Here is a 144,179-nt window from a genome sequence, read left to right as displayed (position 1 = left end):
TTTTGTTTTATTTTTCTTGCTTGTCCAAACTTTTTTTTTTTTTCGGTCTATTATTAACTCTTGATGACTTCATCTTATTTCATTATACACTAAAAGGATTAGCATTGCCAGGAAAAAAAAAAAAATGTGACAGGCACAGCAAAGACTGCTAATTCATATTAAAAGTCAAAAAAAATTCATTAAAATCTAAATTAGTTTCCTTCAAGGGTGGGAGGTATGTCCCAGCAATTTTTTACACAGGTCAGGTTTCTCATGAGTGGTACTGTTGGCATTCTGCTGTCAGAAATTGTCCTGTGCACTGTAGAATGTTGAGTGGTATCACTGGACCCTACCCACTGGACATAAGCCATCTGAGTCATGATTATCAAAAAGGTCTCCAGATGTTGCCAATGTCCCCGCAGGGAACAGAATCACCCACTTTAAAACTGCTAGCTTCTATGGACTAACAAGATGGGTGTTAAGGTTCTAGAGTAGCTCCCTTGAATAAAAGATCCATATTCTCTTTCCTACCTTACAAACCTATCATCATAAACTCATACCCTTCCAACTTAGATCAACAAATACAAGAGACATAAATGTAAGAAAACTAAAGAATTGTTTTATTAGTGGGATAGAGGTGGACAAACAACAGCCAGCTCATATGCTATTAAATAGAATTAAAAGGAATAAAAGATTGCAGACATCACAGTGATGAATTTCCACAGACAATAGATTTACACCACATGGAATATTTATATACAAGATGTCTTGATATTAGTGACCAATTTATATTCAATCTCTTTTTCCAAATTCAAGAACGTTCAAAACCTCAGACTTTAAATTTAAAACTATACATGACAATTGTAAGCACACACCACTCATTTAAAACTTCCTAATAACTACTATTCCTGAGTAAAGACCTTTTTTCCCCCTTAACATTATTGTTTTCCCCAAGATCTCAAAGGTCACATCTCATACTCCTAGAAGTAATCACACACAGGATTAAAAGCCCAACCAAGAAAGTATCATTTCTATAAAGTTGTTCCTAAGAGAAAAAAAATAAAAATAAAGACATAGACATCTTATACAATTGTTGCTGAAAAACAGCAATATTAATCCCAAAATACCATGCTTACTATACAAAAAGGCGTGGCTCATGGAACCAAGTATATCAAGCTACAGCAGTTGAATATCAATCTTTAAAGGGTTGGCTCTATTAAGTACTGCACACAGCTCTGTCTCTCTGCCAGGTTAGCGCATGCCCAGGATCTGTCTGCTTTTTAATTGGTAATTTTTTTCAATATCTGACAGAGCTTGAGCCCGCAGCTGGGCAGCATGAAGCCTTTTCTTCAGATCCTTGCACTTGGATTTGGAGGTGAGCTGACTCTCCGAATTCTCACTTCTCATGATGTTCTCTTTACTTTCTCCACTGAAATGAACTTTCTTCTTAATTATTGAGGATGGGAAGTCAAGAAGTTCTTTAGAAAGGAAAAGAAAACAGGTTTGAGTTACTTGAATAGGAGTTCAACTCCTATACATGTATCATAATTTTCAAAAAATATTTACTCTCAGGAGGCTGAGGCAGGAGGAGTGTGAGTTCAAAGCCAGCCTCAGCAATGGTAAGGTGCTAAGCAACTCAGTGAGAGACCATGTCTCTGAATAAAATACAAAATAGGGCTGAGGGTGTGGCTCAGTGGTTGAGTGCCCCTGAGTTCAATCCCTGGTATCCAAAATAAATAAATAAATAAAATTTACTGTTCTGGCTCACATTTGAAATGTGGGTACCTGTCTGATTTTCTCTGGGATAAGAGGTTAAGGGCATCAGAAACCAGCCAGTCTTTTTTTTTTGTTGCTGTTTTTCCCCAGTACTGGGATCAAACCTAGGGACACTCTACAATTGAGCTACATTCCCTTTTTGAGACATGGTCTCACTAGGTTGTCCAGGCTAGCCTTGAACTTGCTGTCCTCCTGCCTCAGCCTCCTGAGTAGCTGGGATTTCAGGTATGCCATCACTCCCAGTACCAATTAGCCTTTTAATCTATATGACTAAAAACAAACCAAACATAAGGAACAAATGTTTCACTCATTCATTCATTTTGCAGTGCTAGGAATGCAGTGCGTGCCAGGCAAGTACTCTACCACCAAGCTAAGCTCCAGCCTGTTTTATTCCCACAACAGTCAACTTTCCTCTTAGGGTTAAAACGTTTGGGGATGATGGGCACAGTATGATACTTCTGGAAATCAGTGTTTTTATCTTTGCTCTGGAAAACCAGTGCCATTCTGTGTAGGACACCTTACTTTCACAAAAGCACAGAAGCAGAGACTCTTGCTTGTGGGGAAACCTGTAGTTTGGGTCAAGTGTGTAGTTCAAAGCAGATCAACTACCCAGAAATTTGTTTCAAAAAAAAAAACTAAAATGCTGTATGGACAAGGTAAATCAAGTAATGGTGCACTAAAAAATGCAAACCGTGCTTTTCATATGGAAAAATAATCGTATTTACTTAGAGAAGTAACACTATTAACCACTGACAGAATTTGCTGGGGATTAGAGGCTTGCAGGTTTCAATTCTAGAGGCTTCTTATTTCTCCTTTGTAGTCACTTAAAGGAAATATGTTTAAATATTTACTGAGTTCATAGTATGGGCCATTGTGAACCAAACAAAGGCCCTATTCTAGTAGGAGGAGACAGATGATAAACAAACAAACAAACAAACAAGTGCGGATGGGGCGATGTGATCGTGTGCTATAAAGGAAGATAATACCAACATGGCCTGCTGGGTGGTGGTGGCAATATTGAGAGAAAACTTCAGGTGAATGCTGAGCAAAAAACAGGACAAAGGTGAGGAAGAAAGAAGCCACAGAGCTGTCTGGATAAAGAAGAGACAGAAAGGTTGCCACACAGAGCCCTTCCTTCTCCAGTCCCCTGACTTCCTCCATGTATTGTTTCTACTTCAAAGCAAAGGAACTGCTTTCAGACTTGAACTCCATGGGCTCAAAAAAAAATTTTTTTTTTTTTAAAGTACTGGAGATTGAACTTAGAGGAGCTCTACCATTGAGCTACATTCTCAGTCCTTTCTTAATTCTGAGACAGTTTCACTAAGTTGCCCTGGCTGGCCTCGAACTTGCAATCTTTGCTTGTGTCTCAGCCTCCCAGGTGGCTGAGATTACAGGCCAGCAGTTGGGATGATAAGCATGTGCATCCACCTGTTATAACCACAAATACTTACACATTGTAAATCAACATAGGGTTTACAAGAGAATATTTAGAAAAAGAATACTATTTTGTTCAATAGAAAAAAAATGAGTATTTTATTAAACAAAGGATAGCTTTAGCAAAGACGCAGCTGCGTACTGTGAAATGAGTGATAGTCAGAAAAAAGTAACATTTTAAGGGATGAAGCCCATATTTCATATAATCTATTTCATTTACTTCTATCAAGAGTTTATCTATCACTTAGTCACTATAAAATTATTGCAATCATCAGACTAACTTAAGCAGGTTTTTTATTTGCCTCATTTACAAAATGCTGTCACACCAAACTGATCTGATTCTCTCCCAAATTATTAAAGATGCAAATGGCAGCCTTCATAAATGCATGCTATTCTACATGGAATAAGGGAGTTATAAGAACTCTGATGAAGTTTCATTGAACATGCAGATGCTAAATTTTTAAAACCAACACAAAACTTTGAATACATAATTTGTGTCATAAAGAAATTAAAAGAAAAGACGTCTAGCATTTTGCATTTTCCAAAATTCTAGACAGCAGACTAAATTAGATCTGTAAAAAATGAAATGGAAAAAGGCAAGTGAGAGGATCTGTCGGTGTAGCCATCATCACGAGGACACAGCAGGGACAACGCTACATGAAGGCAGCACAGTGAGCAGGCTGTCTGCACCCAAGCTCTGAAGCGGGGCGGCTCGCACAGTTGTGCACACATTAATCATATTTCAACAAATACATGCCTCAATTTGAAAGGGTCTAAAACAAGGATTCAAAAGTCATGGTCAATTCTGCACTTGACTTCTATGTCTTTTAAGCCATACTCTATGGCTGAGGTGTGGCAGTATTAAAGTGTTAGGGTTTTTGCTTGAAAATAGAAATAGAGTTTTGATAATATAACCAAAGAAAAAATTAAAACATACTGTTGTAAAAAAATGTCTTCATTCTAAAAAATGAATATCAAATACTAAACATGTAGTTTAATAAGGTAAATAAAATTGAAGATGAAAGCATATGACTCACTGCCTCAGGTCTATGAACCCAGTAAATAAATCACTACTATAATTTTATTTCCATTGAAGCACATATATTCAGTGAAATTTATCTTAAGATTTGAAACTTTGTAAAATGAAAAAGAGCTACCAAGGCCACCTTGAGGGTATCACTGATGTGCACATCTTCATTTGTAGCACCAACTTCTGCACACCGAGCTGACTCTCATACCTGGAGTACTCGCGAGAGAGAGGAACTTCTGCTCCTTCAGCAAGCTGTAGTTCTTCACCAGATTTTCTGCTCTAGCCAGTTTGTCCTCTGCTAGTCTCTCCCGAACACAAAGTTCACGTTCCTTCTCTTTAAAAACGTAATAGGAAAAAATGAACAAAGAGCTTTGGCTATAAAACAATTTACATTTGGTAATCTTTTCTTATCATTCCAATAGCATGCCTGACCACGGCAGAGTAATGTTTTGTGAAAGGTTTCGTACTGGTTTCTTAACCTAATCAACCAGATCCTGCATTTTTAATTTAGTGTAATAGTAGGTCATAAGTTATCGTATGTTTTCTTGTTAGAAACTTGTTTAAGTACAAATACAAAGTTAGTTTTTACTTGGTCACATTTGGGAACACAAAACAAAAGCCATCTCTGCTCTCCAAGGCAAATAGGCAACAGCTAGTTTCCAGGGCATTCCCTGGTCTTATAACACAAAATCTCTTTCTTCTGGTTCAGCTGTAGCACCAAAATGGAAGGGGAAAAAAACATAACTGAGTTAAGGTGCGACTCTTTAGGTTAGAAACAAAGCCTACTTTCATTCATGGCCCAGATTTCAGAGAAAGAGGTGTGTGTGTTTAAAGAGTTCTTTTGACAAGAGAGTCAATAAAAAGTTTCCAGATAAGCTCAAGCTATCCCTATACAGTGAGCATATCTCACAGCACTATACAATGTTTTTATCATTAGAAAGCAAAACATAAATGAACACACTGAATGCTTGATAAGCATATTTAAATAGAAAAGCATTTGAAGTCTGCATAGGGCATAAGGCCACAGAAGTGAAATCAGGGGTGTCATGAGGATGGCAGGAGACACACATAGCTCCATCCCTGTCTCTGAATGTTAAAATGGGGACTCACTGATATTGCTACCTGGTGTGATTCTAAGATGCTGGTAGTAACTTTCATCTTAGTGGAATAGACAGACTTCTAACCTCAAAAACTAATTAGCATCAGGGCTGGGGATGTGGCTCAAGCGGTAGCGCGCTCGCCTGGCTTGCGTGCGGCCCGGGTTCGATCCTCAGCACCACATACAAAACAAAGATGTTGTGTCTGCCAAGAACTAAAAAATAAATATTATTTAAAATTCTCTCTCTCTCTCTTAAAAAAAAAACTAATTAGCATCAATCAGTTAATACTAATCACATCAATATTAACACTCATCACAGTAATATTTATAATTCTAGAATATCTTGCACCTATATTCTCCACAGAATTGCCTAAACATACCCAGTCTAATACTGTCGCATTTTAGACCGTTTTATGACAGAAGGCAGCACATTGTAAGACCTTCCTTTACAATGGAACAAACCTTAAGGTGTTTATAGTAAAGATGAAAAAGAAATAAGTAATTGCACAATAAAGTACAATGACCCCCCAACCCAGTTAGTACCCAAGAATATATGACTAACAACTGACTCCAGAGAAAAAGTCCAACATGAAAGTGTCAGCAAGCTTGGTTATTTAGTTAAATGTTCTGGTTGATAGAAGGTTCTAGTAGGACCTATACATATAAACTATTGTGTTATATACACACACCAGAGCAACCCACTCATAGCGCTACTCTGCTCCTCCCACACCACGTGGACTTACGCTCCAGCCTTTCCTCTCTGGCTTTGAGGGCTCGCTCTCGCTCCTGTAACTGTATTTCTTTTAGTCTCAGCTCACTCAGGACAGGAGTAGACTCCTGCGACTTTTCAGGCTCTCCTAATCTTCGCCCTCTCCTTTCAAGATGTCTTCTTTGTTCTTCTGCAACCAAGTCTGCTATCAAAGGGTTCTCAAGAATTTCTTCCACAGAAGGCCGATGGTAATCCTGGGGAAAAATACTCAATGATACAGTCAGACTGCATAACAGAATATTTGTCCTCAGAAAGTAGTTATATTAAAAGGGTAAATATTTCCAAGGCAAAAGAGAAGATTGTTCAAAGAGACAGGTATTTTTTTTTAACCAGGAATTGAACCCACGGGTACTTAACTACTGAACCAAATCTCCAGCCCATTTTTATTTTTTATTTTGAGACAGGTCTTAAGTTGCTTAGGGTCTCACTAAGTTGCTGAGTCTGGCTTTGTACTTGTGATCCTCCTGCCTCAGCCTCTCAAGCCACTGTGCCCAGCTACAGAAATAGGTCTTAAACATCTGAAAAAATAAGTTCACTGGTCTTGAAGTTCTGAGTCCATAAGGTAATGCAGATTTTAACTTATTCCTCTTTTACCCTTCCCCTTTGTAAGAAGGCTCAGTCCCTTTGGTATAACTGGTGCTGGTGCTTGACAGCACGGCTGGGTCTGCTTCGAAAAAGCACCGCCTTTGAGTGTCTAAACCACAGGTAACAGGATCCCTTCCCACCAACCTTCACCTGCTACTTCCTCTGTATCCCTGTTACAGCATTTCCCTTCCACTCTCACATCAGCCTAGTCTCAGAACATATCTTTCACCATCCCATGGCCAGAGTTTTTCCACAAAATCTCTTTATTCAAGTTCTTTTTCTTCTACTGTACTTATTTCTGGTCCCTTCCCTGACCACCTGTTACTTTGAGGTAGGCAACAACCAGGGGAACTGAGGATTTGGATCCTTTCTGTAATCTTTCCTCACCACCGACCATCTGTTAGCATGGAAGAGAGTGGAGGAAAAAGAAAGCAAGCACAAAAGGTAGGCTGGCAAGGACCTGTAATTTGCCAGATTTACATGTTTTCACTTGTGTTAACAGAGTATATTTAGCTAAGGAAATATTTTCTTTAGTCTCTATCACTTTAAAAGAGAGAATATATACTCCAAAGTTTAATTGAGAGATAAAATCAGACAATATAAAACCTTTATAGCCTTTACCTTTAAATTTAACATCCTCGTAATAATGTCATTCAATTCATCAGAATAACGATATGGAATTCTCCTGAATTTGCCTTCTCTGATCTTCCCGGCTAGTTCTTTTTGGTTGAAAGCAGTAAATGGAGGCCTGGGGTAAAAAAATATAAGTAAAAACAAATGATGGAAAAGAAGGAAGAGAAAGAAAAGAAAGAAGAAGAAAAATTTTTAAATGAAAATAGATAATAGTAACTGAATCAAAAGCATAAGCACCATTGTATTTCTTTTTACTTCTGGGACTTCCTTCTATAGCTAATTTTAATAGTACTACCTTCATACTATTGACCCCTTGGGTTGTTAAGTCATGCTGGCGGGGGCGGGGTGGGGGGTTATTCTGTGCTTTGTAGGATATTTTGTGGTATCCCTGCCTCTCTCTACCCACTAGCACACTCTAGTTGTGACAACCAAAAATGTCTAGATATTGCCAAATGTTCCATGGGGGACAAAAACTGCTTCCCCACAAATCCTATAGAAGAACCACTGTGCTATAGAATAGTTTAAAAGGAAAAAAAGGGAAAGAACTGGACCTCTTTCCTATCCTCCAAATCCCCAGACCTCTCCCCTTGATCTGTTTTATTTCTTCCCTGTCCTTATAATAGCTTTACATTATCTGCCTGACCTTGAAAATGTATCAGTCCAACAAGATAGCATCTAACAGTCAAGACCCTTTAATAAGTCAGGACCCAGGGTCTGCAGTTGTGGCTCAGTGGTAGAGGGCTTGCCTCACATGTGTGGGGCACTGGGTTCGATCCTTAAAAATAAATAAATAAACAAAATAAGGTATTGTATCCATCTACAACTAAGAAAAAAAAGTTTTTTAAAGTAAGTCAGAACCCAGCTTCATGGATGTCATCTTTTTTTTAAATGTTTATCTACTTTACTAAAAGAATTTGACAGTTCTTTCAGATGTGAATATTTTTTAATTAGCATTGATGCTCAAAAAGCTGGACCCAATGAAAGGTGACAGTGTAAACCTTAGACTAGGAATCTGACTTTATTATACTTACATTAATGCACACAATTCATACAGCAAACAACCCAGTGACCATATATCTGATTTCTCATTATAGGACATGCGATTCATTTGTTCCTAGAAGGGGGAAAAGGTAAGAAAGTTAAATAAAAGTTCATCTTGTTGGCCAGGCATGGTGGCACATGCACGACTGTAATCCCAGTGGCTCAGAAGGCTGAGGTGGGAAGATCAAGAATTCAAAGCCAGCCTCAGCAACTTAGCAAGGCCCTAAGCAACTCAGTGAGACTCTGTCTCTAAATAAAATATTTTTTTTAAAAGGGATGAGGACGTGGCTCCGTGGTTAAGCACCCTTGGGTTCAATCCCCTGTACAATAAAAAAAAAAAAGTTTATTTGGTTTTTAATTTTTTTTTTTTAAGAGAGAGAGAATTTTCATTTATTTTTTAGTTCTCGGCGGACACAACATCTTTTGTTTTGTATGTGGTGCTGAGGATCGAACCCGGGCTCACGCATGCCTGGTGAGCACGCTACCACTTGAGCCACATCCCCAGCCAGGTTTTTAAAATTTTATAAAACTTTTAAAAATTATACCTGAGTAGAAAACAGAAACTCAAAGCTTGGTAGTATTTGCTTAAGAAAGAGAGGGGAGGAAAATGTTATAAATATTTTATATTATAGCAAGAACTTCACATACAAAAGACTAATTCAGTTTATGAGACAATAACAAAAGTGTATACTTTATCCTCAAATTTATAATGGAAAGGCTCGGGATGTGGCTCAATGGCAGAGTGCTTTGCCTAGCATATAGAGGGCCCTGGGTTCAATTCCTAACACCAAAAAGCAAAATTTATAATGGGAAAAGAACAACAATCTTGTCCCAATATACTTTGTCATATATAATTCATTCCCTTATTTTTCATTCACAAGTGAAAATGTTTACTGTTGGATAGATGCTGACCATTCAAAAATGAATATGAAAGATCCCTACCCTTGAGGCATTTATAATCTAGAAACTCTATTTTTTTGACAGACAGGGTTTTGTTAGGTTGTTCAAGCTAAACTCGAACTCCTAGGCCCCCCCAAATCATCTTACCTCAGCCTCCTGAGTGGCTAGAACTATAGGTGTGTACCATTGAGTCTAATTAGAAACCTCATTTTATTTTATTTGAATGATTGATTACAGTGCTGGAAATTAAATCCAGGGGCACTCTCTACCACTGAGCTACCAACCTCTCCAGTCCCTTTTATTTTTTTTAATATTTTTTTTAATTAGTTGTTCATGGACCTTTTTTATTTATTTATAGGCAGTGCTGAGAATAGAACCCAGTGCCTCACACATGCTAGGCAACCATTCTACCACTGAGCCACAACCCCAACCCCTTATTTTTTATTTTGAGACAGGATATCACTAAGTTGCCCAAGATGGTCTCCAACCTGTGATCCTCCTGCCTTAGCCTCCTGAGTAGCTGGGATTACAAGTGCCACCATGTCCAGCCACAAACTTCATTTTAAAAGAAACAGAGAAAATTCCAGAATAACCAAAATATATTATTTAGCCCACATGTAAGTGCGTACATAAATAGCTAACTAAATTATTCATTTATATATTTTTCCTTAATCCACTGTATAAGTCAAAGCAACCACTAATATTCTCATTACCTATTTTAATTGTTTGCCCTTCTTCTATGCCTACAGTAACAATAGTCTACCATAGTTCTTATTCTCAACAGAGGGACTGAGGGCAAGTACTAAAATCTCCAGGAGGCCGGTTAGTGTTTTAAAACCCAGCTGGTGAGTCTGATACCACTCCTTGACAATTAATGACTTAGGGGAACCAAACTGATCTAATTACAAGGGCAGGAAAAAAGGGAACAAAAGAATTGCATAGGTTTCAAATTTTCCACCATTTTTGGATATCTTCCTTTATGTTAAAGCCTTTCAATTTGGAATTTGATACAGTGAGAAAATGGCACTGTTCTGGCTATGTCTGATCTTAATTTAAAAAAAAAAATAATAAAATAAACTTGCAGTTTTATACTGCAGTCAGATGTTAGTATAATTTATAAAATATTGGAAAATTCTAGAAATGTTTGTAAGCTAATAAAAAAATGAAAAAATCTTTTCATAATATCTGCTCAGATTTCATATATTAATACATTGATGCTGTTCCTTATTGATTTAAGGTCTTTAAAAGCCATCAGACCATTTGTGAAAATCAAAGGGAGAACAGAATTGTAGAGGAAAGGGACAGGGGGGAGGCAGGAAGGAGGGAAAGGGGAAATACTGGGAAATGATATTAGCTAAATCTTGTTATATTATATGAATATGTAACAACAAATCCCACCATTATATACATCTATGATGCACCAATAAAAAAATAGGGAAAATAAATAAAAGCCATCAGATAATATCTAATGACAGCCACAAACACTCCAAGGAAATAATCAAAAAGAAAGAAATATAATACATACAAGGATATGCATACAGTGCTCTTTTGGAAACAAAATATCCATCAATAGAGGCAATGGATAAAGTAAAGTGATAGACTTTCTATAAATGAATTTCAGGAAAAGGTAATAAGAAAATTATTTTTTAAATTAACATTGTAAAAACATGTTATCTGAAGTATGTGAGCTTTGTGAGTCCCATATGTCCAAGTACAAGAATCCAACTAGGGATAAAATACAGTGTCCAAGGACCTTCCCAGAGATCCATATTCACTGGGTATGAACTCAGGACCCAGGACTAACAAAACCTCCGAGTGAGTGTGATGTAGGTGTGCCCAGGACCCATGCTTTGGAAAGCAGTGTTGCTCTTGAAGGCAGAGACAAAACCCATTTCATCTTTGTTAATTCCAGAGCTTTGAACATGGTAATAATTTAATAAAAACTGAATTCAATAAAAATTGAATTGCTGATACAGAGGAATATAAGGGTCAGGTGGTTCGTTTGGAATTTAAAATGAAACAGTATTATTAATTCTTGGCTAAATACAAAGAAACCAACAACAATAAACCTTGAATTTGAATGCTTAGCATTAAGGAGTTAAAAAGCATCTAAATTCTGAAATACTTACAGGAGACATGTAATAAGGTGTACCAACAAATGTTTTTGCAAAACTTGTATCATGGTTTAATATTCTAGCTAGCCCAAAATCTCCAAGTTTGACATTTTGCTTGCCATCCAGGAAAACATTGGCTGGTTTTAGATCCCGATGCAGCACAGTATGACCACCATCACTTCGTCTGTGACACTCCTTCAAGGCTAAAGTCAACTGAGCCATCACTCGAAGAACAAAATCTTCATCTAAGTATTGTCTGAAACCAAAACATCGGCATATAATGTCTAAGTAAAATCATTACAAATAATGAATGAGGAGAATTATCTAGTTTTTCTTGTCTACCAATAGGGAAATAATTACTTGATGCAAAATATGGGTATCACCAGTGATTTTTCTAAAGTACCATGGACCCACCAAATACAAGAACACTCTTCTATGTTACTAAGTACTTTGCCCCTGATCTTAACATAAGATTCTTAACAGCAACAAAACTAGACCCCTTTTCAGATTACATCTAATATTATATTTCCCACTATTATTTATAATTATGAGGAAAAAAAGAATTAATTTAAAATGATTATGTAGGCAATAAATGGCAGAGCTGACATTTAAAAAATGGAAGATTATAATTACCTTTCCTTGGTTCCCTTTGTAATTACACTAGCCAGGTCCCCTCCTTCACAATATTCCATTACAATGTACAGCGTTGTATTGGTTCTGTCAATAATTCGATCGTAATAGCGGACAATGTTTGGATGTTTCAGTTCACGAAGCAAATTCACTTCAGAAACAAGCATCTGTTTCTCAGCTTCTGTCATAGAGCCATAGTCAAGTTCTTTCCAAACTAATATCTGAAATAAGAAAATGTCCGAGGTATGAATGAACTTGTTATGCTCAAAACAAAGAATGGAAGTTCCAAAAAGTAAAAAAAAAAAAAAATGCCTCCTTTTTAAACATATTCCACAATCCAACGTCATGATCATGTTATGTAGTTAAATAAACTTCATGAGCCCAGAGTTTATTGCCATAATCTTCCTCTAGTTTTTAAGCAGTAAATGATGCTACAGGGGGAGGGAGGCAGATGAGGCACAAGAGGACTCCCTCAACCCCTTACTCTCAGTTGCTTAATAGGAAATTGGCCAAAAAGTACTTTGGTCACAGTCAGGGGAGGGGTGTCCAAAGTCCTTGACTATTCCAATCGGTCAGGCAGCTTCCTCTCTATTGTTTCTTTCTGTACAAGCTCTACCTACACGCGTGGGGAAAGAGGAATCTGCTAGCCGGACTGATGGGTGTTTTAAATGAGTTCTGACTGCAGATACAAAGCTTCAGGCCTGGTGGTCCTGCCGCTCCATCGCACCTGAGTCCTACTCTCAGATCTAAGAATAGCTCAGGACTGAGTTAGCTGCCACCGACGGAAAACCAGGGGCAAGCCAAAGCAGGAAAAAGGGAGGAAACGGGCAGAAAATAACGAAATATGTATTATATAAAAGAAAAACCGGAAATATGTATTATATAAAAGAAAAGACGCAGCCTCCCATCTCTTGGACGATCCAGGACAAGCTGTCAATCTGTCAATCGTAGATCCCGGGGAGACCGCCGAGACTTTCCGGCACCCACCACCAGAGGCCCGTCGGTTCCTTCGCGCAGGGCCCTCGCCCCGGGCTACCGAAACCTCAGCGGGAGCCGGGACACGCCGGGGCCCCGCGCTCACCTTGCCGTCGCTCTTCCTCCGGATCTTTTGGCAGCGGCCATAGGAGCCCGTGCCGATGGTGTACAGCACTTCGTAGTCCTCCACCCGGGACGGCATGGCCGGGCCGCCGCCGGACTCGCGCTGACCCGGCAGGTCGCGCCACAGCCACGGTAGCCCAGAGTCCCGGAAAGGGAACCGACCCGCCACCCAGGCCGCGGGCAGCGTTCAACCGTCGCCAGCCCTGGCCTCGCAACCTATTGGCAGACAGGGAGGTATCTTCGCCTCTCTGATTGGCTAAGAAAAACAACACCCTAGGCATCTTGGGAAAAGGGTGTCGCTAAGCAACCGCGTCGGCATTGGTGTCCGGCCTTCAACCTCTAGGAGAAGAGAGCGGAGCTAAGCCAAAGCGGGAGTCCAGGAAAAGAAAAGCCGTCGCCGCAGGGGGCCTTGGACAGTTCTGTCCCTTGATTGAGGTCGCTGAGCTAACTGAGGTCCGAGGGCCTCTTCAGCCCCCGTTGCACAACACCAGATCCAACTGCCTTCGGACTTTTCCACTCTGACAGCTCGCTCTATCTGCCTTCCTCTGCACAACGCCCGTCTCTAGCAAGTTCCGGAACCCTGAACCTGGGCGGGGCCCTGCTGAACACTAAGTATAGGTGAAAACTTAGAATCCCTCACCGAAGCATGCATGGACCAGTGTTTACTATGCTATCAGGGCTGTACTAAACACTACATCTTTATTATGTATTCATCAACTCAAAGCTATAAAGAAGAAATGAATGTTATTACTATTTCCCATGAGGAAAGGGAGGCACAGAAAGGTTTAATCATTCGCTTCAGGTCTAACAGCCAAGAAGAGAAGAATTGCTGCAAAAATAGTCAATACTCATAGCAATGATTTAAAGTTTACACATAACTTTAAGGTACAATCATCATAGATTATTTCTGAACACCAGATCTAGAGGCCTGTTCAACATACAAAGGAGGTATAGAATGTGGAAGTCCCTGATGTATGGAAATATTCAGGAGAATATGGTGGCCCTAAGGCAGGGAAAGTCAAGACTACCAAATAATGTATCTGGGATGCCTGACACATAACTTCATTGAATACAGTCTCCTTTGGGCATCCACAGAAATCATCGTACTCAGCTCACACAGCCAAATAGAACAGTCCCATTTTTACCTGGAAGAGGGGACCTAGAGGCTTCCATCTGGAACTTGTTGAAGGAATACATGCATTGTCAGAAAGCTAATAATTTGGTAATGAGTAAATAGGTCAATTTTCTTTAATATCTGTTCAGCATGGGATTGAAGGGAACCTGACTTTCTATTAATAAGAATTACAAACCCCTTTATGTTAAAAATAAATAATTTATTACATGCACCAAATATAACATAATTGGAATTGTTAGCCAGGAGAATTATTAAATTAACATTCCAGGGCACCATCTTACCTCAGAGGAATAAGACCCATTTAGGTTTTGAAAGTTATGTAAGGAGTTACAAATGACTGAGGTCATGGGCATCATATTTTTTTCAGTGCCTCTTTACAGATTGGTATCCATGGTATTCTTTTGTTGGCTTGTCCCAAATCCAGTCCTATGCCTTCTTTCTGGCCACTCTTATGCTCTTATTCTGCCCCAAATCCAGCACTTTCTCAAATAATTTACCTGGGATGCACATCACCATCACCACCTTTGCATCTACTATTCTTCACTCCCTTAGCCACACCCCAACCCCCATCATGTCTGTCCACAGGCACAACTTGTCTTTCAAGATTCAATTCCACCTTTTTCTCCTCTACTCTGAGAATCCTCCTTAGCATAACTGGACACTCAATTCCTCCATCTACAGTATTCAGAGACCACTTTGTACATAAATCAACACTAACTTATTTTTGGCATTATTGGTTTCACAGTAGCTGAACCCCAAGCTCCTTGTAGCTAGCATAAGTCCTGGAATAAAGAAGGCATGAAATAAAGTTTTGTTAAGTGAAAACTCTGAGAAATCTGCTTATTAATAATTATGCAAGGATTTGGAGTGAACCCTCAATTACTTAGTTTTCAAATGCCAGTGGCTCTGTAGCAGAGATGAAATATCTGGAAAAAGCCATCCCAGGAGTATAGAAAGCAGCTCCTAGGTATATGTGTTCATTCAGCTAGTACTGAGCACCTACTATGATCCAGGTATAATGATAGGCATTGATATGCTGTGTGTTCATTAAGAACGGAGAAAGAAAGAAGAAGAGAGGATGGAAGGAAGGAAAGAGAGGGAGGGAGGAAAAGAAAGAAATTGATTCAGCCTCCCAGCAACTCAGGAGACTGAAGCAGGAGGATTGCAATTTCAAGGCCACAACTTGAGGCAGCCTTAAGGACTTAAGGAGACCCTGTCTCAAAACATTAAAAAGGGGCTGGGCATGTGGCTCAGAGTTAAGCACCCCTGAGCTCAATCCCTATTACCAAGGGGGAGGGGGTAGAGAAAGAGACAATGAAGCCATAATGACAATAATAATGAAAAAAGTGGTATAGACATGGCACGACAAACTTAATTACTGCCCAGAGTTAACCACATCTTTGTGGGATGGAGCATACAAGACAGCTCAGCAGAAACCAGTGGATTCCACAGCAGACACTGGAGACTGAGGAGCATGTGGAAATCAACTGGGGACATGTTACAGGAAACACTTCTCTGTTGAGGGCCACAGCCGAGTCAGGATGACGCATGGCATTTTGCCAGAAGGGAGTGGTTGAGAGGTGACACCAGCGAGCCATTGAGATGATGATGGTTAAGATAAGCTGTGTATTCAGTTATATATAGACCTTTGCTGTCCGGCAATAGGGCGCCCACTACTTTGGAGTTTCCTTGAGTTCTCGCAGGAGCCCAGTGGGGGGGGGGGGGGGGTTCCCAGGGAGCGTGTGTGGAGTGCCTGTGAGAGTTCGGAATAAAGAGTTGCTGTTTGAACCTACAAGTGCTTTGTGACGGCTCGGTTATTCGTGCCCAGCCAAACTGCAGCACTTCTCCCCATCACTCCTTCCCCCTCCCTTTATTATCCCATCTATATTCTCTCTCTCTCTCTCTCTCTCTCTCTCTCTCTCTCTCTCTCTCTCTCTCCCATCTCCCCCTCCCTCCCTCCTTCCTCCCTCCCTCCTTCCTCCCTCTCTCTCCCTCCCTCCTTGTCCCTCCCTCTCTGTCCCTCCCTCTCTTCCTCTCTGTCCCTCCCTCTCCCTCCCTCCCTCCCTCTCTCTCTCTCTCCCCCTCCCTCTCTCCCTCCCTCCCTCTCCCTCTCTCTTGTTTTTCTCAGTCCTGGGGGTTGAATTCAGGGTACCTGGGATTACAGCTGTGCACCATGGTGCCTGGCTTCTTCCATTCATCCTTAAGACTCAGCTCAGATCCAGTTTCTTCCTTGGTTTTTCCCTAATGGACCTCAACTTATTGTCAACTCCTGTTTACTCCCCAAAGCAGCCAACTGTGCTCTGTACATTTGCCACAGATGAAGCTACATTATTAGCCTCTCATGTATATCTATCCTATCTGCCCCACTAAATCAAAAACTCATCCTTCAACAAATATGAACTGAGGCCCTGGCAGGTGGCAGGTGTTGAGGACTCTGCAGTGAGGACAGACACGTAGTCCCGGAGGTAGGAGAGAGACATAACATATGCATGGAGCGGCAGGGAGTGGTGGCACAAGCCTATAATCCCAGCAGCTCGGGAGGCTGAGGCAGGAGGAAAGTTCAAAGCCAGGCTCAGGAACTAAGTGAGATCTTGTCTCAAAATAAAGCTTATGCTTTATGGGCTTGGATTGTAGCTCAGCAGTAGAGCACTTGCCTAGCATGTGTGAGGCCCTGGGTTCAATCCTCAGCACCACATAAAAATAAAATAAAGATATGTGTCCAACTACAACTAAAAAATAAATATAAAAAAATAAAGCATAAAAAGGATTAGGGATGAAGCTCAATGATTAAACATCCTAGGTTCAATCCTGGTACCAAAAAAAAAATGTGTGGAAAAATTCAACCATTATTAATTGTGTGGTGGATTGAGAAAAAAAAAAAGAGCTGATTGCACTTCAACAGAGAACTAAGGGATGAAGAGCTCCACGTGGGTGGGACCAACCTTAGAACTCCCCCATAACCACTCTCCCCAAGTCAGCCGTTAATGAATTCATTGTCCTCATACTTTACTCTTTTTATTTTTATCTTTTGCCAAATGTGTTGCTTCTGTCAGTTTTCATTTAAATTGGTGAGATCTCAAATAAGAGATTTGTACTCTACCCACAAGAACCCTCACACTTATGGACATTTCTAACTTAATAGGTTCGGACAAATCTGGGGTTTATGATAGTTGCCCCCAATTTTTCAGCTGTCTCCTTTGCCTTAAACAAATAATGCATTTTATTTTATTGTATTTTGTTTTTTTCACTGCGGTATTCCCAGCAACTATTGGGGAAATTCTTTAAAGTGCACTCAATGAGCATGTGTACATTAAATGAAGACATCTCCTTGCTCTCAGCCTTCCTTTTTATGTGACAAGAAAGGTCCACTAGAGGGCAGTACATCACTGTGAAATAAACCAGGAGGCAGTCTATGGGCGCTGGGCCACCTGTAGAGAGGCCTATCCTTACAGGAAACCCCCAAGATTTACATATTTGAAGATCTAAAATTAGATATTTTGTATATAAGTTTTATCTCCACAGTTCCTTGGAGCAATCTGAAGTCAATAATTACGGAAATTCTTTGAGGTGGTTAATAAAGATTTCAAGAAAGAAAAAAATTACATTTTCGTAATAATCAAAAGTTAAAAGATTTTTTTAAGGTGCATAGTATAGTAAATGCTTAATAAAAAGATCATATTCTAGAAGAAAGAAAGATACAACGGAGGCAGGTCCTAATAACGATGTTCCACTAGATATAACAAGGACAAGATGCAGGCCAAGTGAGTTTGGGACTTAATGATAGGCAACTGATGGAAAAGTATGATGAGAAGAAATTTATCTTTGAAACCAGACAGTGTTTAGTTTAGAGCTCCACCACATTTTTTTTTTATCTACCACATTTTAAAGAGGGATGATTTTAAACTTGTACCTGAGGGTACAAATTAAGGAAAAGCAGATTTCTGTTCGACACAAGAATAAACTTTCAAAGAGCCATTCACAAAACGTACATGGTTTTTCATGTTATATGCAAATTCAGGATATTTGTTGTATCTAAGAATATTAATCATATAAATTGATTAGAAGAACGTTAAAAATGACTTACAGATAATGGCCTGAATGTTTGTGTCCCAAATTTTTTACGTTGAAACCAAATCCCCAAGGTAATGTCATTAAAAGGTGGGCCTTTGGGAGGTGATTTGGAATGGGATTGAAGTTCTTATGAAAGAAGCCTGAGGGGGCTTGTTCACCCCTTCTGCCAGGTAAGGACACATAGAAGGTGTCATCTATGAGTCAAAGGCCCTCGCCAGAATCTGCTGGCACCTTCATCATGGACTTTCCAGACTTCATAATTGTGTGCAATAAATTTCTGTTATTTATAAATTCCCAGTCTGAGGCATTTTGTTATAGTAACATGAAAAACCTAAGAAACAGCTTTAATGTATTTATGACTTTTAAATAATACCCCAAATTTTTCCATTGGGGCAACACTGTGAAATTGTTAAGAGCAGTGAGCCCTCAGGCCCAGAAATCCAGGCTCAGAGGGAGTGGTACTGACTGAACTAAGGCAATGCAGGGGGACGGAGGAGGGAGGCATCCCGAGATGCTTGGGGGGTAGTTTCTGGGGAAGATAAATCCTGGCTTGTGTGATGGGTTGCACGGTGCTACCGGTGCAGAAGCTGGAGCAAGTGTGTGGTGCTCAGTTCATGTTGAGCCCAAGGCCTGATGGGAGCTAACCAGTGGCAGCTGGATACAAGATCTCAACAGATCAGTCCAGGCTGGACACAGAAAGCTGGGTGACACAGAAAGCAGGTGGTGACAAGAGCCAGGTTTGGAGATGAATGTACCCAACAAATGGCAGAGTAAGTAGGAAGATGGGAAGAGCCCAGAGGTTATTCTGTATAGGAGGAGGAAGAAAGTCGGCCAAGGAGACCAAGGAAAGTGACCAGAGGGCTAGGAAAGAACACGGAAATAATTCATAGCCCAGGTTCCAACAGAGGAGATGACTTCAAGGACGGAGAGGTGGTCCCTAGTGCCCGACACTGTAGCAAATAAGGCACCAGAAGACATGTGAACACTGCATTTGTCATTTGGAGAGTCTAGTGACATCCCTAAGAGCATCTACAATCTGAGCAAGACAGAAGCCAGCCTGCAGCAGGACCAGATGGTGAGGGAGGGTTGATGGAGTGTGTGTGTGGACAACCCTAGGCAGCCTTCCAGGGCGGCCATGGGCCCCGCCTTTCTGCCTGTTTGTCCCTTGTTCCTGTGTCCCCCAAGAATGAGTATCCTGCCCCAGAGACCTCCTGCCCTCATTGGCACCACTTTGCTGGCATCAGCCGTGGCTGACTTCACATTACACACTTGTGCTGTGTCACCTCTCAGGGCTGCGTGCACCTCCCCCACGTCAGCTGTCAGCAAGGGCTCCAGTTGGCTGGGCCATGAGCAAGGCTGTGACCATGGCTGATCCAATTGCAGCCCAGCCTAGGTCTCAGGAAGAGCAGTGGGTGGCCAAGGGGGCGTCATGGGAGGTGTGACGGGCATTTGCTTTGTGGAAGGAGGGTTCCAAAGGATGTGAGAGCCGGAGTTTTTGTTTTGACGTCAGGGGGACAGAACTGAGAGTCTTTGGCACCAGCATGAGCGGGGCGGGGAGCCCCCAGCGGCCTCCCATCAGCAACACAGTGGAGCAGAGAGTCAGCCCAGCAGGAAGAGCTCCTAGCCTGCTTTTGGTGTTGCCTCTTGATGGCCCTTTGATGTGGCCTGGCAGGGACCACAATCTCTGTGCTGCTGTTGGCTGGGAGGACATCCCTGGGCAAAGGCAGATGAGAAAGCCTGAAGCTAGAGCCTGTTCCCTCCAGTTCTCAGAAGGCTTGATTACTGCTCTCAGGCCAGGTGCTGGGCCAGATCAACTCCTTCCCCCCCACAACAGCCCACACAGAAACCTCCCAGTAAGGATCTGAAGGCCCCAAAGACCTAAAATAATTGACACAGGATGTGAGTGACAGATACAAATTAAACACCAGCTGGGGGTCCAAGATCTTAGAAGCAGGTTCATGTGACTTGTCTAGTTTGTTTTAGGATAGAGGGGGTTAAAAAAAATCAGTTTTACCTTAGGGTCCATTTTAGCAGCTTTGCCATGACACCTGGCAAGTGCCCTCTGATCAGAGGTCATCATCCTTGCTGGGCCCCAGGGAGCTGGCTCCCTGCAACAGTGTAGAGAGTGAAGACTCATGAGAGGGGCAGGAGTTCTGAGCTCCTGCTCCTGCGTCACACAGACCTGAGCCTGATGCTCAGCCCTGCATGCACAAGGCAGCTGAGACCAGGAGCAGTTACCCCTGAGCCCATAGTACCTCCCTGTGTACTGGGGTTAACACCTACTGCCCAGGCCCTGGAGGGTTGAAGGAAATTCAGTGTGCAGTGTTTGATCTGCTTAGAGGCTCTAGACAGGACAGCTATTATGGTTTTTAGGATAATTCTCTTACCAGGTGGAGTCCTAGAGGAAAGCCCAATGTGCTGACTTTCCGCTACCTGCTGAGGTTCCACCAGGGGGACCTTACACAACCTCCAGGGTCAGCATTTCTTAGGGCAAAGACTGCCCCCACTGGCTGCCTGGCTTCACCTGGCTTCTGCTCTGCCTGTCCCCAAGCACCTGGGTGGATGGATTCTCAACCTGCATTCAGGAGCATTCAAATGTATATTTGTTTCTTTAGGTAACCTGACAGGGAGAGTGAGGTGTTCCTGGGTGATGTCAGATCTACTTCCCACTGAGCAGGTGCAAACTGCTTCTGAGAGGCCACCACCCCTCCTCTGCTGCCCTTGCCACCTCTGTCTCCGCCTCTGCCCTCTGCCTCCTCCTCTCTCTCTCTTCTATATTATTCTCAGCTATTCATCTGTGACAGAGAGGTGGCTGAGCTGCAGCTGGGGAGAAGAGAGGCCCAGCTCCCTCACCCTTCAGACCTAATTCCTTCCTTCACAAGCCTCAGGTTTCAGAACTGACCTCAGTCAGGTCTGAAGCACCCTATTAAAAAGCTCCCTCTTCCTCTTATTTTTCAAGAAATATCTGGCAATATCTGGTACCTTCTTGGGATAGATCTGCCACAAGGCCTGTACAGCACTTTATATTCCTGTCTATTCTATAAGTTCTTCATTTTGGGGACATTATAAGAAAGGACATGCATATCTTTCTCCCGAATACGTAATACATTAAGCCCATAGTACAATGAAATCAAAATTAACCATGCAGAGTAATTCTGGGAAGGGGACCTTGTGTGACACAAAGCACTCATCATCTTGAGTATTTGCTGTTGAATACTTTAAATACCAGTTTTCCAGCTGCATATGGTAGCACTTGCCTGTAATCCCAGCAGCTCCTGAGGCTGAGGCAGGAAGATCTCAGTTTTGAAACCAGCCTCAGCAACTTAGCAAGGCTGTAAGCAACCTAGTAGACCATATCTCAAAATAAAAAATAAAAGGGGCCTTGGAAAACTTGGAATGGAACCACCATCTGACCCAGCTATCCCACTCCTTGGTTTATACCCAAAGGACTTAAAAACTGTTACTATAGTAATGCAGCCACATCAATGTTAATAGCAGCTCAATTCACAAGAGCTAAATTGTGGAACCAACCTAGATGCCCTGCAATAGATGAATGGATAAAGAAAATGTGGTATATATACATAATGGAATACTACTCAGCATTAAAAGAGAATAAAATCATGGCATTTGCAGGTAAATGGATGAGTTGGAGAATATCATGCTAAGTGAAGTAAGCCAATCCCAAAAAACCAAATGCCAAATGTTTCCTCTGATATGAGGATGCTGATCCATAATGGGGATGATGGGGAGCATGGGAGGAATGGAGGATAGGGCAACTTTAGATAGGGCAAAGGGGAGAGAGGGGAAGGGAGTGGACATGAGGGTAGGAAAGACAGTGGAATGAGATGGACATTATTACCCTGTGAACATGTATGAAGACACGAATGGTGTGACTCTACTTTGTGTACAGCCAGAGGCATGAAAAATTGTGCTCTGTATGTGTAATATGAATTAAAATGCATTCTGCTGTATTATATACCAAATTAGAATAATTAAATAAATAAAATGGAAAAATATATTAAAAAGGTTGGGGATGTGACTCAGCGATTAAGCAAGCACCCTTGGTTCCAAACTAATTAATTAACTAATTAATTAATTAAAATACTGGTGTTCCAAAGTACTCTCAAAACATGTTTTAAATTATAAGAGATTCTTTGTACCCTTTTTGTTTTGTTTTGTTTCCTGGAGGAATTGGGAAGGTCTAATTTGAGGAGATCTTGATGATTCTCAAGCATATAGCCAGCAATTCAGGCTCCTGCTGGACTGTGGCACCGTGGAGTTGCCTGGGACTGTCCTCCACCTGGGCAGCCCCAGAGCTGCAGAAGGAGTGAGCTGAGGTCACAGGCACATCTGGCATGGTTGATGTGGCCCACAGAGCTCAGATGAGGGAAGCACCCACTCATCCAGGCCAAGCCCATGCTAGTCTCTCTTCTTCACTCTTCACCACATCCCATAACTGAAGTTTATTCCCATTTTCCAGGAAAGATAATCAAGGCCCATAGAGGTTAAGCCTCCAGTCTCAGGCCCCTATGACTACTTATGGCCTGAAACAGAGAAAGCACCAATGTGCCCACCCACCCTCCATATTCTTGGAGGTCTGGTTCAATCATCCCTTGGGAAAGCCCCCCCCAACCCAGTCCTCACCCCCAAATCCAGACCACCCAGAGGATCTGTAGGAGGACAAGCCCTGAGCCTGGCTCTGTGCGTGTGCTTCTCACACTGAGTGGCTGTGTGTGCACACGTGTTTGCGCACACACAAGGAAAGGGTACAGGTGGGGACATGGGTCGTTTTAACAGAAAAGCTGCAGCCTCCCCATAGTTTGGTTTGGAGGTTGAATGCTCACCACCAAAAAAGGGGAAGCCAGACGAAAACCAAACAAACCGGACAGCAACAAGCCCTGCCCCGGCAGGAAGCCAGAGCAGAACTCTCTGAAAAAAAGAATGGAAGCTCTTTGTATTCTCTTTACAACTTCTCTGTAAATTTAAAATTCTTCAAAAGGAAAAACATTATTTGAGACTAGAGATGTTCAGTGGTAGAGCCCATGTTTAGCATGCAGGAGGCCCTAGGTTCAATTCTCAGCACCAAAAATAAATAATTTACTAAAAAACAAAAAAGAAAAGGAGGAGGGAGAAGAGTGGACTTACGGCTTAGCTCTGTGATGTGAGAATTTTGTTCTTTACCAAATATAGATACCTAATACTTATTTTCAAGAAGTAGTTAGGCAGCATCTTGGAGCTTGCAATTGCTAGCCACATGCTCATAACAACTGGTTCCTTAAAGTGGGCCCTGTGGGGCTCCTGCTAGGTGATCATCTTCCTGCAGTCTGTGAAATGTAACCGTAATGCCAATGTGGTCATTGTTAACCAAGGCACAGCAACCCTGCTCAGAAGGTGCTATGCCTATCTTTGTGTTACAGATGAGAAAACCAAAGCTCTGGAGGGTAATTTGCCAAGATCTGACCACTAGAAAATGTCAGCTGGGCTTACACCCTTGACTCCAAAGCTCAAGTCTTTTTTATTTTTTTTATTTTTTTTTATTTTGGTGTGTGTGTGTGTGGTGCTGGGGATCGAACCCAGGGCCTTGTTCATGAGAGGCAAGCACTCTATTAATTTAGCTATATCCTCAAAAGCTCAAGTCTTCATCATTTCTAAGGAAATAAAGCTGTGCTTATTTTGATATGTTTTATAATTAAGAAGTCTCCTTGTACCCCATTCCAGAGGGTACAGTTTATTACCACATCTCAGGATTCTACAAACTCAGGAAATCCACATACTCTAAGTTCTAGGACTCAACCAGAGTAGGCCAGAGTATGGTTGTACTCCAAAAAATATTGTGGCAGTCTTCATAGTAAAGTATCTTCATGGAGCAAATGGAAAGTTTTCCCAGACTCAAAATTTTGGCAAGGTCCTGTGTGTCTCCAGGGACTGTCAAAGTCCCTATCCTTCAATTATTCCTGTAAGGGGAAGAGGCCAAGCATGGCCAGGAGACATTGACTCCCTTGCTACTCAAATCACTCAGCATGTGGCAGGGTGCAGACCAGAGTTGTGGTTACCAGGTGAGGCCATTAGATTACCACATTGTGTGGCATTCTCTAGAAGCCACCTGGGCAGGGAGACCAGAGCAACCTACATGCAGCTCAGGTCGATTGCCATGGACATAAAGGGAGAGAAAATGACCTAAAAGGGTTGGGGAGGTGGCTCAATGGGGAAGCACTTGCCTATTGGGTGAGGCCTTGGGTTCAATTCCAAAGCACCACAAAAAAACACACAAATAAATAAGAGTTTTTAATATAAATATACCAGCATGCACTTGAATATGATGTTAATGGTCCTGTAGGTTCTGACACGCAGATGGAAGGGCTTCACGTGAAATCAAGGCTCACCAAGCTGGCTTAGCAGGAATAGGATTCCTTCCCATCATTGAAGCCTGGATCATTCTCTGCTTCATTTCCTTGCCCCTAGCCTGCTCAGAGCTCTGCAATCTAGGGCCCACTTCATGATGATCTGTGAGTTGAATCTACCTTCCCTTGGTACTTTGAAAGTATGTTTCCCACACTAGGAAAACTTACAACACCTTATCTGTTCTTTTGTGAGACTTTCCCAGATGTCTATGTCAAAAGTTCACCTCCATCAATTCTACTGGCTGTGTATCAGTGACCAAGCATCCTGGTTGGCCTAGGATTGTCTGAAACCCCTGGGCCTCAGGCTGATCAGGACAGCTGATCATGTTAGTTATAGAACTCCCTCATGGGAAGCACCCCAGTCCAGTCACAGCTAGGTCAACGTTGATTGTATGTGGCATGGGTCCTCACGTGTGGTCCTTGGAGGGCAGGGTGGGGAAGGCTAACCTTCACCTCTACCCATCTCTGTCCTTGCTATGGTGATGTTGAAGTCTAATCACCATTGTGAGGTATGAGAGGGCAAAAACAATCTATGGTGTTTAGAGGTAGGACCTTTGGAAGGATTGGGATTTGATAAGATCATCAGGACAAAGTTTCATGATTCTATGTGGTGATTTTATAATATAGAGGGAGGGAGACCAGAACACATGTGCGTGCGCGTGCACACACACACACACATGCATACACACATACACTCTCTCTCCCTATTCCTTCTCATGTGATGCTCTGCACTACGTTGGGACCCTGCAGCAAGAAGATCATCTCCAGCCATGGTTCCTCAACCTTGGACCAGAACTATAATCAAAATAAGAAAAATAAGCCTCTCTGTTTTTAAATTCACCCAGTCTGTGTATGGTGTTTTTAGCAACAGAAAACAGACAAATACAGTTCTTAAGCAGAATCTCTGATTGGATTTAGGAAAGAAAGCAACACAAGCCAGATTAATAGAAAGAAATTCATGTACCTGGGGATCCTGACAAGAAAGTCTTTACTTGAAAGAAAGTCTGAAGAAATGGCCAAAGCAGAAAGCTTTTATATTTTAGACAATGATTACTTTTGTGAAGAAGTAACAAGGCAGAAGAGTCTGAGCTAGGGAGAATAAATTCCGGAGTGGTCACCAGGAAATATCCGGAGGCTGTCAAGCTAGTGGAAGACAAGGGTTATTTAAGTAGGTTTATTTTTACAGATCCATTGAAGCATCAATTCTTAGTCCCTAGAAATAGGGTTATCTCCTCGTGTTGGTACAGGGATGCAGGGATTTTTACAGCTTGCAATATGTGGAAAAGGATAGGTCAAGCGGTCCTTTCTGCAATCATAGTTGCTCAAGCAACTTTACCTTGAATAGTCAGGATACCAATTTGCCCTATTTGGGAGTGAATCATCCTCAACTTCTGCAGCAGCACCAGCATCCCTGGGTGCCTGTCAGAAATGCAGTTTGGTACCCTGCCCAGCCCTCCTGAGTCAGAACCTGCTCTTCACACAGTCCCAGAGGGATTCCTCTGCCCTAGAGGGGTGATTTCCTGCTGAGAAGCTCCACATGGACACCATCTGCTTTCAAGTCACTTCTTCCAAGGGACTCCCACGATTCAACTTGGTCCAAAGATTTTGGGAGACCAGTCAAGCACTAGCCATTTGAAGCCATCCCAACTGTGAGCAGGTGTCAGCAGTGATCTCAGGGAAGACTCTAGAGGGTTCCTGGCAGAGCCACCACACCAGCCTTTTCTCTCTGGGAATACAAGGGAAAGGGAGTGTTAGAGGGACGGCCTCCAATCTGCTCTCATTTGTAATACAAACAACAACAAATGATCCGCAAATGTTAGCACCTTGATCTTGCAGTTCTCAACTTGGGTATTGATCAGAAGTCCCATGGAGTTCATTTTTTATTTTATGGTTTTATTTTTAATGCCTGGGCCAAGCTTGGGAGCTTCTCTTCCAGATTCTCTGGTGAGGGGCTGGGCTTCTGTCATTTGGGGGATATCTAAAAAAAAGAGCGTCAGTAGATGATCTGTGCTCCTGATCAGCCCTGCCCTCTCTGCCATCCTGCCTGTCACTGGATGAGGGCGCCCTTGTCCTACTATCACTGAGGGAAATGGAACAGCCTACCCCTTGCCTCTTCTGACTGGCACACTCTTGGGGGGGGGGGGTATGGTTGAGGGAGTGTGGATTATGAGATACTGCACTCTAGAGAATCCAAAACCCTTGGGAGGCCTAGAGACTGCAGTGTCTGGATATAGAAATGCTGACCCCGTTACTGCGACAGAATTAGCAAACTGCTGTGTTTCATGGGCAGAGATGTTCCTGAAGGGGCCTCGGGACCTGTTTGCCCAAACTGAGAGCAGTTTCTTCTGAGCCCTTATCTCTCTTCTCTTGTACCCACCTGCTATGACTTGACTTTGAGAAGGACCCAGGTGCAGTCCCTAATTGTGAGACTTTTTTCTCTGGATGTGCCACAAAAGCTCCTCCCAGAAGTCTTTGCAGACAGAGCATTCCTCACCGCCTTCAGGGACTCTACAAGTGAACATCAAGGGGCCGGCAGTAACCCCCACACACCACTTCCCCTGAGGCCAGCTGTAGACTGAAGGAACTGGCCTGGGCAATACGTGAAGGAGACTCTAAGGGGTTTCCACGGATGGGAAACCAGGAATCCTGCCTTCTAGTCTAGGTTTGCCCAAAAGGTTGTGAAATGTGTGGCCTCGGGTCATCCCTTCCTCCGTCCAGGCCTCAATTTTCCTCTTTATGTGATGTGAGTCAGTCCATTTGGTTTCTGGGATGTAGCCCAGCTTTTCACAGCCATGACTATGTGAGAGGTTATATGTGGACAAGCTCCCTGTGCACCAATGCACCAGCAGGGAACACTCACGGGACACATCCATGGGAGCATCCTCTTAGGATACAAGTTCTGAGGGATCTGGTGGAGAAGATTCATTGTGTCTTCTTCCCTGTTGCAGATGCAGGCTGCCCCCATCCCAGCAATGGTCCTGATACTGGGGAATGAGGACTGTCACACACCAGGGCCCTGCACATTTATCTCTTTCTATCCTTCCATGAGCTCATGAGGAAGTAGAATTTATCCCATTTGGTTTTATTTCAGTGTTGGAAGAAAGTATTAATGTCAGTTTAAACTATCAAATGTACCAAATAGCTGGGAGCTATTCCCTGTTGAACTAAAAATGGGCTATCTCAGTACTTTTCCGTGGCTCTAACAGAATATCACAGACTCTGTAAATAGGAAATAATAGAAGTCTACCTGGCTCACAGTGCTGGGGACTGGAGAGTTCAAAATCAAGAGACCACACCTGGTGAGGGCCTGTCATTCCTTGACAGGAGTCAGAAGGGCAAGCTAGTGTGACAGATGGGGTAGGGCCAGACTTCTCCTCTGCCAGGCGCCTACTCCCAAGAAAAGGGCTCTCATCACCTCTTAAAGGTCCTGCCTCTTAATTCCATCACCATGGCAATTAAATTCCAACATGAGTTTTTGAGGGGACATTCGAACCCTAGCATGGGCCAATTGTATCACCATTTGGCTCATAAAACATGAAGTATTTGTCCATTGAGAACTAACATCTCAATATAGAACAAAATTTAGATTGACTTTTAAATCAATATTTTTGACACCAACAAAATATTTGACACTTCTTTATCATATAACTGATTATCTTGAGAGTGAGTTGAGCTCTTCTGGAACACTGGGCACATTGGGGTTTCTGACATTGTCATCATTGATTGTGTTTACTTATTTATTTATTTTTAAGATTCTGGTGCATAATCAGCACAGATAAAACTGCTGGAGAACCATCAACCTATATTCCAAATCCCACTCCTTTCCCACCCCACATCATCATTTATTCTCATTTTACATATTAGGGAGCTGAAGCTCAGAGAGGTTAAGACATTTGTTCAGGGTCATGCAGTTAGTGAATTGTGAAGATTCTGGCTGTTCTGGCTGTTCTCAGAGCATATGCCAGTACCAGTGCACCATGCCCATGTCAGCAATGAGGTGATCCCATGCCCATGCCTCACTTTAGGCCAAAATGATAGAATCCCATGCACTGATAAACCAAAACTATCTGTTTTTGAGGTACCAGGCTGTGTCTTGGCTGCTGGGGATCCCACGATGCCCAAGGCATAGCTCTGCTCTCTAAGACTCAGTTTGAGCTGAGGAAAGCAAAATCAATCATCACGATAAAAATATCTTAAGCACTCTGACAGAGTCAGTCTCTGTGCTCAGTGAATGTGCAAAAGCAAACACCTGCCTCCCACATTGGGAATTAGAGAAGGCTCCCCTTCAGCTGGGTTTTGAAAGCCAAGTAGGAGTTTGCCAGGAAACAAAGTTTAGAGTAGGTGAGAAAGTTTCTTTGCATTTATTAAAAAAAAAAAAAAACACAATCTGGGATTGAAACTAGGGGTGCAAAACCCCATCAGTTTCAAAATTATGTCTCTTAAGGAATTCACTAATTTTTGTGTCAATTTAGTAATTCTTTTTTTTTTCCCCCACAGACTGAACTCACTTAACCACTGAGCCACATCCCCAGCCCTTTTTTTTTTTTTTTTTTTTTTTTTGTATTTTATTCAGCAACAGGGTCTCACTGAGTTGCTTAGGGCCTCACTAAGTCACTGAGGTTGGCTTTGAACTTGCTTTCCTCTTGCCTCAGCCTCCTGAGCCACTGGGATTACAGTCATGTGCCACCAAACCCGGCTACATATAATCTCTGACACTAGGGTTACTGGTTTTTTCCTATACCAATTCTCTGATACCAGCTGGGTATCCTATAATGTATTTCATTTCAGCCTACCATGTGGCATCAGATTCCATAGGTTAAGAACTCAGATCCACAAGACTGTCCCGATTTTAGATGCCAGTCAGAAGCCCAGACTTCTGATCAACCAGTTACACTTCTTCCCAAATTCCCTCCTTGAAGTCCATGCTAGACAGGCTCACTGATCTCAAGGAAAAACTGTCCATGTTTGGCTGGTTTATTATAGAGGATGCAAACAAGAAAGAACCAGATGGGAGAGACGCAGGTGAGTCCGGGAGGGGCTGGGTGGTGGGGAGTGGAGCTTCCATGTCCTTTTTGGGCACACCACCCTCCCAGCACTTCTTTCTGTTTGTTACTCAAGTCTCAGGCCAGAGTTCTGAATCTAGGGGTTCCAACAAATCAGGTCTGACCATGCACCCCAAAACCAAATGGAAAAAGTAATGGTGAAAAACAAGAAAGGAACTTTAATCGGTATAGGCACACCAGAAAAATAAGGGGACCCACATCCTTAGCCCTGTTTTTGAAGGGCTGACAATGACTCTGAGGTCTTTTAGAAAGGGGGATGAGTGCAGGAGTTGGGGATTTGCACCGTCTGGCCTGTCATTCACTCAGGATTGGTCAGGAGGGGACTTGTCAGCAATTAGGATGCTGCTGTTTGGGGTGGGGGCAGGAAGTGGTTTCCATTCATCACACGAGTTTTCTGAAGTCCAAGGTGACTCAGAGCAAGAGAGACAGGCACAAAATGGAGGCAGGGGCTGGGGTTGTAGCTCAGCAATAGAGCACTTGTCTCGAACATGTGAGGCACTGGGTTCCATCCTCAACACCACATAAAAATAAACAAAGTAAATACATTTTAAAAAATGGAGGCAGAGGGGCTGGGCTTCTGGCTCAGTGATAGAGTGCTCTCCTAGCTCACGTGAGGCACTGCGTTCAATCCTCAGAACCACATAAAAATGAAATAAAGATATTGTGTTCACCACCTACAACTAAAAAATAAATAAATATTTTTTAAAAATGGAGGCAGAGATGCCAAGTATTTTATCTTGCTTTTAGTTACCCATTGGGCATTTGCAGGCCCAAATGAAGAATCTAAGTTCTTGCTACGTGTTCACCAGCCCAGACATCAGCCAAAGTGAAGTGAGCAGAAGGTCTCAGGCAGACAAATGCCAGCTAGAAGCTGGTCAAATCTAATGCTCACTACCATTTTATAGGTCTGAATCTTCCCTTCCCAGAAATTGGCTGGAGAGGCTGGGAGTTCAGACCCCTTAATCTCTGGTCTTTGTGGTGACTAGTCCTGGCCTGAGGCTACTAGTTCCTCCTCCTCCTCCTCCACCTAACCCACCTCATTAGCATAAACAGGATCAAAAGGGATTCTTATGAATAACAGACATCCCTACACCTCAGGAAATTCCAAGGGTTTAGGGAGCCTTGTTCAAGGAATGGGACAAAAACCATGCACACTTAAAAGACAGCGGGGATGTCACCGTGCAGGGGAATGCGGAGGTCTCTGGGAGGGGAAGAAACTTCCAGAACTTCCAGGTTTTTCAGCAAAAGAGCAATAGTTTTATTATAGAGAGAAAGTACACACTGGGGGAGGGGGGTGCGCAGGGAGGTGGCGGGGAATTGCCTCCTCATAGTCTGTTATTTTCACATTTATAGAGGGACAGTACCTAGGGGGCGGACTAGAGGAGGAGTCAGGGTGGGGTTATGCAATTTCCCTGTGATTGCGCAGGACCCAGCTCGCTCTATGCATCACGTATCTCATTAGCATCACGGTACCTCTTTAGCATCTTCAATCTCCCAGGGAGTGGCTGGGTGGGAGGAGTGCATCTTATTAGTATAATGAGGTTAGGGTCATTTCTTAGTCACCAAAGCCTCTAATGTGCATGCTCCCTAAAGGAGTGGTTCTCCCAGATGCCTCTTGGTTATTTTGGAAGTTTTGCTAGTTTTTTCATCAGCCAATGCCAAGCCATGGCAAGGACATGGCCTGGGTTGCTCAAGAGTTGTTCTACATGCAGCAGATTATAGGTAATTCTCGACAATTATGAGTAATTCTCTTTTGAGACTCAGTGTTCTCTCTGTATCCCTGAATTCCTGTCTCAGGGACAGTGTTACAACAGGGGGAACTGGAGGAGCCCTGGGTGCCAGCCAAGAAGCTCCTGGAGGCTGATCCAGGCTTCTAGGTCTTTGGATCTTGGCTGAGGAGGGGTGCTGCATCCTGGGGGGAGGGGACAGGGAGGCAATGAAGCCTTCTTAGCAAGAGGGTGTCAGCACAGTCAGATATAGAGCCACAAAGACCAAAAGAGATCTTATGGCTGGAGGCAGGGTATCCAGATAAGAAGTTACCACCAGGCACAGGAAGGCCCCTAAACCACGGCCATGGAGATGGGTTTAGAGAGGTGAGGCTGCCATCAAGGCACAGTTAGAAAGTAGAATGATTGGGACTTGGTGATAAGAATGTGGCCAATAAATGGGAGGGAGGCACTGAGGCCGATGTCCAGGTTCTTGGAATGGTGGCACCTGATATGAGGAGGAGGGGAGCAGGTCTGGGAGGAGGGTTGGGTCCTGCAGCCCTCTGCCAGAGAATCCCTGCAGCAGTGGATAGATGATCTGGGAAGGAGAGACTGGATACCCGGGTCATCCGCAGGTGAATGATAGTGGGAACTACAGAGGGGGGCATGGATAAGGTGGGCTAGGGGGAGGAGACTGTAGGGGGACTGTGTGAGGTGAGCAGAGGGTCACAGGAGACAGACCAGGCAAGCAGTGTTCATGGGAAGAAAGATCTCTGTCTTTAAGTAATTTGCCAAACCCCTGTTCTGTTGAATTCAAATCTATCTCGATCTGTTTATAGTCCTTACAGGAGGAAGGGTACCTGGGATCTAAAGTTGCTCTCCAGTAGGTGATCTATGTATTTATTGGCAGCTCCTTTCATTTGAAGCATGATTGTATAAAAAAATTAGCTGGGCATGGTGGTGCACACCTGTAATATCAGAGGCTCCAGAGGCTGAGCTCAAAGCAGCCTCAGCAAAGGCGAAGTGCTTAGCAGCTCAGTGAGACCCTGTCTCTAAATAAAATACAAAAAATAAAAATAGGGCTGGGATGTGGCTCAGTGGTTCAGTGCCCCTGAGTTCAATTCCTGGTGCCCACCCCCCCCCCGCCAAAAAAAAAAGAGATTATAGAAGCAAGTTTGAGGTGTCTCCCTGCCCTTCCCCATTCTGCGTGTGCCAGGACAAACACTCAGATGGTGATGGGCCCTGGAGTGAAGGATGGGGTGGGGAAGGGGGTCCATAAGAACACAGCTGAGGCCCAAGGGGAAGTGGAAGTATCAGAATTGCACCTTCTCAGCCTGAGCCAGTGGGCCTGTGCCCCCAGATGACCTTCGTTTCTTCTTGTGCCACAGGAAGAGGTGGCAGGGAGGAGGTGGCAGGTGTTGTAACTTGCACCCACAATAGGAAGCTCCAGAAAAGGAAGTTGGAAATTCAAGCCCCAGCTGGTCCTCTGGTGACTTTGGCTGGTGCCAGGGATGCAAGCTGGCAGGTCCACTGAGACGGACCCCTGAGAGGAGAGCTGTCCCAGAACCTGCAGCCCTGCCTGCGGGGCTTCACCCCCACCACATGCCCTCGGCTCTTCTCCACCAGCCCCAGGAAGCAGCTGCGGAAGAAAGTGTGTGGGCGAGTTCACCACCTGGGCATTACCCTCCACTTCTTCCAGGGCCTCAGGAAGCCAGCACCTTTGACCACCTTCTCACCTCAGCAGCTCTTCTCACCAGCTTCCCTTCCAGAGACTTCTAGTGCGATTTCCTCATCGACCTAAATGCGCTGTTGTCAGATGACCTATAGGAATGAATGAGGAAGATCTGCTGCTGCAAATTGTGCCAGCAAGCATTGCTGCCAACCACCCCTGTCACGGGCTGAATTGTGTCCCCTCCCCCCAAAAAGGTATATTGGAGTCCTAACTGTTGTAGGGACAAACGAGGCAAGGCACCGAAGATAGCAGGAAACAGTTTTATTTGGCTGCAGCCAGGTTCAGAGGGCACAGCTTTTGCTGTAATCAATTAATCCCCGGAACCTCGAGTTCAGGGAGTTTTAGAGTTTTATACCCAGCATGTAAGGGGAGGGGCTCAGAAGTTCAGTCTGCAGAAGTTCACATAAAAGCAGTTTTTTCTTTCACTGTTTTGGGCAAGTTAACCCTTCAAGGACAACACCTGAGAAGGGGAGAGCTTATTCTCCCCTTATTTCCTCCCACTGCCAGTTGTTACCATGGAGTCCAGTTGGTAACTTATCTTAAAAAATATGCACATCTCTGTGAAGCCCAGCTCAAGGCCAGAGGCCCTGTTTGCACATTTCTACAAAGTACTATACTGGATATGTTTGTGAAAAACTAGTAAAGGGGTGTCCAGCACCTGGAGTGCTAGTATCTTCCCTGCCGGTGGCCAAGTAAAACAGGGCAACACAAAAATAGGAAGTTTATCTACTTTGGACTCTTTCTCAGAGACTCTTTTGCTGACAGTCCTAAAATCAGTCATGGTGAAGAGGGCTTTTCTGTGGAGAAAGGGGGTGCCACTTCATAACCCCTAACCTTAGTATCTCAGCATGTGAGCTTAATCAGAAATAGGGTCATTGCAGCCATATTTATTTAAGATAGAGGTCATTTTAATGGACATTAAAATAGATCTTTATTAATTCCAATGTGTCTTTATGAAAAGAGGAGGTGGTTTAGAGATGGCCACATGCACTGCACAGGGAGAGGGCCATGTGACAATGGAGACAGGATTGACTGACAAGCTGTATCTACAAAATCAAAGAAGGGCAAAGATCACCAGCAAGCCACTAGAAGCCAGGGAAGAGGCCTGGGACAGATTCTGTCACAGCCTTCAGATAGAACCGACCTTGCTGACCCCTTAATCTCAGACTTCCAGCCTCCAGAACTGTGAGGCAGTAAGTTCCATTATGTAAGTCAGTTTGTGGTGTTTTGTTAGGACCACCCTCGTGGACCATACACCTCTGCCCACATTCCTGGGAGGGAGGGATACACAAGGCCACATCTTTCACCCCAATGAAGGGTGGTCTCTTTCAGAAAGGAGGGAGGTGAATGTCACCACAGGGTCTTTTCCTGGTCTCTATCCAGCGAAATTATTCCAGATCCATCTCAACAAGTCATTTCTATCCCTGTTCCATGGCCTGTCCAGGACTCTCTTGGCACTTGTTTCTTCTCTTATTTGTCCACATGTCCATCTGTCCATTTGGTTTTGTTCAGCCAACACAACTTTCTTGCCCCTATCCTGTGTGTTGTCGAGGTGCCGGGCACAGTGGGGACGGAAAGAGACCTGAAAGAGCCTGTCCTCATGGTGTAATCATTACCGTGGGAGCAAGGTCATTATTTCAACGATGCTGAAATCAGGGTAAAACGATGCTGGCGGTGAGCGCAACAACAGAAACAGGGTGCCCAGAGCCAGGGAGCCATTAGCTGGGACCTTATCTCCCAGCTAACCCTGATACAGACCCCAGCCTGTTTGTGACGCCCGTGCTTCCTGTGAGGACAAGGATGGTCAAGTTATGTACAGAATGACAAGTGCTTTGCCACTGTGAAAGCTGTGGCATCTTGATCACAGCTGTGGGTGTCAGTTTCTGCCTCCTCTGCAGCCCTGTTTCTGCATGGGACTGAGGGGCTCTCTGGCCAAGGTGGCAGTGATGTATGACACTCCTTAGTGGCTGAATTTCTTGGATAAAAAACAAGAGGTGACAACACCAGTAAAGTGTGAGAGACCAAGATGCCTGCAGGAGGTTTGGGGCCTGAGGATGGTGTATGGCAGTGCTACTTAGAGGGTGGGTCCCCTGCCAACAGTCCTTCGAGTGAGTTTATGAGAAATATAGATTCAGGCTCCATCCTGAACTGGGGACTCTGGAACCCAAGGGCGGGGGCCCAACTGTCACTCAGCTGCAGCATGCCATTGCGCGGGATTCTGATGAAGGAGGGGGTGCTCCTGGAAGCTGAGAACACTGGAAGAGGGTACAGGCATGGTTCTGGAGACAGAAAGACCCTTGTTTGACAACTGTCCTCCTGGCTTATGAGGCTTAGTTCTCTTATCCTTAATAAGAGGGTAAAAATAGCACCTAACTCCTAGTACCAACTTCTAACGTTGTGAAGATTACATTAAATGACACATGCCAAATGCTAGGGCCCTGGTACAAGTACCATAAACATTAATACTCTATTAGAATGAGTATTCTCCTGTGGAGCTTGTGGAAAGCAGGCCTACCTATCCAGACTGTCAGAGTGTTAGGAAGTCGTCAAAAAACCCTCAGTGTAACCAGAGCCCTCTCTCCAACTGGCCGGCTGGCTGGCTCTGCACTCTGAGCACTGGTGAAGCCAGAGAGGCTACCTGGCTCTGTGCCTTCTGGCCCAGAGGGCCTGTGGGACAAAGGTTGTCAGAAATCTGGGCCTCAACTTGCCTCAGGAACCAAAGCTTAGGAGTCAGGTTACATATGCAAATCATCATCATGACTGGAGACAATGTAACCTCCTCAGTGTCTTCTAAACAAGGAAGGGCGTTGGTGTTGAGGCAAAGAGGGCCTTGGAGAGTAAGGTTAAATCAGTGCATGTGAACAGTGGTTCCAAAATGTTTTCCAAAGAGAAGGCCAGACACCTACGGGCTTTCTGTGCCAGCAAGCCAGAGTGCAATCTTAGTGTTCATGTTGCTTCTTTCACACACTTGTCCCTTTAAGCAACTTGTCTACACAAACAGGAGGTTGTTCTAAATTGTAATAAAGGTCTGAGCCCCGGTCGTTGCTGTGGACAGCCACCCCACACAGGTGAGAAAAGCCAAGGGAGATTTGCAAACACTGGGCTGATTTTCAGAACTTGTGCATCCTGTTCTAATACTTTCAACTGGGTGATACTGGAGGTGGCTTCGCTACTTTCAACTGGGTGATACTGGAGGTGGCTTCGATGTCATTAAACTCCTAGGACTGCTTTATGGCAATGGGCCAGACTTGTCTTCCTCCTCCCACACTATTGCTCAGCCTTGTTGGTAGAGGTTTGAGCAGGTTTTCCTCACTCCTTCCAGGAATTCCCCAGGGGCTAGGTGAATCACTGGGTGAACCATCAGGGACATTCTTTTCCTGAGGAAGAGACACAGGCCAGTCTGGGGTCTCTGCCTGCTGGGTTGAGGCCCCTAATCCTGACTCTACAGCCAGGCAGATACCTGTGCAGGCACATCATGGATGGACTTAGCCCTTCAGGCTCTACATCTGTGTAACTGCTGTTTGGAGAGGCTGTGCAGTCGTCCTTCACTACCCTCAGGGGATGGATTCCAGATCTCCGGCCATATGAATATCAAGTCCTTAGATAACCTATTCTTCTATATATTTTAAGTCATCTCTAGATTACTCACAATACCTAATATAGTATAAATGCTATGTTAATAGTCTTACTGCACTGTTAGGGAATAATGAAAAGGAAAACTAAATCTCTACATGTTGGGTATAGACCCAACCACCTAGGCCTATCATGTCAGCAAAACAAGGTAACATTTTTTTAAAAAAATTTAATATTTATTTATTTTTTTTTTTTAGTTTTCGGAGGACACAACATCTTTGTTGGTATGTGGTGTTGAGGATCGAATCCGGGCCGCACGCATGCCAGGCGAGCGCGCTACCGCTTGAGCCACATCCCCAACCCCACAAGGTAACATTTTAAAAATATTTCTACCCTCCATTTGTCCAATCAATGGATGCAGAACTCACAGCCCTGGAAATGCCCCCACCCCCTCACAGCACAGTGCTGAAGGCAATTGGCCCAGGGGCCCACTATTTGGGCTTGAATCTGCTACTCACTTTTTTTTTGGCTATTTGGGCAAATCATCTTATTTGTCTTTGTTGTTGTTGTTACTGTTTTAAAATTAGGGTAAAATACACAAAATAAAATTTAACATTTTCACTACTTTTAAGTGCACAGTTTAGTGGCACTAGGTCCATTCACAGTGTTATTTCCTGTTTTCTGTGCCACCTTGATCTGCCATCTGAAGTGATGAAGGTCTCTGGCATGTGAGGAGGGCTTCTCCTGCTTTCTGCGCCTCCTGTTTTTGTGACCTTGATCATTTGTCTATGAACCATTCTGAATTCTGGCTCCTCATCAAAATTAGATGGATAGCTTTTGCGAAAGAGATGCTGCCACAGTCTATGAGTTCTGTCTAGGAACTGGTTGTCCAGTAAGCAGAGTGCTGTCTGACTTCTTCAAATTCATTTATGCTCTCACCTCCTGTGGCATCAGGAAATATGAACGCCCATGGGGCATTCTCCTTGAAAGTTCTATTACATACAAACCAGTGTTTTTAAATATCAGAGGTTACACTCCAATATCATGCACGATTTCAAGAAAGTTTTCATTCACCTTTGCACAAAAAGTGGGTACAAAATAATAGTACTGCATCTGGGGAAAAAACCCAAGGGCCAGTGAAAACCAAAGACTCAACAACATCTGAAGTGAAAAATTTGGGGATCCTTCCAGGAACATCAAATTGGACCAGTTTTTCCTTGGACTGTCTAATTTTTATTGCTTGGTGTAAAGTGGAGGAATTAAGCTATAGATTCTGGTGGTGAAGATAAGCCTACAAGCCCTGGGACTCCAGTGATCTGAGGATTGCACTGCCTCTTAGAAGATGGACCAATGCCTATGGATATTCTTTTACCTTTTTAAAAACGTTCTTTTAAAAATGAGTTTGCTCTGCTGTACATATATATGAAGTTTTTGTATGGGGGAGGGGGGAAGGAGCTACCCAGACTTAAATTTGTAATGAAGGCCATTTTTAGATATAAAGTTTTGAATATCTGAACAAAAAGAAAAGTACATTCACAATGTTGTGCAGATTGCCACTATCCATCTGTAGAAATCTTTGTCGTCTTGCAAAACTGCAACTCTGGGGAATGCCCATATGTAGGCCAACATGGATGAAACTTGAAAAATTATGTTAGCTCCTGTCACAGAAAGAAAAATATTATATGAATCCAATTGTATAAGGTACCTAGCTACAGTCATCAAATTAAAGCAAAAGAGAGTAGAACTGCAATTTTCAAGGGCTGAATAGAAGCGACAATAGAGAGTTGCTGTTTAATGGATATAGAGTTTCTGTTTGGGAAGTTGAAAATAGTTTAGGGCTTCGATATACAGCAATATGGCTGTCCTCAACACTACTGAACTGTTCAGTTAAAAACTGTGAAGATAATAAATTGCATGTTATGTGTATTTTTCCACAATTAAAAGATTGTAAGGGCTGGCGATGTGGCTCAGTGGAAGAATGCTTGCCTAGTATGTGTGAGGCCCTGGGTTCAACCCTTAGCACCACTAAATAAATAAACAAAATAGAAAGCCCTGATACCCTACTCTCGAGTTCATCTCAATTTCCTTATTAATAAAATAGGAGAATTCACTGCATAATAATTCACAGTGGTGCTTAGCCATCTAAGTGTTCTCTTTTCACTATTATTATTGTGACTGTTTCAGGTCAAGCAGGGCACAAAGGAGGTGTATTAGTGATTGACTTTTCTGAGAAAGGGGACCAGGATGACATGTGGAGGGGTGGCGTATTGGGAAGCAGTTCTGCTCCATGACCCTAGTGTCTACCCTGCAAGATGGAGGAGTTCATCAATGTTGGTTACAAGAGAGATTTCTTAAAAAAGAATAATCTGCTTCTAAAGCCTTTAGCAAGGGGTTCCAGGAATAGCATTGGAAATCTTCTCATCTTCTGCAAGCAGACTCTTATAGCATTTTTTTTTTTAGTTAATTAATTCCTCAAAATCTTTTGTATTTTTGATTTTGGTAAAATACACATAATGTTAAATTTACTATCTTAACCATTTTAAGTGTACAACTCAGTAGTAATAAGTACTGTGTAATTTTTATATTCATAATGTGCAATTTTTGAAAATGTGCTTTTAAAAAAGTCTGATGAAACCATAAAGTGCAATCACATTTAGTTAAAAATGCACTAAAAGAAAAGAATCCCACTCTTGAAATTCTAGGAAGTATAGACCCCAAATTGGGGTCCAACTCTCATGAAGCCAGGGATCCTGGGCCTGAACTTTCCTCCCCCCAATAGCCCCCACTGTAACTGGGAGGGACAGCAAATGAACTGAGTTCTAAGGAAAGATCTGGCTGTTGATGGGCAGCAAAAAATAAATGAAGCAAAGAAAGAAGATTACTCTAAGGGCTTTTACAACATCTGTTGGATCAAATGGTTTCTGACATTTGCACTGACTCTCCTGGGATCTTGCTCTGAGAAATCTAATAGCCTCATTTCCCTTGCAGCTAACCCTCAGGCAAGCACAGGGCACTGTCCCAAAGGTGAAGGACTGGCAAATCCGGAGGGCACTGAGAGGGGCACGGAGGGTCTGCCTGCTGTTGGTTCATCCAGGCCTCAGGGTGTGTGCCTGGGACTGAGGACCAGAAGCGCCCCTCTGCCTCATCAGTGTGCAGCATCAATGCTGGGGATGCTGGGGACATTATCTTTTCTTTTATCTTTGTTTGTTTGTTTGTTTTATAGCTTTACTGAAGTATAATTGACATTTAATAAACTGCATGTATGTAGTTTTCATGTCTGTGCACACTTGTGAAACTGTCCCTACAAAATAGTGTGCATATACATCTGACCCAAAAGTCTCCAGGCCCCTCTTTCTAATTTTTTCCTCCTCCTCTGTACCCATCAACCCTTGAACCCCCACCTCCAACTCTCAAGTAACTACTGATCTGCCTTTTTTTTTTTTGCCACTATGGATAAATTTCATTTTATAATTTTTTTTATGTATGGTAAAATGTACGCTTTGGGGATCATATTTTTCACACAGCTTGAGTCTTCTGAGATTTATCCATTATTGTATAAATCTTGTATCAATAGATAATTCAATTTATAACTGAGTAGTATTCCATTGTATTAATATACCATGATTTGTCCAAACAACTACTGATGGACATTTGGGTTATCTTAAGTTTCGGGGCCATTACAGCGGGAGGTGCTTTGAACTTTTGTATTGGAGTCTTTGTATAAACATGTGCTTTCATTTCTCTTGGGTAAGTACTTAGGAGTGGAATAGCTGGACCATATGATAAATGTGAAGGAAACCAAAATATTTTGGTTTGGGTCTCTAATTATTAAGGATTGTTTAACTGAAAAAGGTTAGAAAATAGAGGGACTTTCTGCTCTCAGAAGTCTACCTAAAGGCGGGACATAAATCCTCCCTTATTAGAGAGAGCCGCTTACCCAGCCCAAGTACACACCAGTGGACCCCAGAGACCAAAGAAAGTTATGAGCAGATTTTAACTTAGTTTCTTCATTACAGTTTTCCCACTTTTAGAAACCCTGGGACTGGTCTCTCCTTTGTCTTCTCATTCCTCTAAAGTGTATGTTTTTTTGTTTGTTTGGTTTTTTTTACAACACAGTTTAAGCAAAGCTCCCAAAACACTGTTGAGAGAATTACTTTCTTGAGAGACTGACTTCTATCTCATGTGATAGGTACTGTATACACAAAAACTGACTTGTTTTTCTCCAGTTAATCTATCTTTTACAAGCCAGGAACCTATCCTGGTTAAGAATTTAGGAAGATTGAGGAGAGAAAACTATACATTTTCTACCCCTCATGTACATGCATTTTTAAGAAACTAGTCCACTTCTTTCCAACGTCATTGTACCATTTTGCAGTTCCCATCAGCAGTGTCGGAGATTTCCAGTTGTTCTGTATCCTTGTTAGCTTTTGTCACTGCTAGTCTTTAATGTAGATTCTCTGATTTGTGTTAATAGGATCTTACTGTGGTTTTGGACTTAAATTTCCCTACCAACTAATGATTTTGAGAATCTTTTCATGGGCATATTAGGAATTAGGACTTAGGAATTAGGCCAGAGACTTTAGACCTAACAGAAAAAAAAAATCAAGTCTAATTCTTCATCATGTCGGCTTAGGACCTGACTTCCTTAACAAGACTCCTAAAGCAAAAGAAGTAAAATCAAGAATCAATAAATGGTATGGATTCAAATTAAAAAGCTTCTTCTCAGCAAAGAAACAATAAAGTGAAGAGAGAACCTACAGAATGGGAGCAAGTTTTTATCACACACACATTAGATAGAGCACTAATCTCCAGGATATATAAAGAACACAAAAAACTTAACACACACACAAAAACACCCAAATGATCCAATTAATAAATGGGCTAAGGGAATGAGCAGACACTTCACAGAAGAAGATATACAAGCAATCAACAAATTTATGAAAAATTATTCAACATCGCTGACAAACCCAGCCTAATTCCAACTTAAGATTGGGAGCCATCTTATCACAAATTCATGGAAAGTTAATATCTGTTTTACTATAAATTACTGAGATTTCTAAATTTGTTTGGAATTCCTGCCCGGGCCTTGAACTCACCCATGCCTGGCTCCCTCTGACCAGATAACAACCCTCTCTGAAACCTCTGCGGTGCCTCATAAATTCTGATGTTGGGATCAAATTTATTCGCTACCTTAAAATATTAAGCCATGCAGATTGTTACCTACTGTCTGCCTTTGTATTATGCTTATCAAATTCCTGTAAATTCTCAAGACACTTCCCTTTGCAATTGTTTGTTCTATAAAACCTCATTCCTGGAGAGCTGGGGTGCTAATCTCTAGCCCAAGTTTGGTACAGACAGTTCTGGCCAGCTCTTGTGTACACAATACAAACTTGCTTTAATTTGATTTAAAATTGGAATTAGTGGTCTTTTCTTTGGGTCATGGTTCAACAATCACTAGCAATTAGAGAAATGCAAATCAAAACTAAGATTTCATCTCACTCCAGTCAGAATGTCAATTATCAAAAAATCAAACAACAATAAGGGCTGGGGAAAAGGGTACACTGATTCATTGCTGGTGGGATTGCAAATGGTACAACCACTTTGGAAAGCAGTATGAAGATACCTTAGAAAACTTGGAATGGAACTTAAAAGCAGCATGCTACAGTAATGCAGCCACCTCAATGTTCATAGCAGCTCAATTCATAATAGCTAAACTGTGGAAACAGCCTAGATGCCCTTCAATGATGAATGAATAAAGAAACTGTGGTTAATATATACAGTGGAATATTACTCAGCATTAAAAGAGAATAAAATCATGGCATTTGCAGGTAAATGGCTGGAGTTGAAGAATGTCAAGCTAAGAGAAGTAAGCCAATCCCCAAAAAAATAAAGGCTGAATGGTTTCTCTGATAAGTGGATGTTGATCCATAATGGGAGGGGGAGGCAAGGGAAGAATGGAGGAACTTTGGATTGAGCAGAGGGGAGGGAGAAGAAGGGAAGGGGTGTGTGGGAGGAGTGGTGGAATGAGATGGACATTACTATCCTATACATGGGTATGATTGCATGAATGGTGTGACCCTACATCATGTACCACCAGAAAAATAAAAAGTTGTGCTCCATTTGTGTAAAAAAAAAATAAATAATAAAAAATGGGTTATTGATGAGTTTTGAGAATTTTTTAAAAACAGATACTGATGAACCCAGCCTCATTTCATCTTAAGATTGGGAGCCATCTCATCACAAAGTCATGAAAAGTTAATTTCTGTTTTACTATAAATTACTGAAATTTTAAACTTGTTTGGAATTCCTGCTCATGCCTTGAACTCACCCATGCCTGGCTCTCCCTGACCAGATAGCAACCCTCTCTGAAACCTCATCGGTGCCTCATAAATTCTGATGTTGAGATCTGAATTTACTCCCTACCTTGAAATATCATGCCATGTAGATCATTAACCTACTATCTGCCTTTGTATTATGCTTGTCAAAATCTTGTTATCTGTAAGTTCTCAAGACACCCCCTCTGCAACTTTTTGTGCTATAAAATCTCGTTCCTGGAGAGCTGGGGGTGCTGGTCTCTAGCCCGCGTTAGGAGAGACAGCTGCTGATCAGCTCTCTTTGTGTATACAAATACAAGCTTGCCTTAATTTGATTTAAAATTGGAGTTGGTGGTCTTTTCTTTGTGTCAGGGTTCAACAATACTTTCTTGAATATATGCCTTGCAATCTGTGACTTTTTATTCTTTTGTATCTCATGAGTAGCAGAAGATTTTTATTTCAAGAAGTACAATTTTTTTTGTACTGGTGATTTTACCCAGGGGTGGTGGTCTACCACTAGGCTATATCCCCAATCATTTTTATAATTAATTAATTAACTGATTAATTTATTTATGTATTTATTATTTTGGTGGCAGCCCTGGGGATTGAGGCCTTCACAAGTGCTACTCTACCACTGAGCTACATCCCCAACCCTTTTTTATTTTGAGACAGGGTCTAACTAAGTTATTCAGTCTGGACTTAAACGTGCAATCCTCCTACCTCCACCTCTGAATCGTTGAGATTATTGGAACACATCACCCTTCCCAGCTCTCAGGGTTTTTTTAAATTATATGAATCATGCTTTACTGTTATGCCTAAGAAATCTTCGCTTAGCAGATGGGCACCAAGTTTTTTTCCTTAGGAATTCTTCCAGATATTTCATAACTTTAGTTTTTACATTTAGGGTTTTTTTTCTTCTCTTTCTTTTTTTTTAGAGAGAGAGAGAGAGAATTTTTTTTGTAGATGGATACAACACAATGCCTTTATTTACTTATTCATTTTTTATATGTTGCTGAGAATCGAACCCGATCCCACCCATGCTAGGCAAGCGCTCTACCGCTGAGCCACAATCCCAGCCCAACATTTAGGTTTTGATTCATTTTTAAAAATTTTTATTTTATTTTTTCAGTAGTCGATGGACTTTTGTTTTTATTCATTTATATGCAGTGCTGAAAATTGAACCCAGGGCCTCACACATCCTAGGCAATCACTCTGCCACTGAGCCACAACCCCAGCTCCTTGATCCATTTTTTATGTGATGAGAGGTATAAATAAAATATAAAAATATATTTATTTGTGTATGTATCAGTGTTATTTGTCAAAAGACTATTTTTTGCACTGACTTACCTTTATAACTTGGTTAAAAAAAATCAGTCATGTGCATTGTATTCATTTCCTAGGGCTGCCATAACAAATTACCACAAGTTTGATGGCTTAAGACAACAGAAAATTATAATCCCTCATAGTCTAGAGGGCAGATGTCTGAAATCAAGGTGCTGGCCAGGCGGTGGTCCCTCTGTAGGCTCGGGGGTGAACACTTTCTTGCCTCTTGCTTCTGTGGCTCCAGACATTTCTTGGCTTGTGGTGGCATCATTCCAATCTCTGTCTCCATTTTTAAAAGGCCTCCAGGTGTCCCTTCATGTCATCTCCCTTTCTCATAAAGACATCTGTCATTGTATCTAAGGGCTGTTCTAAATCCAGGATGATCTCATGTGAGGATCTTAACTTAATCACATCAGCCAGAAATCTTTTTCCAAGAGAGTTCATGTTCAGAGGTCCCAGTGAATGTGCTTTGGGCAAAGGGGCATAAGTCAACCCAAAATATGCATCTATGTGTGGGTCTGTTTCTGGGCTGTCTTTAGTCCATTATCTATTGGTCTGTTTTTGCCAACACCAACACACAGTGTTGGTTACTATAGCTTTATATTAAGTCTTAAAAATCAGGTCGTATTAGTCCTCTAACTTTGCTCTTTTTCAAAGTTGTTCTGGCCATTCTAAGTTCTTTATATTTTCCATAAAATTTTAGAATCAGTATGTCCATTTCTGAAAAGACAACTGTTGAATTTTTTTTTTTTTTTTTTTTTTTTTTGAGATTGTGTTGAATCTACCAGGGGAGAATTGATGTGTTTACAATATTGAGTCCAATCACTGCCTCCACTTTTGAAAGTCCTCTCCTACTGCATGTTCAGTTGCCCCCACACCTCATGTTCTTTGAACCCCACTTTAGTTTAGATCTCCTATTTGGAATTGGATTAATGTAACAAGTAAGGCTGTCTGCACAGACTGATAAGAACACAGATGAAGGACAGGACCACAGTCTGAACAGCTTCAGGGGCTCCCATCCCACTGCGACTCTATGACAGGCACTCCCCTGGTGTTGCAAGGAAGAACTTGCAAATTGACACCCTACAGGCGTTGTCATTTCTAGATCTCTGGCCACACCATTGCTCTGCTTGGAAGGCTATTTTGCCCATTTGCTTATCACAATTCTATTCAACCTTCATTACCTAGTCAGATGTGACCTCATTAAGTCTTCTCAGGTTGCTCAGGGGACATTGCTACCCTCTTTCTCTGAATTTTCACAGTTTATCAGAGTCAGCCTTTGAACTTGATTAGTGGTGACCAGGCCTTTCTTTCTGACAAATGTCACATTTCATGAAGGCAGAAGCCACTTCTTACTCTGTATCTCTGACTGTGGACATGAGGCTTAGCCTGGCAGAAGCTCAGTGATGGTTTGAGGAGTGAAAAAAACAAATGAACTGAGATTCAGTGGAAAACCAAAAAAGCAGGCATTCTCAGCTTTGTGGGGGACATCTTGGGTATTGCATGCAAAAGTTCCTCAGGGACTCAGGATAGACTGACAGGGAGGAGGATAATTTGGACATTAAGATATATGGGTCAGCTTTTGGCAAAGCCAGAGGGGTGGTGAGTCTCGATTCAATGTGCAGCCTGCTGTGTCAATGTCATCATGCCACTGAACTTTAAAACCTGGAGGATAAAGCATCAGTGTGTTTGCTAAAGAGGATCTGGAGCACACACAAATACACACACTCATATACACACAGACAACTTAGGCAAACACAGGAGTTAGCATAGGTGGACACGCCCATATGGAGATGTGCAAATATACACTTGGATATCTGGGCACATAGAGTTGAATATAGAATACCTGTTAATTGAACACACATACATACACACACTCAACAATCTTTGTGGTCCAAGTAAAACAACTGGTTGTGATAAAAGTTAAAGGGTAGGCAAGCAGCCCTGAGCAAACACTTAGGTTTGATAACCAAAGTCAAAGAAAGCTGTAGTCGCTGAATCTTGAATTGCCCTCGCCCTTCTCTCCACCTTCTTTTTCTCTTTTCCAGAAAGTAATCTAGGATTGAAGTTGCTGAGGCTGGCTTTGCACTAACGATCCTCTTGCCTCAGCCTCCCAAGCCACTGGGACTTCAGGCCTGTGCCACCATGCCCAGCTGTAATTTAGGACTTAAGGCAATAGGCAAGCAAGATCACTGCAGGCACTATCTTCTATAATGAACCACAGCATCCTGCATCCTGTGACAATGCCCAACAGGCATCAAGCCAGTTCAGTTCTCTGCACACCTCAGCAATGGATGGGAGGGAGGCCACAGGAGAGTCAGCAACTTCCATGCTAATCTTATCCTGTTGGCTATAGCCCCACAGAGGTCTGGTGAGCTTTGGCTTCCTGCTCAGTGCTTATACCTTCCTGATACCTTTTCCAGCTGATATCAATTATAATCATGGGGGTTGTGTACATGCCCACCCATGTGTCTTCTGTCTGGCAAGAAGCTCTCTGAGGATAAGGATCATACGTCCCACAATTAGACTGAGCATCTCTTTAGGGAGACCTTGTGTCCCCTGGGCCCTTCCAGTGAGAAACAGGCATTGCTTTCTCCTTGTCTTCATGCACTGAGGGCCCTGAATGAGTGTGGCTTCTGAGCTGGATTTCTCTCAGTGGGCTGGTGTTCTCTCCCCTTCCTACAGATCTTTTGGGAAACTGTCTGCAGAGAATTTTCCACATGGGGCTCTAGTGAGCCACCAGATCTTTGTATTTCAATTGGTGGCAGGTCCAGAGGCCTGCAGGCTGAGAAGTGATTGCCTGCTCAACACAAGCCACAGCACCCCAAGGACTGAATCCTCTCGAGTTTCTTGGCATATTGGAACCACTGGGGAATTGTTGAGAACCTGAGATTTCCTTAATAATTTACATCGTTCTCCTCCCTTTACAGGATCCCATGACCCTGAACAAAGTCAATGAACATTATCCTGTGGTAACTGGTAATCTCATCTCCTCGGTCAGGTAACAACAACAAGGGGCATAATACCAAGAATTATTCTGAACTCTGGCCAGCTTCCCAGGAGAGCTGGACCTAGCTCCAGGGACCTGGAAAGGCTGCTTCAGTTTACCAATGGCCTTCACTTGTTGGGAGGTGGAGGATAATTAAGAAGAAGGAAATGCTTTGGGAACCTTAGGAAAACAATAAAGACCTGATTTTTCTCACTAGCCTGTTTCTCACTAGCCTTTGGGGATGCAGAATGAGTTTAAGTAGCCTGGATGCCCATCCCCCACCTCTGGTCGGTCTTATTTTCCTTCACCTGGGCTCCAGGCCCACCCCTGTCCTTTTCCTGTGTTCTTGGTCCTCCTACCTTTTCACCCAGACCCCCTCTGCCAGCTCCATTCCCTCCACATAGAAACATACTTAGGTCTTTGGCATCTTAAAATACCTACCCCCATCTTTCCCTTCCAGGGCCTGATCTACTTCTGTGCTTCTTGGCTAAGTCACTGAAAGCCACTGAGGGAACGACCCGCTTTCTCACCATACTGCCCACTGGCTCCCCACCACCCTCTGCTCCACTGAAGCAGAAGCTCCATGGTGATTGATAGACCCCCAAATACCTCCTGGACAGCTTAATATTCCACAGGCAAATTCTGAACTTAGTATTCATCAAAAATTGTTTGAAAACCTTCTCTGTGCAGACATGGCACTGTAAAGTAAGAACAATCAAGGTCAAAGAGTTTATGATTTGATGGTGAGGAGAGACGCAAACCAACCATTACCAGTTTGATTGCTAAGGGATTCAACTGAGATATGTCCAATGTTATGGGAGCCCAAGGAAAAGCATCAAACTGGAAGAGAAGGAGCAACTGATCAGGGAAGGAGTGAGGCCATAACTGAGTTTTGAGTGATGTGAGGGAAATAAGAAGAAATTGAAATTTTCAGCTGTGAGACTCCTTCAATTTTAAGTTATATTAAAAAAAAAAAAAAAAGTGCAAACCAGAGATCCACACAGCTGGGGCAACTAGGTGAAAGTGGCTTCAGACTCATGCAAGTCATTTTTGGAACTGATCTTTTCCTCCCACTCATCTCTGCTGCTTCTGCCTCTGCACTGGATTCAATCTGTCCTCATCAGTCAAACTCCCTCCGAGGTTACGGAGCAGAAATAGCATGGCCGTAAGCAGTTCCAGGCTTATGTCACTTCAAGTTTTCAGTCCTAGGAGAAAGAAAGAACTATCCCAGCACCTCACATATAAAATTTTACAGAAGGGCTCTGATTGGCTCAGTGTGGGTCACGTGCCAATCCTGGGCCAAGCAGTGTGACTAGAGGATGAGATACTGTGATTGACCAGGCCTGGACCTCCTACCCAGCACTGGAGCCAGGAAGCAGGAGACTGTGGTTGGAAACTCCACCAGGTCCACGTGGAGTTAGAGCAATAGTAATGCAAAGCACGGTGCACTGAGAGTACAACAACAACAGCTGTGCATCATAGAGAACTTTCTAGACAAAAAGAACCACATATGCACCAGCCATGGTACATGGGAATTACTAGTAGTTTTATATAGCTGGATCTAAGGATGAACTTGGGCAAGAGACAAGAAACCAACCTAGAGAAGAAAGAATTTGCAAGACCATATGTGTTAAACAAGAGTTTGAATATTATCCTGAAAGCTATGGGGAATCTTTGAAAAATGTTATGTCAGATATTGATACAATCTGGGAATTTTTTTTTGCCCATAGACTTGTTCTTCTCCTTTCTACTTTATTTCAATTAATGGTACATCCATGCTGCCAATGCCAGCAATTAGGGGTATTTTGAAGTCATCTTCCTTAACCAAGTCCTTCCTAGACCCTCCCAATTAACCATTTCTCCCTATTTTGTGGCACTGCCTCGAGTGCAGGCCTGTGTCTGTGCTTGCCCCTGTGTTGGTCTCTCCTAATTTAAATCAAGGCATCTGCTCTTCCAGGGAGTTTTCTGTGCTTCATTCCAGGTTGGGTTCGACCTGGTTTTCTCTGCTTCCATAGCACACATCCCTCTTAACAGTCAACACTGAGCACTGCAGTGGTGTTGCATCTGGCTCTGTACCAGATGCTGTGTGTGCGTGTGCCCTGTGGCTACCCCAGGGCATTTCTGACCCCAACTGCAGGGATAGTCCCCAGAACACTGTAGACACTGGATATGTGAGTAAATGAGCCCCACTTCCTGCCACTAAGACTGATAAATATAAGCACACCCATAACTGAAAAATAGAAAATATTTAAGGTCTTAATTTCCAATGCTCATGTTCTTTTTCTCTGCTCTTTATATCCTCTCTCTACTTATCTAGCCATACATAACATGGAACTGAAATCTGCAGTGTGTATGTCATGTATGTGTACATGAAATAATTTGTTACTGTGTTTTAATTTAAGAGTGAATGGTCATGTGATTTTTCTGAATTGTGAGTTTGAGTTTTACTTTTCATACTATAGTAGCCCTTGGTAGAGTTTTATCCCTTGAGGTTTTGCATTCCTAACACAAAGGTATAAAAATACTTTTCAAACTAGATGCACAAACTCACACACAGAGAGACACACACACAGTAGTCCATGATTCAGGTACCGATATAAAGCCCTTCAAGTTTTTTTCTAAGGATATACTAAATTGAACCCTATGAACACAATATTGTATAACAGAAAAACATTTTCTCAGGGACTGAGAGTGGTAGAGTTATTGCTTAGCACATGCAAGGCCCTGGTTCCACCCCAGCACCACACACACACACACACACACACACACACACACACACACAGAAAAAAGAAAAGATGTTCTCAGAATCTTTCCTTTGCAGCACATGGAACTAATGACATTCATGAGCACTAATGCATTTAACACATTCCACTCTTTTTTCAAAGGGTAACCACATGGAATTAAATTATAGGGGTAGTCTTCAATGCATTTCATTTTTAAAAAAGAAATAATTTCCACACTTCAGGACTCTATGACTAATGTCACTACTTATAACCCATTTGATCATATAAAGAGCATGTTCCAAGTCTACCCTAGAAATTGCTTCTTGAGGATTGAACTATAGAGGAGAGTTATTCTGAGAATGTCCCAGTCAAAGCTAATTAACACCAGCATCAAGGAAATTATACAGACTCCTTGACTTTACTTCTATTTGTTTATTATGTTGATTTTTTTTTCAGTTTTCAACTTTTATTATAGGCCCACTGATTAGAATTTAATTGCACATGTAAAAAGATTTAAAGCTGTTATTTTGTCCATAATGTCATATGCTCCTATCATATTTAGTCCCCGAACTAGTTGTTCTCTTAAAACAGCAGTAGTTAGTGATAAGTTATTTTCTGTTTTCCATTTCACAAATGCTTGGTAGGCTCTTTCATTTAATGGAATGAGGCTGAAAAAAAATTAAAGTAACAATTATTTTAATTACTAATTAAGAACATTGTTTTAAACGACAGCTATTCAAATCAATTTATCAGATGAAAGTGAGTCTGAAATTAATTGGGGAAGACAGGCTACATGAAGGTTTAGTACAGAGTTGGCATTTAGAAAGTGAATGTTAGCCCCATATTATCTCTTGCTTTCTTATAATAAGTCAACAATTTACTTTTAATTCTCAAGATCTCAAAATAATAATTCTGCAATCTGTATATGGGGTAAAAATGGGAGCTCATAACCCACTTGAATCAAAGTGTGAAATATGATATATCAAGAACTATGTAATGTTTTGAACAGCCAACAATAAAAAATTTAAAAAAAAATCCTGAAAGAATTAAAATACACAGAAGTCATTTGAAGTTGGGCTGGGGATATAGTTCAGTTGGTAGAGTGCTTGCCTTGCATGTACCAGGCCCTCAGCTCAATCAGCGCCACCAAAATAAATAAATAAATAAATAAATCACTTTGAAGTTGCTTATAATATCCTTTAAAAGGCATTTTAAGTTGTAGGATTTTTCAGATTTTAGAATAGAATAAATGGTTCAAATTTCAGTTCATATTTTAGATCTGTATTGTAATTTATTATGTTGATTTTTAAAGGAAGTTTTTATGCAAGACTTTTTATTACTTAAGTTATATTAGTTATCTGTCAAAGTAACAGATTACCCCAGCATTTAGGGGCTTCAACCAACATGTCTTTTCTTTTTTCTTTGTGGTGCTGGAGATTGAACCCAGGGCCTTATACATGCAAGGCAAGAACTCTACCAACTGAGCTATATCCCCAGCCCTCAACCAACATGTCTTATTACCCACTTTCTATGTGTCTGGGATCTGGGCAGAGGATCTGGATCCTCTGTCTCAGGTCTTCTTACCCAGGTGCAGTCAAGGTTCATCTGGGGCCTGATTCCCTTAAGCTCTCTTATGTGGTTTGTGGCAGGATCCAATTCCTTGTGGGCTGATACACTGAGGGACTCAGTTCCTAGCTGGCTGTTGGCCAGAGGTGACCCCCAGTTCCTTGCCATATGGGCCTCTCCAATATGGCGGTTTGCTTCATCAAAGCCACCAAGAGAGAGCGTCCACATTACAGTCCTTTGTAACCTAATCACAGAAGTTAACATTCCACCACTTTTGCTGTATTCTATTTGACAAGTTACTGGCTCCATTCACAGGAAGAGATTTCACAAAGGTGTAAGTACCAGGAAGTGAGGGTCCCTGGAGACCATCTTAGAAGTCTGCCTACCACAAAGTATGGTCATTAAAAAGTGAAACTACTGTATTTAAATGTCACCTTTGCTCTTTTACATTGAATAAAACAGAGCTCCATCAATACTTTGGTGTTAATCCCCTGATTAAAAGCATACCGATTTACTTAAATAGTTTATTCTCAAACATTAAATAGAAAACCAAACATGATTTCTCACTTTGTTTACTGAACTCCTGATTGCCAGAGCGAGCTGATGTTTGCTTTTGTTGCTTGGATGATAATTCAGATTTCCTTGGTTGCCTATGACAAAAAACAAGTATGAACCTGTTTAGGCAATAGGGGAAATACATTGGCTCAAATAACCACGCCATGGGAACAGCCTTGGGGACAGATCTGAGCAGCCTGAACTAGACAAAATAACTGAGTTTAATAGGTTCTGTATAATCACTGGGCTTCTTATAATAACATCCTTTATCCCAAGACTCTCTGTATTTTTCACTTTTTATTGGACCCAATGCATAAGTCTCCTGGGGCTGCCATAACAAATTGCTACAAAGCATCTGACATAAAACAACAGGAATTTATTCTCACAGATCAGGAGGCCAGAAGTCAAGGGATCAGGAAGGGTGAAATCTACTGAGCGTTATAAGGAAGAATCCAAGTCATGCCTGTCTCCTCACTTCTGGTGATTTCTAATAGTCCTTGGCTTGACACACACTGGCATCTCTAACTCCCTCTTCAGTCCCCTTTTTTCTCTGAGTCTCTCAGTGCCCTCTCTTCCTCCTACAAAGACATGGACACCAATCACTGGATTTGGGGCCCAGCCTGAACCCAGAGTGACTTCATCTGAAGATCCTTAAGTAATGACCCTATTTCCCAGTAAGGTCACATTCGGAGTAAACTTGAACTTCAGGGAAGGGAGCACGGCTCAGCCCACTATACTTTATCTTCACAGTGGCCTCTGGAGAAAGATAAGTTCTGTCATTCCCTTTTATACATTGGGAACCCAGTACGAGATGGGAATGAGGCAAAGGTCATGTAACCAGGTGGTGGGAGTGGATCCCAGGTTTAAATTCCTCCTCCGGCATCCTTTCGCCATCCAAGTGTTATTGCACATATACCTTAGACAGGCAAACAATGAGAGCAGAGGAGCTTTGGTCCTTATCTGTCCAGCTCTTCTCTCTCACCTTCTAGAGAACTGGCTCTGGCCCTTCCCACTCGTGTGTTCTGCAGAGGCACCTGGCTCCAACAGGGCCTCTTCCCAGGCCCAGGAGTTCACCTGGGGCCCACAATGGACACCCTTGACTGACCTCCACAGATTCAGAAATGGGCATGTGAGAAAAAAGAGGCAGCTAAGAAAAACAGAGCTGCCTCTTTGCAGTGTAGACCTGAGCCCGACAACACCAGTCTTAGGCTCATTCTAGTGGCAAAGCTGAGAGATCAAGCTGCTGGTGGCCACAGGAACAATGTCCTCCCAGAGGAGAACAGACACACTGGGTGCAGGTTTCTGTTTCTCCTGACCAGCATGTAAGTTCTGGGAGGCCTTGTTGGTTACATTATTTGTTGTACTTGGCAGAGTACCTAGTATGCAGTAGGCACTCAGATGTCAGGAGGTCCTGACATCTGTTGGGACCTCCAGCTTCAGAGGGACCACAGGGCTACTCCCTTCCTTGTTTTTCCACACACCTTCATTGCATTCCCTCAAAACTCCTCAGGGTTCTTTGTTTCTTCCATGGAAGGGGAAACCCATACCCTCCCTTCTTGCTTCCCAGATCCGTGCTTGTCTGCACATTGCAGGAAGTCAGTTGGCGCCATGATTTGGAAAGACTGCCAGTCTTCGCTTTGTACTTTCTCATCTTGCTCTTCTTTTATGAGTTTCCTGGTGAGGAGGTGTGGGACCATGCCACCTCCGTCATCTGTCCTCCTTCCTGCTCTCATGCTGTCTGGTCCCCAGAGCACAGCTGTACTCTGGGACTGATTCCCAGCTAAGGCTAACTAGTAGTTTATGATTCTTCTTTATCCATCTCCCTAATCCTGAACTTCCTCTGAGAAGGAAAGTAGGGAGCTGTCTGGCATTTAATTTAATAAAAACATTTTAAAAAATGTTTTTATTAGTTATTGAGGGACTTTTATTTCTTTGTTTATATGCAGTGCTGAGATTCGAACCCAGTGCCTCACACATGCTAGGCAAGCGCTCTACCACTGAGCCACAACCCCAGCCCCTAATTTTATTGTTTGACTTGTTCTTTTTAGATACACATGACAGTATACCCACTGTATCATGGGTTTTGATGTATCATATATACATGGAGCATAAGTTCCACTGGTCATGTAGTCATATATGAACGTAGGAAAGTTATGTCTGATTCATTCTCCTGTCTTTCCCATTCCCATCCTCCCTCCCTTCCCTTCATACCCCATAGTTGAATTCAATGAACTTCTATTCCCATCCTCACCCCCAATTGTGTGTTAGCATCTGCATATTAGAGAGAACTTTCCTTGGCCTTTGAGTTTAGCTATCTGAACTATTCACGTACCCTTCTGTTTAGCTTCAGGGATTTCAGTCTCTCCCAGAGTGCAGAGTGCACTGGATCAGGTGTCACACACCCTGATTTACAGTATCAGATCTACCATCCATTAGCTGTGGGACTTTGGGGGCCATTTATCCTTTACTCCCAGTTTCTTCATCTGTCGAGGATAAGACCACTATCTTGTCTACTATGATGATCACCTAAGATAAGTGGGTATAGAAGTGCTGTGCAAATTGGTTCCCTTCTGTGTCAGTCGTTCGGGTCACGGTTCTGTCAGCGGATCAGGAGAGCGTTCTTTGTCTCATACACCCACAGACCTGGAGGGAACCCTGAGGTGGTTTCAGCAGAGGGACCTCCCTGGGCTCTGGGTCGGCTTTTCTATGTTTACTCTTGGCTTTTGTCTCAGCAGATGGCTGGAGCTGCTCCAGGGCTCAGCCTCACATGTCGACACTTGAAACAGGAAGGCCTGGGCCGTCCAGGATGCTGGTTAGCAACGCAAACCCACGACTATCCTGCCCAGGTACTTAGTGACCAGTGCAGGAGGGCACCAGGGGAGCTGCTGATGGGGAGAAGGAGGGGAAAATCTTTCCCAGAAGTTTCCAGTAGATGCCACCTCACATTTTAAGGGCCAGGCTGAATTGACGGGCCATGACTTCTCAACTAATCACTGGCTGAGGATGTCTAAGCCAATTGAAGTTCATGAGCTGGGAGAGAGCTCATCTAATCCATGAGCACAATTGGGGTTCTGCCAGTGAGTCAGGCAGGGGGGTCAACACGGCTGCCACACATGCTGCCTCATCTCCCCCCCACTCCTCTTCAACCACTTCCCTGGTGTCCCACCCTGACCCTCCCACCCTGTCTCTTTCCAGGTTCTCCAATTTAGACTCTGCCTTGCTCCTTCTTCCTGGTTTCTGCCACTCCTCCCATGACTTCTTGACATCTTCTTTCATTTGGGGGACCTACAGCAACCACCAACACAATGGTAATAGCACTGTTACCCCTTGTGTCTTAGCCACTTTGTGCTACTCTAACAGAATACATGAAATGGGGTAATTTATAAAGAACAAAATTTATTTGGCTCACAATTCCAAGATTGAACCCAGTGTGGTGGCACATAACCCTGTAATCCCAGCGGCTCGGGAGGCTGAGGCAGGAGGATTGCAAGTTCCAAGACAGCCTCAGCAACTTAGTGAGGCCCTAAGCAACTTAGCAAGACCCTGTCTCTAAATAAAATACAGAAAGGAGCTAAGCTACAGAACCAACCTAGGTGCTCTTCAACAGGTGAATGGATAAAGAAAAATGTGGTATATATACACAAGGAATATTACTCAGCCATAAAGAAGAATGAAATTATGGTATTTGCTGGTAAATGGATGGAACTAGAGATTATCATGCTAAGTGAAATAAGCCAATCCCCCAAAACCAAAGGCCACATATTCTCTCTGATATTCGGATGCTGTATCACAATAGTGGGGGGTATGGGGAGGTAGTAAGATGAGGTTCACCAGATTGGACAGGGCAGAGTTGGGGGAAAGGAGGAAATATGGAAATGGAAAAGACAGTAGAATGAAACAGATATAAATTTCCTACGTTCATATGCGAATACACGACCAGTGTAAGTCCACATCACGTACAACCATAGAAATGGGAAGTTATACTCCATATGATATGTCAAAATACATTCCACTGTCATGTATAATTAAAAAGAACAAATGAAAAAAAAAATTAAAAAGGGGCTGGAGATGTGGCTCTGGGGTTATGTGACCCTGGGTTCAATCCCCAGTACTAAATAAATAAATAAACAAACAAATAAACAAATACTAAAAGGGCTGGAATGCTGCTTAGTGGTAGAATGTTTGCTGAGCATGTACAAGGCTTTGGGTTCAATCCCGGGTACCAACCAACAAACAAAAACAACTCCAAGATTGAGGGACTGTGTCTGGTGAGGGCCTTCTTACTATGTCATACTGTGATAAAAGGTCAGCACTAGACAAAAGAGCCCACCAGAGGGACAGCAAGGGCACAAGGAAAGGGGCCACGCGCATCCTCTCATCAGGAACCCACTCCTACAATCCCATTCATCCATTCCCCAGGGCAGCGACCTGATGACCCGATCACCCCCCAGAGGCTCCCAGTCCCCAAGGCTGCTGTTTCCAACCAGTGAATTCTCGGGGACTCATTCAAACTGTCATCATAAGGGGGTTGGAGAAGTTCTCTCCAGAGAGGAGGAAATTTCTGCTCCCACCTTCCAGGCTCTTGACTTATTGCATTTAAGGACCCAGCAGGTTTTACCAAAGAGAGGAAGCATTTTAATGGAAAGTGAAAAGTGAGGAGATCCATTCTCAGAGCAGAATGTGGGTCCTTGAGAAGATTCTTAAGGCCTGGGGCTCTTCTTGGAAAGGAAATTTTGCAAGGGTGGGCACAGGAAGGTCGGCCAAAATGAAGTCACCCTGGTGAACTCAGTTCTTCAATCAGAGATCATGGGTGGCAGGATGACATTGTTCCCTCTATCGACATAATGTTTGAAATGTGCTTATGATAATAGGTTTCTTAAAATATATCTCCTTTGGGGTTTTGTTTTGTGGTTCTGGAACTGAACCCAGGGGCTCTCCATCTCTGAGCTATATCCCCAGTCTTTTTTATTTTGAGACAGGGTCTCACTTAGTTGCTCAGGCTAGCCTTGAATGAGTGATCCTCATGTCTCAGTCTCTGGATTACAGGTGTGCACCACTTTTATCTAATCTGAAAATGCATGTGTTATGGTTTAGATATGAGGAGTCCAAACTTATGTGTGAAACAATGCAAGAAAGTTCAGAGGTGAAATGATTGAGCTATGAGAACCCTAATCTAATCAGTGCATTAATCCTCCATAGCAATTAACTGGAAGGTAACTGTAGGCAGGTAGAGGGTGGCTGGAGAGGACGGGTGATTGAAGGGTGTGTCTTTGGGATATATATTTTGTTCTTGGTGATCGAAGCTCCCTCTCTTTGCTTCCTGGTGTCCTGTCCTGAGCTGCTTTCCTCTGCCACACCTTTCTACCATGGTGTTCTGCCTCACCTCTGGCCCCAAGCAGTAGAGCCCGTCGTCTGCCTGTGAAACCGTGAGCTCCTAAATAAACTTTTCCTCCTCTAAAATTGTTCTTGTCAGGTCTTTCGGTCACAGCAATGCAAAATCTGACTAAAATAACATGTAAGCTTTAATAAAAATGAGGCAATTTTTTCATAGATGAGTGAAGCAATAAAGCAAATAAATACAAATCTTAGATTTGTAGATTTATCAGAAACTTGAGAGTGACAGCCCTGGAGGGAAAAACACGTCTGGGGAAAGAAGTCTGATCATGGAGCTTTTTTTTTTTTTTAATTATTTTAATTTTTTTCTTTTTTTAGTTGTAGATGGACACAATATCTTTATTTTTATTTATTTATTTTTATGTGGTGTTGAGGATCGAACCCAGGGCCTTGCACGTGTGAGGCAAGTGTTCTACCACTGAGCCACACCCCCAGCCCATCATGGAGCTTTTAGATATATAACTATAGTGTTTTCCTTTCTTTTCTTTTTTTCCTCCTTTGTATCTTTCTTTCTTCTCTCTTACCTCAAAACCAAAGCACCTGGCTAGTAAGATGAGTCTCTCTCTTTGTATACTGACCTTTACTCAGATATTCCAGAAAATATTTCAGGAATCTTGCCGACACCTTCAAGTCCACACTAGGCCTGATGGGTAAATAGATGTGAGTGGCAGAATCAAGTCAGAAAGCTTATTGGTCCAACAGCAATACCCACATTTACGTAGCATGGGACCATCTAGCTCACTCTTGCACAGCCCCAACCCACATCTAGTTGGCCCTCCTGAGAACTGGGGAGGCGGACAGGACAGGTTAATAACCCCTCTTGTCAGCTAGGTCACATGGGGTCCATCTGGAGGAATTTGCCCCAGGCCACAGAGCTGCTAAGACCTGGACCTGGAAAGAGAATTTCTGGTTCTGACCCAATAGAGTGCCTCTGCAACCCTGATACAACTGCAATTGGCCTGTTTGTGTGTCTAGTTTCCAGACAGACAGGAGTTTGCCAAGCTAAGAAGTTTCAAATAACAAAGTCCACTGTGTGTGGCAAGAGGTGAGCCCAGAACCAGACGTGGCAGCAATGCAAAGTTCTCACACCACATCCACACAGGACTCCGTGGCTGCAAAAGTTCCATTCACATGTGTTATTTCATTTTATCTCACAACCACCTTGTGAGGTAGATGTGGCAGGGCTGAACACTGTCTCAAGATGTGGAAACTGAGGAAATGTGAGCCATCTAGCTAGAAGGAAGGTGAACTGGGCCAGACCCTAAGATCCTCATGTCCTCAACCTGGATTCTTCCCCAGCGCAGATTACTAAGACTCCTAAACTTGCTCCTCTGCTGGCAATTTCAGGGGCTCTGTGCTGGATGAATTGCCAACCAGTTTCTCAGAACAGTGTGGGAGGCAACTAGGGCTTGGAAAGTGATTTCAAGGAAATGTGGCCAAGGAAGAGGGCCTGACGGGGAAAGGAAGGACTTGGCCCGAGGTTCTGAGCATCCCCACCAGGCCCAGGACAGTCCCAGGCCAGCAGCCAGGTGGAGCCTAAGGCTCTGGGTAGGGGGCTGAGGAGCGGGTGGCACTGAGTTTCAGTGTTCTCCTGCCAGCAGGAGGTTCATTCTGGATCTATCTGTAGGTTTTGTCTCCTTCTCTTGGAGGCCTCTAGGAACTAACCCCACGCCCAGCCCTTTGACACTGCCAAAGCTGATCAATGATGCCATCTGTGCTGTTGACAGAGCTTGTGTCTCCTCCCTTGACCCCTTTCCATCCATTCAGTAAACACACTCTGTGGACAGCTGACTGGCCCCACCCCATTGCCCCACTCTCTGGGCATTTCTAGTGTTGGTTCCATTGTGCGACTGGGCAGGGGTGGGGTAAGGGGATAAAAATGGACAACTGCAGTCAGAGAGAAGGGGAGGAAAGGGAGGAAAGGAGAGAGGAATTCACAGAACAATGCCAATGAGATTTTTTTTTTCCCCACAGATCTTGCAACTCCTGCCCCATCTTCTACTGGGAGGCTGGTCCCTAGGGAATCTGGAGGGCCTTGTACGTGCCGATACCCATATTCCTTTGGCTCACTCTTCCCAGCCGCCATTGTGATGAATGATTCCCGTCTCCTGGGACTCAGTCATCATGGGCCACTTCCCACTGCTAGCACATACCTGAGGCTTTCTGGGGTGTTGAGGCTTCTCTGGTAACAGGGAACATTTTCTATTCACTTCAGGGGCAGCCCAGAAGCCTCGAAGGGTCACAGAGCTGGGAGGTGGTGGGTGAATGTCCATCTCCTGTCCTTCAGAACCTAGGTCTGGGAGGCCTTTGAGTTGAGCTCACCCTCCTCTTATCTCCTACTTTCTAGGAGCCCTTTGTGCAGTGCCTTGGGAGGATGGACAGAGAGAGGACAGTGAGGACCCCAGAGGCCTGGCTCCTTCCCATCTCTCATTTCCTCCTTGGTGGTCCTGAGAGCAGGGCTGTCTTCATGAGTGTGTGACCTGTCCTGGTTTTCACGCTCTGCTGTTGATGTCTTGAAATTTTACTATGCGGAACCAGGGCCTCCACATTTTCAGTTTGTGCAGCACACAGACTACATGGCGGTCCTGCCCAGGGGTTCGATGCTCTGTAGTGATGAGAGTTAGTGAACTCTGTCCTCTGGCCAAGCTGAACTTACTGTTTTTTTCTGTCCTCTGAGCACAACAGAAAATGCAGGTTCAGTAGGAGCTTTCATCAGGGTCCTTGTGACAACAGCTGGTGGGGGACAAGCATTAGGGGCCAGCTGGTCCACTCCCTCCCCCAGAGTTGGTTTTCCCCCTCAGCACCCCTGGCACAGGCTCGCCCAGCCTCTGTGAATTCTTCTCATGACAAGAGAGCTCCTGTTTCATTGTGGACTCTTGTCACAACTGCCCCCACTCCTGTGAAGTGTTCTGAGGCCCCAGCCTTTCACAAGGGGGATCTCCCTGGAGGCTCACTGCCCTCCCCTCTGTGTAGAGCATTTTCTAAGGAGTGGAAATTGAGGAAATTATCAAAACCACATAAGCAGCATTACTCTCCCCACTTAGCCTTTGCCCTTCCTTCTAGCAGCAATCGAAATCTCAGCTCATCTGGGAAGTCTCTCAGCCTGTCCAAAGAAATAGCCTAGCAGTGTAGTGTTTGCCTGTAATTCCAGCTACTTGGGTGGCTGAGGCAGGAGGATCTCCAGTTGGAGACCAGACTGGGCAACTTAGGGAGACCCTGTCTCAAAATAAAATAAAAAGGAGTTGGGCGGGGGCAGCTGGGGTTGTGGCTCAGTGTAGAGCACTTGCCCAGCATGTGTGAGGCACTGGGATCAATTCTCAGTATCACATATAAATAAATAAAATAAAGGTCCATTGACAACTAGAAAAAAAATATTTTAAAAAAGGACTGGAGATGTAGCTCAGTGGGAGGCCGCTTACCTAGCTCATGTAATGCCCTGGGTTCAATTCCCAGTACAGCAAATTAAAAACAAAACAACAACAAAAATGGTGTGTGTATATAGGGTGGGGCAGAGAAAACTTCTCATTCTTTGTAATAAAATTATTTCCCTCCCTAGGCTATGTATATTTGTGTATATATAATATACAGTGTGTGTGTATATACACACATTTATTATTATTATTATTATTATTTTGTACTGGGGATTGAACCCAGGGTACTCAACCACTGAGCCATATCCCATGTCTCACTAAGTTGCTTAGGGCTTCACTAAGTTGCTGGGGCTGGCTTTGAACTCATGATCCTCTTGCCTCAGCCTTCCCAACTGCTGGGATTACAGGCATGCACCACTGCACCCAGCCAGAATGTAGGCAACGGTATGTCTGTTTTTCAGATATGCTTTGTTTGAATAGCAGCCCTAAACAGTATGAGACAAAGCAGCCTTTTTATGCATTCATTTCAAATGTTTTAAACCTCAGTTTAAAGGCGACAGAATAGAGCGGGATCCCAGAACTTCCCTCTCCTAGTACCCCAAGGAATAAACATGGAAAATTCACAAACAAAGCAAAAGTATAACAAGAAGCTCTAACAACCAGAGTCATCAACATGGAAGACAGAGGGCAGAGCACACACCAAAAAGTGCCAATCAAGGAAAGGCACAGAAGCTTCTAGAACCAAGTGGCTTTTACTTCACCCCCACATCAGAGGAAAAATATTCATTGAGAATATTCTGAACCGGGGGCAGGGGCTGGGGCTCAGTGGTAGAGCACTCGCCTTGCACTGTGAGGCACTGGGTTTGATCCTCAGCACCACATAAAAATAAATATATTATATCCATCTACAAAAAATAAAAATAATATCCTGAACCCTTCACCAATCCTCACCAATTCATACAGCAGACACCTGAGCAGGTGGTGGGGGTGGGGTGAGGAACTGAGACTTCAGGTCCCAGGACCTGAGCCATGGGAAGGGCTGTCCTTGGCTTGCTGTTTTCTAGGTGGGGTGCAGGGGTGAAGATTGCTCCTCTCACCTCCAGGCTTTTTCTTGCTACCATCTGAGAGCCTTAGATATAACCGATGAAGTTTGACCACGTGGGGTTAGGATCTTAGCTACACCCAGTGAGGGGACTGTCTAGGTGAAATGAGCCTCATCATGTGGACCCACCATTGGGCCCAGCAGGCATGAGCACTGCCCTGAGATGTGTGGGTCTGAGCTTGTCAGTTCCCATTTGCTGGTTAGGCCTAGTGCTCTCCTGCTTCCGCAGCCCAGAACAAAAACCCTCAGTAGCTCAAAGCCTCTCACTTCCTTCCTGGCTGTGGTTTTCAGTCTTAGTACCTATATCACTGCCTGTCATTCCTCCTCTAACAAATGAGAGGCTCTTGCATGTGCTAGAATGTCCTGGTGCCTCTAGTGGGGCTGGAGAGGTGGCCCTGCTATTGTTCCTGACCTTCCTTTTTCAAGGCCTAGTGGAGAATAAATCAGTCTGGGCCTGTGTGCCTCTCCACCCACCAGGCCCTCTGGCTATTCAGCTCTAAATACTTCTCCAGTTTATTCCTGATCTCAGGCCAACACACTCTGAAGTTCTGGGTCCATGAGTGGTGGTTCAAGGCAAGCTCCCCACTGCACAATGGCTTGAGCAGTTCCAAACCTCTTCTAAAACACCATTTCTATAATCTGACTTCACCCTGCATCCTCCCTCCTAGAATCCCCACCTTCTGGTGTTGCTCTTCAGGTATTCTGTGAATGTTGGGTTGGCAACTTGCTGAGCATTGGGCTGGGGAAATCACAGGCCCTTAGAGGTTCTCAGCACCTCTTTCTTCCTACCACTCAGCTCATCTGCAGACCTAGCTCTGCCTCAGATTCTTCTGTAGTCTACCATGATACTTTGACAACCATAAACAATATTTGATTCTGATCTGCCCCTTTCCTCTGATACCCCACTTCCTAAGAAGCGAACACTGAGCACTTACACTGGAAGATAAAATGTCAATTCTTGAGATATAAACTTTGGAGACTTATGCAACTAGAAAGAGAAAACAGTTCAATATTACTTTCACCTTCCTGAAGCTTTAGGATGCTTTCAATGCAGTTTTATATTTAGGATCTTATGAATTATGCATAGAGAACCATCATCCGGTGGATAGCTCCCAAACACTAGAAATTACATTTCCCTCCTTTTTGATAATTAGTTCAAGGTCTTCACCAATGCCCTCTTCTCACGTTCCTAACTGCCTCTCCAACCTCAGAGCTCTTTCTTGATGCTGTCTGGGCCCTGGGTGTATCAGATACAGTCTGAGTGTGCAGGGTTAGGAGCTTGGCTATGCTGATTATATCTGTCTACCTTAGAAACTCAAAGGACCCAGAGTTCCTAAAAGCTTATGTGACATTAATAGCTTATATGGCAGGGATACAATTAGGTTGGAGTTTAGGCACAGTTGTGTATGGGAATAATTTACATTCCATTAAACTCAGTGGGGGTGGGATAAACACAGCCCCTGGGCCGACACACAGCAAAATGTACTAATGTCCTATCTACCCGGTGGCACATGCCTGTAATACAAGCAAACTCAGGAGGGTAAGGCAGGAGGATCTTGAATTCAAGGCCAGCCTCAGCAACTTACACGAGGCTCTAGGCAACTTAGTGAGACCCTATCTCAAAATAAAAAATAAAAAGGGCTGGGGAAGTGGTTCTGCTGCTCTTCTCTGGGCTTGTACTAAGATAAGACCTTGAATTGAATGGTGTAATAAGACACTCGAGCCCTAGATGCAATCATGACCTAGAATTTATTAACCACTTCCAGTCTTATACCTGGAAATCAGAAATAAAAGGAACTGCTTTGAGATTGAAATCTTTATTCCCTTTAGTCTGAAATGAAGGCATTCTTTTTATCTTGTACTGCACCAGGCAAAGTCAAAAACGAAATGCATTTCACTTCCACATTCAAAAAGTTAAAATCATGATAAATCATGATTTAGACTTTTTTTTTTTTTTAATGGCTAACTGTAGCTCTGCAACAGCTGAGGGCAAACATAAAAAATTATCCTTTAGGGTTTGGGGACTATTATGTTTACTTTTAAAATTGAGGAAGAGGACATTAAAGAAGTTTTTAGATTCATCACCCCTTAACAAGTATACTTAGTCCTTGTCATTTAATTGTTATTTACTAAAAACAGAAACCTGAAGTGAGGCAAATCTGCTGTTTAGGGTAAACATTTGAATGAGAAATGCTGTTTCTAGTCTTCACAATTCTATCAATTACCCATGCCATTCGATGCCACCAGCAGTTGATCAAAACTACACCAGAATGAAATGTGCCATTCTAAAAACAAGGCAATTTCTGAAGTTTACTACTTCCAAAATCCCAAAGACCAATGAGCCATGCATCAATCAGTGTAAAAAATAAAGATTACTCTCAAACAAAACCTCTCTTAGATAGGTGTCCTTTGATTGAGTGATAGTACAACAGATTTAATCCTCTTAAAGTATTTGGAAACTCAACATTTTCATTTAATGGAAGTTATGGGCAAACTGACCAGAGCACAGAAACTTCTAGACCTAACTGATGGTCTTTATTCTAAGCTAAGGAATGCTTTGCTGTGGTAGCTGATCTTCAAAGATGGCTCCCAATGAACCAGGCCTCTGGGTATTTACGTACTTTCTCCTTTCATAGACTCTCCCAAACTGAATCAGACTGACCCTGTGACAAAAGGAATGCAACATTGAAAGCATCAAAGTGTCACCATGCCAGTCTTGGCCCAATGCCCTAAGAAGTCTCGGTAGTTTCTGCTTTATGCTTTTGGGAGCTCCAAGCTATCCTTGCTCTCACTGGCTCACACTAAAGCTATCAGAATTCAACACATCCAATACAGGCCCACATGCCCCATTTCTAATGCCATCCTTTGTCCTTACTAGAATGTGTACAAATTGGGGAATGACAAAAAGTTCTATTGTGGCCTACTGATGCCTTGGTTTAAAGGATCATTTGTGTCATCGATATTTTGAATTGTTCCTTTGTTGAGCATCCTGGAAGGACTGCTGAATGGCTGGGAGGTATGCCTTTCTCCTATAAATGGGGAGCAGTTATCTGAAACGGGAGGATTCTCAGAGATGAGGAGTGATGTTCAGGAATGGCACGCTTAAGAGTTCACATGGAAGTAGATTTTCTTGACAACCATGAGTTTGAATACTCCTTAAAAATCTCTGTGTATGCATCTGTTTGTGGACAGCAGCTTCTGGCCTTCCCTTTGTCTTCCAACACTCCTGGGTTCTTCTTCCAGGCACTTCAAGCTCTTCTGATCTCTCCCTTTCATTCCAAGTATCTATTTTCTTTTCCCTCAACCGTCCATCAGCTGAGTGTAGATCCATAGAAAACTGCAGATAGACTTTCAGGAGTTTTTTGCATACAAAATGAAACAAAGTGATGAAGATGCAACCATTGATATTTTAGGGGCAGTAGCTCAGCCTTATGTTTTCTCATGACACTGCTAAGCTGCTATAATCACAAGCATGGCTGAGTCCTCTCCCACCTGAGGTAAGTAATGAGTGGGAGCCTCATCTCCAGCTCCATTGAGTCTGACACCTAAAAAGCAAAAAGTATTCTGAGACCAGGTCTGCACCCCACAATATGGTCCATGCTTTCTAGCAGAAAACACTGTCTTGTATTTCCCTATGCACAACAGGTTTAATCATACCTAACTAAGAGTATTCTGATTATGAAAGGGGCCTGCCTCATTTCCAGTGGTCATCCCACCCTCCTCCCAAGATCCATTCTTATTTCTGTTTCCATTTGACAGAAACTGTAGAGACTTAGGGGTTTTTTTGTTTTTGTTTTTTTTTTTCCCTCAAGCCTATAAGAGTTTAAGAACAATGTTACCAAATCCTGAGAGGTAAAAATTTATTGATTTCTGTCATATCAGCATGTTATGATATGGTCACGCCTGTTCACACAGCTGACTTCTTAGAGCCAAAAGAGGATTCTGTTTTTCCATTTAAAAATACATTTTTTTTTCAGCAGGAAAAAACATTTTAAAAACGAACATTTTCATATTAAGTGGGTATTACAAACAACCCCCCCCACTCCAACTCATGAGGAATAGGGCTGGTCAGCGATAGATCTCTGGGTGCTTTAAATTTGCATTCCACCTCTGCCCCCAATCTGTTCTGTCTTCTACATAAAATACGTCTGGGGGAAAAGAAATTAGAACCTCACCAAAACAGTAGCCTAAATCCAGCCAGAAAAAAGAGGTAGACTGAACTGTAACTATTGAACTTATTTGGTAGATTGTGCAAAATATTTTAAAACATTTAAAATTTTCAGTGGGATCAAACATATTCTACAAGGAACTGAACAACTGAGGTTTTATATGCTTAAAACAAAATCTTAGAGATGCCTATACCACAATTACTTTGAGAAATGAAAGCTTTAAGCCAAATTGAGAACTATATACTTCCCCTGTACTTCAGGCAAAGTTTGCTTTTGTCAGATTCCTCAAAATCTAAAGCTCATGTGGTAGGACTGATCTTAATGCTTTTCCTACCCTTCAATCCCCTGCTAGGGTCAATAATAGAAATTTTCTCAGAACAGTGAGCAAATTAACTGGAAGAAGTTTATTCAACATTAATAGTTAAAACAAAATGAAACAAAAAGAATAGGGCAATGGTGTGCTGGTGACATCTACAACTGGCTCCCAAGGGCCAATCATTAAATTTCAGGGTTTTGCCAGCAGTTCTTAAACAATTGTTATTAAAATTATATAAACTTACAATTAGTGCTAAAGCTAAAAAGTGGTCTTGTATTATGGGTAAGAAAGAATTTAAAAGTAGATCACATCCTAGATTGAATGACAGTAAATTTCCTGGGAGATGAGCAAGTGGAGTAGGATATAATACCATAGTTAAACTCATGTTGAAATGCAATTGTAGGTTGGCTAAAGGGTTCAGAAAAAAGCAACTAAGAATCTTGTGAGAATCAACTGGCTATGTGGAGTTTATATACAATGTTTATATTTTATTTTTTTTTTTGTGTGTGTGTGTTACACATCCTTGCTATCAGGAAAATTTATAACAAATTTGTGTAACATATATGAATATATATTTTTTTCTGAGATAGTGGACCTTTAAACACTTATTGGCACACCTGGAGAATGAAGAGGAGAGGTTAGACCCTCTGACCCAGGGAAGGAGGTTCAGAGTTTTCTCATTGGATGTTTCAGCCTGCTCTTCTCAGCATGCTACTGCAGGAGGGGCCCTAAGCACAGGTCTACAGGTATTAATGCCCAAAGAGCTCCAGTATGACACAGACCATCCCCACTGCTAAGAATTAAAGCACTGTACTTGGAAAAAATCAACTTTATTTTCTCTAGGTTAAAAAAAAATAGAACCAGCTATTAATTTTTGCTAAGAAAATGCTTCTTTTGGTGTTCATGTCTAAATTTCTGAAAATGCAACCTGGTTATTAAAATCATCCCGAATGAATTCATAAACCAGATCCATGTGTGACCAGCCCTTTACAAAAATTAATTACAGTTGCCACAGCCTTTACATTCATTCTTTTCATACATTACAACATGCAGATATACAAAGAAAGGTCAAACAAGTTGAAGTAAACATTACAGCATCAGGAAAATGAAAATCCATCTGTATAAAATAAATACAACTTTGTAATAACTGTAAAGAAAATGAAAGCAATTAACAAAAATAATGGCAGTTTAAAGTATAACTGTCTCATTACCCAATCATAAAATAAGTTACTGTAAAATGCATAGACTCTTTACATGTAAAGAATTTGTGCATCACAGTCATGTGTCCAACAGTTTTACACAATAAAAATAAAGCCATTCAAAATGTGTGCATACTTTGCAATTAGAATACACTTAATATTTTTTTGCTCTTTAAACTGTCTTAAAAATATTAAATGTAAAAATCCTCAGATGAACATTTTACAGAAAAACCCATATTTAATCTTCTACATGGCTACAGTCACCTTCCCCCAACAGATCAGCACCTCCAGCATTTTCCTAGGGCCCAGTTCCTAGTTGTTGGGGACTGGTGCAAAATGATTACAACAAAGCACCAAGCAATAACTGCTCCAGAGTACACTGGCTCTTCTGTGAGACAGAATTTCACAACGTAGGTGTTTTGGTCCCAAACATCTTAGTCTCTACCCCTTATAAAATGAACTAGTATATCTGCTGCCCTGTGCTCCTTTTTGACTTTGCCTGGCATGTTAACACATATAAAGCTCATAGCTCTGCAGGGCAAAAAAAAAAAAAAAAAAAAAAAGGGAAAAAATATAAATATTTTAAACCATTTTTATCCATCCTTTGTGGACTAGAGCTGAGCACACTCAATGGTAACTCTGGAGTGAAGTCCTATGTAGTGACTTCAGAAAAAGAACAAAGAAACAGTTAACTCTTCCTATTCAGTAGTGCAAATAAAACATTTCCTTTTTAAATATAAAAAAGAATACTAAGAAGACTACCCATGATTAAAGACTACATTCTATGATTATAACCAGGACCAACTAGTTTAGAAGAGTCTTCAGAGAAGTGATTGTCAAAAAACACTACTAAGACAAATCCACAAGAAGTAAGCAACATGAACAAAGAATGAAGGGCCATCCTCAGCATCAGATGGCAGCAACACTAGGATGATGTTCTGAAGCTTACACTGGGTGATGTAAGATTTCATTTTGATAAAAAGGCTGATAACGATATCAGTACAACCTATTCTTGATAATCAGGGATGCCTTTTCCAGCCCATTGATTATTCAGGCTTTGGAGTTTCCTCTTCCTCATAGCTCTCTGTCTTTCCATGTTATTTCACTACTCATTAACAGTCCTACATACACAGGCAAGAAAAAGCTAATAAACAATTTAAATCATTTTTTTTAAAATTAGCAAGCATCCCTAGAAGGAAAAAAGAGTTTGATGAAAAGTAAAACTTCAAACTCCTTCAAGAATCAGATTTTTGGCTTCCTTATGACTGGATTAAGTATCCAGTAATTAATTTTCCAGTAATCTTTAGTTCCTTTACTGTGAAAAATTAAGGATTGGTTGAATATCAAAAACCAAAAACTACTCAATGAAATGACAGGTTTGAACTCAGCTATCTTTTTTTAAAAAAAATCTTCTGTTTAAATTCTCAACCAACTAGTTTGCTCCTCCAAAACATCATTTTCTACTCTGTAATTTTTCTTTACCCTCTATTGCTTTTAAGTCCATCTATCATGTGTATATTTCATCACCGATAATTGTTTCTGAAGTTAAGAGTGACTAGCTGGCTTGGTCACTTTTGCAGTCATGGAATCTGCTTGTGGCCAAGCAGATGCTCTATCACTGTTTCTTGGTGATGCCAGGATCCCAACAGTGAGCTCTCAACTCTATCTCCTGTGGGAATCTAGGCAGTCCAGCTGAGACCAAGAAGTGCTGAGAGTCTAAAGAACCACTGGTATAACACTGGCATAGTTTTGTTTTCTTTCCCCTTGACAAAATATATGACCTCCTTTCATCTCATTTTACAAAGAAAGTTCAAATAGGAATTTTTATTTAGCTCTGTATAGTGGCATATTGCTGCTTCCCCGATTGCCATAGAAGAACACTGATTTTTCTCTTTATATTTCCTAGTACAGCAGGTGAACTCCAGTTACTGACAAGGAAAGCACTATCAAGGCTCTCAAACAAATACATTTGCAAACGAAGAGAAAGAACATATTAGAAAGAATCAAAGAGGGGCAGGGTAGATCAAATACACATCTATTTACAACTCATGGATCAATTTTCAAAAATTAACTCACATCTATAAAGACTGTGGAAATGATACTGCACTTGAGAAATAAAGCATCTTACAGGAAAGTTTAATGTTACAGTATATTTAACAGTGTCACGTTCCTTTGGAGCACAGCGATGTAAAAAATGGCTCTAAGCCACATTTATGTATACTTTTTTTTTAAAAAAATAGGAGAACTGTTCACTCTACCCTGTGACTTGCTTTGCAATGAGGGAAAGGTCTACAAGCTAGGACTATGCATAACTATTTTTTAAGAGTGAGCAACCTCTCCCCAGATGGCTAATATCTCAAATGAACAATTCATTTCATCTTGTAATTAAGTAATGTTTGCTGGATCTCAACCAGAAGCATCACTGAGCTTCTCTTTGGCTTCCTATCATCACTGACACCTTACAAGTGAGACTGGTCTCACTAACTCATTGACACTGTAGAACACATAATGAAATGCTTCAGTTTCAAGAAAATTGCATTTTATAACAATTGTTGCCAAACCAAACATATCAAAACTGTCTTCTGCATTTTAATAGTATAATATAATATTCAATGAGGTATTTCAGTTAATGCATCCTTCCCCTTCACATATATTGAGTTATCCTAAAGATGAAGCTGCTGTGGGCTTTTATTTGGTGTTGCTTTATCTTTCCCACACAACTGTGGGAAAATTCACATCTTTTTTTGGTTCATTGGAAAACAGAAACATTAGCCTTTATTTTTATTTTACAGCTTACTTCTCAGAATTGTTATTTGTGTAATTCGTGACAACAGGGGAGTCTACAGTGCTCAAATCACAGAAAACTACCACGGACTTATTAGATCTTAATCTTACAACCCTAAACTGAAAACATTCTCTATTTCAACACTGATGTAGGGCCAGCATTTTTTTGAGAAGAGTTTGGTTCTCCTGTGAGGTACATCACATAAACATACTGACCAAAAGGAAAAAAAAAGTTTTCTAGAAATAACAGAAACTTGATGTTACCCTCTTCAAAAGCAATTGGAAGAGACTGGGAAGCCTTTTGTGCAGGCCTCTCCTGGTTACACCAACCCTGAGAGGGGCAGCTCCTTGATATAATGCTGGAACACACTGCTGTCTATACAGATATGGAGGGGAGCCACTTGAGAACCAGTCACCAGTAGAAGCCAATGTCTGGCTCTAGTTCTTATTTTCCTAATGAACTAGTCTATTTTCCCTTAAATTGATCATCTAAATGTTTTATGTTAATTTGTTCATCCATCCCCAAATGCATTTAGTGATACTATGTCAAAGAGGGGTGCAGGGAGCCTCTAGTTACAAATAGGGTCACCCTGTCAGGGAGGTGCCCAATGCAGGGTGGTGCTGGACAGCAGCTGCGGGCAAAATTGCAGAGACAGGAGAGCCCCCGGGAAGCCCACTCACTGACGAGGCTTACTTTTGTCTTCAGGCTATGTTACTATCATTTGCTATATTGGCATCTGATAAAAGTGCATTTTGTAAAATACAATTATCAATCTATAATATGCCTTCTATACAAAAAGAGAAACGGGGTGATGCACCCACCCGACCCTACCCTGGTGGAAAGGAAAGCATTAGCACATGTAAACATGGTGCTGGACTGAGCTAGCCTTCATAAAATCAGAGCCTATGCCAGGAGGTGTTCAGTGGACACTGGTTCCTCCCCACAGAGAATATCAACACTGCACCTGGTCAGGTGCTAAGGACTGAAGTTTGTTACTTCAAGCAACAGGGAAAACACTCTTTGGGAGGTGCCTCCAGCTCCCTCCCCTCATGGCTACTAGTACCACAGCCCAAATGGGTGGAGATGTGGGCACTGTGGCGCACTGCTCTAATAGGGACTGCTAGCTAGGAGAGATGTAATTCTGAGCTTGAACTAAATGACCAGGTAGATCCTGTGGAAACAGTTTCTTTCAGACAGTCTTTCAGGATGATTTTTATGATTTCCTCTTCTCCAAATGTGATGTTTGCCTATATGTGGTAGAATGTATCTCTTTAAAACATGAAATGTTCTTAAAATATATCAGCAGGTCATTATATTACTGATCCTCATTTTAATAGAGTTTTAAAATATCCCAAAGGGGGATAAATATTAATTCATCCACTGAATTTCCTTCTCTTCTTTTATATATTCTGATTTGCACATGTAAATAATGCACACTCATGAAAGTCTGAACTCCTATGGTGACCTTGACAAGTCCAAGTCAATTCCTAAAATAGGCAATGGTAAAAATACTCAATGATGTTGTACCACATACAGGCTGACAACACTGCAAAAGAGTATATAAGAAATAACCACGTGTTGCTGAGGTTCATCTCCCTGGAAACAGCTTCCTTCTGACCCTTGACAGGTGGAAAGGCTCCTGAAAGACAAGACAGAAATATTGTTTATTGCAAAGGCAGGTCTCCTACAATAAAAGTTGAATATTAATTTAATGAGACTCATGGGGTCTTTCTGTTTGTTTTTTTGAAAGCCTTCTGTAACTTTCCATTGTTCCTGAAAAAGAGATCTCATTTGAAATACAATTTCCAAGCCACTAGGTTCTTCCTCATTCCAGCCTTTGCCTTTATTCTCTCTGCTGGAATGCCCCTCCTCAGTGAATCCTTCCCATATCAGAAAAAAAAAAAAAAAAAAAAAAAAAAAAATGCCACTCCTGGCCCTTGTCACTCACAGGTTTATTTTCTTCCTAAAATTTTCCCTAATCTGTAATGGTCTCATCTGTCCTTTTCTCTATCTATAGAGTTTTACTGTTTGTCTTCCACAGGAGTAAAATCTGCATGAGAACAGTTATTTCGGTAGCTTTTTCCCCTTATCTGGAGACATTTCCATAGTGGCTGGGACACAGGATCTGTGAAACTGACACCAAATAATTTCTGAAACAATATAATTTATACTAGTCCATTTGAAAATAAATTTTTTTTGCCACAAAAAGTGATTATATAACACCAATAATATTTTTAAAAGGCAGTAGGCCTTATGAAATATGTCTTAATAATAAAAAGGAAAAATACAAAGCAAACAGATGCCTCTAAATTCTTTTCTGGAAAGCCAAATCATTTCAGAGCAATTTTACCTAAGGTCATCTTTAACACTCTTCAGCATTCAAACAATCTTTGTCCTTGCTGATAATCTCCCAGGGTAAGCTGATTCAAGAGGGGATTTGCTGCTCACAAGCAATTTACAGAGGGTACTTTCAAGTTTCAAGGTCTAATATGCAAATAGTTTTCTTAAAAAGAGGCCTCTACTATTGTTACTATAATTTAGGCCAAATATATGAAGGCAAGAAATTGAGGTTGAGAAAGTAGAGATCTTGGTAGTCTCTTATCACCCATACCTTCTCAGCTTTCTGTTAAACTAAAACACCAAGGCCATTCTCAGGTAAAGAACAACTTTCTGTTTATCTTTTTCTCCCTATAAAGGAGCTAGAAAATAGGCCTACAACATAGCAATTCATAAAGCATTTTGGTAGTACTGGGGCTGGGTGGGTGTTCTACTAATAGTAATTTCCTTCTTTCCTAACTTCCTTTTTTCTGCCGCCTTCTTCCCTCCTCCTATTTTGTTTTCACTGCACTTTAATTTTTTATAGGGTGCAGAGAATATTTAGAAAGAACCTTAGACTACATAAACATTTCTTTTCCTCTTAAGAATAAAAGACTTAAGTTTCTAATCCACGAAAACTTAAAAAATGAATGTTATCCTTTCATGTAAAGAATAAGCCAATAAAAACGTCAGTTAAAAATGACCTCGAATAGCTACAATGAGATTATATGATGAAATGCCAAAACTTTATGCTATTTGCTACTTCATAAAACATCCCACTATGTAGGGTTGGGGGATGTAGCTCAGTGTTAAGAGAACCTGCCTATCATATGTAAGGTTCTGGATTTGATCCCCAGCCCCCCACCCCAACACACACACACATTCTGTCTCATTTATAAAATGCCCCATATGATTATACATGTACGACTACAGTTGTTCACTGATTCTCTCTCCTTTGTGTGAAATCATACTCATTGCCTTTGCCCACAAGCTAATACAGAGCGAACTTAACATAAATTTGTCTTCATATCTTAAATACAGAAATACTTTGATTACTTTAGGGAATTTAAGGATTTGAAAAATGGCTATCTTCCCTAAAGCCTACCTTTAAGATTTCTGGTAATTTCATAAATGTACATAATAGAAAATACTGTGTACCTGTTTTATAAAAATGTGATAAGAGGTCCTCTTTTTCAATAAAGCGTTGATAAAGCCAATTGGCAAGGTCATCAGTCTCCAGGGGTACATCTTTAACTGGAAAGATCCTATCAAGGGTTAGGAAGAAAAAGGACAAACTTCTTTAATTCAAAAGTGAAAATCATTTAGAACCACAACTTAGCTTTAGTAATGAAAAACTGAATAAATTTATAGAAAATATCTTTGCTTTTTTTTTTTTTTCGGGGAAGAGGATAGCAGGGGCACTTGATCACTGATCCACATCCCCAGCCATATATATATTTGTATTTTATTTAGGGACAGGATCTCACTGAGTTGCTTAACACCCCACTTTTGCTGAGGCTGGCTTTGAACTTGTGATCCTCCTGCCTCTGCCTCCCAAGCCACTGGGATTATAGGTGTGTGCACCATGCCTGGCTCCATCAATGCTTTCTAAGGGTTGGTCTGAACTTCTCAAGGCCTTTTGGCTTTTTTTTTTTTAACATTTATTTTTTAGTTATAGGTGGACACAATATCTTTTATTTTATTTTGTTTTTATGTGGTGCCGAGGATTGAACCTAGCACCTCATGCATGCCAGGCTCTACCTCTGAGCCACAACCCCAGCCCCAGGCCTTTTGACTTTTGAAGTTGTTGTTCATTATAGTTCACTTATGTGTTTATTCAAACATTCACTAGCCTATCATGTGTTAGGTTCAGTTCTAGAGGCTGAAAACATACTTTTATATTGTCCTAATTTAGAAATCATTACTGAGAATAATTATGTCTTTCTATTTCCAGGTGGGAGCAATATGTAGAACAGATTAAGTTTTAAAATGCAGCTAAGCAGAATATGCTCCATCATTTCACTAAGTACTAGGCATCGTGATACATTTTAGCAATGTCCTTTGGCAGGAAAGTCAAACAACCAGATTGAATCTGCCCAAATTTGGTGGCTTTTCAGTGATTACACCATAATAATGGTTTCATGAGTAGGCACTTTCATTGATTAGAAATGGCTACTAGAACACTATTCACCTCTTTAGGCCAATTAACTTGGTATTTATCACCATGTTTATTCTTTAGTGTTAGATCTTATCTACTAACTTCCTGCCAACAGAAGATGATCAAGTTTCTTCCTATTCTCACCACACATGTGCATCCTTTCCATAATCCTTATCAACTATGCAGTAAATTCAATGAGATATTTAACGTAAAACTTAGGTTCTGTATTATAATCAAACATTCACAGTCAAATCATGTAGTGAATTATGGCCTCTATTCCTTTATTGCCCATTTTTATTTTCCCTGGATTAAGCAATTACATTAATTTTATTTATATAATTTTCTATGTACAGATAACTAATTCAACCACAAGCTCCCAGCCAATTGTCTAGAATCAGTTCTCTAGTTTGGGTCCACAACTTTTTCTAAGAAGACTAAAAAGAAAATACTCCCTAGGTTTGCTGGACGTGGTGGCTCATGCCTGTAATCCCAGTGATTCTAGAGGCTGAAGCCAACCTCAGCAAATGAACATGGGCCTAAGCAATTTAGCAAAACCCTGTCTCAAAATAAAAAATAAAAAGGGCTAGGGATGTGGCTCAGTAGTTAAGTGCCCCTAGGTTCAATCTCTATTTCAAAAAAAAAAACCAACAAAAACTTTTAGGCTTTGTTGGTAATTTGGTCTCTATCATATCTGCTCAATTTTGCCTTGTGATATGAAAACAGTCAGAGACAATGTACACATAGATATGCAGGACTATTCAAATAAAATTTTATTTAAAGATTTTACACACACTCAGGACTTGATGCCTGTAATTTTCATTCTATAAAGTCCTCTTGCTACCATCCTAATGATGCCCTGTACTCCTAAGACACAATATTTTCTATACCTTGTTTTTCTTTTCTCTACTCATTTGGATAGAGCACATTCTCCAGTGGTTTCTAGAAAAAGGATACTTGAAATCTTAAAAGTTTGCAACAAATGCCTTTTTTTTTCTGTCTTGCTATAGCTTGGATCTTAAATATCCCCCAAAGACCCATGTATTGGAGGCGTGGTCCCCAGGAGGTGCTACTAGAAGTTAGTGGAACCTTTAAGAGGTGGGGCCTATTGGAAGACTTTTAGGTAATTGATGACCTCCTTCCCTTCCTTTCTCTTTGCTCTTTGACTAAGGAATAAGCTATTTTGCTTCACCACATGTTTCCACCATAATGTGCTGCCTTGTCAAAGGCCCAAAAGCAACAGGGTCAACCACTCATGAACTGAAACCTCTAAAACTCTCAGTCAAAATAAGATAATCTTTAGAAGTTGATTATCTTAAGTTTTTAGTTATAGAGACAGAAAGTTCACACTAACCTAATCTTCAATCTTGGTTGATAATTTGGCTACACATAGAATTCAGAGTTAGAAACCATTTTCATCTCTTTTGTTGTCCTTTCTGGGAGATTTCTTATTTAATTTCTAAACATTTTACTGAGTTTTTATTTCTTTTATTGCATTTTTAATTTCTAGAACTCATACTGTTCTATGTTCCTTTTTAAAATATTCTATTATAGTTGCAATCTTATTTTTATGAGAGGTTTTCAAAATTGTAATGGAAAGTTTAAACATTCACAAAAGAAGAAAAAAGGATTAATGAACTCTAATGTATATTATGATTTTTCAGCCACTGTCTTTCCGGTATTGCCTCTGTTTCTCTAAGTCATGTTTTATGTTTGTTTCAGTCTCTATCTTTCAGAGTTCAGGCTGGTTGGATCACTAGTTACCTGGTAATTCACTATTATTTGCTCACATTTACAGATGTTAGCTGAAAGCCCTCAGCATATAAGTGGAGTCCACTGGCTATAAGCCTCACTGATAGTCATCTGGCTGGGCCACGTAAAACTGTTTTTCCTCTTGAACTCACCCATTTTCCCAGGGAAAGGGCCTCTGATTTCCTGCCTCCAGAGGGAAGCTTTCTTGTAGCCAGAGAGGGGGTGGGGGTGGGGGTTGGGAATCTCAGCATTGGGCACACAGACATTTCTTCACCATGCTGTTTTCATGCTGGGACCTCTGCCTCAGCAGGGCTGCTGCTCCTCAGCACAGTTTCTATTTCTCTAGAGTAATCCTCCCATATTTGCCAGGATAGGGAAAGAATTATCAGTCAGCTGTGGGATATAGGGTAGGGGTTTTTAGTTCTTTCTAAACAGATTTTGACCAGTCTGCCCAAGCTTAGAAACATTTTAACCTCACTTCTATGGGTATTGATGCTGCCAGTCTTTAAGAAGTTCTAAAGTATAAATCAGGTGGGATTCTGGCTTCCCACAGCTGGCTCAGGGTTTTGTCATGTTATTTATTGCTTCATCTGTTTTCCAACTTATCAAGGTTTGTTAACATTGTCTCCAATACTGTTCTCTTCCTTGTGGGTTTGTATCTTTAAAAAACCCCATTTAGGGCTGGGGTAGTGGCTCAGTGGAAGAACGCCTGCCTGGTATGTGTGAGATGCTGGGTTTAATTCTCAGCACCACATACAAATAAATAAAATCAACAACTAAAAAATATTTTTTAAAAAAGACAACCCATTGAGTGTTATTTTACTGGGATTGGGGGAAAGAGGGAAAATAAACATTCCCATTCTCCATTTTATGGGAGATATGAAAGTAGATGAATTCAATCCTCTTTTTAGAAGCCCTCCAGCTATTTCTGAAAGGTCTAAAATGCTTGTTTTCTCTTTGTCTAGGGTCTACTATTTGCCATTTCTCAAAAGGGTCTAAATTGCTATTTCAGGTTTTGGCAAAATTTGTCAGTTACTTAGTAAGGATTTAAAAATTATAATGATGCATTCCATCATAAAAACAGTAAGCAACTTACATAGTAGAATCAGTAGAACACAATGCTCAGACCAGTCAAATAAATACAAAGGTTTCCAAAACAACAGAGTAACTACACTCCTTCAAAGGCTTTTAAAAAATTGTTCATGTACTAAGGTCATTAGTTCACAATTTGGGGGAAAAAATCAGAAGGAACATTACTTATGAATTACATTATAATCAGATTCCTTTCTTTTGCTACTTAAATTTTAAAATATCAAATGGGGGTTATTTTAAAACCCAAAGTTATGCGTTACTGAACAAGAAAAGGAGGAGAGGAAAGAAGGAAAGAGTATGGTATGAAAAATCTATTAAAGTCAATTTCAAGAACTCATATAGCTTTGACTCAACTTTTGTTTTCAATATGTAAAAGATTGAAAAGGAACCAAATTGTTTTATTTGCATAGAAAATGACTTTCCCAATTTTAACTATCTTTCTATTTCCCAAAATATAAAACTACATTTCTCCAAAGCAATAGTATAGAACTGTTTTGGTTGACTGGATATTTAAATGGAATAGGAGATCTTAAGGTATTAAAAACTTCAGGTTTGGGCTTGCAGCTACAATGGATGAACAACAGAAAGATGAATTAAACAATGTCTTAACTTATTAAAAATATTGGAATTGCTTACAGTATATGAAAGTATCCAATAGACTTGTATTTCTTAGCCCTTTTAAGACTTACATTCAGGACAGGGGTGGTTCCCAGCAATTTGGGATTTGAGGCAGGAGTACTACAAATGCAAGGCCAGCCTCAGCAACTTAGTGAAAATCCTGTCTCAAAATCAAAATACACATGAGCTGGGGATATAGCTCAGTGGTAGAGCACATCTGGGTTAAATTTCTAGTACCAAAACAAAACAACAAACACCTACACTAAGTCATCAAAAGATCGTTTTAAACGAAATCTTCTATTTCTCCTCTGCCCTCTCCACACCAGGTTCTGATTAAGGCTCACGAAGTGAGTACTCCCTGGCTAATATTCCCTTCTACAAAACAGTGAGGATTTGTAGGGGTGAACCTGGGGACACTTAAAGAGTCTGCTTTTTAGACACAATTAAAACAATCCCAGAAGGCAGTGTGGCATTGTGATTTGCAGACTGCCTGGGATTGAATCCTCACTCTATCATTTGCCAGCTGTGTGTCTTTGAGTAAGCCATATAACCTTGATACGACTTAATTCCCTCATCTGTAAAATGGGGCTAGTACAATGATTTACCTTACAAAGTGCTTACAACAGTACTTGATGTGGGCTAAACACTCATACAATATCAGTAGTGGTGGCCAGATCCCTCAGGGGAAGCATTACTGTGCTTCTTTGGGTTTAGCAACAGCTGCAACAGCTAAACTAGATCAGTATTTATTAGGAGGAGTTGTCACTCCGTAACTATTTCATATAATATGAGACTTTCCACACATTACATGTACACACATACACACCCATATATACATTCTCTTCCTCTATCACTAAAGCAACAATGAAGTCAGCCTCAAGCCAATCATATAAAAGTAAAAGTATAGTTGCTACCAAGTATTAAAAAGATGAATCCCTGACAAAAACTTTAAAGACCCTTTTAATAGCAATACTATATACTCAGAGATACAGAAACAAGGAGCTAAAAATTTCAAAATGCCATGGAAAATGTTATATGTTTACCATACCATGCTAAGCTCATATATCCTTACCCTGCTATATCTCAACTACTTGGTTGCAAAAGGCCACACTTCTTCTGTCTCAAGCCACCATCTCCACTTGAATGGATATTAAATGAAGATGATTAGTATAAAGAAAGTCAGTTTTTGTGAAGAGCCTTTCCCCAACTCCTTCTGTAAGAAGTCTCCTTAGTTATCTGCCATTAACATGTGTAGGTTAAGTTGGGCAGAAGTCTGTGAATGAATAGATGTCTGTATCCTCCAATGAACCTTATATAATCTTAATTTTCAGGTAGGAAGACAAATTAATTCAACTGATGGCAATTTTACTAACACTTGTCCTATGTGTACACTCGATTATTCTTGCTATATTGGCCTGGGTAGGACCTTTACTACAATGTGGATTATAAGTACTGATAATGAGCATCCTTGTCCCCCATTCTTAAATCTTTTAGGGAAGAAACATCCAATAGCTCACAATTAAGTATGGTATTTGCTGTAGATTTTTTCTGTAGACACATTAATCATATTAAAGAAATCTACTTCTAGTCCCAGTTTGCTGAGAGTGTTTTATTTTTATTATGAATAAGAGTTGCATTTTATAAAAAAAAATTTCCATCTAATGAACTGCTTATGGAATTTTCCCTTCAATTCTGTTAATGAGATAAATTACATTGATTTTAGATTTTAAACCAAACTTTTATTCCTGGAAAGTATGTTTTTGCTATATAACATGATGTGTTTTTCATGTATTGCTGGGTTTGGTTTTGTATCTGTAATCATATAAGAGGTTTGTCTGTACATTTTTCTTTCTTATAAAGTCCTCAGTTCAGGTTTTGGTATCTGTATTATGCTGGACTCTAAAACAAGCTGGGAAGTATCCCTTCTTTTCCTATGTTCTGGAAAAGTTGTATTCCATATCCTTATATTGTCTTTTAAATAATTATAGGATTTGATGGAATCCCCCTTTTTCATTGCTTATAGTGGTCATGTAGGTTTTCTCTTTTCTTTTTCTTTTTTTTTTAATTTTTTAATATTTATTTTTTAGTTTTCGGCGGACACAACATCTTTGTATGTGGTGCTGAGGATCGAACCCGGGCCGCACGCATGCCAGGCGAGCGCGCTACCTCTTGAGCCACATCCCCAGCCCCCTTTTCTTTTTTTCTTGATTAGAATGAACAACTTTATTGTTTTCTTTTTTGGGGGACGGTGGTACTGGAGATTGGACCCTAGGTACTTTACCACTAAGCTACATTCATAGTCTTTTTAATTTTAAGACAGGGTCTCACTAAGTTGCTTAGGGCTATCTCCTACAAGTTTTGAGAGATCATATTTGCATAATCAAACTATTTTCTAATTTTCAAACTTTGAGAGGAGAGAATAGTTTTTACTCACTTTTCTGGCCTTTTACTTTTAAAATAGGACCACATTTTACAAAAATAATTAAGAAAATAGGAACCAGGCCTGGCATATATAAGGGGTAGAGTATATAAGGGGTAGAGTCCAAGCAGAATAATGCCCTGCAGTTTTTAGCCAGCATGGTCTGCACACAGGAAATTTCATTGCTTCTCTCTCTTAAATATTTGGAAATTTAGAAAGGTTAATTCACTTCATCTTGATACTAGAAGGTTGTCTCAAAACTAAAAAGTAAAACTGAAAATCAGATTTTATTTTTAAGTGAATGGCATAACTAAGGTTTTATGTTTAGATGATTTAATACTATTTTGACACATGTTAAATAATATAAATTCCTCTTATTTCCTATTGATGGATATTTTTCATCTTTTATTATTATAAGCAATGTGGCAATGAATGACATCATACAGATGTTCAGTCACAGGTGTGTAAATTTACCCGTATGATCTGTGTAAATTTATCTATGAGAAATTCAAAAGTTAAATGTATTAGTAATTTTTGAAAGTTATCACTACAGTATCTTTACAAGGATTATACCTATTTATATTCCACTAAAAATTATGAAAATGCCTTTGATGAGAAGATTTTTAAACTGAAAAATAACCAAGTCAGAAAATTATCATTTAGTTGTAGATGATGGCCAGCAGTGTTTCTCAAAAGGATCATGCCATTTTTGGTCTATATTCTTGGGGATTCATCCATAAATTCTCTTTGTTAATTTAATATTTATTTATTTTTTTCTGGTATTAGGTATTAAACCCAGGTATGTTCAACCCTGAGCTATATCCCCAGTCCCCCTTTTTATTTAGAGACAGGGTCTAGTTAAGTTCCCCAGGTTGGTTTCAAACATGAGATCCTTCTGCCTCAGCCTCCTGAATAGCTGAAATTAACAGACTTTTGGCCCTTTGCCCAGTTTAAATATTAATCTTAATTTAGTAAAAACATTTTGAGTCATAAAGATAAGCATCTTATAATTAAGTCCTGCAATGCGATTCTGGTTCCTATTTTTTTTTTATATACTAGGGATTGAACCCAAGAACCCAAGAGTGCTTAACTATTAAGCCACATTCTCAGCACCCCCTCCTTTTTTTTTTTGGCAGGGGGTAAAAGGGTTTGAACTCAAGAGCAATCGACCACTGAGCCACATCCCCAGCCCTATTTTATATTTTATTTAAAGAGAGGATCTCAATGAGTTGCTTAGCGCCTTGCTTTTTGCTGAGGCTGGCTTTGAACCTGTCTCGGCCTCTCAAAGCTGCTGGGATTACAGGTGTGCACCACTGTGCCCAGCATCCTGGGCCCTTTAATTTTTAGTTTGAGACAGGATCTCAATAGGTTGCTTATAGCCTCGCTAAGTTGCTGAGGCTGGCTTTGAACCTGTGTTCATCTTGCTTCAGCTTCCTGAGTGACTGGGATTATAGGCATGCACCATTATACCAGGCCTGGTTCCTATTTTCATAATTATTTTTGTAAAATGTGGTCCTATTTTAAAAGTAAAAGGCCAGAAAAGTGAGTAAAAACTATTCTCTCCTCTCAAAGTTTGAGACTGAGCTATAACTCAACTTATAACTCTTACTATCCACTAAAATAAAACAAGAAAGGAGTTCTGCTTCGTGTAATGACAGTCATTTATGGGCAACAATTATAAATTTTGGACAAAACAAAAAAGTAATCAGTGAATGCACTTAGGAGAACTAAAAGCAGGCAGGCACTGGAGAAGAGTCTGCATTGGAAGATGGGCAATTTTCTCCTTTTTTTTTTTTTTTAAACATCTTTTCACTTGAGAACAATTCAGTCAGTGCCACATAGGGAGGCTTGAATTTACATAAAAACACGTGTCAGTCCTACTAGTTTAAGATTCAAGAGGACAGAGATTAGTGTGACCATTGCAACTGGAAAAGAAGAATCCCATTAGGAGTAAGGCCACAGTGGGAGCCACAAATTCCGATTTTAAATTCAATTCAAATCTCCTGATGACCCTAGAGCAACGTATATAAGGGGTAGAGTCCAAGCAGAATAATGCCCTGCAGTTTTTAGCCAGCATGGTCTGCACACAGGAAATTTCATTGCTTCTCTCTCTTAAATATTTGGAAATTTAGAAAGGTTAATTCACTTCATCCTGATACTAGAAGGTTGTCTCAAAACTAAAAAGTAAAACTGAAAATCAGATTTTATTTTTAAGTGAATGGCATAACTAAGGTTTTATGTTTAGATGATTTAATACTATTTTGACACAGCTTTGCAGTATGCTTTTTAAGCTATTCACCTACTACTCTTAGGAATCCCACTCTCAAAAAGGAATGAAATAAATGCACCCAATGCAAATGTCTGCAAATCTGCTCTCACTTAGCAAGCTATAGTAGCCCGGGCATCTTCCTATTAAGAGACCATGTCAGATTGAGTGTGGCGGCACATGCCTGTAATCCTAGCAACTAGGGGGCTGAGGCAGGAGGATCATGAGTTCAAAGCCAGCCTCAGCAACTAGCAAGGCCCCAAGCAACTTAGTGAGACCTTGTCTCTAAATAAAATATTAAAAAGGCTCAGGATGTGGCTCAGTGGTTAAGCACCCCTGGTACAAAAAAAAAAGAAGTCCATGTCAAAGCTAGTGATCACACACAGTTCTCTCAGCCACAGGAATTAGGGTATAGGAATGGACTCATAACCAGTTAGGGTCAAGGTGATAATAAAAGTTCTATAGGGGCTATAGGGAAAAGTTGAAGAAAGGTTGCCAGAAAAACTTAATCTACTTTTCCTCTTGTCTTTGTTCTTTCATGGAAGTTTGAGGTCTCAAATTTCTGTTACCTACCTGTGAGCTAGGCAAGCAACCGACACAGAAAGGAGAGCAAAACTGAGAAAAGCAGAGCTTGAGTCATTGCAAATTCCATCATAGAACTTGTCCTATTTTGGATATCCAGTCAATAATTTCCCTGATCATTAAAGTATAACTCTTTTTTAATTGGGCTTTTAGTTACTTAAAGGATACAAGTACAAACCTGACAAAATCTGTACTCAACTTCCTAATCTTATTTCCACAACTTCCTTTTATGCATGTTGTATTCCTGCTATGGTATAGATAAGTGGCCTCCATAGGCCATTGTGTCAAAGGCTTGGTTGTGTATGGATTGACACCCTACCCTACCAACTGTCCAGAATAGCTTGATATTCCCTTGACTAAGAGATAGCCAGAAGGGCAAACCAAATGTCTGCTCTCAAGAGCAATCACTTCTATTACTCTGATTGTTTGGTTACCATGGGATTAAAATATTAAAATGAGTAATCCCCTAATATGGCAAAGGATCAAATGCAGGAAATACCAGTCTTCCTGGAATCAAATAAGAGCAATTTTTGTGGGATTGAAATAAATAAACCTATATATCAGAAATCAACCTTTGCAATAACAATAGCTATCCCAATGAAAAACCAGCTCATCATTTTTAAGAAACAAAAATTCTTATTATCAATAAACTAGAATGTGCTCTTAAATACAGAGTATTCTACCAAAATACATAGAATCTGATTTAAGAGCACTAGATGAAATTACATTTTCAAAAAAATAATGCTTAGCAGATGGCACTGTATATATTAGTTAGAACATTTGAATTTTTAAGCCACTAAGATACCAAAATGTGAGCCAACAAACAACATGACTAAACCTCAATTCAATTATGTCAACTACATGAAAGGAATCAAGCAGTAAGGGAGATTCTGAGATAAAACAGTTCCTGCTTTCAAAAGGCTAATAAATCTAGCAAAGAGATGAGAAAAATAAGCAATGAGAATATGATAAATGTTGTATAGAGTCTAAAGAACTGTCATGTGAGTTTAAATGAAGGAATGTGCATGTTCACTTATCTATGGCACATGATAAATTCATAAGTTACCACTTGAATTTGGCCTAAATTATTAAGTAGAATTAAATTTAAAACAAATTTTTAGCTAATTAATATATACATATAGTTTTCAAAAGGCAAAGTGTACTATAAGGTAGACAATGAAAAATAATAGCACTATATTTTCCCTTGTCAGATCCCTGTTTCCCAGACAGAACCCTTTCCAACTGTTTATTTTGCTGTTAATTTCATATAGCTTATTATAACACCATTTCCAGATTACTCCATTTAAAATTTATTCATTGACTTCCTACTATGGAATCTAAGAATCTGGCTATCTTATAAGATCTTCTCTTCTCTCTCATGTCTGTCTTTTTCTTCTCTGGCAGTTAAAATTTCCTTCTTGGTGTCAACTCTGTCCTTTATAACTAAATCCATGATTATACTTATTAGTTTTTGTTCTACTTATTTTCTTACATGTCTGTTTCTGGTATCAGACTATGTTATACGCATCTTTGTGTACCCTATGTATAAATCAATGCCTGGTCCTTAGTGGGAACTCAAGTTTGCTGAATTGAATTAATTGACAGTAATCTGATAGGGTAATGGGCAGTTAACTGACACTATCAGGGTAGGTACAATAATAATAATTCAAAAATTCCAAAACTGCTTGTTACCAAAAAATAGATTAATGGACAAGAACAGACACTTTAAAGTTTAACATATCAGAATATCTCCCAGCATTCAATTCCCAGAAGTTTTACTTTGAGCCATTATCTTGAGGTAAGCTGCTCAGGCCTGATCCTCCACTGAAACAATTAGGCTTTTTTTAAAAAGAAAAAACACTCAGGTATCTGAAAATAGAAATGAGATGTTAACTTTTACCTACTTTAAATACAGGGGAAAAACTAAGGAAGACATTTCCAAAAACTCTGAAGGTAGCAACTTACACTTATATTAAGAAATAATTTTGAGTAGCCTTAAAGTCTGTGTAGATCGGGAGATGGCAAACACTCAGCATGAAGGCCACTGCTTCCCTTCACAGTCAGGGATAGATAACTGAGTTCCCTTCCTGAGCAGACCTTGCAACAGTCAAAGCTACAGCAAACCAAGAAGCCAGTTAAGGATATAAGCAATGAGATGACACTGCTCAGAATTGGAATTTATTATATCTTTGTTTTGTATCCCTTGAGATGTTGTAAGATGCTTAACAAATGCTTGTTGAGTGAACAGAAAGGAGCCATGCAGTAAGCAAAACATGGTATTGGTATATTTGTCTAAAAGAATCATGATTACGCTTTCCATGTGTCTATAGACTTTTAAAAACTTTTTATTTTAAAGTAGTTTCAGTCTCAGAGAAAACTTATAAAAATAATACAAAGAATTCACATATATATTTAACTGAAAATTTCCTCAATATTTCCCATCTTCTCCTGCCTTTATTGTTCTTTCTATGCAGGCGTGCGCCCCCCCACACACTCTTTTTCTAGTATGCATTTTTTTCCATCAATTTTTGAGAGTAAGTTAAATGAAATGGTTATACAAAAAGACCTAGGTAGTTCTTCCATTTAACAGTTTCAATGACTTTAAAGATCTTTAGCTAAAGATAAACATCAGTGAGAGTCAAGTATACTCATTATTCAATTAAAATTGAATAACCGACACAACTAAATAATTTAGAAAATAAAAGTATATATTTTGAAAATTCCAAGGACACTTTCCTAGACCTTGAAGAGACTTAAAAGTGAAAAAGACATGGTAAACCCCAGGAGGAAGAGGTGGGAAGAGAGCTCTTCATTTCCAGTGTTTATTCACAATCACTCAGCAGATTTATAAAGTCCTCCAAGTCACATTATGGCTTAAAAAGAAAAAAAGATTCACACACTATTAATATCTCAGAAAATTGGCTGTGTTTGCTATACTCTTGTTTTTTTTTTTAATTTTTTTTAGTTATTTATTTTTATGTGGTGCTAAGGATCAAACCCAGTGCCTCACATGTACGAGGCAAGCACTCTGCCACTGAGCTACAACCCCAGCCCAACTCTTGATTCTTTATAAGTGAGGGCTCTCATTAGCTAAGCCTAGTTCTTGGGCTTCCTGACAGATCAGGTTGTATAGAGTCAGTTCCTAGTTCTCAAGCCTTCAAACTCAGACCAGGATTTATACGCACTATCGATGTCCTGGTTTGGGGCTTTCACACTTTGCTCAGGTTTGGAGCAGGACTTAGAAGTGGCTCCTTTGTTTCTTAGGCTTTTGGACTTGGACTGGAACCACACTACTGATTTTTCTGGGCTTCCAGCTTGCAGACTGCAAGACTGTGTAACTTCTCTGCTAGTAATAAATCTCTTTCTCTATATATCTCTGTATATCCTATTGGTTCTGTTCCTCTGGAGAATTCTGTTTATACTATGCTATGTTACTACAAAATTATTTCAGCTATTCATTTATTTTTACTCATTCAAATGAATTTTAAAACCCTTTTGTCAAATTTCCTGAAAAAGTAATACTAGATTCTGACTGATTCTGATTTAATATAAATTATTTTAAATTTATAGATTTATTTATAATTTTGAGTCATCTCCTCTAGGAACACAGTCTTTCCATGTATTGTCTTTTGTGTTTTTACATTTTAGATGATACAAAATGAAATATTTATAAATGAAATGATATGTTTGAGACTTGCTTCAGAATAATTCAGTGGGGTCTGGGAAATAATACAGAAGAATCAACATTAACCATAAATTGATAAGGGGAGGGATGAGTACATGGGGTTTCATTTATAGGTTTGAAATTTTCTATAAAAAATGTTTTGGAGGCATGGCTATTTCTGAAATTATACCCCCCAAAACTTTTGACTTTTTTATTTTGTTATTTTTATGTAGTAAAAGTAAAAGCAGAAGGGAAAACCAAGTGACATATTAATCATACACAGATTTGGATTTTGATATAAAATGTATACTAAATGTTATATTATAAATGTTAGATTAATAGATAGCAATCATAAACAGACACAGGTTTAGACATAAAATGTTATGATAAATGTTACACTTTATTTTTAAGTACTGGCAATACTTCTCATAAATAAGGTTTTTTAAAATCTTTTTGACAACTACTTTCGCTATGCAGATGTAATTTTGACAATACTCTCCAAACTAGAGTGTGTGTGTGCCCAGCAGTACAACTGCTAAATCATAAGGTCTGTGCATATTCACCTTAATGGATGTAGTAAAACAGTTCTCAAAGTGTAGTCTAACAGTTTACAATCTTATTAGCAATATATAAGAGGTCACTTTTTCCTATGTTTATGTCAAAAGTCATCATCTTTGATTTCTGAAAATCTGATTGGCTTGAAATAACAAATTTCTTTTGTTAAAAAAAAACTTGAAGTAAATATGTCAAACAGTGATAGTTTGACTTCTTCTTTTCTTATCCCTTTAATTTCCTTCTCTTGTCTGATTTCTCTGGTTAGTATTTAGAGAAATTATATTGAATAGAAGTGGTAAGAGAGGAGGGACATCTTTGTCTTGTTCCTGATTTTAGATGAAATGCTTTCAGTTTTTCTCCATTCAGTATGATGTTGGCTTTGGGTTTGTTATAAATAACTTTATAATGTAAGGTAAGTTCTTTCTATTCCTAGCTTCTCCAGCACTTTTAACATGAATGGGTGCTGGATTTATCAAAGGCCGTTTTCTGTATATATTGAGATGATCATGTGATTCTTGTCCTGAATTCTACTTAAGTGGTCAATTACATTTATTGATTTGCGTTATGTTGAACCAATCTTGCAACCATGGGATGAAACTCACTTGTTAATGTTGAATTATCTTCTTGATGTGTTTTTGAATGTAGTTTGCTAATATTATATTAAGGATTTCTACGTCTATGTTCATCAGGGATATTGGCCTGTATTTTTCTTTCCTTGATGTGTCTTTGTCTGGTTTTGGTATCAGGGTTATACTGACTTCACAGAATGTATTTCTTCCCTTTGAATTTCATGGAATAATTTGAGAAAGACTGGGTTAGTTCTCCTTTAAAAATTTGGTAGAATTCAGCTGAGAATCCATCTGGTCCTGAGTTTTTTTTTTGTTGGAAGTCTTAACATTGCTATTTCAATTTTATTACTTGATATTAGTCTTTTTAGGTAACATATTTGTCTTTAAAAATTAGTTATGTATTTTTTTAATTAACTTTCTCAAATTGAAAATAAGTTATTGTCCAAAGTCCCTAAATGTTCCAGTTTTAGCATATATGCTGCTGAAGCAAGAACTAAAGTCCCACACTGAATATATTCTCCAAAGTAACCCATGCCCTAGTCAAATTAGACATGAACATAACACCTCTGCTTGTATAGCAATCTATGCCACTACACTTAGGTTACATTTCTTCTCAAGATTTTTAAAACTGAAAATATAAGCTACTTCTGCACAAAAGAAATAATCATCTTTCACTTTCTGTCCTAATTTGAAGTACAGGAGATACTTATATTAAGAGCAGCAGTTACTTTCGCATTTATCCTTAAACACTATCTCTGCAATTAAAATCTAATTATGCTTATATTTATATTAACCACTTAATAGCAGTGAGCTGTGCTCACTACTAGTAATAAGCTGTAATGAGTGACATAATGTAGAAAACTGTTAGTTTGACAGAAATATTCTCAAATGTTTCCCACACTTTAGCCTTAGCTCCTCTTTACTTTTCAAAAAGTTCAATAATGTAGTTGCATACCTACTAATACAAAACTGCTTCCCTAGTTAAACAATGTAATATTGGGAGGAAAGAATAAGAAAAGACATCTTTATAGTAAATGGCTGAGACATATGGGAATTCTGATTTAGTAATAGTGAATATCAGTAATTCATACATACTCGATATGTTTTAATAATTGCACTTTATATAAAAATAAGGCACGCTATACTCAAAAACATTTTTTACCAGTACACCATTTGGTGCTCACAATAATTCATTCACTGAAGTTGGTGCAACCTCTGAGCACCGAAGTCTTAGGGTGGGCTGCTGAGGAGTCATGTATACACTGAGTTTAGTTATTAGCAAAGTGACCTTGGCACTTAATCACCATTTGTCCCAAGTCTTCCAAAGAATAAGCTCCAAATACCTGCCCTAAAAGTTCAACTTTTGAATGACAACAACACTACCTTTTCGTAAAACAGGATCAATTATGTAACTGCCACTATGTATCTGCTGCTACTTTCTCATCTATGTGGTATTTTAGGTATTTGTGTAGCATTTTTATATATAACATGGATTTTAGAAATCTTAAAAATCAACATAAGCCTAAGAAGTAAAAAGTGACATAATGTAGAAAATTGCTATTTGAAGCTATTGCATTCTTGTATTTTTTTTTCCTAAACATCAGTACAAAAATCTAGAATTAAAAAAAAAAAAAAAGTGCTGCACTTTCTGGTAGTGTAGATATTCCCTTCCTGTTTAAATAAAGAGAAAAAAATTTTAAGAACTTATTAAAACAGTATGATGGGAGTCACTCTATAGGGAAAAATGCCATTTTTACTCACAGATTTCCATATAGTTGTCATGAGTCACATTATGTTCATTGCAATGAGGTACAAAATAGTGGAAATTATTAGGTAGCTTAAAATGTACAAGAAGAGCAAATAAATATATTATGGAAATAAAAAATTATCTAAGCACTGACTAACGTTAAATAAATTATGCCAACTATCCTATTTCCCAAGTGAATTCTGATGGTAAGAAATGCTGTAGTATACCAGCTACCCCAAACACATTCTTTAGGTCTCAGCAGCATCAAAATGTACTACTCAGGAGAGGATAGTCACTATTCTCTATGGAATTTACCTATAATATGACATAAGCACCTCAAATATCCAGACATTTATTACAGATTGAGTACTTATGAATTGTTCAACTTTTAAAAACCTGTTTGTACTTTCTTAGAATTGTGTTTAATTACTGCCATCTCCAAATTTGCTTCCATTGATCTAAAATGAATTCCTTTGAAGCAGTACTTGTGTTCTAGGATTTATATATTTTACCTCTTTTGATAATCTACCAATTGCATTTTTAATGGAGAAATTAAAATACATGATATATTTCAAACTGGATTTGATCAAGGCTGAATAGAATGGAATAATTATTTTATGACCCTCATATGTCATACACCTCAAGATTAGACTAAAAAAACTAGCAATAGTACTAACTACTCCATCTATACCAAAGCCCTCTAAGACTGAGGGCTGCTAAGATGTTTTTTAAAAGTCAGCTGGGGTTGTTAAGAATAACAGAGTAACCAGGCACAAAGGCACATGCCTATAATCCCAGCAGCTCTGTAGGCTGAGACAGAAGGATCCTGAGTTCAAAGCAGCCTCAGCAAAAGTGAAGCGCTAAGCAACTCAGTGAGAACCTGTCTCTAAATAAAATACAAAATAGGGATGGGGATATGGCTCAATGGTCATGCCCCTGGGTTCAGTCCCTAGTATTACCCCCCCACACACACACAAACAAACAAACAAAAAACAGAATAACACAGTAATGCTTTGGAGAAAATGTCATTACAGGAAAAAAAAATCAATTAATAAATTTTTTGTTTGTTTGTTTACTGGGTACCAAGGATTGAACCAAGGGGCGCTTAACCACTGAGCCACATCCCCAGCCCTTTTTTATTTTGAGACAGGGTCTTGCTTAGTTGCTCAGGGCCTTGCTAAATTGCTAAGACTGGCTTTGATCTTGTGATCCTCCTGCCTCAGCCTCTCATGTCACTGGGATTACAGGTATGGGCCACCATGCCCAGCTTTTTTTATTTTTTATAATGAGACAGGCTCTTGCTATAATGCCGCCATACAGGGCATAAATACATTTTTAAAACCTGCCTGTAGGTGAAGATAAGAAAGATAACACCAAGCAAAAGCAGTTTTTCAGTTAACATTATGGTTTTCAGGCAATCTTTTCTTATCTTTTTGGGCTCCTATTCCTAGGTTGAAGCAGTCAGTACTATTCAGTTTTCCTGCCAACTTCCTTACATTAAAAGAGAAGGGATTTAGGGCTGGGGATGTGGCTCAAGTGGTAGTGTGCTCGCCGAGCGTGCGTGAGGCACTGGGTTCCATTCTTAGCACCACATAAATGTGAAATAGAGATACTGTGTCCACCTAAAACTAAAGAAATAAATATTTTAAAAAAAGAGAGAGAAGAGATCTAAACCTTATTTATTTACACACACACATATATATATATATATTCACACACACATATACATATATATGCATATGATTATTAATGTTGCATTTCAAAACTTTTACTCTAATTGAAAACATCTTGACCTTGATTAATATTTTAAAAATATAACCAAATAGAGAGTATGAACTAGAACGGATATCTTTTCCCATCTCCAACGGTGCCCTGATAGACTACAACAATCATGAAGAGTCAGCTTATTGTTGATAGAGCTTATTCCTGAGAGCTAAGGACATGGCCATGTCCCTTTTCACAAACTTTTGAAAAACCTCAGTACTATGCTGACATCAGACACCCCTGTTTTGTCTTGCCCCTTTCATTTGCTTTCCCTTTCCTACTGGAACACAGGTCCATCCCCCTTCCTTAACTCTAGCCAGACAATGATGTCTTACAAATTCCTGGGAAGAAAAGGAAAGTGTATCTCCTCACCTGTCCAAACAAGACTCCTAGGGTATGTATATACCCATAAATTATCAGGCATAATGTGCATTTTAGTGGATAGAATATGATTCTACACCATAATTGAATCTCTACTAATCTAACACAATAAACTTTTCTTTATTATTTTTACATCTGGTAATAAATTATTTTTCTATATCAAACTAACAGTTCCTTATCTTCTATCTATACTTTGGATTTACTCTCCAGGTCAGGGTTTCTTAACTTTTTTTTTGGTCATGGATGATTTTGAGAATAAAGTTAAAGTAGTGAATCCTCTCTGTAGAAAGTACAACATACATAAAACCATAAAAATTTTGCATACAGACTTGGTTAAAAAATTATCTGAGGCCCATCCATTAGGCCCAGATTTAAGAACCTCTGCTTCAAGTGACTTAAGAGCCTTATTCTTGTTCCTGATAATTTTTCTAAAACATAGACCAATTCTTCAATTATTAAGATTCTACATGATTCCACTCATTTTTTTGATTGTCCATAAACCAAATTTCCTATATTTATTGACTAAAAAGAGGGTCAACTATAACAGAATGCTCAAAAAATAGAATTTTTTTTTCTTTGATTCAGTTTTTTTTTTTTTTTTGGTATGATCTGCTAGGACATCTACATATATCAATGAAGATACCATCTTCTTTTATCCAATACACATATCCAACTGCCATATAATCCTAGTTTGGGCATTAACAATGACCTTTGTTGTTAGATTATAAACTTTAAAAAGTTACTGAAGGCTACATGAAATAAAACTGTTCCTAGAGAAATTCTTCCAGGGCCTAGCACATCACCTTGTATATAAGTGCTCAATAACTTAAATAAAATGTACAACATATGTGAAATGGAGTTAGAAAAGCCATTAAGAATTATACTTTTACATTACACATGAACTTCCTAATTGGGCAATTAAGTCACACACTGTTCCAACTATAATTTCATAGTCATCTCATACACAAAAACCAAACAAAAATATTTAATTTTAAGTTTCAAATCCTCCCAGCTGGATATTTATATTTATAGAATACTGATGGTTTACACATATGAAAAAATACTACTATTATCAATGGGTATGTAATTTGAGCAATTTTCCTCTTATTGTGAAGGATCTTTATGGCAACTGTGATTTTCCTTGGTACCCACTTCATACATTTGTAAGCTAGCTGTCATGGGTTGAAGTCCTTGACAAGGAAAGTAAAGCTAAATGAACTATAAAGTGATCAACTATATTCAGTCCTTATCGGTGCAATGCTTTGATATAAATTCCTTCACATGTTTACATGAAACTTTCCCCCAAAAAAATCTACATTAAAAAATCTCAAGAATATGGCACAGAATATTCAACATTTTTGCTGTTTATGCAAATGGCACTGGCATACCAAAATATTAAAAATGTATATCATATTAAATTAGTTTAATCATTCATAACTTTTTATGTGGATTAATGATTTCAAAACAAATTCCATTCCTATCAATACATATCTACCTAACCCAAGTGATTACACATTTATACTTGATGTTTGCTCTTTCAGCTACTTTTACTCAAGAATGTCAGGCAATTGGGTATCTAAAGTGCCTTTGGAACATCGTTTTTAGAGATTTGTGTCACTCAGTAAAAATAAGTACTTGAAATGATATTTTCCATATTCAAAAGCCAGTGTAGAATTTTTATTCCCTGTAAACACACACCATGCCAACTATTTCTACTGTCCGGTTAAAAACTAAATATTAAAACATTCACACTGTTCTGAGGTCATTCTATTGGATATATACTGAAAACAAATATAGAGTTCTTTTTTTTTTTTAAGAGAGAGAGAGAGAGAGAGAGAGAGAATTTTTTAGTATTTATTTTTTAGTTTTCAGCGGCACAACATCTTTGTTTGTATGTGGTGCTGAGGATTGAACCCGGGCCGCACGCATGCCAGGCGAGCGCGCTACCGCTTGAGCCACATCCCCACCCCAAGAGTTCTTACCTGTAATGGACATGTGTGACTGTTGGTTTCCTGTATCCAAGGATCCAAGTTTGAATATCTAGAGGTTCAGCTTTGGGATATGCTATGGTTGTATCTATTATCCATTGAAGGCCTTTTGATTTGCTCTCTGAGAACAAAGAAAAAAAATTACTTAAGGTTGGATCACTTTTTATATTATCTGCAGCAAATAACATGGTATCAATCACTTGAGAAGTGTAAAGTTTATTAATATACCTTTTGCTTTAAGAAGTGAGGATGAACTTTGGTGCTACTGCTCTATAATACACGTAGGACAAAATTAAGGATTTCTTATTGTTTTAAAAAATGGATGAATTTCAAAACAAATAATTGAGCACTATTATTTACTGCACATGCATAATTCAGGTATTCAATACAATTACGCATCCTCAAAGTCTTATTTATATTTTATCACTTCTGTAAAAAAATTGGCCTATGAAAAGGTAAGAAGTATCACATTGCAAAAATGAAAAACAGACTTTGAAACAAAATCATTCACTAAATATAATTATAAAGCAAACACCAAGATTTGCAATACTTGGAGATACTAATAAATACAAGAACATGGCAATAAAATTATGAATTTTTAGACATACATTATTGTCAGTTGCTGTTCTTATTTGAAACAAAGCAAAAGAACTGCAATTTTAGCAAAAGTTACATGCAAATAAAGCAATAAACTCTCCTGTCTTTTGGAAGGGACAGCAGATAACTACCGTTGAAGTGTAAGGATGGGGAAGCTCTATTTAGTTTGTCCCTTTGTACACTATTTTTATTCCCAGCATGGAGTACAAAATTGAGCAAGAATGGAGAGGGAAATCTTCAGAGAATGCTGATAGAACAGACCATTACACTTTAAAGTCTATGTTTGAAGTATCTAAGAATCCCCAAAAAGAAAAGAAGAAAAAAATTCTCATTTTTTCCAAACATATGCATTAGAAATCAGTGGTGTGTGTGTATGTGTGTGTGTGTATGCATACATATCCCTTAAATTCTTTAAATATTTTAGAACAACATTCTGAAGACGGGGAAATCTGTAAAAAAAATTATTTTTTGTCAAATTTTACAAAACTTTTTTTGTCTAAATCTTTCAGATGCTTGAACATTTTCATAATGAAATGATAAGAAAAAATACCAGAGTTCAGCTTAATATTTTAATCAAGCAATAAACACATATGCTAATCCTTTTAAAGTTAATCAGACAAAACTTAATTTTGATATGTGCATATGGATCACATGAGAAATGGTTTGTATTTACAGGGGATAAAAATACTAGCAAATACACTAAGAAAAATAAAATGAAAAATACCAAAACACAGAGAAGAAAATAGTAAAATACAAGAACTAGTTTACAGGTCTATTAATGATCTTTTCTAAACAGCTAGGAAAAAATGTTTTAATTAAGGTAGGATAAATAATAAATTACTTTGTTATAAACATTTCCTCTCCAAAAGAAAAACCATCTTTCTTCACTATTAGGCATCTTTCTTTGCTATTAAGTATGATAATTGGTCCTTCCTTCAAGATCTAGACAACCACAGTGTTCGGACCAGGTTCACTATTTAAACAGCAATGTTACTTGTTCCAATTAATCCTGTGTGGAAGACCTTGGCCTTTCAGTTTGGGCTTGGCTGACATTGCTATAGTGTCTTTCCAGTAGTGAAGCTATTCTGAACTTAACTTTCCTATTAAAAGACTCTTTCAATTTGTCTTTTAAATAGATGATGAAAGATTAAGAGAGCAGACTGCCAAGCAGCTGGGTGGAAAAAAAAAAAAAAGAAGAAGAAAGGAAAACTCAGGGCAATCTCATGGGCATTATTTCTACATCTGCTCTTTATCACCATTTAGAAACACATTTCTGAGAGTCAATCATTTCAGTTTTCAGTGTATTTAAAGAATATTAAAAGAATAGCAAACCACTACTAGGGAAATAGACCAAGTCAATTTCTCTGAGCTTCTAAATTTATAATTTGTCACCAAATTTTTACAGTAATAGTGGCTTAGATAAACTTGCTCAAGATAGTTGTCATATTGTTGGCACAAATACCTTCTACAAAACTTCACAATCTACCAGGCTATTTCCAAGCTGACTGCATCTTTTTCTTGGCCATAAAAGTAATACATACTCATTATTTAAAAATCGAAAAATACAGGAAAGGATTAAGAAATGGGGAAAATTATCCATAATGTTACAACTTAGAAAAACAATCACTGCCAACATTTGGGTATCTTTTCTTTCACACATTTCCTACTGGTAACTGATCACAGACTTGAGCTCATGCTCAAGTTTCACAGAGTTGTGTGTTTCAACAGTATACCATGAGCACCTGGCTAAGCCACTATATAATGGCTGCATTGTAGTCTCCACTTATGGATATTTGATGATTACTTACCTTCTATTTCCATTTTTTTTTCTATTTTAAACAACTCTGTGATAAATTTCTTTGCCTGTACTTGAGATTATTTCCCCCATTTTCAGTGGAATAACTGAGTTATTTATTAATACTTTAAGGGTCTTAATAAATATTGTCCAACTACATTAAATTTCTTCTCTATTATTTGAATAAAAATGATAAATATATACATACTGTTTTTATTAATAGAAACATCAAAAAAAAATCATAGTTTCATATTCTACCCCAGTATTAATTTTACTTGACAAAAACCACAAAAAGAACAACTATACCTTCTGGAACTCCAGAAAACCCTTTACAGGAAATGCTAAAAACCATCATACCTAATTCTTTAGCATCTCCTCCTGCTTGACTTCCATTTTCCTGTCGTGCTACAAGTACACTCAAAATAATTTTTGTTGCACCAAATCTTGGCAAAGTGACATGTGTAAGAAATGGCAAGTTATTTTTCTTGGCATATGCTTGACTTGTTTCTCGCCTCTTCCTGAGGAAGCCCCCTTCGGGAAACAAAACAATCCATTTTCGATCTCTGCTCCTATAATTATTTTCTAGGTGCTTCTTGAGAAGCAGCAGCTGTTGGTCACGATGAGATTTTCCCTAGAAGGTATACACAAATAGTAAGGACAGTTACATCCGAAATGAAAATGCTGTAAGATCAAATAAAAACAATCATTTCTAAATTCAAATCCAGTCACAGAATAAAAGAGTCATTTCCCCTGACTTATTTCCCTTTATGATCCCAGTGGTAAAAAGAGAAAATGTATTAGCACTTAATAAACAAAGCTTTCTTTCTGCAGGAAAAGTAATTTGCTCTGATTGCCCAGAAAGTTCAGTCATTAACCTTCCAGCAACTACAAACTAAATGCCTACTATATGCCAAGTGCTATCAGAGATTCTAAAGACAGGATTAAACAGCGAGATTATACTCTAGTTTTGGGAAAGTGGTAAATTTGGAGTGTCCACTCAATCAGAATCAGTGATATGTGCGTTTCAGCAGCTTTTGGTCACTGTGACCAAAATTCTTGACAAACACAACTCAGGGGAGAGAAACTTTATTTGGAGCTCATGGTTTCAGAGGCCTCAGTCCATAGACAATCAAGTCCATCCTCTGTGCTCAAGGTGAGGCAGCACATCGTGGCTGACGGGCCAGAGAGAGGAAAGCAGCTGACCTTGCAGTGGCCAGGAAGCAGAGAGAGATGGAAGGGGCTTCAGGGAAGATGAACCCTTCCTGGGCATACCCCCAGTGACCCACCTCCTCTAGCTATACCCCATCCACCTATAGTTACCACCCAGCCCATTCAAGCTAGGATGGACTGATCAGGTTACAGCTCTCACAATACAATCTCTCACCTCTAAGCATTCCTACATTAACACAGGAGATTTTTGGGGTCACCTCTAATCCAAACCATAACAATGTGTTAGGAAGAAAAGATTAAGAGGCTAGAAAAAATCAAGAAGGTCAGGGAAAGCTGCTTTGGGGAGGTATCATTTAAGCAAAGAGCTGTTAATGGGAGGGAATAAGCTGCATGAAGAGGAAGTATATACCAAGGAATGAGAACAAAAAGCACAAAGATCTGGATAGGGACAAGCTCAGGATGTTCAAAGAACCGTACCAAAGCTGGTATGACTGAAAAGATGAATGAGGTAGTCAGTGGCAGGAGATGAAACTGCAGAGGGAGGTGGAGACCAAGTGAAAAGGTCCTTGTGCATGGCTAGGTAGTTTTAGATGTGAATTCACTGGATTTTAAATGAGGCAGTGTTATAATCTTATTTATATTTGAAAAAAAATCTGCTGGCTCCTGCGACAAAAAGACTACAAGAAATAAGTTAGGAGACTACTGCAAAGGTTCCTGCAAGGGAGCTTCAAAGGATTCAACTCAGGGATATTCATGAGAAGTGGGTACAAACAGGGAATAAAAAGTTGAAAGCAAAGTTACCAGGATTTTCTGATATATCTGATCTCAGTTGTGAGGGAAAATAAAGGAACATGGATGACTTGAAGACTGAAAACAGGAATCCAGAAAAACTTATAGGACGACCCAAAACCTACAACTAAATATCACAAAGGATCTTTCAGAATAATCAATTTGCTAATTTCCAGGCAACATAATTATAGAAGCTCCTTAAAATAATTAGTACACTTTCAGGCCAGGTGCCATGGCACACATCTGTAATCCCAGCAACTAGGGAGGCTAAGAAAGGAGGACCACAAGTTTGAGGCCAGTCTCAGCAACTTAGCAAGACTCCATCTTAAAATAAAATATAAAAAGGGATGGGGATGTAGCTCAGTGGTAAAGTGCCATTGGGTTCAATCACCAGGACAAATAATAACAACAACAATAACAATAATAACAACAACACATTCAGTCTTTAAATTAAACATATCCCAAATGCAAAACAAGGAAGAAATTTTCTTAGTTTACTAAACTAAACTGATTATGATTAAAATAGCTTAAGTTCCCAAGACTCCTTATAAAATATTTTTACTATTCTTGGGAAATCTTGTCAAAAATCATCTTAAAGCAAAGCCCCAAAGATTAAAAAAAAAATTAATACTTTTTCTATTCCAAACCTCCTTCCATGTTAAAAATTTTCATTACTAATCTATTGGGAAAAAATTTTGCTCTTTAGAAATGAATTTGGCAATTTCCCACATCCTATGAAATGTAGTTTTACATATACAAACTTCATATTGCAATAGCCACAAAAACAGTTTGGTGTACATAATTTTTTATTTTTAATTCTCTCGAAGTACACTGATAATTTAGCACTTTCTTGATGTTTAAGGATCATGATCGCTAAGATCAACTGTTACACTACACTATAAGTCAATAATTTCCTCAGACCTCATGTTGTAAGAGGCTTGGCTACTTTTTCCACTAGACCCCCTAGACTGCAAAGCTTTCGGTCAGTTCTACTACCTTCTCTGAGACATCAGTCTTAGGTTTTTTGTTGTGGTCACTGTTTACTTTGTCCTGACCTCCTGACCAATCTCCACTACCACCTCTTCGTGAGGTTCCAGTCCATACTTCCATCTGTCTTTGCTCAGAAGAACCATGGTAAGCACTAGGTAATTGGACATCATGTGAAAATAACAGGTTCTATACATAAAACTGTATGGAGTAAAATGGATGTTTTGTAACACTTCTTTTCACAGAGCTTAAAAGTTTTCTACTCATTTCCAGTTTATTTCTGCATTTGTGCTTCATAGAAGAGGCTTCATTTGATTCCCGAGTTATTCATTAAGTATTTATATGCAGAGCACTGCACAATCCAGATTAAAATGCTCATTATAAAAACAATAAGTAAGTGTTGCATTAGCACACATGAAAACTCTTACATATCACATCTAGGTTTTCCACTTTTGAGAAAATCAGGTTTAATACTAGTACCATACCAGGGAAATATAATGTAACACTGACTGAATAAAAGGTTATGATTCTTTTTGCTGCACTAAACTATTCCTCATGCCTGGGATCTTCCTCAATCCACGTTTGTCCATCAAAATCCATAACAATTCTTTAAAATTTATGCCAAATATCATTTTATCCTCTCAAGTTTTTCTGAGTTCACAGAAAAAAATCTGATACTAATTTCCCTAAAACAAATTCCCAAAATATTTCTGATGATGATAATGACAACAATTATGAAGATACTCCCTACTGGTAACTTAAGATATCTTCTATATCATATAACAGGCCCTTATAGATCAAAATTACAGTGATAATAAAGATGATGATAGTGGTAAACATGATAAGGACAGCCAGCGCTGTTCCGAGTGTTTTACCTACATTACTTCATTTAATCCCCACAATAACTATCTGGGGTGTTACTATATTATCTTCATTTGAAAAATAAGGGAACTTTGAGCTGGTTAAGTAATTTTCCCAATTCATATAACTAAGAAGCTGAAGAGCAGGGAATATGATGAACGTTTGATAAATGTTTATTAAACTGAACTGTATCCTCTATATGGGAGGGTAGTAGAGGTTAAAATATTTGCATTATAAATATCTTATTACTCAGGCACACTCAAATTCAGATTAAAGTAAATGTTTATGGAAGAAAGACCTAGAGGAAGGACTCCCTGAAACACTAGAACTGACTACCTATATAGTTGGCTTTCTTATGTACCTTTTCATAGTGAAGAATCAGTCTGACCAGACTATTCATTCAGACTTTTATCGTGGGGAAGAAATGTTCATCACTTACCTGCCTTATAAAGAAGTCTCCATGAATTAGAGAAACAATTCCAAAGTTGGTGTACTTAAAAATATGATCCATCAACCATATTAACTGAGCAACAGCCTAAAATATTTAAAAGCAAGAGATAATTAAATATTGTATAGAAGTAACCGGACTAAAATCTAGCCAAGGCTTCAAATTTTAAACATAGTCATCCAAGCATTAAGCATTCTTAATTAACCTAAATATTTTAAATCTAATGCTCTTTCTACAAATATAACATAGGTACTAATAAAGTCTACATGAAAAATCACAGATCTTGATTCCAAGGGTTGGAATCTTAAGTACTAGGTAGGAAACTAGAATATGAGTATATATACACATAAATACATATCACTGTATAACAAATGAACCCAAATTAATTAATTTTTTTAGATTTGGACTTAATGATTTCAAATTTGTTTTACCTTAAACAAGGTCCCTGACAATTTTTATCTTATAAAATTATATTAAATCAATAAAATAAAATTGTTAAAGTTAAATGAAGGCCATACATTTAATTAATAAGTACTAAAGATTTATAAATGTGAGTATACCTTAATGGTTAAAATATTAAAAGCTAATGATTAAAATAAGAGAACATTTAAAAATATCTTAATAAAATAATTTATACATTCTATTATGTTATAAAGAATATTTATTAGTTTATACAAGGTCATACTCTTTGTCAACATAAAACTATTTGAAATGTTTCAATAATTCGTGATGTCTTAATCACAAAATATTCTCTGCTGCTTATGTGAGTTAATTCCCATGCTGAGAGCAGAAGACTTCAAGTAAATTTAGAAATTAAAAGTATAAACAGGATCTAATTAATAAACTTGTTAATTTCTTTCCTACTGGGGAAATAGATTTCCTTTTTATAAACTTTAAATAAAGTGAAAGTTACAACCTCAGAGTAGAATGCAATGAGCTTTACTTTGGTCTCTTATGGGAATAATAAATGTAAACACTAAAAAAACAAATTATGTAACTCTCATATAAGAAAAAAACTGAACATTGACACTCATGTGCTGCTTTTATAAAGCATCATAAAATCCCACAGACAACATAATGTAACAACATCTCTGCCTTATTTTTTCAGTGAAATAACTACTCCATCAGCTTTATTATATTAAATTACTTTAAAAATGTTTTTAATTTAAGAAAAAGAAAGATTTGTGTCCAGTGAAGAACTGAGTCACCATGTCAATTAATACAGAGTAAAATAAACACGAGTATCTCATTATTCATTCTTGTTTTGCTTTCCAATGATAACTACTTTGTTTAAATAAATCCAATTTAACTAAATGAAATTTGTTGAAAAGTGTCCCAAGTAAAAAACAAAAAACAAGAAGTAACTGGATAAAACCTATAAAACATTTTAACTATACACAGTATTTATGAAGTGTCTACAATTTAAGTGGCTTAAAATACCAAAATTATTTTTCTTGTTTAATCTTTCATTTGTAGTGGATTCACCTTTTCAGTCAGTTTGAATTATTTCCCCTAAAATAAACTAGGACAGAATTACACATACAAATCTCACATTCATTATACCTATCTTACTGAATTTGTTATTTGTTTTAGGTGACCCTTCTAACTGAAGCAATGTAAAACATGGCCTTAGTAACACTGGATAAAGCAAGCATAATATCTTACCTCCCAATGGATTTTGTAAATAAAATCCAAAGTAATAATGACCTTATTTTCTTCTGGCTAAAGATCCCCAAGAACACCTAATTAACTGGCTAATTTTACTCTCCTCTCTTCTTTTCGTATTTGTACTTCTCAAACTGGCAATCCACCATTCCACTTCAAGACAGTCCTTAATTTGAATTTTATCAGCTTTGCTTTCACCCCACTTAGTATTTTTTAAAACAGTTTAATGAGATATAATTCACATTATCCCAGTTGTGTGTCTGTGTGTGTGTGTGTGTGTGTGTGTGTGTGTGTGTAAATCTCTAAATTCTCCTCCTGGAGTAGCTTATTATTATTTTTTAATATTTTCTAAATTTTCAGGAAAAGTATACATGTTAAGTTTTAAGTCTGTTTCAAACCATAGTAAGACACTTAAATTGATTCTTTCTTGCATTCCCCTTCTGGATATCCACCTATTGCCTTCAGAATGGCTTACCCGTCCTTTGTCCTGTAGGCACATCATCAGTGTGCACACATCTCCTGTTGCCTGATGGTTCACCAACATCATAGCTTCATCTTCTGAAATTGCTTTAATATCTTCCCCCCATTCCATCACTGTAAGAATAAAAAGTTTCAAAGATTTGTTTTAAATATTTTTACATGACTAGGCATTTTCCATCACAAAAAAATGGTATATATTATTTATATGTCACCTAGCTAAAATGTCCGAAAATTTAGAACCAAGTTCATTTTCTATAAAAATCAGAAAGTTAATATAACATTTCTACAATCCCAAACTATCCATTAATATAAAATGGTCATATCTCTGATCTAGAAGTTCTATTTCCTAAAATTTATCCTATAGAATCCAAATAGGATTGTTCAAATAGGCAAAGATGCACATATAAAGGATGTTTATTACAATTTAAATATTTACCAACTGGAAAATGGACAAAAAAATATGATAAAACTAAAGAGTATAAGTGTATTAAAAGAATGAAGGGTATTTCTATATGATAATCTCCATAAAATCATATTACTATGATATTATGAGATATATATATATATATATATATATATATATATTTTAGTTTCTGTCCAACGTTCCTGGCTTATAACTTCCTCCCCAAGGCAGACCATAGAAACTAGAATTTCTCTTTTCTAAAGTGGTCACAGAAACTCTAACCTTCTCCACCTTTCTCTGACTACCTTGTCTGACAATAGATGATAAGACTCCCATTTCAGAAGGGGTCTTGACCCATACCAGGGAGGAAGAAATGCTGAGGCCTTGCTGGGTTCCCCTCTATCAGCATTAGATATGCAATGAAGTCTCCATAAAAATCCACAAGGACAGGGTTCAGAGAGCTGAACACATGGAGGCTCACAGAAGGCAGCACTCTCTTGAGAGCATGGAAACTGTGCTTCTTTCCTCATACTTTGCCCTATGCATTTCATGTCCTTCGTACTAGCCTTTATAATAAACTGGTACACGTTTCTCTGAATTTATTTTAGCAAATTAATCAAACACGGGAAGGGGGTTCCGGGAACCCTGATTTACAGCTAGCTGGTCAATTAGTAAAACAACCTGAGACTTGTAACTGGAATTTAAAATTGGAGGAGGTGGGCAGTCTTACGGACTGAGTCCTCAATCTGTGGGATCTGATGCTCTCTCCAGGTAGGCAGTATTTGAACTGATTTGGATTAAAGGATTAAAGGATTCCCAGCTGGTGTCTGCTGCAGAACTGCTTGCTTGATGAATGGGGGGAAAAACTTCACACTACTGTCAAAAGCAATCAGTGTTGTGAGAGTATCTGAGGAAGAAATGAACTAGAGTTGTTTTACTTATTTTTTATTTTTTTTAAGAGAGAGAGAGAATTTTTTAATATTTATTTTTAGTTTTCAGTGGACACAACATCTTTATTTTAATTTTATTTTTTTATGTGGTGCTGAGGATCGAACCCAGTGCCCCGCGCATGCCAGGTGAGCGCGATACCGCTTGAGCCACATCCCCAGCCCAAGTTGTTTTATTTTTATGCGATGCTGGGGACTGAACTCAGAGCTTCAAGCAGGGTAGGAAAGTGCTCTACCTCTGAGCTATACCCTCAGACCCTGAGCTTGAATAGGCACACTGCAAAAAAGTAGATACTACATATTTTGTCTTTTTAAAGAAGGAATAAAATTTATGTGTTAATTCAATGCACTGAAAAAAGTCTGGGAATGAATCATCATTAGGAGGTGGTTCTCAGACCCTGCAAATCCCATTATATGTATAAAAAATTTCGAACAATGTAAAACTATGAATTTCCACTTTATAGTAAGAAAACAAAAAATAAATAAATAAATAGATAAGTTACATTTATATAAAATCTCCAGATGAATAGTCACTGTACCAAAACCTATATATGTATTCTAAGGAAGAGAGTGCTTTCTCTGGAGTTATGCGCCTTACTTTACAGTAAATTTACTTTATAGGAAAAATGAAATAGAGCTTCAGCTTCCAAACATGACAATCTTAACAAAGAAGCTTCTAGGGTTCCTCAAATGCCTGACACGAATCACCAGAAGCTGATTATACATTAGCATTTACTTTCATCTTATCCTCATCTCTCTCACTTCTATTAGGAGAGAAGTTGAGTCTCCTATGTGGAATATTTCTGGATGAAAGAGGGATGGGAGCCCTGTGGGGAGCACCTTCCCCACAATCCCACCTCCTTCCCCACTCACCCCTGTCACCCCAATATACTACAGCTCCCCATAATATAGTGGAGCTTTTTATAAGAGTTCATTTGAGAAAGGTTCTGCTAATTTTTTCTTTCTACTGAAATCCATTTAGTCTATTCACATTAAAGATCTTAAAATTCTGTCCTAAGAAAATTTTCGGCATGGCTGAACATACATTAAGTTGTGGTAACTACCTGCAAAATAAGGCACTGCAATCATTCTATTAGATGTTATTACTCATATCCAAATAGCTTATAGGATCTATTAAAAAATGCTTTTATTTTAAGATTTTTAAGTGAATACAGCTTGGAAATGATGTGAATGGATGATACCAAATGCTCCTTTGGAATAAAGGTAGAAACACTGTTGAAGAGCCCAGCTTCTTGAAAACTGTGACAATGACAGCACCAATTCTTCAGGGCACTTCCTTTCCCAAGTTCCCAATTTGGTTCAGATGACAAGCTAACTTCTCTGAAACATATTTAAACTGCTGATACATTGCTGTGGGAAGTAGAAATTGGTACACTTTCATTTTGTAGTGTCAATTTGGCACATTTTCAAAATTAACAATGCACAAACCTTTTTACCCAGCAGTTCTACTTCTAGAAATTCATTCTACAGATATGCTCATTTATATGCAAAATGACACGTATGCAAGGCTATTTACTGCAGCATTGTTTGCAAAAGCAAAAATGAAAATAACTAAAAAGGGAAACCAACTTAAATTCACAGAAACAGAAAGTAGAATAATGGTTTCCAGGGGCTGGGGGAGGGAAAATTGTTGTTTAATGAGCACATTCATTCCTCCTTATCTGCAGTAGACAGGTTCCAAGAGCCCATAAGGACACCAAAATATGTGCTCAAATCCCTTATAAAAAGTGACACAGAGGGCTGGGGATATGGCTCAGTTGGTAGAGTGCTTGCCTAGCATGCACAGTGCCTGGGTTCAATCCTCAGCACGACCAAAAAAAAAAAAGTTTCACAGTATCTGCATATAACCTACCTACACACTCTTAAATTATTTCTAGATTACTTATAATACCTGATGCAATGTAAATGCTACATAAACAGTTGTTAGACTAAATTATTTAGGGAATAATTACAAGAAAAAAATCTACATATTCAGTACACATGCAATTGTTTTTTCAAACATGTTTGACACATGATTGGTTGAATCCACAGATGTGGAAACCACAGATACAGAGGGCCAATTGTACAGAGTTTCAGTTTTGAAGACAATAATGTGAATACACTTAATAAAGACGTGTACTCTTAAAAAATGGTTAAGGTTTATGTTATATATATTTTACCACAATTAGAAAATTTTTAAAGGTAGACTAGCTAAAATTATATCCATGCAATGGACTACTATGCAAACATAGTGTTTATGTTCTAATATGGAATAATACAAGTAATAAAAGCAAAATGTACAATAGTGTGAAGGACACCACTAGCTGTGCTTTTAAAAAGGATGGAGAACATATTTACTAAATGAAAACTCCTCATATCATGGTCTGTTGACAACCCTTCAACAGACACAGACAGATACACACACACACACACACGGTATTTCACTAATTATTCACTCAATAAGTCATAATCAGGTGTTGTGGCTATAAAAATAAGAACATTACAAGTGTTTTCTAAAGTGAATAGCAATTTTTTAAAAAAGAAAAAAAGAAAGGCTAGTCTTATAAGGGAGAAAGCAGTGTGAAGACAGGCAGAGATTGGAGTGTACAACTATAAGTCAAGTGACACCAAGAACAGTGGACAATCACCGGAAAACTAGGAAGAGGCAAGGAAAGATCTTCCCTGGATCCTTCAGAGAGAACATACCCTGCTGACATCTTAATTTCATACTTTCAGCCTACAGAACTGTGAAGAATAAATTTTCTCTTCTTGTGTGCTACCAAGTTTTTGGTACTTTATAATGGCAGTTCTTAAGAAATTAATAGGGCTGGGGATTTAGCTCAGTTGGTAGAGTGTTTGCCTTGCATGCTCAAGGCCCTGGGATCAATTCCTAGCACCACAAAAAAAAAAAAAAAAAAAAAAAGAAAAGAAAAAGAAATTAATACCCCCAACCTTCCCCAATCTCTATCACCCCTTTCCATTCTATCTCTCCCCAAATTATAGACTTTTTTCCTTATCAAGAATAGACAAAGAATGTCATTATACTTTTTTTTTTTGGGGGGGGGGGGTAACCAGGAAATTGGACCCAAGAGCATTTAACTACTAAGCCACATCCCCATCCCTTTTTATTTTTTTATTTTGAGAAAGAGTCTTGCCACATTGTTTAGGGCCTCACTAAGTTGCTGAGTCTGACTTTGAACTTGCAATTCTCCTGCCTCAACCTCCAGGACTGCTGGGATTACAGTTATGTGCCACCTTGCCCAACAACTTTGAACATTTAGAATACTTTAATAGATTTCTTACATTATGTATGTAAATGGTCCTCATTGTTCATTTTAAAATACTTTCAAAGTATAATAGTAAGAGTTGATCCAAGACATTTTATCTTTCAACTAGAACTTAGTCAAGCCTTACTTTCAGACTAAATGTCAATTTACCAAGACTCACACACTATACAAAATAAAAAAAAGTGAAGATGGCTAGATCAATATTTTATTAAGAAATTATCCTAACACAGCAAAAAAGTCATGTTGAATTTTATAAAATTTTATTTAACAAATTTAATTTCTAATATATGTGGTATTCTTTTAGAGCATAACATACTTAAATCAAGATTAAAAATGCTCAAAGAGAAAAAACTATTGTATATATGAAGTAGTTCTGATTCTCAGATTATATTCTGGTATCTGGTATTTTAGGATCAGTAAACATAACATAAAGCTAATATCTTAACCAAGGAAAGGATTATTCACATATTAAAGAAGAGAAGCTATGAACACCTGCCAGCTCTTAAACTACACTTGCTTAGAAGAACAAAAATATTCTACCACACTCTTCTATGAAATATATTCTCAAAAAAAAAATATTGGGTCAGGTTGACTATTTTCAAAGGGAACAAAGGGCAACTAAATAAAAACTAAAAGAAAAGTCATAGTTGTAATGAATGTTTAAAATTCTTATTAAAGAACAAAACTAAAGATTATTACCTACTACTAGTACTACTACACACATGCACACATACACATACACACTCAGACACGCTAACATATGTATTAATTCATTTCTCCCCCAAATTATAGATTACAATTAAGACAATTCACATCTCAGAAAGAAGACAAACACAAAAACACATCAAAAACTCCTTAAAAACATCAATGCCAAGGTCATTATATTGACTCACAAAACAGAATGAATATGGGGAAGAAAGGTTACTTAATATATAACCATAACAACTTTCCTTTCCAGAGCTCAAAAAGAATTACCCACCAACTGATGTCACAAACTATTCTGCCATTCTGGACCTTAGTTTTCTCATTTATGAAACATTGTTAGTATCATTAGTACCACTCAAACATGCCATGAAAATGAGATATAACTGACAATACCATACAAATCATGGATAATTGGATTACATGACAGTAAAGTCCCTTTTGGAATTACTATTAACTAAATGAGCCATATGCCTTCTGTGTCATGTAAGGTCAGACATTCTCACATAAATAGTAAAGATATTAAGAGCCAAAATATCCCAAGAATGAATTTCACACAGCTCAAGTGTTCAGCAGCCCAAATCAGAGGCAGACTGAACTGTATTTACCCAAGGTCAGAGGTTACCAGAACAAATAGGAAAGGAGGGAAGAGGGAAAAGGGCAGAAGGGGAGAGAGACAGGCAGGCAGACACTGAGAAAGTAAGTTAACTAAGGGTGGCTGTGAGAAAACAGCATAGAATACTGATTAATAGAGGGCAGAATGGTAAGGAAACAAAATCAAATAAGAATGTGATTAAGAACAAAGGGAAGGAACTGAGGGCAATTATAATAGAGATGCTTGATGCCACCCTGATCTCCACAACATTCTATTCAAACTTCCAGAAGGAAAGCTCAGACATCTTAAAAAGCCTGGCTGGGGAATCTGATGTATTCCTCTAACTAAGAACCACAGTGATTAAAGCATTGGTAAGTCCCCGCCCCCCTTTAAAAACAAGTATACTGAATAAACTAGGAAATCATGGTACGTGTTCCTTTTTTTTTTTCAGTACCTAAAATAATTTATTTTTTTTAATTACCTAAAATTTATAAGGCTAAAATTTTGGGGTCAAGTCTTAAGGTGTAGCTTTTGGAGGAGTTGCTTAACTACTCTAATAATAGCTGCATATATTATTAAATAGATACCTAAATAAATAATTCTAATTTTAAGTGGACATTTCTGGAATGCTTACTATATGCTAAGTGTTTATAATTTGTAATCATTATTTTCTTATTTAATCTTTATGAAATCCCAAATGTATAGATAGCAGTATCCCCAATTTATAAATGAGGAAAATGAGACACAAAAGATTAAGCACTGTTTTCAAAGTTACTTCAGGAAGTAGGAGAACTAGGATTCAAGCCACTATCTCACACTGTCACTGTTGTCATGCAGTGGGTCAAAGAACCATATGGATAGGAACTTGGATAAACTGCCCAGGCAGCATCTAAATTCGTACATGAATACGCCAGGGAGTGGAGTGGCAGGCCAACTCCCAAAGTACTCAACAAATAGTGTTGGTAGGTGGCAGTAATAGGAGGGGGGAGAGGGAAACTCCCAAAGAAGTGTTTTTTGAATGACAGTTAAATAATAACAAAGTCTAAAGGGGCAATGGGTATCTTAGAAAAATCAACATCATTGGGCCCAGATGCAGGCATCTTAAATTTAATATGCTTAATATAGAACTGGCTCTTTTCCTTAATTTTCTCCATCTTAGCAAATTACTTGTTTGGTCATTCATCTCAAAAGAAGACTTAAGAGCACCTTTGATTACTCCCTTTCCTTAATCTTTCACATTTAAAACATCTCTAAATCTACCCCCACATTCTGTATACTTTGTATCTCTCCTTCTTTACTATTACCACTCTAGTCTAAGCCACCAATAACTCTTGCCTGTACCTCTGTAATGACCTTCTAACTAGTCTTTTTACTCTATTCTGGTCATCATTTAAAAGAAATCTTCATAATTCTAATTTCAAATACCTTTAAAATCAGAAACATCTCTGGCAAGCATAAATTAAAAGAAAAAGGAAAATTTTAAAAATATATTGGAGGCTGGGGTTGTAGCTCAGTCGTAGTACACTTGACTAGCATGTGAGAGGCACTGAGTTTGATTCTCAGCACTATATATGAATAAATGAATAAAATAAAGGTCCATCAACAACTGAAAGAAATATTTTAAAAAATATATTGGATAATTAGATCTAGTACTGAGATTTGTTTTATATTAGATTTACACTGTTTTCAAAAGGGGAACTATTAACACTCTGAGTGAAGCAATTCTTCCTCCTATAATCATTAGCATTGACAAACTTTTAGCATCACCAAATTTTTAGCATCCCTGACCAGTACTGTCTACTTCAACCCAAAAGACAATTTCAAAAATCCTGCCTCCATTCCCATCCCATTTGAGAACCACTAAGTTAAAGCAATCAAAATTAATTGAGTCAATATAAGCTAGAGGTAAAATTAGAGTGAGGCTAAATAGCAAATAAAAATCATTCTATCAACATGAAGCTTAAGTAAACATGAGCTTACTACAAACAAAGATCTCTTTCTCTTATCCCCACCCCTCACCTACTCAGCTCCTAAGATATGACAGCCAAGAATCTGGAAGACTTCTCTTGCAAATATGACTAGTTCAAGAAGAAAGACCTACAAATATTAACATCTGGGGTTCCCCAATGAAATGTTCCAACCAAGTCATGCTCAATGTCAACCAGTCTCAGCCAGTGGAAGGCTATCAATCTATTTTTTAGTCCCTTACTCTTAAAACAAGAATGGATAGTTGAGGGGAATCATAACATGCCACTCCAAAATGTCACTTTGTCATAATGATTATTTGGAACTGAAGGTGAACAAGAAACATCGGATGTGGGAAGGGCTCTCTTTCTTTCTCTTTTTGCCAAATTCCCCCCCAAAAAGGTGCCAGTCGCAGGAAGAAGTAATCATTCTTATCACCAGAAACAAGGAACTGACATGGAGATGAGACTGCACCAACAATAACCCTTACCTTCCATTTGTTTCCTCCATACATTTCCCAGTCACTTTCCTACAAATTGCTGCTCTTAGAAGCACAAGCCCCTTTTCTTATCTAGTCATTTCTCCACAATTTATTACCCTCTGTTAAAATGGTATACGAGACCCTGAGTCTACCTCTTTGGATTTTTCACTTCTTTTCAGTGAAACTCTATCCCACATAAAAATATAGTATCACATAAAATTCATATACCTTTTTTTAATGTCAATCTGCTTTTTGTTTTGAAAGGATAAAAGAAACTGAAGTTAAAGACCAAGCCTGACATTCCTGTGGCAGTTAAGACAATTCCTGCAACCGCCCATTAGATGTGTGTCAAAATCTTCCCTGACCACCTAGTTACTTAACAACCTGGACCCAGTGCAGCTCAGCACGTAGGCACCTCAGGGCCTAAACCAATCAGTTTAAATGTGTACCCCGCTTTAGGACTAACCTATCACCCCCGCCCGACCTGTTCCCGCCAATGAATGTACTAATCATGTTCAAGAGTTGTTGTTCGATTTTCCCGCGCCTCATGATGATTTGCTCTGATGTATGCAAAGCCCCCGCCCTCCCCAAAAAGTGTACTTAAGCACTGCTTAACCCCTGCTCGGGGCTCTTGGCCACTCTCCCTTCTTGAGTGAGCACGGAGCCCCAGCATGCTGGATCCTCAATAAACCCCCTTTTGCGGTTGCATGAGTCGGTCTCTTGGTGATCTCTTCCTCTGTCGTTCGCCAGTCCCTTACATTTGGTGCGTTGGCCGGGAATCCTGCAGCGCCAGACAAGGAGACCCCAACGGACTCCTCTAGGGGTAATAACGTGCCTTTTTCCTTTTTCTTGCGATCGCTCAGAGCTCAGGTTCGGTTTAAGGGTTGGCAGAGTGGCTGCCAGCGGAGAGCGTGAGCTCCCCCTGGCGGTGGTGGACAGACGTGTCCTGAAGCCACAGGCCAAGTCCCCAAGGGACGCCTTGGAGGACTCGGGAAACTGGGGGACGGAAGTGCCCTCAACTCAGGTGTGCTCTGCTGCCAACCCTTCAGGTTTTGCCGGCTACTCAGTTCTGTTAATTGTCTCGTGTTGAGTTTACTGTCTGTCTTTATTGTCCAGCTCATCAGGTTTTGCCAGTTACTCAAGTTCTAATCTGTGTCTTGGACTTGTGTTAAATGTTTACTGTTTGTCCTTGTCTGTGTCGCATTTGTGTTGTCCCTGTCCCTGTTTGAGTAACTCCCATTATGGGACAAAGCACTTCCACGCCTCTGTCCCTACAATCTGAAAAGGGAATCTATGTCTTTGTGTGTTTTTGTCTGTGTTCCTGTTAAGCGTGATGGCATTGTTTTACTTTGGACCCATGCACCGATGCAGAGTCCCAAATTCCAATCTTCCAATCTGCCTTAGATGTGTGGAAATAACTTTAGTTAAATTTTAGCCTAAATTGTCCCTAGTATGCTTCTCCTGTAAGGGACCAAAAGTCAACAGAACTGCCAGCTTTTCTGTTTTCACCTTTTACACCCCCTTTGGCTGTGTTTTCAAGAACTTTGATAAACGTTACTCCCCTTTGTTAAGCAAGATTAGGGAAGCAGTGTTTTCTTTTCTTCCCATAGTTGGCTTGAGTGAACTCGCTGCAGAGGAAAATGCCTGCTGGGGATCTAAGAACTTTGATATCTCGCTTTAACTTTTCTCAAAACCCTGTCCTCATTATTAAATTGGCATTAATTGGCTTTGGGGATGGGAGCCGAACTTTCAGTCATAAATTCTGTCCCAGACCGAGATTCTACACCGAGGTAAGTGCCCGCACCCCATGTCTGTTTGAGGTACATCTTTCTCTCTCTTTCTTTCTGGAGGTAAGGTGGGCACCCGACGGCTACTTAAACGCAATTAGTGCAGCCACCACTCTTCAAGACTCGGGTCAGAGGTTTCCCAGCCTAGGCAGCTCTCAATCACCTGTTCTATACAGAGCAGGCATGTTGGGTTCTGCCAAAGCCACTTCCAACTTTTCTGTCTGGGCCCGGAGAGCAATTGGCGTGAGTACACAGTGTCCCGAATCCCGATCGGCCTCGGATGCGTGGAGGTGGATGAAAGAGTTTGGAACAACTGCGGAATTCCGGTCTGGGCTACACTCAGACGTATTCCTAAGGTCCTTTCTCTTGAGCCCCCTCCCGACAGCCCTCAGGGGTATCTAGGGTGATCGGTAGATGAATGGCACTGAGGGAAAGCCCCAATCACATTTGCCTACGTATGGGCTACGCAACACTCCCAACCCCGCATCCATTCCTCCTGGATGCTCCCCTTCCTTCTCAGGTCAGAAATGTTAGCAATTCAGGTTGTAGGACTGAGAAAGACATAAGATAATTAGTAAAATCTGCCCAGGTTCTCTAAGGTCATAGGTAACTTTCAATAGTCTGTTTTACCGCCCCAATGTTTAAAATGTGCTGTGTTCCTTAAGCTGCTAAGAGAAAACAAAAAGAATCAAGAGAAAAATTTGACCCGATCAAAGTACATACCCCCTTCCCCATTCAAGACCTAAGGCAGATAAAAACTGACTCTACTGGAAAGTTAGGAGATATGCCAGATTGTCTGGGATTGGATCTATCCAAAGGGGCTAATCCTGTAAGTAAAAGGTGAGACTGAGGAATTCCCAGCAGCTGCCAAAGCCATTTTCGCTTTGGGGAATTTCCTCATTCTTTCCCTGCACTGTAAGGATTACTCCACCTGAATGCAGTAAAATCAGTCACACTGAGACCCTTGATTTTACACCTATAGTTGCCCCTATGTGAGAACAGCTGGTCCACTCATGGGGAAATCTATGGTGCCACTGATAGGAGTCATAATTAAATGGGAGTTAAAAACCTGGAGAGATTTTTCTCTTATCTGGTCTGTCTGTTTTGATTTTTATTGTAACAATTTGGTATCTAAATGAGTTTGAAGCATTGCATAATCTTGCAGTTAAAAATTGGGTTTAAGTAATTGTTTAGTTTGAGATTTAAGATAGTTCATGCTAGAAAACTTAAATACTTAGGATAAAAAAATTAAAAAACTCTACTTCCAAGTTGACAAGTAACTCCCAATCATTTAGTTTTATTTTTTCATCAATTTTTGAACTGGGTAGCCTGAGAAGATTTCACTAGGTGTACCAGTGCATTAACTTGGGCAAGGATAATAAACTATGATATGGTATCTGTTCCCCTCAGTGTGTAAGATTTAGAAAAAAAAAAAAGGTGTTAAATTAAAACGGTGGTCTGGCTTATTGAAATGACATTAATTAGCAACAGTCTTGGGAATTTTCAAAGCTTAATTTTGGATATACATGGTAGTGTGTGGTTCTCTTTTAAAATTTTTTCAGGTGATTTAATGTAACTTAATACTACTTTAGGAACTTCAGAACAAAGGAAGCAGCTTAATGATCCTGAAGGAATTTCTTCTGATGGTAACTTTTATATTGTCAAGAGAGATCCTATTTTCAGTTTTGTGTGAGCAAGTTTTTCTAGTGTAGAAAGATACGAAGATATAAAATTTTGAGAATTGCATCTTAAACTTGTATCATAATTTTCAACATCCAAACCTGAAAATTATGACTTATGGTTAAAATGCCTTAGGCATGAGGTTTCTGCTCAGAATTCCAGTCTTCCCAGTTCCTTCCAGACCTTAGCCAGGACTTAAGTTGATATGCAAATAGAAGAAGCCTGGGGCTCAGTAGAGGACAGATCTGAGATCCAAGGGGAAAAAAAAAAAGAAATAAAAGTGTCTTTTTACCTGAACTCAAACTAGACCAAACCAAAAAGTAAATTGTATGGTATTTACTAATTACTGGCCAGTCATCTTTTTTTTAAGGACTTTTGCTTTTTTCTTAGATTCTGTATTTTTTTTTTTTTTTTTTTTTTGAGCTCATGATTTTGATCCTATAGGCAAGTTAATGTTTTCTGATCAGTTCTATTTTTGATCAACTGTGGAGTTTTTAAACATTGCAATGGAGATTTCACCTAAAAAGAAAAAAAAAAAAAAAAACAGCTACAAGGCCTTGTGTATGTGTACACACTTGTGTTATGTGTTGTATGTCTGTATGTCTGTATGTATATGTCCATATATCATGCAATTATATGACAGTTGGCAGATATATGAGGAGCGCTCATGAAAAATTAAAAAAAAAATGGATCCAAATATCTTTGATTCACGTGATTCAAATGGTTCAATTTAAATTGGGTAAACAGATAAAAGTAAAGATGTCTTTAAAATTAAATTTATAAGTTTTTCTAGGTGTTCAAAAAAAAAAAAACCTAATAAAATGTTGATGTCTATGAAATAATCTGCCTAAATTCAAACATTTACAAGTATTGTTTCAAAAAGTGAACAGAAGGAGGTTAACAGATGGAAAAGAGAAACTAGAAGGTTCTAGGTATGGATTTAATAGAGGAAAATGTGTTTCTGGATAAGAGAGTCTATGTGATTAAGTAATTAAGAGGGTTTAAGTAAGTGATAAAGAAGGTTTGTGTAAGTTGGTTATATGTGTAAGTTTTTGAGCAAATAATCTTAAAGAAATTAAAGATTATACAACTATGGTTAAACAACAACTGTTATTTTTCAATATTGTAATGTTATTTTTTTAAAAGCTAACCTTGGTTAATATAAAATCATCAATGTAATTGTGGTGTTATTAATGTGTTCATATCTTCCAGGTATACAAGTCTGTGAGGTAGAAGCTTCAAAAGAGCATTATACCAAGCTGGTGTTCTAAAGTTATATGGTAATTTTAGGCTTAAGAGAAAAACATGTTGGAGATTTATTTATATCATTTGTGTTCTATAACTGGACTTGTTATCAATAAGATATGTAGGAGCTGGGGATGTGGCTCAAGCGGTAGCGCGCTTGCCTGGCATGCGTGCGGCCCGGGTTCGATCCTCAGCACCACATACAAATAAAGATGTTGTGTCCGCCGAGAACTTCTTAAAAAAAAAAAAAAAAGAATTAGAGGAGAAAAGAATTCATGTTTGTAAAAAAAAAAAAAAAAAAAAAAAAGAAGAAGATATGTAAAGTTCTATGTTACTTTTTACACTGAGATAAAATTTAAATGTATTTTTAAGTTAATAAGAGCCTAATCTGTGTGAAGGTTTTATTGCAAAACACAAAAATACTTTGCTACTTTTCTACAAAAGGTTAAAAGCTTTCAGCCTTCCTTTAATTCATGTTTTAGGTGTGATATTATATTATGTTAGCTAATATTCATGTGAACTTGGGCAACAATTTATGTAGGCTTTGTAAAATGATGTCTAAAAAGCAAAGATCAGCTTCAGAACTATAGTATTTCAGATTTTTAAAGAGCCCCGCCTTACTTGAGATAACGCTCTATGTTCCCTCTCACTACATGTGAGAATGACTATGAAAAAAAGTAGGCCAGATTTCAGTATATTTAAAGTTGTGTCCAAAAGTTGGTTTTTGTCACGATTACCAGGATCTCAAACAGGGGATTATAATGTATAACTCTGCCAAAATTCAAGGTAGCTATTACATAAACCAAATACGTTTTTACCCTAGTTAATTTTATTCTGTAGTTTTCTTATAAATGGTCTGAAAATTGCCTGTTAATGTTTTGCAGAGGTACCGATTTAAGAACACACAACCTGGGTTAATTTAAGATAATGAGTTATAATGAGTAATCACCTACAGGATAGAGAGATAGACATTAAAGCCCAGTACTCTTAATATAAGGCTGTTAACTTATTTGCTAGATGTTTAAGATTAGGTGTTAAAATTAAAGTTAAATTAAAAGGGCCAAGAAAACCAATATTTGGCTCTTGCCCTCTGAGTCAGTCTGAATCAGGGAATAGGGGACTTCTCCAAAGAGCTTTGCAACTCTAGGCCACATAACCTCCTGATCAGGGAGATTAATGAGACCAGTAGAGGACAGAAAGCCAATCAGTGCATTTGCTGTGAAGAGGAGGGTCATCAGAAAAGGGAAACATCCCTGATGCTTCCAAGGGAAGCCACATGGTCAAGCAAGGCCTGGACCCATCCTAGCGCAAATGGCACTAGCAGAACTGAGAAGCTGCTGTAAGTTCCCTGAGGACTCCCAGGGAAACTCAGCTGACTGTTAACAATAGATAGAAACAAAAGTCAGTTTGACTTGCTTCATCTTAAACACTTAGCAAAGCTGGCTAAAGCCAAAACACAGCTATTCCTGGACATTTTAAATAATAATAATAATAGTTAAATGTAACTTCCATAAATAAGTAAACTGGAGGCTGCAAAAGAGATTCTTAGGTAGAAATTCCTGATAACTATCAAAAGGAACTGCCAGAGTAGCTTTTAGTTTACGGCACACAGATATTCCTAACCTACACAGGTAGGCTTCGTGTTTGCTAGTATGATTATCCAGCCCTAAGTAACAGAATTAAAGATTTCCCTACTAGACACAGAGGTCATACTAGTAAAAGGATTTTGCAAGATCAGATGACATTAAATTATTAGACTATATCTTAAGAGAAAGGACATCTGTAAACCTAAATGTTAATTGCTGTGTTTACATCCCTGACATTTCTGGCAATGTGACAAATATCCTTAAAGATTTACATGCTCAGATGAAGCCATGTCCTCAGCAACTTTGTCATGGAAACAACATTTTAGCTCCTGGTTCTTAGTACTTCCTGGTGGAAAACGTTGTTAGTCTTTGTCTTTGCCATCATACTCATTGGCATATTCCTGTGCTATGGCATTTATTGCTGCATCAATATGGTTCCAGTACTAATTTATTCTTGTTTCTCCTATAGACCACCCATCACTCAAATGGCCTTCCAGTCTATTACTTCTCAATCAGACTTCTATCATGGACCACTCGATAGACCCAATTTTAAAGGGGGACTCCAAACTGCTTGCCCCACACCGTCCCTTTTCAGCCTGAAGAAGCCAGAAAGATCTTCTTCGCCCCCCCTCCTTACAGCAGTAAGGAGTTCCCAAATTAGAGGGGGGAATGAAGCCAGATTTAAAGTTAGGTAGTCAGTGTAGTTGGATCCAGTCTAATATCGAGTGAAATCTAAAATGGAGGCCATGCTGAGAATGATTCCAGGGAACGCAAAACAACTCATGAAATGTGAAACCCTTCAATAATTATGATTCATTACTTTTAAGATTAAAAGTAGTCAGAAAACGGAGTGGGGAATGAAAGGATAAAAGAAACTGAAGTTAAAGACCAAGCCTGACATTCCTGTGGCAGTTAAGACAATTCCCACAACCGCCCATTAGATGTGTGTCAAAATCTTCCCTGACCACCTAGTTACTTAACAACCTGGACCCAGTGCAGCTCAGCACGTAGGCACCTCAGGGCCTAAACCAATCAGTTTAAATGTGTACCCCGCTTTAGGACTAACCTATCACCCCCGCCCGACCTGTTCCCGCCAATGAATGTACTAATCGTGTTCGAGAGTTGTTGTTTGATTTTCCCGCGCCTCATGATGATTTGCTCTGATGTATGCAAAGCCCCCGCCCTCCCCAAAAAGTGTACTTAAGCACTGCTTAACCCCTGCTCGGGGCTCTTGGCCGCTCTCCCTTCTTGAATGAGCACGGAGCCCCAGCATGCTGGATCCTCAATAAACCCCCTTTTGCGGTTGCATGAGTCGGTCTCTTGGTGGTCTCTTCCTCCGTTGTTCGCTGGTCCCTTACAGTTTGTCACTTATAAAACCCAAGAGGGCAGAGGAAAAGGTTTTCCTCCCCTATAGAGTCATACATTATCAGATACATACAAAAACAACAACAAACTTTAATTTGAAAGAGAACAAAAAGAAGCAGCAGCAGCAGCAGCTGGGGGAAGCAGAAATAACCCAAGAAAATGAAAACTTGGAAGAGACCAGTATTGATATGTACATTTTGGGGCTAGGGTTGTGGCTCAGTGGTAAAAGTAATAGCTGAGCATGCTCAAAGCCCTAGGCACTTAATCCCCAGTACTACTGATCTCTCAAAAAAAAAAAAAAAACTACCTCAAAGCAAGAGATGAGATGATGATGATATGACAACCATGAAACATGAACAATGTGCTTTAAAAAAAAAAAACTATTAGAAATTAAATTGATAGCAAAAATACATCTCCATAAAAGGATGGAGAAATAAATTTGGAAAAATCTTCCAAACAGTACATACAAAAAAAAAATGAAAAATGAAAAACAGCAATTTAAACAGTCAAATAACAGGGGTTTCAGAAAAAAGAAATTTTTAAAAAATAATAGTTAAATGCTGCAGTCTGGCTGGGCACAAAATAACCGAGCCACCACACAAACTTGTAGATTCCAACAGCAATTCTGTATTCCCGAACTCACACCGGCACTCTACAAGCACGTTCTGGGGAAAATCCCACCTCCACTTGGCTCTGCATCCCAAAATACTCTCTGAATCCTGCGAGAACTAAACCTCCAATAAGAATTTTTGCAGATAAGTGACATCTAAAATTTCTATAGAAAGACCAACAAACTATAATAGCCAAAGTAATTTTGAAAAAAAAACAGAGTTGGAAGGATCATATTGATTTAAAAATTTCCTATAAAAGCTACAAAAATGAAGATAGTGTGGTATTGGTAAAGAAATACACATATAAATCAACAAAACAGAAATGAAAGTCCAAAATAGACCACACAAATATGTCTAAATTATTTTTGACAAAAATACAAAATCAGTTGGATGGAGAAAGAACACTCTTTACAACAAATAGCGTTGCAAAACTGTGAATCTCTACCCAAACCTCATACTTTCAATAACAATTAATTCAAAACGGATCTATGAAAAACATAGAAGTATAAGACTTCTAGAAGAAAACAGTCTCCATGGCTTGGGGTTCTTAGATATTACATACATACAAATAAACACAACCCATAAAAGTAAATAAAATTTAAAAACTGAACTTTTCCAAAATGTATCATTTTGTTTAGGAAAAGACATTGTGTTCAGGGAACAAAATGGGAGAAAATATATGCAATCAAATATCCTACAAAGAATTTGTATTCAGAATATATATAAAGAATACTCAAAACTTAGTATTAAACAGCCCAATCAATTAAGAAATGGACAAAAGACTTAGACATTTCACCAAGGAGGATACAGCATATGGACTGCAAACAACCATTCAGAAAGATGCTCAATATACTTAGCTACCAGGGAAATGAAATTCAAAACCATAATGAACTATCTTTATTTACTTATTTAAATGACTAAAATTTAAAACTACTGATAATACCAAAGACTAGCAAGGGCAAAAAGAAATCAGAAAATTACTGAGACAGTGTGAAATAGTGTAGCCACTATGGAAGAGTCTGGCAGTTTCTCATAAAGGTAAAAAGACACCAAATAACCCAGTAAACCCACTCCTTCATATTTACCCTAGAGCAGGGGTCAGCAAACTTCCCCTAGAGCCAGAGAGTAAATATTCTTTCCTTCAAATCAAAGTAAATTGATGGAAGACATTACTAAATAGACTATACTCTTTTTGTTTCTTAAATGTTTCTTATATTAACTGCTTAACAACCTCTCCCCCAAAGTAATCTAGTTCAAATTTACTTTGTTAAGTCACTGAAAGCTGGGGTAGCTACTTGGGTCTCTTTCTATAGTATATCTCAATAACAGTACCTGCTGCAAAATCCTCAACTTGCTTAAAGGGTTGGTTTTCCCAGTCTTTTAAATAGCCCCTTTATCTTTGAGTTGACTTATGAAACACTATACTTAATTCAGAGATTAGGATTTAAATCAAATGTATTTTAATTTTATTCCACTGGAAGAACTTTTAAGTAACATAATAAAGTAATATTGAGGAACTAAAAAAAGGGAAATTCTAACTTCTGAAGGCAAAAATTTATAGCAAATTATCAGGAAATAAATGTACCATGCAGATTCTCTGCTTTGCTACCGGACCTCTAAAAAGCTTTAGAATCAGACTATGATATATTGTAGGGGTATCAATCTTCAAGAAATTTAGAGGCTGGGCACAGTGGCACACACCTGTAATCCCAGTAGCTCGGGAGGCTGAGGCAGGAAGATTGCGAGTTCAAAGCCAGCCTCAGCAGAAAGTGAGGTGCTACACAATTCAGTGAGACCCTGTCTCTAAATAAAATGCAAAATAGGGTTGGGGATATGGCTTAGTGGTTGAGTGCCCCTGAGTTCAAATCCCAGTACCCTCCCCCCAAAAAAAGAAAAAAGAAATTTAGAGCTAGAAAGGAATTTAGAGAAATTTTCATCACAGATATTGTAAATCAAGGAACAGAACTCTATGGCTGCTCCTTGCCTGACTGAATAGTTGCAAAGAAAAACACACAGATGGTAAGTATAATTAATTTGCACCACCTCCTGCTCACTATCCCCCAAAGCATTTATTGATGTACTCATTCATTCAACTAGGTTAATTCTTTTCATATAGACACAGTGTTCCACCACTGTGGGAGATAGAGAAGTATACTGGAATTCTATCATGAAGTAATTATAAAAATCAACTATATGTGCTTAGCAAAAAGAAAAAGTAGACTGTGAAGGAAGGGAGAAGGTGGAAAGAAAGAAGAAAAAAGACAAAGAGAAGCATTTTGAATAGTACATGCAATTTTGTCTGCCTTTCCAGTCAACAGATGCATGCCCTAGAGTAGGCATGAGCCTGGAATTGTGAATCTGCTGCTCCCTGTCATTTTCAGTTCTCATGTGCCCATCATCATGCCAGCATCTCACTGAGCTTTATGATTTTAGTTTTTTAAAGGTACATTTCCTATCATATAAAACTTAAGCCAACTTTTAAATAAGGAAATATGATCCCTGCCCTCAAGGAATCTGCTCACTTACTGGAAATAAAAGACAAGGTGGAGAATATGAAAATATGGAGGACTAGGAAAAGAAGAAATCCTTGTGAGCTGAAACATGGGGAACCTGCCTGAGTGAAAACCTTCTGGAACAGAGAGTTAGTGAGAAGAGGAAATAAGGTTGTATGTGTAAATACAAGTCCAGGGGTATGGAATAACTTTTAGATGTCAGATAATGAAACAAAGGCCAGGAATATAAAATTCTTTTTCTGTTACCACATAGGTGACAACTGAGCAAAGTAGGCTTCCTACATGACATCAGAAAACTGAGACTGTTTAAATAGATAGCACATGTCCCATCCAAGGAGGGCAATTACTCTTCAGCTCCAGTCTCTCACTGATATTTGTTATTTGGGAATGTAGACCAAGACCACCATATACTCCCATCTTTAAGAAAACATTTATGTGTTATATAATGAAGTTTAGGTCAATGATGGACTAAATAGATGAGAGTGGCTAATTCATATACCCTAGGTGTATAATTTAGGTTTGTATAAATATACTTTGTGATGTTTACACAAAGACAAAATCACCTAAAGACATATTTCTCAGAAAATATCTCTTTAACATAATTATAATTGAAAATGTGAAAACTTTTGTGAAAGTTAAAGAAGAGCAAATTAACAATGGAAGAAGATTCCTGAGCAAGCAGGAAGGAATGGAATCCAAAACAAAGGGAATGTTCTTGATAGGAGAAACATTCTACTCTGTAACAGGAAAAATAAAGGGAAAGACTACTAAAAGATAAGTCTGAAGAAGTAGCTTGGGGAGCAAGCCTATTAGAGCACCAGAATTCCATAAGACACTATTGAGATAACAGAAAACCAGGTAATAAAGGGTAATAAAGGGACTGACAATAGAAGAAAAGGAATAAAGGAGGTAGAAATGAGGAAATGGTGGTTTGCTACAGGGGCTATTTATTTCTTAAGAATGTCTTTCACAAAGGTGGAAGGAGGTAGTGTTAGTGAGGAAGGAGGTAGTGTTAGTGAGGTGAAGCAAGAAAGATGGGATATTAGCCTTTGATAACAGACTATAGATGAATGAGGGTGTGAAGACATTAGGGGAGAATGAGAAGACAAAAGGGAATTAGTCTCCAGAGAGCACAGTACCAAAAAAAACCCAGGGCAAGAAGAGTAATGAGGAGTTAAAAACTGTCCCAGGAAAAAGAACTGTTCACAAAGATTTCACAAATATGTTAAGTAAAACTGAGCTAGACAACAAAGTTGGGGAAGCCCATTAACATTAAAGAGCAGAAAGCAGAATACAAGCATTCACACCAACCAGCCAAAACCCAAGAGATCTTAAGCAAAAGAAATTCACAGTTGGGGTTTAAAAAGCCTCTGGTTTGAGGCTTTACCACATCTCCAAAATTTGAAATTTAGGAATGAAAAGAAGAAAGTACTAAGGATATGATAAAACAAGAAAGTAATTAACTGTACTATATCTTAATAAAAGGGTTTTCATTCATATTCTCTCAATTTCTACAACAGCCCTAAAAGACATACAAAACCAAGTGTTAGTCTTATTTAAAGCTAAGGATCAAATAAGACACTGATGTAAGGTAATACTCTAAGTGAGCACAGAAATCTAACTAAAACCCAGATCTGTTGACCCCTGAAACCAAAGTGAAGATTGCCTCTATCTAATGGGATTAGTAATCATTCAACTAAAAGTGAAATGTGCTATGTTCTCATGGTATGATGGGCTTCAGAGTAGAGAACTTCAGAGACCAGCTCTGAACCTTGCTATTCTATCACCTACACAGAGCAAATTACTTAATTTCTACCAGTCTGCACTTGCTTATTATATAAGAGGGTTAATGATACCTACTTCTCAGTATTGTTTTCAGTATTAAATAAGAAGCCATGTATAAATAAAAGTTATGCTACCCTCCCAATATTGGTAAGTTTCTCTTCTCACTGGAGGCACTACTACTTATCTATCATCTACATAAAAAAGTTACTCTCTAGTCTGCAGGATGAAGGAAAATGGCTTTTCTTTTAAAAATAAGTATTACCAGAAGATAAATGGTTCCTAAAAGAATCGAAGAAATTAATTTAAAGAGTAAACTAAAAATTGAAGAATCTAAGGCAAGAAGAAAAAAAATCTTTTCAAACCTGGTATTAGTAAGATGAGGAATTAAGAAACAGAAGAGAACAGAAATTACATTAATTAGAAAACATGGTGAGTGTAAGCTTCTCACTGAACAAGGAGTCCAAACGTAGAGTCGATGGGTCTACAAAGGGATTTCAGAGAGTTATGACCTCTTAAAGCTGTTTGTAAAATTGTGAGCATATGCAAAGGTACTATGGGAAGCCAAAAAGTTCCCCCAGATGCCCATGTCAAATCCCTGGAACCTGTGAATGCTACCCTGTATGATTAAAAAAAAAAAAATGATTAAGTTAAGGATCTCAAGAGTAAGAGCTTATCTTGGATTATCCAGATAGACCTTAAATCCAAGTACACTTGTCCTTATAAGAAATATACCTAGAGGAGAAAATGGCAATGAGACCCTGGAAGCACAAAACTGAGTGATGCAGTCACAACCCAGGAACCTAGCCTAGAAGTTGGAAGAGGCAAGGGATCTCCCATAGAGCTTCTGGGGATTCACCTGCTGACATCTTGATTAGAACTTTTTGCCTCTGGAACTCTGAGAAAATAAATATCTATTGCTTTAAGCACTTCTGTAGTAATTTGTTATGACAGTCATAGTAAACTAATACAGGTACACATTTTTGGGGGGGGAGAGGATAGCATAACTTTTCATCAGATTCTGAAAGATGTTCTTGTGAACCCCAAAAGATAAAAGAACTACTACTGTGGAAAGTAAAGAAAAATTATCCATTAATAAGGAACTAAAATTAATTTATTATTATTAGTAGTAGTAGTACTAGGAATTGAACACAAGAGAACTCTACCATTGAGTTATACACCCAGTTCTTTTTATTTTGAGTCAGGTTCTCTCTTAAATTGCCAAGGCTAGCCTTGAAATTGAGATCCTCCTGCCTCAATCTTCCAAGTAGCTAGAATTACAGCTGTGCACCACTGTGCCTAGCTAGGAAACTAGAAATTTTTAAAACCTGCAGAAAAAGTAGTTCCTGGGATAAGGTCCCTCCCATAGCTAGTAAATGTTGAAGATCTCCTCTGACATAATTTAATATTCATTTCGTTATTTCTTGGGATTAAAACCTCATAATATATTAAAAGGCAGTAATTCCTAAACAACTCAATACCTTGCTAAAAATGTGGATTCCTAGGCTCTACTCCTGCTGTACTGAATCAGAATCTTCAGGGTAGTAGAATCCATGTATATATTTACACTTATATAATGCTCCCTAGAAAATTCAAATATGCAGATAAATCTGAGAATTACTACTATAAAGCAGGAGTTGGCAAACGTTTCCTAAAAGATGGTAATGATGGTCAGTAAAAAATTTAAGATACACCAACAAAACAGAACACTGAAGATATTATGTAGGTATTTACATAACATTTTCTAACATGTTTCTATAAGATTTTTATTGACAAAACTCAAAATACAAAAGACAATAACTGATCTTTGTAATATAGATCTACTAATGAGAAGAATGGAATTCCCTGTTGGGAGAGAGAACATTTTGCTTAATTGGAGTTTAAAGTTACTGTTTTTGTTTGTCAGATTGATTGCAAAAGTTCAGCTGCAAAAGTTCCTCCTTAGCTGGAGGAGACTTACAAAACAGGAAGTGAGATGGATTTAGCCCAAGGGTTGTAGTTTGCCAACCTTTACTGTAAGGTAAAAGAAGGAACAATCACTGCCCTTAAGCAATTGCCAAGAGACAAGAACTGCAAAGGTAAAGAACAAGAAGCAGAACTCTGAATGTTTTATATTGTAGAGAAGTGATTCCTAACCTTTTAAAGTACCAACATTTTTTTAAGGTCCAAAAAAAACGTGGCTGACCTTTATATAATAGTTCTTCTAGCACCAAGTGAAAATATCCATAACAAAAAGCTACTAAAGTCTATAATGACTTCAAAAGATGTGATAGTCAAAACAGAAACTATACACATATATATTAGGAAAATATTAGCACATATTTCAAGATACACTTCTTTTTCATCCACAGATGGTACCTGAGAGGCATATGGACTTCTGAGCCCTGATAACTCTGAGCACTCCAGGAAAGCCTAATGTTTGGGAACCACAATTATGGATGAGATCCAGAGTTTCAGAAAGGAGACAGCAGAAACTAGAGGGGAAGAGTGTCTTGGCGTTAGACAAGCAGGTAGAAACTTTCAAAGAAATGGTAGAACAGATTTTAGGAAGAGGAAGAATATCAATAAGAAAATGCAGAGGAGTTGTAGGAAGGCAGTCTTATTACTAAATAAAGAATTCTGTTTAGGATTAGATCATGGAGGCTGTGGACCTCTCTGCTGTCTTTGCCACTATAGACAACATTTAAGTTGTTTCACTCAGTGCTGGTAGGCATTCACTCATTCAATTCTCACCAAGAATAGTTTCCAAAATACATTAGCTGTGTACGTAAATGACCCTTGTTCCATCAGATACAACCCTGAGTGGATCAAGATCTAGACTTTTCCTTCTTAAAAATAAAAATTTTGAAAGAGACCTGCCTTGACCCTAAATTCTTCTTGCCACTATAATCCTCTATTCAGTGACAGCTAAGCTTCTGGAAAGTCATATTTGCTTATTTCCATTTTGTCCCTTCCCATTCATCACTCATCTGGATCTGGTTTCCAATTCTACCATCTCAATGAAGCTGTTCTTGCCAAAAACAATAAAAGAGAATTAGCTCTCGTCTTACAAAACAGAAACTTGCAGCAGCATTCAGCAGCTCTCCCTCCCCTCCCCCGAGCGTTCATCCCTCGAAATGCTGTTGACTTCTGGGGTACTGCACTATGGAGACAGGCATTACTCCTACTACTTATCCAGCTGCTCCTCCCAAGTCTGTGCCCTCTACCTCCCCAACCTCCGAATGCTGGGTTCCCTAGGGATTGCTTCTGGGTCTCTCATCACTCAGTACTTAACCATCTCCCTAGGTGATCCAACCCATCTTCACAACTTTAAATGCCGTTGAAAATTCCCCAATTTCTCTTTCTAGCTCAGTTTCCCTTCTAAGTTCCACAGTACACACGAATGTCTATTTCATAGCTCCACTTGGATGTTTCTCATTTACCATACTAAATTTTAAAACATCTTTCCTCTTGTTGCTCCTTCTCTAGGCTTCCCCATCCCACCTAGCAGCACCCACCAAAAGTCTCAGGGGCATGTCTGTCACCTGTACCTTTACTGCATCCTCAGCAAGTCCTGACAATTTTCCCTCCTATAAACTTTCCAATTAGTTTACTTTTTTCCATCTCCATGGCCATCACCCTTAACCAATCACCTATTACCTTCACCCACACAAGAATCTTTCAGAGCTGCAACCCACAGCCTCCAACGATACCTGATTCACTTCATTCTAATCCATTCTCAAAAACTAAGCAGAGTATACAATTTCAGATAAGAATTGGATTTCATCATTCCCTTACTTAAAATCCTTCCAGTTTTCTCCTAAGATAAACTTCAAAATCCTTTAAATGCACCATAAAGCCTCAGAAGATGTAGCCTCACCAGCTTCCCAAATGACCCCTGCTCCTCTCCCCTTACTCACTCCAAGCTGCTGCCAACCTGACATTCCCTTTGTCCTCAAAGACAATAAACTCTTTTCTACCCTTGCACATGTTATCCCTGCTCCTCCTGGTTTCACTCCTACTTATTTCTAGGGTCTCAGTCTCAATGTCACTTTCTCAAGGAACCCATTTTCCCTGATACCACAAGTCTCTACATTAAGTCTCCTGTTTCATTCTGACAGCCCCCCTCAACTTGTTTTCCAAAGCACCCTCCACAGTAGTGATTATATGGTTATTATATGACTCCTGCTGTCTGTCCCCCACACCAATAGGTAAACTCATTAAGAATAAGGGTTATACTGTTAGATGGGTGCACTGGCACATGCCTATAATCCTAGTGGCCTGGGAGGATTACAAGTTCAAAGCCAGCCTCAGCAACACAGCAAGGCCCTAAGTAACTTGGGGAGACCCTGTCTCTAAATACAATTAAAAAGTGCTGGTGATGTGACTCAATGGTTAAGTGCCCCTGGGTTCAATCCCCAGTACAAAAAAAGAGAGAGAGAGAGAGAGAGAGGGTGTTATGCTGTTTTGTTGCCACTGTACTCCTAAGCTGCCAACACAACGACTGGCACAAAGTAGGCCTCCAAGTAACTTATCTTAGAATAAATAACTGAATTAATTAGAAGATACTTAAACTTTAAGTACTTTAAACTATTTCAGAATTTATAAACATACAGTTTAATTAGTTAATATTTTAGACTACAGTTTACGTTACTTTATTGATTGATTTAAAAGAAGAACTCTATTAAACTATACTATTAGTATATTTAAGTATTCTCAAATATATTTTAAAACTATATTGACTTAGGCCTTTACCCAAAAGGTTAGCATAGTTGTTTTCCTACTAATAACAATAATAATAAAATTTATCATTTATAGAGGGCCAAACACCTTGCTATTCATTTTATAGTCAAGCTTTATAAGAAATAAATATCATAATCTATTTTTACAGAAGATGAAAATGAGGATCAGAGAAACTGAGCAACTAGGTCAAAGTAACACAACTAGCATTGGGGTGGCAAGATCCAAACTCATTCTAACTCAAAAGACAGTGTTTTTTTTTTTTCCCCAATATATTATGCTATTCCTAATATCATACTTATTTAGCAACATCTATTATTGGCAGTGTGTATTATTTGAATACAGAGAATACATCTATATTCAAGCATCTGGGGGCTTAAGACAACTTAAAGTGATTATTTAAGCCTCAAAAAGGTTACCCAGGGCTGGGTCTGTAGCTCAGTGGCAGAGCGCTTGCTTAGCATGTGTGAGGCACTGGGTTCGATCCTTAGCACCATATAAAAATGAAACAAATTGAACAAAGGTATGCTGTCCATCTATAACTACAAAAAAAAGTTGTCTAATTCAGTCTCTCATACACAAAAACTAATACTATCCTATTCATAAAATAGCCTACAACAATTACTCCAATTGACATCCTTGCTCCTTATCCAGGTATCTATCCCTTATTTTACAAAATAAATTTATTCTCTGTTAACTGTTCTCTGAAGGGAACTCTATTAAAAACTTAAAAATAGAACCATCACATTAGGTCAAAATCTGCATATTCATCTGTTTTTCAGAAAATGTTGTACGGATGCCTTTTGAACACAGAATTCATATGAAACACAGCTATTCCCAAAACCATCCAGCAAAATGAAAACTACGCCAAAATATCCTTTTGGTAGAAATTTATCTAAATCATGATACTCTTTATCCCAGTATTTGACAAATCAACAAGTTTGCTAACTAGCAGTAGGTAGTGAATACATTTTTGATTGATCAATTATACAAAATACTTCTATAATTGATGTCCTGTTTTGTTTTTGAGAACGAGAGAGAGTATTAACAATATTTCTAAACCAACTCCTAGTGAAACATATAACTAGTAAATATTTTCTCTATATGGACATAAAAAAGATCATTCAATCCAATTATGTATATTAATTCTGAAAAACACTGTTATCAGTAAACACTTTTAAATCCAAATGGTTTTTAATTAGGATTTCTGAGTAGTGAACTAGCCTCATTATTAAAGTTATAATACATAACAAAAAGATTATAGATTTTTAAAGAATTAAATATAACAATATAGTTAGCATTCAAAACTTACTACAAAGTTACAGTAATCAAGAGAGTGTGGTACTGGCATAAGAAAAAGAACTGCAGATCAATGAAACAATTAAGAGTTCAGAAATAAATGCACATCTAATTTTGACAAGGATGCCAAGATCATTCAATGGGGAAAAACAGTCTTTTCAACAAATGGTGCTAGGACAATTAGATATCTAATATAAAAGAATAAGGTTTGGACCCTTTCCTCATTCAATTAGAAAAATCAACTTGAAATGGACTGCAGAAATAAATGTAAAAGTTCAACTCTAACAGAATACATAGGTATAAGTGTTTATGACCTTGGATTACAATGGTTTATGACACTAAATGCATAAGCAAACAAGGAAAAAAATAGGGTCTAGTATCCAGAATTTATAAAGAACTCTTAAAACCTGTATCAGTTTTGCATTACTATAAAAAATACCTGAAATAGGCTAACTTTGTAAAGAAAAGAGGTTTGTTATATTGAGTTTTGGAGGCTGAAAGTCCAAACAACATGGTACTAGCAGGCTCAGGTAAGGGTCTTGTCACCTTAGCTGCATCACCTCATGGTATATTGCAATGGCGAGACCAAGTAATCATTTCACTAAATGGGAAATCAAGAGATTGTGTAGGACAAGCTCAAGTTTTTTATACAATCCTATTGAGAGAACAACCAGAGTCCCATAAGAAATATTCTAATCCCTTTTGAGGGCATGCCCCCAATTGACCCCAGGACCCACCTCTTAAAAAGATGTCCATAGTACCTTCTAATACTACCACCCTGGGACCAAGCTCCTAACATATGAACTTTTAAAGGGACAAACAACATCCAAATCATAGGCTAACTCAACAATAAAAAAGCCTAAAAGCCCAATTTAAAAATAGGCAAAGAATTTAAAAAGACATTTTTTTCAAAGAAGATATATAAATGGCCAAGAAATATATGAAAAGATCATTAATCATTAAGGAAATGTAAATCTAAACCACAATGAGATACTACCTCACGTTCTCTTGGATGGTTAGAATTTAAAAAACAAAAACAAAAGGCAGAAAATAACCGGTATTAGTGAAGATGTAGAGAAACTGGAACCCTTCTACACTGCTGCTGAGAATGTACAATAGTGCAGCTGTTATGGAAAATAGTTTGGCAGTTGCTCAAAAGTTAAACATAGCATTTACCATATGACCCAGCAATTTGACTCCTGGGTCCAAGAAAATTGAAAACATATGTCAATACAAAAACTTGTACATGAATGTTCATAGTGACATTATTTATAATAGCCAAAATGTAAAAACAACCCAAATATTTATCAACTGATGAATGCATGAACAAAATGTAGTCTACACATACAAGGGAATATTATTCAGCCATACAAAGGGATGAAATACTGACATGTTATAATGTGGATGAACACTGAAAACATTATATTACATGAAAGAAATCAGGAACAAAAGATCATATAGTGTATGATACATGAAGTATCCAGAATAAGCAAATTATAAAACTCAATATAGATAAGTGGTTGCCAGAGGCTGAAAGGAGGAAGAATGGAGAATGACAGCCAACAGGTTTGAAATTTCTTTTGAGGGTGATGATCTGGAATTAGATGGTGATGATGGATGCTTAATTGTGTTAATATACTAAAAAAACACTGAATTTTAAAAGTGAATTTTATCATATGTGAATTATATCCCAATTTAAAATATATGTAAACTGTGTTTAACATAAAGATATGCTGATCAGTTTAGTTTTTGGATGACTCAGCAACATCTTGATGTACTTAAATTACAATTTTTTTTTTTAACCTTAAAGTCTCAAATAGTAAAAACTTCTAATAAAAAGCAGGTGTGTTATATGCATGATTCATAGTTTCTTAATGCTTAATGAATTTTAAAAAGTTTGGGAAAATTTTTTGCTAGCAAAATTTGATCAGTGGGCCGGGGATACAGCTCAGTTGATAAGAGTCTTTGCCTCGGATACACAAGGCCCTGGGTTCAATCCCCAGCAAACCCCCCCACACACACACATACACACCATACACACAAACACAAATTAATCAGTGTAACCTCATAACTAAAAATAATATTCTAAAAGGATTAGCTATCTGGAGCTGAGGCTGTAGCTCAGTGGTAAAGTGCTTATCTCGCATGTGTGAGGCACTGGGTTCAATCTTCAGCACCATATAAAAATAAATAAAGACATTGTGTGTTCATGTACAACTAAATAAATATTAAAAAAGATTAGCTATCTATACTATAATTTAAAATGAGCAGAAATCAACCAGGCTTATTGTTTTTCATATTTTAAAATATTAAATAATAAAGGGAAATAACTAATTTTAATGATCTAGATTTTATGTGATTATATTCATAAGAAGAAATGAGACATTTTGCTAACTAAATAAGTATACAAACAGCAGGAAACATTTTACTAGGTTAGTGATATGGTACACAAAACTTGAAAAATCTGTGAACACAGCTCTTACTAATGGCACTTCATTTCTTGATTCCTACTGAATGACTCGGCTTCATGAATGAGTAGGTGAGATCGCTAACAAACATTGGGATTTTTTTGGTACTAGGGATTGAACTCAGGGGCACTGGACCACATCCCCATCCCTATTTTGTATTTTATTTAGAAACAGAATCTCACTGAGTTGCTTAGCACCTCGCTTTTGTTGAGACTGGCTTTGAACTCATAATCCTCCTGCCTCAGCCTCCCAAACTGCTGGGATTAAAGGCATGCGCCACTGCACCCAGCATACATAGTTTTTAATGACAGACTTCACCAGTTTTAAGCACTATGAAGCCATATAAATACAAACAAAACTATCACATACCTAACAGAAACAATAGTAATTGTAATTTAATTTTTTTTAAATGAACATCCCCAAGTCTCTGGGATCTGAATGGGTAATGTCAATGACCAAAGTAGGCTCAAGTTAAGAGAAGGAAGAAGTGGCTTGCTGGGTGAACTAGAGCATAGGCCCCATCTAAAGAAGGCAGCCATCTCATGCTTGATGCCAGCAGGAGTGAGCCCTTGCATGGCCTGATTTTAATTTCTCAACAGCAGCTAGAAATGCAGATTTTTTTTTTCATGTTTTGTGAAATATTCCTAATTTTAAAATGCTGGCAACTAACTTTGTAAAAAACATAAGGCCATATGAACACATCAGCTGCTGAATATGGCCACTGATTTACAAACTCCAAAAGAAACTCTTAAAACAAAAGCTAGAGCCTGGGGTTGTGGCTCAGCGGTAGAGTGCTTGTCTACCATGTGCAAAAAACCCCGGGTTCAATCCTCAGCACCACATAAAAATAAGTAAATAATAAATAAAATGAGAAAATTGTTAACTTTTTCAATGTTCTTAGCATAATAGAAGTATAACATCTTTGGCAGGAGAAGGTCTTTCTTAGAAGATACACGTGCATATTAAAGGATTTAAGTATAATGGTGTCTGAAACTTACCTTCATATGGTTCATCAAATATTAGAAACATTTTAAATACATGACATTTACATACTGTAAATAATCAGTCAAGATCATACATATTATATGTTTCTATATATACTTAAGATACACATATACATAGGAAATGTCAAAATAATAATTGTTAAATATAGGAGATATATACCGGTATTAATTACTATGTTCTTCAAACTTTCCTATATGTATGAAAATTGATATAATAAAATATAAGAAACAAAAAAAAAGTAAATAAAATAAAGGTCCAACTACAACTAAAAAAACAATAAACATTTTTTTAAAAAAGCTAAATACTTAGCAAACCCCAATCTTAGATTAGGAGTAGTAAACACAGGAAACTAGTTTATACTAATTTTTATCAGAGCTTGGGGGGCACTGGTGATCCTTAAACATTTTAAGATTTTCCACAGATCAGACCCTAAAGTATAAGTATTATTATTCATGTCACATTTCATTATTTATTCATGTCATATTTCATTCATACTCCTTACTGAAGTATCAAAGGTAATTCATTTCCTCCATTCATTTTGATGAGAATTTTCTACTAAAGTCAAACAGAAACACAGTGAATGTTTTAACTATGTACAATTGGAAAATAGTCCAAGAATAAAAACAGTCTGGGAACTGTGTGGGGGACGGGGACACACACATACACACACACACACACACAAATACACATACACACACACATTTTAGAAACTACTACTTGCTTTGGGGCAGACCTCAAATATAATTAACTGATCCAGAATTGGCCACAAAAGACCAGACTCAGTCTGACTTGGGGAGGATCACTTGTGGCAACACAGAGAAATAATCAGGCTCCATATGTGAAAAAAAACATCAGAGGCAGAAATTTAGAAACCTACCCTGGCCCCATCCAGATCGCCCACCAATAATAACACAGGTGTTACGGCTTGAATATGAGGTATCCCACAAAAAGCTCATGTGTACCGGGTGCGGTAGGGCACACCTGTAATCCCAGTGGCTCCGAAAACTTAGGAGAATTTCTAGCCTCAGCAAAGGCGAGGTGCTAAGCAACTCAGTGAGACCCTGTCTATAAATAAAATACAAAAAAAAAAAAAAAAAATAGGGATGGGGATGTGGTTCAGTTGTCCAGTGCCCTCGAGTTCAATCCCCAGTAGAGGGCGTGGGTTGGGGGGAGGGAGGCACTCATGTGTGAGACATTGCAAGAATGTTCAGAGGTGGTGGGGGGGGAAGATTGGATCAAGAGTTGTAACCTAACCAGTGGATTAATCCACTTGAATGCATTAACTGGGTGTAACCGTAGGCAGGTAGGGTGGGGTGGCAGGAAGTAGGTCACTGAAGGGCACGCCTTGGGGTTTATATTTTGTCTCAGGCATACTTATCTCTATCCCTACCCCTCTCCACCTTCCTCCCCCTCCCTCCGCCCCTCCCCTCTACTCTTCTTTCTTGCTCCCTCTGCTTCCTGGCTGTCATGAACTGAGCAGATTTCCTCCTCCATGCCCTTCTACCATGGTGTTCTGCCTCATCTGGGGCCCAGAGCTATGGAGTCAGCCAACCATGTACTGAGACCTCTGAAACCATAAGCCAAAAAAAAAAAAAAAAAAATTTCCTCCTCTTAAGTTGTTCTTATTAGATCTTTTGGTCAGAGTGGTACAAAGCTGTGTAGCACAAAGGGAAATATAATTCATATATTCAAATATAATACCTTATAAGGAATAAAAAATAATTGGCATGGCACTGAGATGCTATAAGAAAAATGGTAGAAATGAGCAGCAAAATGTACCATTTATCAAAGAACAGTCACCAGAATTATATTACAAAGGAGAAGGTAAAAATTATAAATTAATATTCCTGTCTAAATTTAAGAAAATCAGTGAAGCCACCACCAGTGAAGCAAGACCACAGAACACAAATACAAAAACTCAAGACAGAAATGTCTAGGTAACAGGAATAGAGGAAGAATGAGTTAGCAGAAGTCAATCAACAGTTATAGAAAATAAAACAAAACAATCACACAAATAAGAAAAACTGAAAGGAGAACAAAGAAGAGATATTACAGAAAACACAATAGGAGACAAATAAACAAAAAATATTTATAAGGATTAAGGGAAAAATACTTGTTATAAAAGACATACAAAGGGAGATTCAACACACACATAATTAGGATCCACAAATTAAAACAAAATATAATAAACATTTAAAGATTAAAAAAAAAAACTGTCCTGAAATAAAAATAGAATCTGTATACTAAAAGAACATACCTGTACCACAAAAAAAATGATCTATACACAGTCAATAACAACATATTCTAGAAAAGTTACTAGCTCTCAGATAAAGAAAGAATCCTTTGTACAGATAGGCAAAAAAAAAGGTCAATTCACTAATAATGGGGTGGGAATAAACCTGGCTCTTCACACCTCCACAGTAACATTTAATACAAGAAGGCATTTGAATAATACCATATGATACTACAGGAAAGAAAGGGTGGGCCAAGGATTTTATTACCTGATAAGCTGCCTTTCAAGAGTAAAGCAACAAAACAGTTCTGAAAATGTTATAAGAAAACTCATTTTGTTCCCATGAGCCATTATTGAGAAACTACAGGTTGAGCATCCCTTATCTGAAATGAGTGGGATCAGAAGAGTTTGGATTTCAATTTTTTTTTAGGTTTTGGGATATGCACATATACATGAGCTTTCTTGAGAATGAGACTGAGATGTAAATGCAAAAGCTACTTAAGTCTTATGTATACCTTATATTCATGTAGTCTGAAGGTAATTTCATAAGCCATTCTTAGTAGACCTACATTTTGACCTCACATGAGGTCAGGTGTGGAATTTTCCACTTGTGGCATCATATTCATATTCAAAAAGTTTAGGATTTTGAAGCATTTCAGATTTTGGATTTTCATATTAAAGAAGCTCAATCTGTACAAAGATAAACTTCAGCTAACAAAAAGACAACTGGGAAAAATTTCACAAAAATACTTAAGTATTAAACATATTTAACAGAAGAATTAAGACAAAAACAGATGGAGATAAGTGTAACAAAATAAAACATAAAAATAGGCCATACAGTTATATAAATGCAAGTAACATAAACTGGGAGCAGGGAGAGAGCAAGGGAAAGTATAATAAGCTTTCTGATGACCTTAATGTAATAGCCAGGAGCCGAAGGTACCCTCAAAGCTCACAAATGAAGAGGCAGCAGTAAAAACAAACATAATAGTATATACTACCGTGAATATACTATTGACTAAAATTGGGCAACAGAGAAGAGAAAGGAGAAAAAAAGAAGAATTTAAAAGAATTTTGCCTTTGTTCATAGAAGAGTTACTATCAAATTTTTGATCTTTCACTGTGTGGGCTATTGTTCTTTGCTTTTTTTTTTTTCTTCAGGTATTTAGCCAGCTTTGTATTTTTGTGATATATATACATCACATTCATATACATATATATATACATATGTGTGTGTGTGTGTGTGTGTATATATATATATATATATATATATATATATATGTATGTGTGTATATATATATTAAGAAAACACTCTAGGGACATTATCTAAAGATCAATATTGGCTTTTTAAATACAAAAATAAACTTGTGGCAACAACAATTTCAGTTCATGCTTAAGGAGAAATACCTGTGAAACCTCTGTTTCAATTATCAATAACAAAAGGAGCAGGATAATAATAGTACCAAACTGATAAAATTGTTGTGAGTATTAAATGACTAATAGCAAAATGACAAAGTAAGATTATTCATTAGTGTGAAACTCTTAGAACACTACTTGACTTACATTTTAATAAATGTTAGCTAACATTATTGCCTCAAAGATGTAAGTCTCAAACTGATACATTATTCAAGTAATTTAAATCCATTATAATTACTGATTAGATAAAGATACCCACAGAGAAACAGCTCCCTAATGGGTAAAAAAAAACAGGAATCTGAAGCCTCTCCTCCCCTAAATTCCCTATTCCCTCTCTACTACCACTAATGCTAGATCAGAAGCACCTCCTCTTTTATACCATGCTACATCTCTATTAGAGCATCATTCAATATATTTTCACTGTCTCCCCACCAAGCTGCTGTGAGTTCCTAAAAGTGAGCAATTGTGTTAGTGTCTCAGCACTTCCAACGCACCCATTCCTACACATAACAAATGTGCTAAATTAACAAATATGTATTTTATACAATCTAGTTCACGTGATCTGGTTCAGGATTTATATTTTATGGATTGCAACCACCTTGACATCAGACCTTTCAGGAAGGTAGGCAGCTAAGGAATTTTAGTTGGGATCAGGAATAAAAGAAATGATTGTTCAAGAGACACTTAAGCTGTGGATGTAGTTCAGAGGTAGTACTTGCCTAGAATGCATGAAGCCCTGGGTTTGATCCCCACCACACCAGGAATAACAAAAACAAAAACAAACAAACAAAACAAAACAAAAAAAAAGAGACGTTTATTGAGCACTCTGTGAGGAGCAGGCAACAAATTAAGCTCTAGGGTTATAAAAAAGATCAAGCTGTCACCCCCCACTAATGAGTAGAAATGTTAAAGGTAGATTAATTCTGCTGACTCTTAAGTTGCGGTGTTCTTTCCATTACAACAGTCTCTTTCAAATGTTGACTAAACACACTGTAACAAGACACAATCTGAGGCAACACTCAGCACAGATATACACATTTCTTATCTTTTCTATTTAACTATATTTAATTTCACTTTCCAAAAATGTTCATTTTGACGTTCTATATTGGTTTTATGACTCAAAGGCTAAAAAATACTGCTCTAGAAGATACATTTTTAAAACATTCTCTAGAAATTCAAGGTCAGATATAATTCCTGAAAATTAATTTTGCTTACATAACAAATCTGTATCCCAATAAAAAATGTAGAACACTACCAAATCAAATAACACACAAAGATGAACATATAGCCATAGCAGCTGTGAGGAACCTAAACCTCATCTGCATCAGCTTTCCCTAAAGCCACCCCAAGTAAATACCCAATCTAAGGGAAATAACATTTGCTAAGCAAAAACAGCTTAGCAGAAAGTTTCCTGGTACCCCAAGTCCCTGCCAATCAGACTGGCCCATAAGACTCTCGATCCTATATGGAAATTCTGGAGCTCCCACTTACAATGAATATTTTTTAAATAACTTTTATTTTATTTATTTATTTATTTTTATGTGGTGCTGAGGACTGAACCCAGGGCCATGCATGTGCGACGCAAGCATTCTACCACTGAGCCATAACCCCAGCCCCATGAAGATTTTTTAACTATTTCATGTACAGAGACTTTAATGTACTTGGACAACAATAATTTTATTAAAATAAGTGAAAGTCAAAATAAACTGCTATAAATAAACACATTTTGCTTTTCACAAAATCTCTCTCTGAAATTTGCCAACCTTCACTTAAATTGGAAAAATGGGTACACAGATTTACCCCAGATCCAAACAAAGCATGTAGAAATGAATCACTAGTTAAACTGGTATGTCTTTTGGATAAAATATTTAAGACTTAATACTTTATCCTTAAAATACTAGGATAAAGGCAGTATAAAACTTTTCCTCAACATGAGATACCTGTATAGCACTTCCCACTAAAAGAAATGTTAACTATCACCTCCACCTTGTAATAATAGCAAGCTAGGGAGGAACAAACTCATTGTCTTCAGAGTTCTTTCAATAAATGTGTTCCTCTGACAATGTCAGAAATAAGCAGAAAGACCAGAAAATCCGTTTTTCCACCTTCTATGCCCACAAGTAATTCTCCAGCTCTGAGAATGTAAACTAAATACAAGAAAATTCATTAAAGTCCTTGGGCTTCACCATTCATCATCCAAGAAGCATGTCAGCATTCAAAGGACTCATTTTTGTGACATCTGCTGTACATTAAGAGGCAACATCACAGAACTTTAGTACATTTTTGTAGCTGGGAGCAGTGGCACACGCCTGTAATCCCAGCAGCTCAGCAGGCTGAGGCAGGAGGATCACAAGTTCAAAGTCAGCTCAGCAATTTATCAAGCCCTAAGCAACTCAGCAAGACCATCTCAAAATAAAAAATGAAAAAGGGCTGGAGATGTGGCTTAGTGGTTCAATCCCTGGTACAAAAAAAAAAAAAAAAAAAAACTTTGTGTTACCCCAAACAGAAGTTTGTTTATTTATTTATTTGCTGTGCTGGTGATTGAACCCAGAGCCTCACATATGCTAGATGAGTCTAGCACTGAGCTACATCCCTAGCCCAGTAATCTGTGCAGAACCAGAGAACCTGACTGTGTTCTATTATGATCAGACTCTCTGAAACCAAATATTTTACATATGGGGAAAACATTTAAAATATACACACTAAAATATTCTATATTTAAATGAGAAACTGACCAAATTGTCAAAATGAGGTAGCCTAGAAAAGAGCAGATCCATCAAAGACATTGATGCAGATCGTGTCAAGACCACTTTCTAAGCAGGTAGCAAAATAAACCACACAGTAGTTCTATAATCAGTAAGGGAGTGATACCCCCAAGAAAATAAAAATACACTGCAGCTGTGCTATAGCCAAAGGATAACTAACTTCAAATAGTAACTCTACATTTCTTATAATCTCAAAATCAATGACAAATTAATTTTTTTCACCTTTTTCACTTATAAATACATCACACACAAGCCCAAACATTTCAATAATTTTGTTGCATTTAAAGTAGAAACAACTTCTGGAATCTGTCTGTAAAAAGCTAATGAGCTCATTTAAAATGAGATACTTAAGTACAAAGAATAAAATAACTAGTATTAAAATATATTTTGGGGGGCTGAGGTTGTGGCTCAGAGGTAGAGCGCTCACCTGGCATATGTGGGGCACGGGTTCAATCCTCAGCACCACATAAAAATAAAATAAAGGGAGCATGGGAGGAATAGATGAACTCTAGATAGGGCAGAGGGGTGGGAGGAGAAGGGAGGGGGCACAGGGTAATTAATGATGGCTGAATGTGATGATCATTATTATCCAAAGTACATGTATGAAGACATGAATTGGTGTGAATATACTATGTATACAACCAGAGATATGAAAAATTGTGTTCTATATATGTAATAAGAATTATAACGCATTCTGCTGTTCTATATAAATAAAAATAAATAAATAAAGGTGTTGTGTCCACCTACAACTAAAAAATAAATATTTAAGAAATATATATTTGGAAAAGCTCAAACTATATCAAGTAAAGTCATTCAAAGACAGCAATGAAATTCAGATAAAAATTCAGCATAACAGATTTGAACTTCATTTTTTTCTCTACCACTGCTACTGCTTCTGTTCTAAAAGTGAACCTGAAGCTCACATACTGTATATAAAAAGCAGGAATCTCAACAAGACACAGGACAAGGAAGCAATGAACACCTATCCCTGGGGTTTCAGTACTTGCAGAGTAATAAATGGCATTGCTGGAAGGAGAAAAGGCTTCATCTGGGGCAACTGAGAACATTCTGACAACAGCAAGAGTCTGCCAGGCTCCATAAAAGCTCTGTACTGTCAGTCCTTCTCTCCTGTGTATGGACAAAATCTGCAGATGCAGCCTCGGCAGGAAAAGGAGGAGACCAAATTTAAAAATGGAGAACTGCTATGCTGCTTAACCTTGAGAGTAGGTACCCACCTCACTGTTCTAAGCTCTGAACTGCAGACTACTGACACGAGCATCTGTGGCATGATTGTTAAGGAAACTGCCAGCCAGTTAAACATTTCTGTGATAAAAAGCCTTCACATCTGACAAGCACTAGAAACCTCAATGTGTTCTTCATTATCTTAATTCTTGGAGGAAAAAAAAAATCAAGTAAGTATAATAATGGACATCGCATTTTCACAGAAGCATTAAGTTCTCAAAGTACATATGGTTTATAAAAAGAAAATAAACACTACTTCTCATTTAATTCTATAACAGTCCACTTCAGAATAGTGTTATTACTGCTCCCCAAAAGCAATTTAAAAGCAGAAATAGAAATCTACTTAAAAGCACTCAAGAGAGAAACAAGCTTAACACAGACAACTTAATTTTTAAAACTTAACACTGAGATAATACAAGATTATAGAGAAAAAAAAAACACAAAAAGCCATTTTTGTTTGGCTTATAATGTTATTAACATAGTTCAATATCACATTAAATGAAAAAACTTATTAAACTGCCTTTGCACAAATCTGGTTCGTCATTCTTCTCAATTCCCAATGTTTATGGGCTAAACATCTTTATAAGCCCTCAAGTCCTACATAATGCACTCTTGTTTCTCTACAAGAGCTCTCCCAGTTTTAACAAATGAATGTCAATCACATTAAAAATTTAATTTAAGGAATTTAAGAGAAATCAAACAGGATTGTTTTTCGTTTATTTTTCAATAGTGTAAGCATAAAAGCATCTTCAACCCCAAGCATAGCAAATATTCTGTCATGTCTACTGACTTAAGCATAACATTACAGATTTTTTTTCAGATGCATTAAACAAAAGTGCTCACATTCTTACCTGTATATCCAGCGAACCATCCCCAGGAAGCCACCATTCCTAAAAGCCATTTATACATGGTTCCTTCAATATACCAGAACCGCTTACTGTCCAGCACTCGAAGGGGCTGCAGAACAATTACATAGCAGACATAGGATGGAATAGCAACCAGGTTGTTGAAGATCATGAAGGCAAATCTCATCAGGGCTTTCACCAAGATCCAGCCCCTTCGTGGAGCTTCTTCCAAAGTCGCAGCCATTCTCACACTGGAGTCCATTCTGTCTTCCTGGAGTGAAAGGAAAATTCATTTAAAAAGGAAAATGGACTAAACACATCTAAATAGTCACCAGCAAAGAATCGCCTCCAGCACAAAAATAAAAGAAAAAGCTAGGGTCTAAGCTTTCCGGGTGTAGTACCTCAGCTATCTCACGGGCAAATTCCAGAGGGGGACAGAGAGCGAGGGAGAAGGAACCGCACAAGGTCAAGGGAGCGGTTCACCGGGGCACCTGGGGCATGTCATAATATATTTAGCAAATGATAATACAATTCCCACTCCTAATTGGAGGCGGTCCCCGCACCGCGTCTCACTGCGGTCGTCTTTCTAGACTTTAAAGAAGAAAAACAGACCCGCTAGCTTCAGACACCCTCAATGTCTCCCAACTGAGGGTACACGAGTGAAAGGACTGAAACAGGCACCTCTCGGTCAGATTTCCCAGACAGCGAGAAGCTCGGCGTCCTCTCCACCACCATTCCTGTACATTGATTCATCCCTTTAAAAGGTCCCTCGCATCAGCCAAGAGTTACGCTCAAAATTCTCATTTGCAGCAATAGGGTTTTTTTTTTTCCCCTTTTTTTTTTTTTTTTTTTTTTTAAGAAAAAAAGGAGAGGGGCCTAGAAAAGAGAAGATAAAAGGTGAAAGGAGAAAGAGGGGCTTAATAAAGCAAAAACGAGAAAGCAGTAGGGGGAGGGGAGCAAAAGCCAGAGGGAGGTAAAGGCAGGGGGCCAGGGATGAAGAGAATGAGATCTGCGACCGGAGGACCGGGAAGCGAGGGATGATGAAAGAAACGGGGACGAGGAGGCGACCACCGCGCGCTGGCCGGGGCACCGGCAGCGGTTTCCGCGGAGGAGGAAGGGGTCGGGCGGCGGGCGCGGGCCGCGCTCCGGGCTCACCTCGGCGGGAGCGAGCGGCAGGCAGCGAGAGGCGAGCGGCGGCGGAGCGCTAGGGCGAGCGGGGTCGGGGGCCCGCGGCCCGGAGCGCGGGACGGGGCGGCGGCGGGTGTCCCCTGCCGAGAGGTCGCGGTCATGGACGCGGCGGAGGCGGCCCGAGGCGCTGCGCGAGCGGGCGCGCGAGCGCCCTACTCCCCTCGCGACTGCCTGCGGACAGAGGGACGGCGGGGACTCAAGAGGCCGGACCTGTCACCGGGGCGGGTCCCGGGGAGGCGGGCGGATACCCCGCGCCCCCGCCTCCTCTCCCGGGCCTACCGCGCCCTAGTCCCTCAGGCCGCCGCCGCCTCCTCCCCGGGCCACGCGACGACACCCCTTCCCCGCCCCCAGCGCCTTCCCGGGCCCGGCTTCACCGCGCCGGGCCTGCACCCGCCGAGCCGGAGGTTACCTCGGACTACCCGGAGTCGGGCCCCGGCTGCGGGAGCAAGAGGAGCCGGAAGAATGCATGGCCGGCGGCGGGGCCGGCGGAAGGAGGCGGCGGCGCGGCCCGGTCCGGCTCCGGCAGAAGCGCGGCTCGCGCCGAGTCCCTGGCGGCTCCGAGACTTGGTCCCCGGGGCCCAGCTGCGTTCGCCGGGGCTGGCGGGGAGGGGCGGCGGGAGGAAGCGGCGGGAGTCGGGACTGCGGCGGAGCCGCCCCCAGAGCGCCCTCTAATGAAGGCGCGGCGGCCGCCGCCCGCGACCCGACCCTGCTCGTCGGCGGGTCTGGGCCCGGGGCTGCCAGGCCGTTAGGCCAGGACCTCGCCGAGCCAGAACCCAAGCTGAGGGCGGTTCTGAGAGGTCTAGGAATGAACACCA

The 144,179-nt window shown here is 39.3% G+C and overlaps 2 protein-coding genes across 4 annotated transcripts; both read right to left on the bottom strand.

The window, feature by feature from the left end:
- Positions 1 to 576: 576 nt before the first annotated feature.
- On the bottom strand, positions 577 to 13,275 carry Nek2 (NIMA related kinase 2). Its single transcript, XM_027934724.2, has 8 exons — positions 13,072 to 13,275; positions 11,994 to 12,211; positions 11,376 to 11,616; positions 8,337 to 8,419; positions 7,294 to 7,420; positions 6,062 to 6,281; positions 4,428 to 4,553; positions 577 to 1,457 (listed from the first exon to the last, which is right to left on the bottom strand). Exons 1-8 carry the CDS (start codon positions 13,165 to 13,167, stop codon positions 1,231 to 1,233), a joined length of 1,338 nt encoding a protein of 445 aa, XP_027790525.2. The 5' UTR covers positions 13,168 to 13,275; the 3' UTR covers positions 577 to 1,230.
- Positions 13,276 to 65,949: 52,674 nt separating this feature from the next.
- Lpgat1 (lysophosphatidylglycerol acyltransferase 1) lies at positions 65,950 to 143,965 on the bottom strand. 3 transcript variants are annotated; one of them, XM_027934858.2, is made up of 8 exons: positions 143,774 to 143,965; positions 142,183 to 142,447; positions 103,231 to 103,349; positions 101,082 to 101,177; positions 97,193 to 97,466; positions 94,438 to 94,564; positions 74,050 to 74,156; positions 65,950 to 72,214 (listed from the first exon to the last, which is right to left on the bottom strand). In XM_027934858.2, the coding sequence occupies exons 2-8, from the start codon at positions 142,436 to 142,438 to the stop codon at positions 72,063 to 72,065; spliced, it is 1,131 nt and encodes a 376-aa protein (XP_027790659.1). In that variant the 5' UTR covers positions 142,439 to 142,447; positions 143,774 to 143,965; the 3' UTR covers positions 65,950 to 72,062. The 3 variants fall into 3 exon arrangements, with proteins under 3 accessions (XP_027790659.1, XP_027790657.1, XP_034492081.1); XM_027934856.2 differs by lacking the exon at positions 143,774 to 143,965 and adding an exon at positions 143,332 to 143,529; XM_034636190.2 differs by lacking the exon at positions 143,774 to 143,965 and adding an exon at positions 142,858 to 143,004.
- Between the last annotated feature and the right edge of the window lie 214 nt (positions 143,966 to 144,179).

This window comes from Marmota flaviventris, chromosome 12, assembly GCF_047511675.1.
Source record: "Marmota flaviventris isolate mMarFla1 chromosome 12, mMarFla1.hap1, whole genome shotgun sequence".
NCBI lineage: Eukaryota > Metazoa > Chordata > Mammalia > Rodentia > Sciuridae > Marmota > Marmota flaviventris.
This window is presented reverse-complemented; position numbering and strand designations above follow the sequence as displayed.

Coding starts and splice junctions, on each gene's coding strand:
- Nek2 (XM_027934724.2), bottom strand. CDS start 13,167: ATGCCGTCCCGGGTGGAGGACTACGAAGTGCTGTACACCATCGGCACG. Junction 7,421..8,336: donor TATGAATTGTGTGCATTAAT/GTAAGTATAATA, acceptor TTTTTACCCCAG/GCCTCCATTTACTGCTTTCA. Junction 1,458..4,427: donor CTCTCTCGCGAGTACTCCAG/GTATGAGAGTCA, acceptor TCCTTTCTAAAG/AACTTCTTGACTTCCCATCC.
- Lpgat1 (XM_034636190.2), bottom strand. CDS start 142,929: ATGAATCAATGTACAGGAATGGTGGTGGAGAGGACGCCGAGCTTCTCG. Junction 97,467..101,081: donor GAGACTTCTTTATAAGGCAG/GTAAGTGATGAA, acceptor TATACCTTCTAG/GGAAAATCTCATCGTGACCA. Junction 72,215..74,049: donor ATCACATTTTTATAAAACAG/GTACACAGTATT, acceptor CTTGTCTTTCAG/GAGCCTTTCCACCTGTCAAG.